This window comes from Acipenser ruthenus, chromosome 6 (genome assembly GCF_902713425.1).
Source record: "Acipenser ruthenus chromosome 6, fAciRut3.2 maternal haplotype, whole genome shotgun sequence".
Classification (NCBI taxonomy): domain Eukaryota; kingdom Metazoa; phylum Chordata; class Actinopteri; order Acipenseriformes; family Acipenseridae; genus Acipenser; species Acipenser ruthenus.
Window position 1 is genome coordinate 73,978,955 of NC_081194.1, and position 131,309 is coordinate 74,110,263.

The following is a 131,309-nucleotide window of genomic DNA, read 5'->3' on the forward strand; positions in this document are numbered from 1 at the left end:
GCATACTGCAAATTATAGCGATATTAAAAACAGGTGTTGCTGTTGGAGTTCAAGAATTTAATGCTAGTTAATGAGGCAAACTAGACAAGCAGTAACTCGGTTTACTAAAGAGGATGACAACCTTTAAAAATGAAGTGGTTTCTGTTGCAATTGAAGGAGGCTCTGACACAAGAATAATCTGGCCCAGGTAAATTAAAGGTGCAATCAATTTTCTCCCAGATTTGGGTCTGGTTCTATGTTTAGGGTGTATTGAAAAATGTACACTGGGAAACCAGTATCTTACTGTAGCAGAACCATTAGCAAGGACAACCCAATAGCCCAATGGATTCATACTAGTGGTCTTGGTATGACAGTATTGTTTTTCCCAATGTCTCATGCTGTTTTAGCACGTTGCATAGTATTACATCAAAGTACAGAAACGTTGCATAGTTTGCCATGTGCAGGCCTACTGAAGATAATTTAGTTAGGTATTTTTTTTAAGATTGTGCCATTTGTTTTTTAATAAAACAGCATATTGGGGTCCTAGTTTATCGACAGTTCAGGAAATCTGTCGTGATGTTCTGGAAACGGTTCTGAAACGGTCATATTCCTGGAGGGATGTTTGACATTTCTGCCAGGACCACCACTTCAGGGAATTAGGGTTGTGGAAATCTGTTTACTAAAATGTGTTTACTAAACATTTATTTTCCTCTTCAGGTGCATCTGAGGAAATCTGGTGCGATAGGTGATGCATCACATGGATTTAGTTATTATTATTATTATTATTATTATTATTATTATTGTTATTATTTATTTATTTATTTATTTATTTATTTCTTAGCAGATGCCCTTATCCAGGGTGACTTACAATTGTAAGCAAATACATTTCAAGTATCACAGTACAAGTAATAATACAATTAAGAGCAAGTTAAATACAATGACTTTGGTTCAAGCAAGTACAAGTGTGACAAAATACGATTCAATAATACAGCAGATAACAGTGTCAGTGATAGTTACATCAGGATATGATTAAATACAAAATACTACAGATTAAACACTTGGCAGATTACAGTACTCTGAAGTACAGGATTAAATCCAGTAAAATAGGGGCAGATAAGAGCAAGTAAAGCGCATTTAAGGAAGGGTGATAAGTGTCCCAGGGGAAAAACAGAGGAGTTCTACAGGTGCTTTCTGAAGAGGTGAGTCTTAAGGAGGCACCGGAATGTGGTCAGGGACTGGGCAGTCCTGACATCTGTAGGAAGGTCATTCCACCAGTGCGGGGCGAGGGTGGAGAAGGAGCGGGCTCTGGAGGCAGGGGAGCGTAGAGGAGGTAGAGCCAGTCTTCTAGTGCAGGCGGTTACCTCCTTGGAGGTACAGCAGAAGCTGAATAGTAATTTGCAAAGCCAATAAGCCTCCACATAATAAGAACAAGCAGCAGTATGTGACACAGAAAAGATTCTGTAATCAGTTGTGCTGTATATACCTCTTACAGGGTACAGAGTTATTCACAGTGTGATCTAATGATCATAACACATGATGGAGTGCTCTGAGATCTTGGATTCAATTCCTAGCATAATGTGTGACCTTGGACAAGTCATAAGCCCTCCTCATCATGCCCTAGTCCCATCCAGATACAATACAGTGGTGACCTTGAGGATTTTTACCTACATTGTGGTTGAATGATGCTAGTTTTAGAACATTTTAAATATTGGTTACACTTCTGAGGCCTGCAAATGAACTTAAATACCTTTAGAATTGCTGGTATTCCTATGGTGTTCCACAAAAACAGACTTTACATTATTTATAAGTTTCATGAAATTAACAGCAGTTCACTAAAAGTGGAGTTTTAACCCTAGTCTCTCTAAGTAGGTTTTGTATTTGTACTATTGAATGTAGGCCACACCTGTTGTAGATTTATGCATAGAAGTTGTATTGGTTTCCTATTGGGATAAAACAAAACAAGAAATCCTGGCTAAAACACATCTTTCCCTTTCCTGAAGCACAGCTGTGGTTTCCTTCTGCAATGGAATTCCAATCTCCTCCCTGGAAAGGCGTACATCCCACCAATCATCCCTCTTCCTTCTGGTGAGGCACAAGGTCATGGAAAATGTCACCAGGACTGTCTCTCGTTGGGTGTCCCAGGTTGATTTGTTCTAGATAGGAGATGGAAATAGGAAGTATAGCGTGTCAAAAATGTGTTTTGAGTCTAAAATTAAAATGCAAGGTTCAAAAGTCCTAGGACTGGTCCATATACCTGTCTTGTGAATTATTTTTGCATAACAAGCTCTAGGAATAATGGGCAGGCTTCCTTGCAGGGTAATATGTTCCCTACAAATAGCAGATTCTACATGAAAGAACTTAAACAAACTATGGACTTGGCAGAAAACTATTTAACACAGGCAGAACAGGTGAACAAAATAACTGACGTTGCACACAGATGCATAGCCGTTAAGAAAATGCATTATCTTCAGAGAGCAACAATCTGAATTTTAATACTGTATCAACTGATTTGATAGGCAAAAAAATACTTGATCACCTGTCTTGTGCATTCTAATGGCAACAAAATATTACAGAATGTGTGGAATTACATTTGCATTTGGTAAGATGATTAAGTGGGTTGATTCACTGGGATATTTATTTATTTAGAGTGACCAATTATTATTTTGTATTTATTTTCCCCCAATTTGGAATGTCCAATTGTGTTTTTTCTCTTCACAGCAGCGTGTCACCCACACAGCACAGACGTTCTGAGGGCGTGTGAGCGTCCTCCGATCTCACAAGCCTAAAGCCAGAATCGCTTTTATGCCAAGCAATCCAGAGTAGAGGTGGACGGGCTACCGATCCTGGAGAACAGAGACCAGCCCTGCTTTTTATGCATGATGAATGTGCTAGATGTCTGGCCAGTAGGGTTTGCTGTTGCATGATGAGGAGAAGCAATCCCTGCCGTTTTCCCATCCTCCACCCCGGGAGCGTCAGAACCAATGTGACGCCCCCCTCAGGGGAGAGAGGTATTGCTGCAGAATGCAGACTCATACAGCGTAGCTCTCACAGGGTAGCTCACACAGAGTAGTGCTGCGTGCGCAACTCATAATAGACATCATCATTATATGCTACAGCCCGATCACATGATAAGGGTGATGAATTTAGGTACTAAGTTTATTTCATAACAATAACCTAACCCTAAACCTCGTGGGGCATTGGTCTTAACTTTAAATACACACAACAATAACCTAACCCTAAACCTAAGGTTTGTGGGGTATTGGCCGTGGCTCACCAATTAATTCTCATAAGGTAATCACTATGTTCAATGTTGTCCCCTCCCACACCATATTTATGGTCACGTGGTAGGGGGATATTTTAAGAACCAATAAGATGAAGTTCTGGAATCAATTGGCATTCTCAAATGTTCTTCAATGAAGAACTATATACATGTATGTGTATGCGGTATTACTTTCACTTTCAAGCAAAATACTGAAAGGATCTTTTGAAGTTTAAGGGTATATTGATCTGTCAATGTACCCGTTCTTCAGTGCCAGAGCCATTGGTGTTAAAGGTTATGCTGACATTGTTAAATCAATATCATGCCTGTGAAGTTTCACCATTTTGGCCAAATCATGAAAAAAATAAATAAAATTCAGACTGATTGTGATGGTGGTAAAAGTGAAAACATTCTGCTACCTTAACACATGCATCTATAGTGTTTACTGTACTTTTAGGTGGCACTGCTAAAATAAGCTATTTTAAAGGGCTTACAACATCAATACGTCAATACAGCAGGGAAATCTAAAGGTTTGACGTTACTTCCTACTCTGTGCAACATTATCTGCTGACACATGTATCTGTGCACAGCCGCATAAAGCATTGCCTAACTTTTATCTCGTCTTTTGGAAGCCCGTTAGACGCAGACCTGCGTGCAACCATATTCACAGGCTCAGATGGGTGTTGTCTTTAACTGAACGCTGTTATGCTTTGGAACAAGATAGAGTGGCGCCCCTTGTCTGATTTCTTTGGTGCAAAAACAACAGAACGGCCGCTGAGGCAAGAGGCACTTTTTTCTTCTGCTCCAATCTCCCCTGCAACAGTGGCGTTTTGGAAAAGGCATACAGATGCCATCTGCCTCGTAGTGATTCTTGGGTAACAATGTTTGTATTGTTCCCAATGACAGGGTTCTCTTTTCCAAAACAATAGCAGATAAAAACCAGTTAAGACTGGCTGGTCTAAAAAAAGCACTGTGTTCATTCTCCCACTCCTTTCAGTCTTGTCCCAGAAAGAAAATCTGTTCCTTCAATTAGTGAAACTTTGTTGCAGGAGCTAAACTGTTGTCCATCTTAGCCACTCACTGACACTCGCCACTTCAAACACCATTTCTCCGGTTCTACAAATCCTAAAGTGATCGTCTATGTCTCATATGAAAGGTAACAACGGAGACTACTTAGCTGTCTTATATTTATTTATTAAAAAATGTCTTTCCTTCAAAAAACTGTTTACGGAACTGCCACTTTAGTCATATCCCCCCCCCCCCCCCCAACAAATAAACACTTTGCGCTCCACTGCTTTAAGTAGTCTGTTGAGTGGAATTAAATGATGAAGAGCCAAATTATCTATTTGAAGGTCTTCACTAACTTTATGACCAGAAGCATGGAGTGAATGTAATCAAGTTAGACTCCCTTCAGTTCCATGGCTTACCACAAAACCCCTTTTATTATTGTTTTTAGTGGCGATTTATAGATCAAGGGCAGCTTCCTTACCAAAATGCACGATTTGTTTTGTATATCCTGTTTTATTATGTGCTTGATTAACATATCATTTCCATTTCAATTGTCATTGGGAGTGAACCCGGCTCTGCTGAAATCCTATTTCCAGGGAACAAGCACCCATGTGACCATCCAATAAGTAATTTAATGGCTCCAAACTCTTCAGCCTGAGCTAAGGTAGGCCAAAGATGAGAGTACAATGAGTCTGACAATGTAAAAGCTGAGGTTTTTTTTTTTGAAAAAAAAGGTGAAAATAAGAAAATAAACACACTCTCTAATGAAGGACAAACTGTGGAAGAGCAGAAATTCAAAAAGATTTTTTGAGACTGCAACTTTAACTGAGCAAAACAGGACACACATTTTATTTAAAAGGAAAATTGCTTTTGGTAAAAATAAGCACGTTTTATTTAAAACATTTTTTAACTAAAAAAAAAGTTGGCTGGAGTCCAACACAGGTTTGTGGTTGAATGAAAGTATAACTGTGAAAGGATACGTTCTTCCTTATTGAAAGTATTAACTAGGTCTACTTGATTAATCTTAATAGATACTCTAAATACTGCCATTGTTTACATCACTAAAAGAGTTGATTTAAGTGTTAGATTAATTGATTCGTTTTATTTGGCTGGCTTCATGCCCTTTGTGTCCTAATAAATCATGAGAACGCTAATAAACAGGACTAGCAAGTCAGTCTGTAAGTGATAAGTATGACCTGTGCTGAGAACCCTGCCCTTGTTCTGGATGTTTCTGTTGTTAAACAAGGCGTGTTAGCTCCTTGCCAGTATTATCCTGTTTAACCCAGCAACCATTCATTATATACCAGGCATCAGATTTAACCTATTAATGCAGACATTAGATATCCTTGTTCCAAATGTTTGATTGTAGTCCAACTTAAATCAGCTATCTTAAAATGTCTGACTACATCCAGTAGGTGTAAGCATTTCCAACTTTAGAAAACTAGCATCAAAGTCATGTGATCAAAGGTCTCCTATGCACTCTCAAGTTGTTTGTTCCTCAGTTTTGTACATCACAGTTGAATTTTCATCTTTCAAAAAATAGGAGTTAATTTGAAAATATTACCCATAGTGTTTATTCCAAACTTTAATTTACTCCAACAGTATGTTCTGACAGGATAAAAATCCCATGTTAATGCTACAAAATGAGAAACCAGCAACGTCCACCTAATCATTTTAAATGATGAATGTTTCTATTGAGGGCTTTGGGATCATCGTTATTAAAGGCATTTTTAAAAAGTGTAATACGAGTGAATTTACTCTGCCCTTAAATTGAGATGTTCCATTAGGAAGCAATACAAATAATCTTTTAGAATAATATAAAAACAAAAAAAACCACATAAAACCAGTTATAGAAATTGCAGGGTTGGGTAACAAACAGTAAAAAGGGTTCCTCTTTCTCTCGTTCTATCTCAGGCTGAATCTCCTGTTGTTCAAGTCTTCAGGGCATTTCCAGCAGTGCACAAAGCGACATCCTATTAGTTCACTTTTATATCCTCAACTGAGCTAGTGCTATGCTTTTTTTTGTATTTTTTGTATACAACTGTAAGTCGCCCTGGGTAAGGGTGTCTGCTAAGAAGTAAATAATAATAATAATAATAATAATAATAATAATAATAATAATAAAATGTGAGGGAGAGGTGCTGGTGGTGGAGTACTCTGGAAATTCAAAGCGGCTGAAAAGATTCTGTTGCTGGTTTGGTTAATAACACAAAAGGAACTGCTTTCACAGAGTAATCCTTTCCCACTGCTTGTCTCAATAGGCCAGTTAGCACAGATGAGATGTCAAAGGCTGTCTCCTGCACAGTCAGCCTCAGTCTGGGTTGGTTCAAAGGACTGCTAATAATCTGAAAAACAAAAAAAACTAAAAGGGATGTCTAGTTCCAGAAGAAAAAGGATTACCCCTGAGACCGTGCTGTCAGTGTGGCACAATATCGCAGCATGTAAATCAAAACAAAAGGTCTTGCCATGACCCATGGATGGATTCGCAGCTGATTGTGATAAGTTCTGTTTGGCAGTCTCTAGAAACAGCATTTACAATGGTGCTCTCATGAAAAGGCATGTCTTGTTTATTTTCTGAAATTACATGTTTCCTATTTTCCTTTGACTTTTAATTAACATTGTTTTTATCATGTGTTTTCTTTGTACTGGCATATTTAATTTAAACGAACTTGATAAGGACAAGTGGAAAACCCAGGCCTCTGATCTTTAACCACTGATGATGTAAAGACACCTATAAAACCTGCAGGATTGAGGCTCTCCAACACGAGGGTTGGAGACCCCTGCTACACATGAGAAATGGTGCTGAACCCTGCCAGCACAAAGGCTTACCAGCAGTCTATTTCACAGCAGGGGTTAATGGATAACTATTATCATTACAAATTGCAGCTACAGGTGATAATGCACCAGTTTCCAAGCATTCGTTTCCAAGTGTTTTTTTAAATTCCCAACCCCAAATAAATAATGCTTTCCTATTTGGTACTATAAGTATGTTCAGAACGCTTTGACGGAAAGACTGTTATCATGGGACAAAATATCAAGGTCTACTTTAATGATCTACTCAGCAGGGATCGAAACACTGTCACCTGAGATAGCTGGGGTAAAAATACCATCACCCCTTATTAGCATCGCTGCATCATTTTCACATGCTGGCAAGATTTTAAACATTAAAAGCATCTCTCCAAGTACCCTTATAAAAGTTTATCCCGGTAAGTTTGCACGGTGGTTTTGCAGCTTTCCTGTGCTTCTTCCACAGTTTGCCCTGGTTTTTAATTTACAGTGTTTGCGTTACCATGCTCTACCATGCTTTACCATGCTTCCACTATGCCTTATTACACTTTGCTATGTTTTTACTATGGTAAATTTTTATAAGGGCACAGATGGTATGCCAGAGGTTTACTGTTAACTTTTCCCCTGAAAGCAGCCCATGTTAGATACCACATTTGATTACTGTGATAACTATGCTGTTTCATAACCATACCAAGTTGCTCTTTAAGATTGACCGCTTTTAATCACTAAACTAGAATTGGATGTGTGTGTTCTTTCGGGCTGGCTTTAATTGTTAAAAAGGTTTAAATACAACACATTTTATCAGTCCTATTTAAATCTGATGAGATCACAATGCAGTGACATCATTGTTAAGCAGTAAACTATTCCATGGCACGGATACTGTACCTGACTGACTCATGTATTATTTTGGAAACCACTTGGTCTGGTTTTGATGACACTGTGTTGGTATTGTATGTTGAAATGCTTCGCCATGTAGAATCATTTTTTATTATTATTCTTGACAGGGATTAAGTAGAAATACTAAAAGAAACATAATAGATTCATCAGTTTAAAATATGGGAAAAAGTAGCCTTCTGTTAACAAAGCTACAGTTTTTAGGAATTTAAACAATAAAGTGATTTATTTACAAGCAATAAGAAAATGTCCACTAATAAACTTAATTTGAGTCATAACAAGGATTATTAAAACACACGACACATGGTTCTTACATCAGCACTGAAGTTTACCAACATGATTCGACTAGTTCTAATTGGCTGTTGTGTAACTATAAACACTGGCGCTGAATTTCGTGGAAAGGGTTTTTGAGAAAGTGGGGGAGGATTCTGGTTTTTTCCAGTATGCTCATGGAATGTAAATGACTGTTTGCGTGTGCTGCTTTGAACAAAGTATGCTATTCTATTGAAAGGAGTCATGTTACAGAGGGAAAAGTACCGGGGAATAACTTTCAACTTTCAACTATCTCTGTTGTCTAGATATAAATAATCCACATGCCAAAACACTGGAAGAAAACAAACTGTTTAAGCACAGACTTTAACACACTTGCACACGTCTCTGTGAGGTGTCCTTGAAAGCATTATCCATTGCCAGTGAGCTTCCTTAGAAAAGAAACATGCAGGAGGGGAGATAACGACACTAGAAATGACTCTAGAGAAAGTTTTTTGCTGCTGCAACTAACTTTGACAGATGGCTTTAGTGGATTATCTTGGTGTAGTGTAAGATAAAGTTAAGCCTGCTATATCGTGTTGTTTTGTGTGGTATTGACTACAGCTTTTACTATATCCATCTATCTATCTATCTTATATATATATATATATATATATATATATATATATATATATATATATATATATATATATATACACACACACACACACACAGTACTGTGCAAAAGTTTTAGGCAGGTGTGAAAAAATGCTGTAAAGTAAGAATGCTTTCAAAAATAGACATGTTAATAGATTATATTTATCAATTAACAAAATGCAAAGTGAGTAAACAAAAGAAAAATCTACATCAAATCAATATTTGGTGTGACCACCCTTTGCCTTCAAAACAGCATCAATTCTTCTAGGTACACTTGCACACAGTTTTTGAAGGAACTCGGCAGGTAGGTTGGCCCAAACATCTTGGAGAACTAACCACAGTTCTTCTGTGGATTTAGGCAGCCTCAGTTGCTTCTCTCTCTTCATGTAATCCCAGACAGACTCGATGATGTTGAGATCAGGGCTCTGTGGCGGCCATACCATCACTTCCAGGACTCCTTGTTCTTCTTTACGCTGAAGATAGTTCTTAATGACTTTCGCTGTATGTTTGGGGTTGTTGTCATGCTACAGAATAAATTTGGGGCCAATCAGATGCCTCCCTGATGGTATTGCACGATGGATAAGTATCTGCCTGTACTTCTCAGCATTGAGGAGACCATGAATTCTGACCAAATCCCCAACTCCATTTGCAGAAATGCAGCCCCAAACTTGCAAGGAACCTCCACCATGCTTCACTGTTGCCTGCAGACACTTATTCGTGTACCGCTCTCCAGCCCTTCGGCGAACAAACTGCCTTCTGCTACAGCCAAATATTTCAAATTTTGACTCATCAGTCCAGAGCACCTGCTGCCATTTTTCTGCTCCCCAGTTCCTGTGTTTTCGTGCATAGTTGAGTCGCTTGGCCTTGTTTCCACATCGGAGGTATGGCTTTTTGGCCGCAAGTCTTCCATGAAGGCCACTTCTGACCAGACTTCTCCGGACAGTAGATGGGTGTACCAGGGTCCCACTGTTTTCTGCCAATTCTGAGCTGGTGGCACTGCTGGACATCTTCCGATTGCGAAGGGAAGTAAGCATGATGTGTCTTTCATCTGCTGCAGTAAGTTTCCTTGGCCGACCACTGCGTCTGCGGTCCTCACCGTTGCCCGTTTCTTTGTGCTTCTTCAAAAGAGCTTGGACAACACATCTGGAAACCCCTGTCTGCCTTGAAATTTCTGCCTGGGAGAGACCTTGCTGATGCAGTATAACTACCTTGTGTCTTGTTACTGTGCTCAGTCTTGCCATGGTGTATGACTTTTGACAGTAAACTGTCTTCAGCAACCTCACCTTGTTAGCTGAGTTTGGCTGTTCCTCACCGAGTTTTATTCCTCCTACACAGCTGTTTCTGTTTCAGTTAATGATTGTGTTTCAACCTACATATTGAATTGATGATCATTAGCACCTGTTTGGTATAATTGTTTAATCATACACCTGACTATATGCCTACAAATTCCCTGACTTTGTGCAAGTGTACCTAGAAGAATTGATGCTGTTTTGCAATGAGGCAAGAGTGTGATGTTCTGGGTTCCAGTTGATTTAGCAGCACACCAAATTGAAAGTTTTATGAATTGGCCTTTGTTCAATAGTTAGACTTCTAATTGTATCATGTTTTATCATCTGTCTGGTGTCTCCTAATAAAGGGTATACTGTAGGCCATGGCCTATATCTGGCTTAATTTTCACTGATACATTGACTGTTTCAGAGAGTTTTGGAGTGTAAAAACAGGATTGATGCTGAGCGGAGTCTCAGGGTGATCTGGCAAGTTCATTATTTTGACCAGTCGGATCAGCTCTTGAGGACTCCTGGCCCACCGAGAGGGTGGGGAGGACAGGGACATTTCCCCGGGGCCCAACGCCTCGAAGGGGGGCCCTGATGAAGGGGGAACTTTATTTTTGCATATATATCAAATATTTTAAAACAACTAGCCCTGCACAAGACCCTTTGCGTTCCCACCACCACATTAAAAAGAAAAACTCCCGTACTGCACACCGAGCCGATGTGCTTCTGTTGTGTAATGATTGTGTATCCAGGCGCTGTCAAACAATTCCTTTCAAACAATGATTTGAACTTTCGCGTTTCATATTTTACTACACCAAAAAGTTGAAAAAAAAGGCATAGCAATTTTATCTATTATTTTTAAGACTTTTAAAAAATTTAAAAGAACCCTAAAGTTGCACAATATATACCACAGTATGAATTATTCTATTAAGATCTATAATTTGCTCAAAACAACATGGTGCAGCAGTTTGTTAGAAAAATTGTATCGTGTAAAATAAATAAAGTACTTTTTTCAGCTGGTGGTAAACACAATTAGAGAATGATCGGTTATATTGCTTAAAATACAAATATATTTATCAATACAGGCTATTAGTTAAGAGCAGAGATGAGTGGTTTATTTTTGGCACGGGATCAATAAAATAGTGTATAGCAACACCATTAAAATGTAGTTTTTGCTAAAAATGTATATTATTTGATGTTAAGTAAGCTTCCGATTAATGATTATTAGACGTGGAGTTTGTACAAAAAAAAATATTTATTCACTTACCTAAAAGTTTGAAGGGGAGGGGGACGGGGACATACCAATCCTTCCCCGGGGCCCATAACGGCTCTTGGTGGCTCTGGAGGACTCCATCTGTGAGCACGTGGCAGATGAGGAATCTGGGTTAGATACAGATACAGCTTGCTACCATCATGAAATGCATGTCACATTTGCCGTTTCTCTAAGCTGTTTAAAAAAAAAAAAACATGCCTAATGTCACAGTTTTATTTTGGACTCACTTTCTGAGCTATTGAACTGATGACCCAGAACTTGCCAGACTCACTTTAAGGTGTGAGTTAGCATGCATCAGTAATAGGTGTTTCCTTTATATGATATATATATAATATGCCAGTATATAGTTGGCAAATCATATTGGAATTCCTCCACAATCCCATTTTAATTACAGAATCTGTTTCATTGATGTAAACCGAGGCAGATCTTAATACTGAAGCTGTAAAGAAACAAAAGTTATTTTTTATCATAACAACTTCCACTCATTTATAAAAGACTTTCTCTGATCTATTTGCACAGCAGAGCTGCACACCTTGCCTTGGCGAAGGGATATGGTAGTTGAGGGATTATTAAAGCAAATAACAGCACAGTAGTAGTGCGATTACGAGAGGACAGGAAGAGCAGCGGACAATAGACCAGGAGGAGGAGCCCGGTCCTAGACCACACTGACGTCAAGCTGTGAGGCCTGCAGTCTGCCAGCTAGTTCAAGTGGTGGTAACAATCCCTGTTAACACCAGATATCTTTATGCGTGTGAAGCAGTGCCTCTTTTACACTAGCATAAGGCTGTGAGATACAGGGTTAGCTCAAATCTATACTCTTAACAACCATTCACACTTCCACCAGTGACCAGCATTGGGTTAAAACTGGTCATAGCCAAATGTTCTTTTTTATATATATTATTTGTAATAATACTGGCTAGATTCACTGTTTTAAAATAGAAATATTATTTTCTATTTTTATTTTAAATAGAATGTGTAGAGACTATTTCTATATTACAGAATACAGTTTTAGAATAGAGAACTATTTTGGAAAAATAAAAATAAAATGTCTATATACCACAACTGGTAGATGGTGTCAACTATTTAAAAAAAAAGACTATTTGCTAGACAGTATTTACTGTTTTCCATTTAAAATACATTACTGGCAACCTATTTCCTATGTGTATTTTAAATAGATTAGTGAACCACTATTTTCTATTTAAATGGTTTATTTGACTATTTTGCCCATCCCTGATAGCTGGTCTCAAAGGTATTGAAGTTATTAGTTGCGTTAGTGAGATTTAACCCAGGCCATAGGGCTTTCTGTTCATATACTCCCTATCGCGATAAGGCATGTAATCACAGGACAGAGGAGAGAAAGCATTTATACCCATAATGTGCAACGGGGTTGCAAGCCAATTCTCATTGGATGTGGTCATGCTTCATAAAGATTATATTTGGTGGATGTGCATTCAGCAGATGTACTGACAGCATTTCAGTTGTATTGGAGGCTTTGTGGTCCAGTGGTTAAAGAAACGGGCTTATAACCAGGAGGTCCCCGGTTCAAATCCCACCTCAGCCACTGACTCATTGTGTGACCCTGAACAAGTCATTTAACCTCTTTGTGCTCCGTCTTTAGGGTGAGACGTAGACTGCAGCTGATGCATAGTTCACGCCTTGGATAAAGGCGTCTGCTAAATAAACAAATAATAATTGCTTTCTCTATGCAGTCTTGTGAAGTCCTGTAATGAGTTCTGAAGGCTGGAAGTTGTTTCAGTAGTCCAGCTTCTAAACCCTGTATTAAAGTATTCATTTCACACTAATTTTTTGGTCATGTAGGTAGTATTGTAAATAAAAGTGAAAGACAAAAAGGACTGACTCTGTGACACCCCTGCTGCTGGAGATATACAGAGAGGGGTAATAAATACTCGTGAAAAGAAAGCACTTGTGTACTTTATAAGGTTACAGTATAAAGCTATGCCATGGGATTTCGTTAGGCTCTGCCTTCCCCTGCAAGGTGTTGGTGCTTCCTGACACAGCAATGCAATTTGTGTCATTTGATCCAGTTAGAACTGGCCTGAAACATTATACTTCCCGTGGTTTTAAAGACTACATGTCTATCAAAGGGCTCAGACACATTTGGGCCACAGAAAGTACATTTGACAAGTGCAGTTGAAAACTGAAATTGTTCAACATTTTACAAAGTATTATATTACATAGTTTTTTATTTGCATAAGGAAAACATTTGATAATTGAATGTGTGTTTATTTGTTTAAAATATAGACTTGTATGCTTTTATTAATCTATCTATACACTAAGCTGTGTGACTACTTTTGATCTTGGATTAATGCAGTGGTTCAGACACCATCTGCCTATGGAGACAGAAGGAAACTATTTAAAACAGGAGTTGCAACATGTGACAAACAAATGGCCTTTATCTAGGTCATTTTCTTAAGTAGTGAGTGAGAGAGGTTTATCTTGATAGTTGGTTATTTGAAGGTTGTGCAAGTTGGATAACAACATCTGAACAGGATCACATGCACAAAATAAATCCACATCACCTACACAGAAGCGGAGTGGGCCAACATATACATGAAAATCGACCATGTTGTCATGTGCTGAAGCATCAATACCGAAAACAGAGGGGTATATGGAGACATATAATTTAGAATATTAAAAAATAAACCTGCCAGAAAAAAAAAAAGCATTTTGTTATATTTGAATATACATGTAATTAAACTTGAGGTTTACTACCATCATATGCTAACCTACGACAGTACCGAATCTGCATCTATTAAATTACGTAATTGGTTACTATCTATTGCCCATCACAATTTTACAATAATCTTCTTCTCGTAACTGGTTTGGTGACGTCACAATAGGAAGTGGGTGTCTCTTTCTGAGCGCGTGGCCCAGGCAGCAAGAGCGAACCGATCACGGCCGGTTCTAGCTGGCGCGTTACCATGGACACCGAAGCAAGGGTATAAAAAAGGGCATTTTGGTATCGGGTCATCACAGTTGAAGTTCCTTTTCTGTTGGAGACATTTGTGTCTTTTTTTTCCCCCCATTTAAAAGATTCTCCGCTAATGGACAAACTCTTCGTAAATGCTTTTTAAGGTAAGTCTTTTATTCAGTTCGCTTTACATATTCAGTTAAGTTTAAGTATTTAATTGTAATATCGACTACACGAGTGAATGACATGTGTATGGATAGGGCGTGGGGATACGTGGTTCATTTCTTTATATACTTTTGTATTGAAACAAGGTATAGGTTATATCTCTCCTCGCTGGTCTCTCTGCTTTATTCTGCTGCGCGTCTGGTGTTCTCCCAACCCCGCTACCCCTCTGCTTTGCACTCTCCACTGGCTATCTCTGCTCGTATCCAATTTAAGACCCTTGCTCTTGCCTATCGCTCTGTTCATCATACTGCCCCTTTCTATCTAATATCTCGTGTCTCTTATATTCCCTCTCTGCTCATCCTTTACCGACCGACTTGTTATGCCTTCTCTCCACTCTCCTTCCTCCCGCCCGTGTCCCCAGGTGGTGGGACCAGCTGTACCGGTTATCTCCAGATACTGCTTTCTGCCGTCTTCTCAAAACTCTCTTGTTGGATTTTTATTTGTAAACTATTTTTATATTTTGTATTTTTCCATTATATTGTGTGTTTTGCTTTTAATTTGTATTGTCCTGTCATTTTTTATATACGGTTAACTTTTCTGTAAGTCGCTTTGGATAAAGGCGTCTGCTTTATTATGTATCTGTTTTTTAAATAGTAAACTTTATAAAGTAGAGTTTTTGGAGCAGATCTAATACGCCGATATGCCACAAATTTAAATATTTTGCTTTCTGAAACTAAAGTCTGTTATTGTGATTTTCATTAATTGTAAAGCAGTTTAAGTTTTGTACGGACGTGGCAGATACGGTTCTCAAATTACGTGTGTGGTCTCAGTGTGTCCAAGATTAACACATTTCTATAAGATTTGGTAGAGCAGGAAAGGCTCCATTTTGAACAAGGCTACCGGCAAGTCGTTTCCATGAGACGACTGCTGTATAACGTGTCCTTCTGTACGTGATTGGCTCTTCTGTAACCCGCCTCAGTTGGCGCATGTGCGGTATCATTTTTGAGCTGACCTGATCTAAACCTAGCCTTTGCGGCCCGTTTAAATGTGAGGTAAACGTTTCGTTTGCTCAGTGTAAAGTGCAAGCGGATTATGGCATTAACAGTAATGTTTGGATATAAACACTATTCTATCCATGCGGGTCTGCTTATTTTATTTCACTACACAATCCATTAAGCTTCGTCGCCCTGTCTTGCAGAACGCTCCTTTCAAGAAAGTGTACAACGGCTTCTCAGAGGGCCTAGGCCTTGCCTTGTATCTGAAAGAATTTAACTTCACTGGAGAGCCGCCTTGGTAGCACAACTGAACACTGTGCTACGATTCCATCTCTTTCTTGTCCATGTAAGTTGAATCCAATTTTGCTTCTTGCCTAATTCTATCTATCCGTCCATACTATGACTTCAACAAGGATTCCTTTTTAACATTGCCTTTTTCCCTCTACAGTTTGTTGCATTTGTCTGAATTGGTAGATCTCCAGTCATATTCAAGAACATAAACAAACATGAACAGCTTCAGCACTACCGATTTTGACTTTACCTTCCTTGATGAGGGCTTCTGTGCCAGAGATATTGTGGAACAAAAAATAAACGAGGTCTCCCTTTCGGTAAGTGTGACTGTTGTAGGGATGTGGGGTTTTGTTTAATTTCTTAAGCATTTGGATTATTTGTTTAAAGCTTTACAAAAAAACAACTTGGTACCACAGTGAAGCCTTTAATGAAGTGACATAATTAAATGTTAAAACACCCCTAATATTTATGGTTGATCTCCTGTATGATTTTGATCTACGTGTAATTTACTTCTCCAGGATGACAAAGATGCCTTTTATGTAGCTGACCTTGGTGATGTTGTTAAGAAGCACATGCGATGGACCCGAGCCCTTCCTCGTGTGGCTCCATATTATGCTGTGAAATGTAATGACAGCAAAGCTGTAGTGATGACCCTTGCTTCCCTGGGTGCTGGATTTGATTGTGCAAGCAAGGTATATGGACTATTTGCAAGTATTGTTGTGTAAGCACGTTTTAGTTAGATGCACTTTGCTCTTATGAACATGGGTTGGTATTGCTGTATTTTTAAACTAGTGTTGCTGAATACTATGACACTTCTGTAGTGATATGTTAGAAATCTATTCTCTAACCACAGAACTTGTGACTAAGCCTTTGTCCAGGAATATGCAGACATTCTTGCTGTTTTACTGCCTGAAATGTGTACAATGTTCCGAATTGACAATTTAATGTCTATTTGCAGAATGAAATTCAGCTGGTCCAGAGCATTGGTGTTTCTCCTGAGAAGATCATTTATGCTAACCCTTGCAAACAAGTGTCTCAAATTAAATATGCTGCTGCCCATGGTGTTCAGATGATGACATTTGATAGTGAAGTTGAACTTTCAAAAGTTTCAAGAAGCCACAGTAATGCAAAGTAAGTAATTTGTTCACATCAACTCAATGACTGCAGTGTATATTCTGTCTAATTTTATACACGTGTGGCATCCTATTCTATGAGCTATAAGCCTTTTGAAGGTGTTACAATTTACTGCAGGTTTAACTTTTTTTTTTATTCTAAAGCAAGACATTTATTTGTTTTTACTATTGCATTTTATCTTCTGATACTAAATTCCTGTCCTTTTTTTAGATTGGTTCTGCGGATTGCTACTGATGACTCCAAAGCAGTGTGCCGTTTGAGTGTGAAGTTTGGTGCAACACTTAAATCTTGCCGATCCCTACTTGAGCGCGCCATGGAACTGGGTGTTGACATTATTGGAGTAAGGTTGGTAACATTCTGTAACTTGACAGTTTTTTGTTGGCAGATTTTACCATTGGGTCTTTTAGTTTACATTGTATAATGAATACCAAACAAATATGATTTACTTTTACTTAATTAAATTTAAAAGTATAAATAGTCTTGCCTTTCTAAAGAAGTTAATGTAGTATGTTTTGACCTTAAGTATTTTCATGAACTGAAGTTTAATGACTAACTAAACTTAATGCAGCAAGTAACTTTTTTTTTTTTTTTTTTTTTTTTTTTTTCTTGCAGCTTCCATGTTGGAAGTGGCTGTACTGATCCTGAAACATACACCCAGGCCATTTCGGATGCTCGTCTTGTCTTTGATATGGGTGTAAGTATTACCAGTGGAATTCCTATAAATTTAACGTAATCCCTAAATTATGCCAATGTTCATATAGTTAATAAACTATAATGGATATGTACATGAATACATTTTAATGCATATTCAACAAATTATTTTCTTCTAGGCAGAATTTGGGTTCAACATGCATTTGTTGGATATTGGTGGTGGATTCCCTGGCTCTGAAGATGTTAAGCTGAAGTTTGAAGAGGTAAATGTTCATTAACTCCTTGGTAAAGCCATAGTGGTTGACCTGAGACCCTATTTTAAAGCGACTGTGAATTTGCCCTCCTATTATGAAACCATTCAAATCAATGCCTCCCACCTCCATTTTCATGAACAGTCAATACATATCAAATATCTAATTTGTTTTTTTTTATTTTTTATTTAAGGTTACTGCTGTGATCAATACTGCTCTTGACAAATACTTTCCTGTTGAGTCTGGTGTTGGTGTCATTGCTGAGCCAGGAAGATACTATGTTGCATCTGCTTATATGCTAGCTGTTAATGTCATTGCCAAGAAAGTTGTCATCAAGGATCAGACTGGTTCTGATGGTAAATATTTGAAAGTTTTAAAAAATACCCTAGGACTGTAATATTGGCTGAAGTTGTTAACTTGTTACTATTACTTTACAGATGAGGATGATGGTGGTAATGACACAACTTTGATGTACTATGTGAATGATGGTGTTTATGGGTCATTTAACTGCATCCTGTATGACCATGCTAATGTCAGACCTGTTCTCCACAAGGTAAGAATTCTAGTTAGCTAGTATTTTAAATCTGAAGTTTTAAAACCATAGAACTTCTGCACAATATTTTCCTTCTGTTTTTCAGAAACCTAAGCCTGATGAAAGATTCTACCCCTGTAGCATTTGGGGACCAACTTGTGATGGTCTGGATCGCATTGTTGAGCTCTGTGATATGCCAGATCTTCAGGTTGGAGACTGGATGCTCTTTGAGAATATGGGAGCCTACACTGTTGCTGCATCTTCCACCTTCAATGGATTCCAGAAGCCGGATATCCATTATGTGATGTCCAGAACATCCTGGTTAGTAGACATTACGTCCCTGGATTTTTAGAATTGTCAGAGCAGCAGTTTCTATGTAGTTTACCACAGTTTTGGGAAGAAATCTATGCAAGAATCTGCACAACAAAGGAAATCAATCCTAATTTAATCTAATCCTATAAATTAATCACATGCATATGTAGTTAATGCTTAAGGCATTTTAATGTCCATTTTAGCATGCGTTACTTGATGGATTACAAACTTCTCTAAATTGTAACTGCTTACTACAGTGTGCATTTTGATAAGAGGCACAAAGTTGTATCTTGTATTTCTCCATTGTGTTAAGAACATGAGGTATATGAAATCTATTAATGACAAGCAAGGGACCTCTTTCTCAAACATTTTTAAAGTTTGTTGGAGGAATCCAATCTTGCAGTGAAACCTAAATATCTATTGATGTGGGTGCTAGCATGAATCTTTGATAAACTTGTGCTCCTGCTTTTTGTTTAGTCCTGTCCAATTTTGTTCACTGTGCTAAATGTAATCTCTTGTTTCCTCAGGCAACTGATGCAGAAAATCAAAGAGCAAGGCAGCATTGCTAAAGTTGAGGAGACTGCTTCTAACCCTGTGCCCATCTCCTGCGCTTGGGAAAGTGGAGTAGAACTTCCTTCAACTTGCTCTTCAACTCATATTGTTAACCTGTAGAATCTGGCATGGATTAGTCTATCCTGATACCTTTTGGGCATTTACTAGGGACCAGTGACTTTGTTTTATGTTGCCTACATATTTAATGTTTTAAGCCAGTTAATAAAATGCAACAAAATGGATGACCGAAGAGGGGGGGGATCACATTTTATGCTATTCCTATGGAAACTTTTGTATCTTTTTTTTAAAATTATTTGTACAATAAATGGGAGAATTTTAGTTTTGTTTGATTGAACCTCTTTTACTGCACAACATTTCCTTAACAAAAAAAAAACTGACTGGTATAAAACTAATCGGTTTCGCAATGCATGTATTGTGAAGCTGGCAATTTAGGCAAGAAGCTATACTGTAAATTAAGTACTAAACTTGTTGCTTTGTGGTTCTTGCTGTACTACTGGTTCCTCGGTTCTATGCCATTTAAGTTCTCTGCACACTGTCCTTAGCTGATGTTATAACCCCATATAAATTGGCCCTGACTTTCTCTCCTGTAGACTAGAGTGCTAATAAACTAATATTTGCATATGAGGTGCCGTTAAGGACATAATTCAAACTGACACTACACACTGAAATCACATACATTGCATGATGAAAATTCAAACAAGGTCAGTGACGTCACATAAAATACTCTAGTTAAAATGTGTTCTGTTAGCTCTGCCGCTGTACACCTCAATCCCTCCATTCTGACAACCTGTGAAACTGAAATGAACTCCGTTGCCTGACGCGGGAGTATTTTATGAGACACACATTAAACACAGTTTAAATTCCTGAGTTATTAGTTTTCATTCTGATTATTTATTTGTTTATGTTACCGTACATGCTTAATTAGTTCTTTAGACATTTTCCGCTACATCTATACAAGTATAATTTATTTCAAATAATAAACGGTGAATTGTATGTTACTTGTAAAATTCTAAAGGAAAGAGAAAGGCGTGTGATTGGTTGAACGCAAGTGACATCGCCAACTTGATACTGAGAAGTTGAAATCTACCAACTCGTCTGCAGCGTCTACGATTTGAACGCAAGGTGGTGTGTTCGTAGCGTCCGTCTGAATCGCATGCCCAGTGTGAACCAACCTTGTGAAGATCAGCAACTGGTATTACTGGCAATTGGTAAATAGTGTTTCCTACACACTGACAAATACATGCCACTTGTAATGCAGGTTTTCACTGGGATTTATAGTGTTGTGAGCTATAGATTACTTCAATCCCACCAAAGGATGGTCTTTGTCAATGTATCTAGTTGGATCTTTAGCATTGAGTTGAATCACTGTTAAGGGTAAGAGGTGGGTAGGCATGCTGCATTAATTTACAAGTGCTAAAACTTGGCATTATACTTTTCTACACTATATCTGTATAACCTTGGTTAATACATGGTTGGAAGTTCATGGAATTTCTTAATGGAAGGTGGTTTTAGGAAATAATAAAACACAGCCTGTATAGGATTCCCTTAATGCATAATGGATACAGAAGTTATTAAATATTTTATTAATGAGATGCATTGTGTCTGGTACAGGATGTTAGTGCTGAGTAAGGTGTTGACTTAAAAAATGAATAATTCCTAAACAAAACAAACACTAATACTGAAAATATTGTGATCATTTACTGACTACTCATCAGACAAATCCTGTTTGTGTTCTTTTCTCTTTCACTAGGTGGCACTGTGAAACTTCATATTATTACAGAATTAAGAATGCTGCTGGGGGAGACATAGGTTGTGATTAGCTACTTTACATGAACTGTAAATATGCCAAAGAACAAATTATATATAATTTGTTAGGAAAACGTCACAAGGACAATCGCTTAAAGTTTGCAAAACAGCATTTGAATGATGGATATGAGTTCTGGTCAGAGGTTTTATGAAGTGATGAAACAAAAATCGAGCTGTCTGGTCATGCTGATAGTCGTTACATTTGGAGGAAATCTGGTGAGGCCTACAAAGAAAAGAACACCGTACCTACTGTCGCATGAAGGTGGTAATATCCTTCTATGGAGCTGCTTTTTCTCTAATGGTATGGGAAATTTAGTTCAAATACATGGTAAAATGGATTCCATAGCATACTAAAAGATATTGGCCAACCATCTGAAACCCTCTGCTACAAAACTTGGTTTAAAGTACAACTGGACGTTCCAACACGACAATGATCCAAAGCACACATCAAAATCTACTTCAGAATGGTTAAAGAAGAATAAATCAAGGTTCTGGAATGGCCTAGTCAAAGTCCTGATCTAAATCCGATTGAGAATCTTTGCTATGAGTAGAAGAAGGCTGTGCACAAGAGAAATCCTCGGAATTTGAATGAACTAGAACAATTTTGCATTGAAGAACGGTCAAAAATCACTAAAGAATCATGCCAAAAGCTCATTGACAAATATCCTAATCGTTTAAAAGAGGTTATTATTGCTAAAGGTGCCTCAACTAGGTATCAATTTCATTTTCCTTGTCAGGGTATTCCATTGGGGTATGTAAACGTTTGACTACAACTGTATATATATACTGATCATCAAAAAGAAACATCACTATTATGACACATTTATTTTCGGAAAAAAAATAAGGTATATAAATGATGGACATTGACAAAATGTTTTTGGTTTCTTTTTAATCACTCGATCATTCATCCTTGACCATGACATGCTTGAGTGATTATGACAAGCATATGCACTTAATCACCTAATTAGTGAGACAGTTGATTGGACGTTGATCGGAGTGATTTCAGCTGTTGAATTGCAAGCTTGAATAAAAGCAATAAAGAAAATCACACAAAAACACCAATATGCCACGTCTGGCAAGAGAGCAGCACCTTCGTGCAATCGGCATGTTGGAGGCTGGACTAGGGCAGCTTACTGATGTGGCTTTCCATCTTGGGTGCTCACAGCCAGCAATTTCAAACCTGGCTAGACGGTATAACCAGACACTCTGTCAATAACAGGCCACGAACTGAGAGATAAGAGTGACAACACCTGCCCAGGACTGACAGATCATTATGCAGTATCGTTTTCGCACTGCTAGTCGAACAGCATCTGATACTGCAGGTCGTAACAATCCACGCATCAGCAGTTCAACTGTAAGAAGGTGGTTACACAGTCACCATCTACAGGCCAGATGACCATACAGGGGTCCGGTGCTCAGCAATGTGCACCGTCGCAACAGGATGAGGTGGTGCCAACAACACCATAGTGGGCTCGCCTTCAGTGGAGCCAGTTTTTGAAGTCCAAAGCGTAGAGTTATTAAAGTTTTTTTTTTTTTTTTGGCATAGAACTGTCCGTCTGACTTTCTCACTGCGACTGCAACACTGCGATGTATGTCGTATATATCATCAAGTTGGATTTGAATTTTAGGAAGTCAGAAAACACCGAAAGTAAGGTTTTGATGACGATTTTAGTGTCTGCAGCATCTTTGTTTTTGCTTTGTTGTGTGAAGAGGAAGGACATTCAGCGTGATGATGTAATTTGAGGGAATTTGTAAAAAAAAAAACTATTGACTGTAAACAGAGTCACGGGGCATCAGTGTGGAGTAGTGGTTAGGGCTCGACCGGAGGGTTGTGGGTTCAATCCCAGGTGGGGGACACTGCTGCTGTACCCTTGAGCAAGGTACATTACCTAGATTGCTCCAGTAAAAAAAAAAAAAAACTGTATAAATGGGTAATTGTATGTAACAATAATGTGATATCTTGTAACAATTGTAAGTCGCCCTGGATAAGGGCGTCTGTTAAGAAATAAATAATAATAGTTTGATCTATTTTTGGTCATGTGATGAGGTTTTAACCAATCACATACCAGAATTCCTGAGGACTGCTTCATAAACATACAGTATGTATGTATGTATGTATGTATGTATCTATCTATCTAACTATATATATATATATATATATATATATATATATATATATATATATAGTAGCCTATGCAAAGTACATATTACATATTTATATTTCTAAACTTTTCATCCTGAATATTTCTATTAATCATTTATTTTAAGTGTTTGATTAAATATATACCTGTTTATATTCAGCTGTTCTGAAATAGACAAGGTACAAAGACAAGGCTTTATTTGACACCCCCCTTTTGGAGTAAGCTGTGGTTTAACCCATGGTGATTCAATGGAGATCATTAACAAACTGGATATAACCTGAAAACAAAACATGAGCAACTGGCCTTCAAAAGCAGCTTCAAGCCCTGTTTACCCAACACTGAATGCACCATTTAACAGCAGGGATGTGTGGCTCTGCCAGCAGCAAACAATCTCAATGCTGCTGCTGCTTCCCCCTTGTTCTCAGCTCTTTTAATTAGCTGCCTGAATTATACACAATCAGACTCTACATGCAGAGAAGTAAAGCACACTGATAACTGGTCTAGCAGTCAGTGTCAAGTCCACAGTTTTTCTTAATACGTTAATACTGAAAAACTTGTATTGCTGGCTGGGCATTTGCAGTGTGTAAGCTATTTACATACTTGACTTATTATATTAACCAATGTAAGGCACAACAGCCAGTCTACATTTAAGCAACTAGTTGTACTGTAGCTGCATCTACTGCTTTAAGTTATTACTTTTTTAAGAATATTGATATTTACAATCATACGCAGTGATTCTGAATGATGTTGCTCAGGTCCCAATGCTTAGCTAAACTGCCTTTCTATTTCAATTCCCTGTTTCTAGTAAAGTCACCATCCACATATTTTAAAGGCTAGAACCAAACAGCAGAGTCTTTTATATCTAATGCATGGCTTCTTTCATTTTGTGATGATGTGTATGGTTTTTTTTTTTCTTTTTTAATATCGTGGTGCAAATACCAGTATTACACCTTGGGCTGTGTTTGTTGTGATGGACAGCGATTGTATCACTGTTTATTTTATAATGAAATGTATCCCTGGACAACGGCTCTGTCTGTCACAGGAAAGAGATAAACAAGAAACAGATGAGCGTCAGTAGGGAGAAAATCTTTTTCATGTTCTTATTCTAGAACTTTGAAACTGAACCCAAAGCATAAATACATACATACTCATGGAAGCTATTTCCATGGTACAGTTAATAGAGAGATCAAACAATTGAGTAATATAAGCACAGATCAAAACAACGTCTTTGGAGCTGAATCCAAACCAGCACAAACTCTATCTGCATTGAACAGAGGGTGAGAATGCAGATTCTTATAGGTACATCATTCTATATAATAAAACATTGAATACAAAATTTGTATCATAATAATAACATTCGACTTACTAGTAACCAGACAACCAACTGAGGAATTGTAACCCTACGATATGTAGCATTGTGTTCATCTCACTGGACGTTTGTTACGGTGCTCCACTCCAGATTGCTTGATCAGTAAATGTTTTCAAAGTGTATAATAATTTATGCTTTTATTGTTCTTTATTGTCGTACTGTATGTTTCACTTGTATAGTATATAAGCAATGACGATTTTGTCCAGTCTTATCGACATACAGACACGATACGAGGATTCAGTCAACTAATGTTCTACTCTTTCTGCTGTTGTGGACTCAAGCCGACACTGGTCACCATTCATAAAGGTCAGAAGAGGCAGGTTTTAAACCTCAGGCTGCAGAAAACAAGAAGGCATAACTGAAGACTGTGAATTAGTTATACTGTCTAGGAAATATTGGAAATTGGTGGATTAATTTATAGACCACAGTTATACAAAAAAATGATACATACAGACTATCTTTGACTGTGTTTAACATCAGGCTGCAGATTAGATTGGAGACTGATGGAACTGATGGAAATAGATAGATGGAACTGGTGACAGCCCCAGTCTGATATTGGAATGTGCTGGGTTTTACAGACTGGTTACGTGGTGCAGATACAAACACTGAATTAGTCTCTGAACCAGGAGACCTGGGTTTGATCTGGAATACCACCAACATTATGCAAAGGACCTCCTAACAGTTCCTTACAATCTTTCATTTGCAGACAAAATTTCATTTATGATAAAAAAAAAAAACACTTTAGTTCTTGTAACTTTCATAGTAACCTTGACACAAGGGGCGCACCCCCCACCCCACCCCCAATAATCATATCAAAGATATTTTTTTCTCATCAATTCTCTGTCTGTAATTTTCCTCACTGGCACTCACCAATTGCATTTCCGCATAACGAGCTAACGAACGACTGCGCAAGCGTTGTAAACGAGATTGTGGTCAGGCGAGTACAGTCACACGCTTGTTACAGTTGAAAACGTGCACGCAGTCCCGATGACGTTACCATTACGTTAAACCTGCAGAGCAGAAGCAGTCATCATGGATATTAGAACATTTTCCAAAAAGCAGGTATCTGCAGATCAGCCACTGGATAACAACTTACCCTCCCCTGCTTCAGCAGACCCTTCAGTCCCAGAAGACCCCACAGAAGAAGAAGAATTAGCAGGAGGAGCAGAAGGCAACGGCATTGCGAATACGACTTCAGCTGATAAAACGCAGCAAGCTGGTTCTGATGGCACCATTACAGAAAGTGAGTACCCGATTAATAATGGTCTGACCGAGCTTGGATAGTAACTGGGTGCTGCAATTGGAAAAAAAGGCCCTAAAAAGAATGCATGCAAAAAGTAGCCAGCGCAGAACAGCAACTGAACAAATCAAGCATTTCAAGCATGAAAGAATCATGTCGATTTAATGCTTAGTGAAGCGCTACAATAGCAACATTAGAAAGAAAAAACAGAGAGTGCAAAAAACAGGGAGTACCTTACCCGCCTTCTTGATCTTCATCGAACTGTAGGAAAGCTGGGTTTACCCTTTCGGGGACAAGATGAACATGAAACATCCAAGAATGGGGTCTTTTCTTGGAGATAGTGGGCTACTTAAATCAATGGGATCGGTTCATGAAAGGATGCAAGTCCCAGTTACAGAAAAATGCCAGCTATGTGTCTAATCGATCTCAAAATGAAATGATTTCCGCTTTAAGTACTGCAATCGAAAATAAGATGAGAAACAAATGAACCACTGCCAGATATTTTAGTGTAATTCTCGATGAAACCCCCAATGTGTCTGGAAGGGAACAAGTTGCAGTCGCTTTCCAGTATGTTAGCGAAAATTGTGAAATTACAGAGAGAACTGTAAATCTGCAGGACACAGCAAGCACTACTGCTTAGGAACTTTTTCATATTCTAGAGAGTATGCTTGCTAAAATGAACATGTCTTTCAATAATTTAAGAGGACAGTTCTATCAAGGGGCAAAAAATGTTAGCGGGCAGGGCTGCAAGCTCTTGTTAAATAAAAACAACCAAGCGCTGTTTACACACATTGCTATGCTTACTGCCTGTATTTAGTTGTGGTTGACACGGTGAGCACGAATACAGTTTCAAAAAACCTTTTTGGGCTTGTTCAGAACTTCATTCATGCGAGCAGTCAGCGCAATACAAGGACGTCATGACAACAGAAGGAACTTTGTGTGTTAACGGCAAAGAAGGTAACGGACATGAAAGGCGTCTTCAGGCTCAACATGAAGTACGTTGGTATGCACACAACTGTGCTTTGCAGGTCATTGACAAACAATTTGACAATATAAGAGTGGTTACAGGTGTGTGAGGTGCAGAGAAGATACAAAACAGACAATGATTTCCAGGTGCAAGGGTGATTTATTAAACAATGTCCAATGTCCTTATGGCGAACACCTGTAAATAATAATGATGGAGTGATACAGCGGCGTATATCACTCAATAATTGTAATCTCCGGGTTTGACTCGCAACTAAAAAGTCCAGTTTCGTACACCAACACTAAACACAGAACACAAGCACAGTTTTTAGTGACAGTGGTGTATTACAGTTCTCCGTGAATGCAGAGGTGAAAGTGATGTCTGAGTTTATGCTGGCTTCCGCTACAGCTCCGGATCATGTTATGGGTAGTCTAGTTTGAGACAAACAGACAGGTGTAACAGACACTAATACACACAAGACAAAAACTCACGGTTCTCACAATACTGCAACACAGGCTCCTTATAGGTTTGTAACTAACCATTTACCAAGGAACAGATCACTTACAATACAACCCCTATTTATACCCTCGTTCATGACCCCTAGGTTAACAAGCGCATCCGCTCCTCCAATCCTCAGATGCCACACCGTTTACCGTCTGGGTCACTGAGTTTGGGTACCGTAGCTGCGCCCCTTTCCTAAATGACCAACTTCCACCTAACCCAAGCCATTTAGTTAAGGGTACTCTGTTCCTTTTACACAGCGCCCTCACAGGTCGGGAGGGAGATCTAACACCAAGAATCATTCAATCTCTGTCTCAATATAGGAAAAGAAGCACTTCAGAATGAAGAGTTTAAGTGCAAAGTTCCTGAGATGCAGTACAATGTGTTTGTCCAACACATTGAGCCAAGCTTACTCGCTCGGGATTCGGACAGTGGAGTTCATTTCTCAGAACTCCCGAAGGTGTGTAAGAAGCACGAAGTGGACCTCCTTCATCCTGAGGTGTTTGATCTACTGGTGCTCTTAGCAACGCTACCGATTACAGTTGCAACTGCTGAGAGATGTTTCAGTGCCAAAAAGTGCATTCTTAATAGACTTAGAAGCACCATGACCCAAGACCGTCTACAGCAGCTGTTAATTTTGGCAAGAGGACTCTGCGGATATCTTCATCCATATGGCTCCACGGCAGGTGGATTTTCATTTTGGTCAAATGAAATGGGAAACGACGCCACACTTCCACATAGCGTCATCTACTGTTGACAGTTTGTATTTGAAACAGAGTAATAGCTATATTTATAACTGAATAGCCCCAGTTTAACACCTGCCATATGCAAATCTGTAGCCTATTTTAAAAAGTGCTCCCCCAATATCAGTTAAATTTCAATTCCTGCACACTCCCCTGCTTGACACCCATCTTGAGGAAGCTGCTAGCTGTTGCGCCTTCTCTTCCTGTAGAAACTCCCCATTGCTTCTGATCTCATGAAGTCAGTTGGCTTCCTGCTTGATCTGGTGCAAGACTATCATCCTCCCCTGCAGTGTTGTGGCTGTGCCACTCCATCGCATCACTTCCTCAGCCTGTGAGTTCAGTGAGTACGCCCTCAGGAGACAGTGTGCTCTAAGAATGAGCTAAATTTGGCAAAATCTCTAAACCGCATACCCCCCAGTTATTCTCTCCCCAGGAGGTGTTCAGAACAGCGCTGTGAAAACAATGTCAGGTCGTTGTTTAAAGAGTGAGCATTAGGATTCTGTTTGCTGCTCGTTTCATGTGTGCTAGGGCTGTATGAACTGTGTGTCCCAGTGCACTAACAGCAGGAACTGTGTGTCCCAGTGCACTAACAGCAGGAACTGTGTGTCCCAGTGCACTAACAGCAGGAACTGTGTGTCCCAGTGCACTAACAGCAGGAACTCAGGTGCGTTCAGGTATCGGTAGACTTTTCATGGAAAAATTTATATTCATTACAGTAATTAATTTATTAATTCGTTCAATAAATAAATCAAAATGAAAAACATACAGAACAGATGTACTTACATACAATACATACAGAATGTTTATTGTTAAAAAGTAATCTGCTTGGATACATGTTTTGTTTCCAGGGATATCCTGCCACCTTAAAGGAGGTTGTGAAAATGTTTTACTTTTCAAAAACCATATCTGTATTGTATTATCTTTTATAAGCTTGCATTATTTTTCTTTTTGTAATGGAATCTCTTCTGAAAGTACAGATACATGTCAGCTTGCATTGTATAGAACCTCATTTATGTCCAGTTGCACTTTATTATTAGTATTATTATTGATTTCTTAGCAGATGCCCTTATCCAGGGCACTTCCATCAGATTATAAAGATACACAAATTATAGTTTAGTGCAAGAACAGACTCAAAGTGAAAGCTTAACCTGCAGAATGGCAAATATTATGCATCTAAGACATGTGGAGGTTGTCTGGTCAAATTGCGGTGATTTTGAAAGTGAATCCCACAAACCACGGTGCAGAACTGGGGAACACTGAATTGAAACAAGTGTTTGATTTTCAAAATAGCTCAACAAACAGGCTAGCTCAGAAGTGGTGTTTAGTCACGTTTTGTATGGAAAGGAGTTCCATGACCTGAGCCCCAACTGTTCCTCTGCATGTTTCATAGAAGACTGGCACTTGCTGTCCTAGCACAGGCTAATTGAGAACATAAGAAAAGTTACAAATGCTTGTCTGGCTCCCTGTAGCTAATTGTTCCCAAGACCACATCTGAGACGGCTCCTTAAAGATTGCAGAGAGTATCAAGAGAATCTTCATTCAACTTCCAAATGTGTTTAATAGTGAGAAGATATTAAACATATGCAGTTTCACACTGTCACTTCACTGAGCTGAGATTCCCCTGAAGGCCAGGAGATGGCAGCATGTACATCAAATGTACTGCACTGGCCTGTCAAGTAAGGAAAGATTTGTCTGTATTTCTTTTGATTACACAAATCAATACAAGCTGACAATGACTGATCAAGAAGTGAGGGGGTTTGCATTACAAGGAATACAAGTAAGTGGATACTCCATCATGGGAGTGAAACAGTGCAGCACTGTGGAGAAGGAGATGGGGGACAGCATGAGACTAAAGTGCTGCAAGATCCAGGACTTGCTTCAACGAGTAAGTATGCTAGAAATGGAGCTGTACAAAATGACAGAGCAACAGGAGTTTGAGGAGCTGGCACACCCGAAATTCTTGGACGTTTGCACCCCTAACAGAAAGAACATCACCAGGGAGATTGAAGAGGGTCGAAACAGCTGGGTTCAGATAGGCAGAGACAGGGAAAAAAAGAAATGTAGTCAAACACATACACAAAGGAACAACATCCATGACCCCATAAACAGGCTGGCCAGGCAGCAAAAAAAAAGGGGGGTCATGGTTGTCAGGGACTCCATATTGAAAAACACAGCAAGTTCAGTGCGCAGTCTGGACCCCCTTACAACAACAGTGTGCTGCCTTCTGGGAGCCTTTGCCACGCACATCACTGAGAACGTGGACAGGCTCCTAGAACAAACAGGAGACGACCTGGTAGTAGTCGTCCACATCGGTACAAACAACATTGGAAGAGACAGACCAAGATCCCTGCAAAACAAATTCAGAGAGCTAGGAAGGAAATTAAAAGACAAGAGCAAAACTGTGGTATTTTCTGGGATACTGCCGGCACCTTGCAAAGGACCATACGGACAGCTGGAAATAAATAATATAAATGCTGAAATCGTGGTGAACATAGGAACATCGTCCTTGAACATTGGACCACATTCTACAACAAGGACTATGTATATAGGTGGGACGGACTGCACTTAAATAAAAGGGAACCAATCTACTTGGAGAAAGGATCCTTGAGGAGGTTCAGAAGCATTTAAACTAGAAAGGAAGGGGGGAGAAATATAAAAAACAAGCAACTACAATGTGATAGGTGTTACAGAAACTTGGTTATTCGAGAGTGATGGAGACAAATATAATATTAGTGGGTATACACTGTATAGGAAAGGCAGGCAGGACAGATGAGGCGGATGGTTAGTGCTATATATCAAAAATAGTCTTGAAGCCCAGGTGTTAAATCTGGAAGAAAAAAAACAATGCATAATCAATATTCGACAGAATAATGGACAAAAATTCAAAGGGCATAATAATAGAGGCATGCTATAGACCACCAAATTCAGATACAGAGCAAAATAATCTGTTATACAATGACATTAGAAATGCATATAGCAAAGCTTTAGTAAGTATTTACCCCCCTTGGACATTTTCACAGTTTGTTGTGTTACAACCTGAAATCTTGATGCATTTAAATTGGATTTTTTTTCCTTTGATTTACACAACCTACTCAGCACTTTCAATGTGTGAAAAAACAAATCAATTAAAAATAAAAACCTGAAAAGTCTTCATTAGATAAGTATTCACCCCCTTTGTTATGACACTCCTAAATAAGCTCAGGTGCAACCAATTGCCTCCAAAATTCACACAATAAGTTAAATGGAGTCCATCTGTGTGCAATACAAGTGGTTTACATGATTTCAGATTAAATACACCTGTCCCTGTAAGGTCCCACAGTTGGGTAGTGCATTCAAAGCGAAGATACTACCATGAAGACCAAGGAGCTTTCAAAACAACTCCGGGATAAAGTTGTGGAAAGGTACAGATCAGGGGAGGGGTATAAAAAGATTTCAAAGGCATTGAATATCCCTTGGAGCACAGTCAAGTCAATCATTAAGAAGTGGAAGGTATACGGCACCACCCAGTATCTGCTTAGAGCAGGCCGTCCTCCCAAACTGAGCAGCCGGGTAAGAAGGGCATTGGTCAGAGAAGCCAGCAAGAGGCCAATGACAACTCTGAAAGACCTACAGGGTTCCATGGCTGAGATGGAAGAAACTGTCCATGTGTCAACAATAGCTCAGGTACTCCACAAATCTGGCCTGTATGGAAGAGTGGCAAGAAGGAAGCCATTTCTGAAAAAAAGCCCATGTAAAATCCTGCTTGGAATTTGCAAAAAGGCATGTGGGAGACTCTGAACACATGTGGCAAAAGATTCTGTGGTCCGTTGACACAAAAATTGAACTATGAAGACAGAATAACTAAAACAGAGGTCAGAGAGCAATTGGCAAACTTAGACCACAACATGGTCTCATTTGAAATATTTTTTAAAACCCCAAAAGTAATGACTAAAGCTAAGGTTTACAATTTTAGAAAAGCAAACTATGAAGGTATGAAACAGAGACTAACAGAAGTAGATTGGAGTAAAATAGAGAAAACATCCACAGAAAAAGGATGGCTGTTTTTTAAAAATGTAGTACTAGAGGCGCAAAACAATTACATCCCAAAAGTAGACAAATCTAAATCTAAAACAAAATGGCCAAAATGGTTTAATAGAGCAATTAAAAAAAATATTCAGCGAAAAAAGGCACTTTACAGAGCGTTTAAAAGGGACCAAAAACAAAGCACACAGAAAGAGTACTTGTAACTGCAAACACAAGTCAAAAAGGAAGTTAGAAAGGCCAAGAGAGAGATAGAAATCAATATTGCTAAGGGGGCTAAAACCAATTCCAAAATATTTTTCCAATATTATAACAGCAAGAGAACATTCAAAGAGGAGGTTAAATGTCTAAGAGACACAAATGGCAAAATCATAGATGAAGAAAAAAAAATAGCAAATATATTAAATGATTACTTTTCACAGGTTTTTACAAAGAAGGACACGGACAACATGCCCGACATGTCGACCTGTTCCAATCCAATTGTAAATAACTTTAGCATAATAGAGGCAGAAGTGTTAAAGGGACTAGGAGCTCTTAAAATAAACAAATCCCCTGGGCCAGATGAGATCCTCCCAATAGTACTCAAAGAAATGAAAGAAGTTATTTACAAACCGCTAACCAAGATCATGCAACAGTCTCTTGACACAGGGGTTGTACCGACAGACTGGAAAATAGCAAACGTAATACCGATCCACAAAAAGGGAGACAAAACCGAACCAGGTAACTACAGACCAATAAGCCTGACTTCTATTATATGTAAACTTATGGAAACTATAATAAGATCCCAAAATGGAAAATTACCTATATGGTAACAATATCCTGGGAGACAGTCAGCATGGTTTTAGGAAAGGGAGATCGTGTCTAACTAACCTACTTGACTTTTTTGAGGATGCAACATTGGAAATGGATAACTGCAAAGCATACGACATGGTTTATTTAGATTTCCAGAAAGCTTTTGACAAAGTCCCGCATAAAAGATTAATTCTCAAACTGAACGCAGTAGGGATTCAAGGAAATGCATGCACATGGATTAGGGAGTGGTTAACAGGTAGAAAACAGAAAGTACTGATTAGAGGAGAAACCTCAAAATGGAGTGAGGTAACCAGTGGTGTACCACAGGGATCAGTATTAGGTCCTCTGCTATTCCTAATCCACATTAATGATTTAGATTCTGGTATAGTAAGCAAACTCGTTAAATTTGCAGACGACACAAAAATAGGAGGAATGGCAAACACTGTTGCAGCAGCAAAGGTCATTCAAAATGATCTAGACAGCATTCAGAATTGGGCAGACACATGGCAAATGAAATTTAATAGAGAAAAGTGTAAAGTATTGCATGCAGGCAATAAAAATGTGCATTATAAATATCATATGGGAGATAGTGAAATTGAAGAAGGAATCTATGAAAAAGACCTAGGAGTTTATGTTGACTCAGAAATGTCTTCATCTAGACAATGTGGGGAAGCTATAAAAAAGGCCAACAAGATGCTCGGATATATTGTGAGAAGTGTTGAATTTAAATCAAGGGAAGTAATGTTAAAACTCTACAATGCATTAGTAAGACCTCACTTAGAATATTGTGTTCAGTTCTGGTCACCTCGTTACAAAAAGGATATTGCTGCTCTAGAAAGAGTGCAAAGAAGAGCAACCAGAATTATCCCGGGTTTAAAAGGCATGTCGTATGCAGACAGGCTAAAATAATTGAATCTATTCAGTCTTGAACAAAGAAGACTACGCAGCGATCTGATTCAAACATTCAAAATCCTAAAAGGTATAGACAATGTCAACCCAGGGGACTTCTTTGACCTGAAAAAAGAAACAAGGACCAGGGGTAACAAATGGAGATTAGATAAAGGGGCATTCAGAACAGAAAATAGGAGGCACTTTTTTACACAGAGAATTGTGAGGGTCTGGAACCAACTCCCCAGTAATGTTGTTGAAGCTGACACCATGGGATCCTTCAAGAAGCTGCTTGATGAGATTCTGGGATCAATAAGCTACTAACAACCAAACAAGCAAGATGGGCTGAATGGCCTCCTCTCGTTTGTAAACTTTCTTATGTTCTTATGTTCTTATTTGGCCTAAATGCAAAGCATTATGTCAGGTGCAAACCCAACACAGCACATCACCCAGGTAACACCATCCCTACTGTGAAGCATGGTGGTGGCAGCATCATGCTATGGGATGCTTTTCATCGGCAGGGACTGGGAAGTTTGTCAGGGTAGAGGGCAAAATGGATGGAGCTAAATACAGGCAAATCCTTGAGGAAAACCTGCTTCAGTCTGCAAAAGACCTAAGACTGGGACGGAGATTCACCTTTTAACAGGACAATGACCCCAAACACAGAGCCAAAGCGACACTGGAGTGGCTTAAAAACAAGAAAGTGAATGTCCTAGAGTGGCCCAGTCAAAGCCCGGACTTGAATCCGATTGAGAATCTGTGGCAAGACTTGAAGATTTCTGTCCAACTTGACAGAGCTTGAGTAATTCTGCCAAGAAGAATGGGCGAATATTGCACGATCCAGATGTGCAAACCTGGTAGAGACTTACCACAAAAGACTCACAGCTGTAATTGCTGCCAAAGGTGGTTCTACCAAGTATTGCCTCGGGGGGGAATACTTATCGAACCAAGACATTTCCATTTTTTTTTATTTTTCATTAACTGTTGTTTCACAATACAAATTATCTTGCCTCTTCAAAGTGTTGAGTAGGTTGTGTAAATAGGGTGTTTGCCTGAAACATTCTGAAAATAAAATAATCTTTCAAACCTTTTGTGTACAATTATGTTTTAAACTTTTCTTTCATATGCCTTCAATTTTGTACACTGCATATATATATATATATATATATATATATATATATATATATATATATATATATATATATATATAATGGCTGAATGAAAAAACTGCTGAATTACAAAACATACTACATAAGAAAGAAAAAAACTTGTGGTAAGAACTTCAAAAACATTTTCTGTTATTTACTTATTTTAACAGCTATATTTAAACAAAATACTGTAACGCCATAAATATTTGTGAATCACACCCATAAAACCTATTTTGCTCCAGAAATGTTGGTGATCTGTTTGCACTGGTGGGAGTATATTACTTCATTATATGTACAGCACTAAGATATTCGTGCCAAAAATGTTTACTTTCTTTTCATACGCGAAAAATGCATTAGATTAAAAGACTCGCAAATATTTATGTCTTTACAGTATATAAAGTCATATTTACTATCCAACCTTGCCTCTCTTATTATTTTGACTGACTCACGAGGTTATGTGAGTTAAAATCTTACACAAAGTTATTTCATTAAATGTTTATACCTTACAGTGGCTTGCAGCTGCTGGCTCACAATGATGTCACAAAGGTCCTGACCCCTGCAGCACTGGTGCACCCTGTGAAATTTGATGGCTACTGTGCAACTAGGAAGAATTGACAGCTCCCAACTCCAGAAACAAACAGAACGCCATACATAATAAAGAGTTTACCACCCCTTGTCACTTCGGGGATGACCTGACAGACTGCGCTAGGCATGTAGCCATTTATCATTGTTCAGATTTCAGAATGAATATATAAGGCTCAATTACTATATGCTGCTTCACAGGCCTAGGTTCAAACAATGCCACAAAATATTTGTTCCTGAATCATGACATTACTGTATAAACTATATACTCTGAATAAACACTTCTGTTTCTCAGAATTAAACTGGAGCAAAAATTGTAATATGAAATAAGATATGCACAAGTTTCTTTAACTACAGAAACTCAACTTGCCCGCAGTTTTTCTCAGGTTAATAACTTTATTTAAAGTTAAAAAAAACAGCAAAATGTGTAGTCTTTTTGAGTGTGCCAACCATGACTTAAATGTTGAATTGCTTATCTTTTTAAAATCCATTTTCCTACGTTTATGACTTAAGTCAGTTTGACCTGGATCACAAGATTTTACAAGCGCAGCTAATGAACACTGATAACATCAACTTCACAATGATCTGATTTCTGACTTCATGTCTGCTCTGGAAACAAGAATGTTGGCAGGGGAAGTTAATGCAGGATGACATATTGGGAAGTCTAGCTCCGGTAATAATATGATCATTTTATTATGTGAGTGCTTGACTTCGACTTAATGGAATGTGATATTTATAAAAGATCAGTGTTGGAGGGGATGCACAGTTTGTGAGCTTATTATAAAATATATCAAGGCCTGATTAAATGAAAGAGTAGAGTCATGTTTAATAATTGAGCTACAGTATAATACAGTATAATATGTGTCCTCTTCGATTAACTTCATATTTTTTGATCATTTCTGTGGTAACATGACCTGATTGCTTTTAAATGTAGATTTTGGCTGCTATTATGTCCATTGAGTTTGAGTATCCTCTTATCTTTGAGTGCTCTTCGTTGTTATTAGCAGAAATACGTCCTTTGTCCTTGTGACAGGGTAGCGTCACCGATGTTATTGCCACAGAGAGAGACTCCGAACACAGAAGCTGCAGGTTAAACGCTAACGCACACATTTATTTACAACAAATAAACACAGAATGGACACAAACAAAACACATTAAGAAACTAAAAAGGCACAAGGTCTACAAAACTCACAATAATACAGGAGACAGCACGGAACACAAAAACATACCTTCACCAACATGAATTCTAATCATTACTATCTAACACCCATTTATACAGCTGTGGCTGGAGCCTTAATTAATCATTTAATCAATTCACAGCTCCCTAAAACACCAACCCTTTCCCAACATGTCCCTCTTTCCCCATGTTGCTGGTAGTGGCAACGCTGTCTGCGGCAATGCCAAACATGCAGCCAGCAGTGGCAACACTGGCACTGGAGACAGAGGGGCCTCTCTTTCTGGCTCTGGAGACAGCGGGGCCTCTCTCTCTGTGGCTCTGGAGACAGCGGGGCCTCTCTTTCTGGCTCTGGAGACAGCAGGGCCTCTCTCTGTGGTGCTGGAGACAGCGGGGCCTCACTCTGTGGCTCTGGAGACAGCAGGGCCTCTCTCTGTGGCTCTGGAGACAGCGGGGCATCTCTCTGTGGCTCTGGAGACAGCGGGGCATCTCTCTGTGGCTCTGGAGACAGCGGGGCCTCTCTCTGTGGTGCTGGAGACAGCGGGGCATCTCTCTGTGGCTCTGGAGACAGCGGGGCCTCTCTTTCTGGCTCTGGAGACAGCAGGGCCTCTCTCTGTGGTGCTGGAGACAGCGGGGCCTCACTCTGTGGCTCTGGAGACAGCGGGGCCTCTCTCTGTGGTGCTGGAGACAGCAGGGCATCTCTCTGTGGCTCTGGAGACAGCGGGGCCTCTCTTTCTGGCTCTGGAGACAGCAGGGCCTCTCTCTGTGGTGCTGGAGACAGCGGGGCCTCACTCTGTGGCTCTGGAGACAGCGGGGCCTCTCTCTGTGGTGCTGGAGACAGCAGGGCCTCTCTCTGTGGCTCTGGAGACAGCGGGGCCTCTCTTTCTGGCTCTGGAGACAGCAGGGCCTCTCTCTGTGGTGCTGGAGACAGCGGGGCCTCACTCTGTGGCTCTGGAGACAGCGGGGCATCTCTCTGTGGCTCTAGAGACAGCGGGGCCTCTCTCTGTGGCTCTGGAGACAGCGGGGCCTCTCTCTGTGGCTCTGGAGACAGCGGGGCATCTCTCTGTGGCTCTGGAGACAGCGGGGCCTCACTCTGTGGTGCTGGAGACAGCGGGGCCTCTCTCTGTGGCTCTGGAGACAGCGGGGCCTCTCTCTGTGGCTCTGGAGACAGCAGGGCCTCTCTCTGTGGTGCTGGAGACAGCGGGGCCTCACTCTGTGGCTCGGGAGACAGCGGGGCCTCTCTCTGTGGCTCTGGAGACAGCGGGCCTCGCACTGTGGTGCTGGAGACAGCGGGGCCTCACTCTGTGGCTCTGGAGACAGCGGGGCCTCTCTCTGTGGCTCTGGAGACAGCGGGGCATCTCTCTGTGGCTCTGGAGACAGCGGGGCCTCACTCTGTGGTGCTGGAGACAGCGGGGCCTCTCTCTGTGGCTCTGGAGACAGCGGGCCTCGCACTGTGGTGCTGGATACAGCGGGGCTGCACTCTGGCAGTGGTGGCACTGACAGTGGCAATGCTGATAGCAGCGCAGGGCACTCCGGCAATGGCGACCGTGGCTTCTCCCTCTGTGGCTCTGGAGCTAGCACCAGCTTCTTTGCTTGCCTTCGGGGATGGCCGCTCCTCCCCTTAGGAGAGCCTTCAGGTGGAGCCATTCCTCACATGTCTCCACTTCATGCCTTAAAAAAGGCCTCCCTGAAGAGGTGGTCTCCCCATGGGAACTCCACGAAGCAGTGTCCAAAGTCCCCACACAACCCACAAATAGGAGCCCCTTCTGCCTCCAACCGACACAGCTGCTCATCCGCGCTTTCCTTTTGCTCCATTTTTCTTTTCTTTCTTTATTTCTCCTTTTGGTCAGATATATTTCAGATTTCTTGTAAGTAGCGATTTTCTCTGTAGTTTGTTCCCAGACTTTATCTTCACTTGGGTGCATCACTGTAGATTAACTTCCTGTGAATCAGGTATTAGAATCCCAACTGACACTATCTAAATTCCAAAAAAGTGAGTTTAAAATGTCTTGCCAGTATTGGCATTAGCATACATGTCAATAGTCCCTATATGGTTGGGACAGTCCTCTCTCTCTCTCTCTCTCGCTCTCGCTCTCGCTCTCGCTCTCGCTCTCGCTCGCGGCTGCTGACCATCACTGCCTGGCAGGGATTGTGTTCACATGACCAGATCTCATTTTATTGACATGTGTCATATCCAGTCATATTGCAGAAGTGTATTGTTTCCTGACTGCTGCAGCAATATGATTTGATGTGGATGACTTTGATATCGTATATGCCACCTTATTGACCAGTTATTTTGTGTTTTACAGGCCACCCATGATACTGCTGCCAGCATTCCCAATGCATTATTCAGTAGCTATTAGTGTAGATCCCTCTTCTTAGGGGTTAAGGTCAGGGTTTTAGTTTATGGTTCGGGGTAGTGGGGGAGGTTAGGGGTCCATTTTAGGGTTATAAACTGCCCTCCTTTGCTGAAACATTCTGAGCTGATGGAAAAAAATAAAACCTCCAACAGCAGTCTTGATTTACAAAGCTTCTGCTACCGGCTAATAAAATACAGTCAGGAATAAATAATGAGCTGGCGTTATAAGGCAATTTATTACGATTCCATCAAACTCCCAGTCGCATAATAAAAAAGGGCATGCTATTTTTATATAAAAATTATCTTACATATTAATGCATTTCATTTGATAAGTTATTCATTTAGTGGCCTTAAAGAAATCCCCTTGTAGTATATAACGCACCCATGAGGGTCCATTGATCATTAGTTAACAATCAACAGGGCTCCCCAGTAATCAGCTCTGAGGCCTCGCTGTATAATTAGATTAATTAAAAAAATAATAATAATTAACTCCATTGATTGACAAGTTATTCCCCCTTTCATCCCAAACTCTGAAGTTATTCCATTTCTTTTTTCTATTTTTTTATTTTGCTTTATTGGTATTGAATGTTGTCTTATACAGCAGCATAATCAAATAAGCTTAATGCATATTTTATATGTGCCATAGAAAATGTCACAAATCACTTTATATATCTATTTGTGGAGTCCTTATCTAAATCTGAGCTGGTATATTGATTTGTTTCAGAGAAATGCCATTAATTGTGTCCCCCCCCCCCCCCCCCCCCCCGGGTGAGACGTAGTTGTAAGTGACTCTGCAGCTGATGCATAGTTCACACACCCTAGTCTCTGTAAGTCACCTTGGATAAAGGCGTCTGCTAAATAAACTAATAATAATAATAGTATGCTGTAGTCTAAACCAAGCAATGATACTTGCAATCTTAGCAGTGTCTGAGGAAGATCATTTCAACCGATACAGTATTCTGATAATGGGTTTGAAGGAAACTGTCAATGACGCGTAGAAGTTTCAATATCTCAATTAAAATCTGCAGCAGGATAGTTTACTCTTTCTCAAAGTAGTTATGTTTAAGTTATTTACAGTATTCAAACTTTTTTTTATGTAAGTGAATAATAGTCATTAATCGGAAGCTTACTTAACATCAAATAATATACGTTTTTAGCATAAACTACATTTTAATGGTGTTGCTATACACTATTTTATTTATCCCGTGCCAAAAATAAACCTCTTATCTCTGCTCTTAACTAATAGCCTGTATTGGTAAATATCTTTGTATTTTAAGCAAGATAACTGATCATTCTCTACTTGTGTTTACCACCAGCTGAAGAAAGTACTTTATTTATTTTACACGACACAATTTTTCTAACAAACTGCTGCACCACGTTGTTTTGAGCAAATTATAGATCTTAATAATAGAATACTGTGGTATTGTGCAACTTTAGGGTTCTTTTAAAAATTTTAAGTGTCTTTAAAAAAATACATAAAATTGCTATGCCTTTTTTCAGCTTTTTGGTGTAGTAAAATATGAAATGCGAAAGTTCAAATCATTGTGTGAAAGGAAGTGTTTGACAGCGCCTGGATACACAATCATTACACCACAGAAGCACATCGGCTCGGCGTGCAGTACGGGAGTTTTTCTTTTTAATGTGGTGGCGGGAACGCAAAGGGTCTTGTGCAGGTCTAGTTGTTTTAAAATATTTAATATATATATTTAAAAAAAGCTCCCCCTCCATCAGGGCCCCCCTTTGAGGCGTTGGGCCCCGGGGAAATTTCCCCGTCCTCCCTGCCCTCTCGGTGGGCATGCTGCCAACAGACAGGCAGTATTACAAGATTGGCGTTACACACTGTATTATACAAATAACTGAAGATTCACAATGAGCAGTATTCATGACATTGACACACACATTAAACCCTTGTTTGAACTGTTGGAGAATGGTCACAAAAAAAGGAAAAAGAATGAACATTACACTTCTATGAAGCCAAGACCCAGTGGGAACTCTGTCAACTTATTTTTGTCTGAAAATAGTACATGTTTTCAGTTGACCAAGTTGGTCACATAAAAACACCAAATATCAGAAAATAGCTTACATTTACTGGGAAGAAAATAAGTCAAACAGGGCCATTCAATTAGATAGTTAACTACATTACAGAATTGAAACAATTCTCAGCATGTCATTAGTCCCAACAATTCAGATTTTAATTTTCCCTGTAACAGTTACAAGTTTTGACCAATGGGCGGCAAATGCACTATGCAAAATTGTCCTCGGAAGTAATGTCTTTTATTCTGTTGTGAAATGGCTTTGTTGCATGAACTTCAAGGCAATACCAAAAAACGAAACCAATTTACCAAGTGGGACAGGGTAGCGTCACGGCCCAGGCTGGCTTCCGGCAGGAATTAGACCCAGAGACAGAAAGCTGCAGTTTATTAAACACAGAAACAAACAACACACAGCACAAGGGCCAAAATAAAAAAGTATAAACAAAAGAACCATACGCTTGTAGGCTGGGCCTCATCCTTCCCAACCACCACCCACCCAACAACCATTTGCTTCCTTTTTATACATATGGCCATTCCCCAATTAGCACTTGATAACCTAATTGGGGAACGGCCACACCTGTGATTGCTGGCAGGGACAGATTTAAGCCCTTCCCTGCCAACCTTACATTCCCCCCCCACACTATTTACACCCAAGATACAGTACATGCTGTCTTACAGAAGGGCCTGCACTGCTCTGTCAAACTAAATGCGGGCAGCTTTACAAAACAGAAGCCATGATGCGTGTCAATCCTGGAAAAGCAAAATGCGACGAGGAGCTGCGGCATAGAGGCACTGTGTCTGATTCAGGTGAATGTGCTTCTCCTCTGCAGTCACTGAAGTCCAGTTGTGGAGGACACATGACAAACGTGGCTTAGAAGGCAGCAGCCATTCAGATACAGCTTTTTTTTTAAAAAAAATAAAAGATACAATATCAAAAACACTCCTGACGCTTAGTCAGGAAACTGCAGTACATCTACATTGCAACCCATAGTAAAAGCATTGCAAAGTGTAATAAAGTGAAAGCATCGGTAAGCACTGTAATTGCTATTTAACACTTACCATGCCCTGATCATCACGACAAAGCAGTGACACTTCAATGGCAATGCATTGGTTCTGTACATTTTCATATTTTCACAAACCAACAGTATGAACCAATACATACTAGTTATCAAGTACCAAGGTGCCATATCAGTGCTGCCATTTAAGAACCACTTTGCAATGTGTATTCCAAGCAATTCCTGGAATGAATTACATTTCATTATTAAAAGAAAGCTGCCAAGCGAACTACAATTACAATGTAATCCTTTCGAGGCATTATCAGCTCCATGTAAAGCATTAGATACACTCTGTGAGGCTGCCATTGTACTTGGGCTTCCATTATTAATCTATCAATCTGAGATAATGGGCCTTGTTCAGAAAACTCAAATTCCCACTTTAGCTGGTAAAATTATGACAAACTTGACAAAATGTAGACTTCAATATTTCTCAGTGTCATTACACTGTGTATACTTGAGTATTTAAGTTGAGTGTTTCAGTACACACCAAAGGTCAGTGGTATTACACAAGGTAAGAGGGGTCAGTACAAGACTGACCCCTGCAGGGTACATGAGGTAATGCGCGCCAAGGGAAATGTATCGGGTCTTTTGCAGTGGTAAAGATTTGGTGCAGTGTAAGATACTGCATTCCTGCCAAGCCTCATCTCTGCCCAATCTGTGTAGGAACAACTGCTACGTATAGATAGACTTTATTTCAAGAGTGTATGACCAACCTGTTCTCTCTTGCTTTCCATGCTCTTTAAGCCTGATATTAGCTGCTGTGTTGCTGCTACTATTTCATGTATTATGCACTTTCCACTGTATTTAATGTATTATGCTTTATCTATTTATTTTTTACTGCATATGCATGTATTATGCATGTCTCTGTATTTAAAGTATTATGGATTTTCTTATTGTTACTGCATCTTGTAAAGCGCTTTGTGGTGTTGCTCCACTATGACAGGCACTATATAAAACAAAGATTGATAAAACAACAAAAAAGTGCATTTTTATTTTCTTTCTTAGTCACTAATTATAGAAGCACATGATGCATGGAAAACAGAAGGCATATGTCTTGCAGCAACAAAATACAGAATACTGCACCCGGCTGCTGTACTTTCCTAGAAGTCATAATACTGTGAGCTGATTTTGTAGGTTTTCAGAAGCTGCATTACTGGTTAAATGGGAGCATCAAAAAGTAAGAAAAAATTAAAAAGTAAAAGGAAGATTAGATCAGGAAAGCAGCACCCACATTTGAAGCATTTAGCAGCTATTTGACTGCACAGTGTTTAAGAGCTATCAGGACTGAACTGCATGTGTCTGCTGAAACCCAATAGGGAATCCAGTCTCCAAGTTCATTAATCACAGGTGTGCTAGGGGTTCAGCGTGGCTCTCAGGATTATGTTATACATCTAGTGAAATCAGGCCTGGTGGATAATGACAGTACTTATTGTTAAGAGGGACCTTAAAAAGACCTGCCTGAGACTATTGTGATTGAGCTCGAAAGCTGCTTTCTAGTGATTACCAGCACATGGCTATCATAATAGTAAGAGAAGCCACTCACTGTGTATGTGGATATAAGCTAGGCATTCCAATCCAATGAGTCTCACCTCCACTTGTAGGATGACAAGACACAGCCCTATTAATCTGTCCCACGCTACTTTATACATTACATTTTTACATCATAACAGCTTACAGTTAACATGTGAGACAAGGTTGGGTATAGTAAGAAAAATGTAGACTGCTTTTCAAAAGGGACAAAATTAGTTCTTAAATGGAAATTACTGTAACTGTGCTGCCTCTATTTTGCACCCTTTCATAGCGAATATTTCATATTCAATCAGCATTTGGTAACTATCAAAGGAAGCTAACAAACTATCCAAGTTGCTCTCAATTCAATAAGCATTCCAATTCGCAGTTAACCGATTTTTCTATTGGTACCTACACTGGCTTGTATGCCCTAGCTATGAAACTGAGAACAAGCAGGCCCCCTGTGGGAAACAAATATGTATCCTGGTAGTCAGTTCTATTTTCCAGTTCTGTTCATTTAGAAAAGAATGGTTCCTGAGATGATGAAATACTGGTTGTGGTCTGGGGGTGACATCAAAAGCCACCATGAAGGGCTTGGATCCAATACAGGATCTAATCTGAAGTAGCTCAGTATCCTTCCTCTTTAGTTAGGAAAATTAGCGTATAGGAAAATAAATTATAGTGTGGTGTCCAAATCGTGGTTACCTGGAATCTATAACGAGGCACTGACAATTTGTTTTCCCTTTAGTAATGTTTAAACTTCTATTCTCCAAGCATCATGCCAGGAATATGGAATACCAACAAAGCCACTAACATCACACAGAGCATGTCCCAGTGTGGCACACTATGTAAACCTTGGGTAGCCAGGTGAAGTCATTCTGTGGCCTATTGATTTGATCTAAATGTCACTGCATGTTCACAGAAAGTAGAGGGAATGACAGCAATAATTAGTATTGCGGCATCTGTTATCTTCACAATAGAATGACTTGTGGTCTGGCCTTTTCTACAGCACACTCTTCTCCCTTCTTTATGGAGTTGAAAAGTGGAATGATGATTTTACTGTTTCTTTTTTGATTTACAGAATGCTTCACACTTGTTTTGCCAGCAAAGTCATCTGGAGAAGGTGAGCTGAGATGCTGGCACTTCTACACAATTCCACCTGTGCCCTGCGCCTTACAGAATCCAATTTCCAATCACAAAACATTTGTCAAATGTTCTTCTAGCCTGATGAATGCAAACCACTTCTTCTCTGAGTCATAGGATACTGGATAAACCCTCACTTCACATGAACGGGGTGTGGGTAGTGTCATGTGCTGATAACCAAGGAATTATCCAATTTGCTATCAACACGTTGGTTTGCGAAAAGGCATCCAGTACTGTGGCAATGTGCCCCGTCCCTGTGTGCATTTGTATGTTGCGTGCGTGTGTTAATGTTGGTGTATAGATTGGTACACGGGATATAAACGGGTCTGTGTTTCACGTGTATTTAAAGTGTATATTTGTATTTAGGCACGGGATTGCACATCACGCACGTGCATTTAAAATATAATATGTGAACACGGGGTTTCACGTAATGAATTCACGTGCTGGGATTCAAGTGAATAATTAATTAGTAATTGAATCCCAGCACAAACAGTATAAATAGATGCACGTTTAGTCACTCGTAGTGAGGTGTTCGGTGAGTGGAGAACGGGATTGGAGACGGAGGTAAAGAGAATAATAATAATAATAATAATAATAATAATAATAATAATAATAATAATAGGTAAATCTGCTCACCGTGTTTTGTCTGTGTAGTCCGTTTTGTTTGTCTTTTTATTTTGGCGTGTAGTGCCGTGTCCCGTGTTTTTGTGTTTAAAACCTTTTATTTTCTGTTTATTAAATGCTGAGCGCGATCACGCGCCCAGCTTATACCAAACCACATCTCTCTGTTTATTTATTTCCTGCATCTGGTCTGACGCCACCCACTCCGGCCGTCTTTGTGACACGTGGTGTCAGAAGTGGGATCGACAGCGCCTCCAGGACTCAGGCCAGAGCAGGAACCGCAGTTTTGGATTTAAAAAAAATAAAAATAAAAAAATAAAAATGGCAGAAGATGCCATCAAAGTGCGGGACTGGATGCTGGAAAATGCTGGGCTGGAGGCCCAGTCTATACCAGTAGTCATCCAGTTCCTGCAGTTTATGGACAGAGAGCGATGGGAGGCATATGCGAGGGAACAGACCGTAAGCACCTGGGAGGAAGGTGTGGGGTTGGTCCTCAGCTACCTGGAGGCAGTTATAAGTGGAACAGCAGCCCAGGTAGCAGGTCCACCAGCAGAGGAAGAATGCCTGCTGTCCCCGTCTCCACCAGCAGAGGAAGAATGCCTGCTGGTTTTGCCTCCACAGCCCAAGCGGGAGGAGCCTGAGCGTCCACAGCCCAAGCGGGAGGAGCCCGAACATCCTACGCCTGAGTGGGAGGAGCCCGAACATCCTACGCCTGAGTGGGAGGAGCCCGAACGTCCTACGCCTGAGTGGGAGGAGCCCGAACGTCCTACGCCTGAGTGGGGGGAGCCCGAACGTCCACAGCCCAACAGGGAGGAGTCGGTGCGTCCACAGCCCAACAGGGAGGAGTCGGTGCGTCCACAGCCCAACAGGGAGGAGTCGGTGCGTCCACAGCCCAACAGGGAGGAGTCGGGGCGTCCACAGCCCAAAAGGGAGGAGTCGGTGCGTCCACAGCCCAAAAGGGAGGGAAGTCGGGGCTTCCACAGCCCTAGGACCCAAGCTGCCAGCAGAGGGAGAATCCCTGCTGGTTCCACCTCCACCGCAGTGGGAGGACTGCTTGCCCCTCCCACCTCCACCAGCAGAGGGTGAATACCTGCTGGTCCCACCTCCACCAGCAGAGGGTGAATGCCTGCTGGTTCCACCTCCACCGCAGTGGGAGGACTGCTTGCCCCTCCCACCTCCACCAGCAGAGGGTGAATACCTGCTGGTTCCACCTCCACCAGGAGCAGAGGAGCTGGAGCTGCCTCTGCCTCCACCACCGCCAGGAGCAGAGGAGCTGGAGCTGCCTCTGCCTCCACCACCTCCAGGAGCAGAGGAGCAGGAGCTGCCTCTGCCTCCGCCACCACCACCGCAAGGAGCAGAGGAGCAGGAGCTGCCTCTGCCTCCGCCACCACCACCGCAAGGAGCAGAGGAGCAGGAGCTGCCTCTGCCTCCGCCACCACCACCGGAAGGAGCAGAGGAGCAGGAGCTGCCTCTGCCACTTCCAGGAGCAGAGGAGCAGGAGCTGCCTCTGCCTCCACCACCGCCAGAAGCAGAACAGCAGGAGCTGTCTCTGCTTCCCGTACTTCCACCACGGGGAGGATGGTGGCCGGAGCCCCAGAAAGGGGAGCTGTCGGCCACAAAGAAGGGGGAGGAGGTCTGGAGACCACCAACCCCAGCAGCAGTTTCGCTGCCAGAGATCGTGGGGGAGGTCCGGAGACCTGCTCCCACTGCAGCTTCTTCGCTGCCGGCAGTACTGTGGTCGGAGCCCCACCAAGGGGAGCTACCGGCTACGAAGGAAGGGGGTGAGGTCAGGAGACCAGCATCCCCTGCAGCAAGTTCGCTGCAAGCATGGACCAGCAGGCTGTCAGCCGTGCCACTACCGGCAGGGGTGCTGACAGCATTGCCAGCCAAGGGCCCACTGAAGCCTCCCTTCCCAGCCCGAGACTTTGTCCTGGACTGCTGGATTTTTAAGGGGGGAGGTGGCCGTTGAGGCCATGTGTGCTGCGCACAAGGGGGGGTATATGTGGCAATGTGCCCCGTCCCTGTGTGCATTTGTATGTTGCGTGCGTGTGTTAATGTTGGTGTATAGATTGGTACACGGGATATAAACGGGTCTGTGTTTCACGTGTATTTAAAGTGTATATTTGTATTTAGGCAAGGGATTGCACATCACGCACGTGCATTTAAAATATAATATGTGAACACGGGGTTTCACGTAATGAATTCACGTGCTGGGATTCAAGTGAATAATTAATTAGTAATTGAATCCCAGCACAACAGTATAAATAGATGCACGTTTAGTCACTCGTAGTGAGGTGTTCGGTGAGTGGAGAACGGGATTGGAGACGGAGGTAAAGAGAAGAAGAATAATAATAATAATAATAATAATAATAATAATAGGTAAATCTGCTCACCGTGTTTTGTCTGTGTAGTCCGTTTTGTTTGTCTTTTTATTTTGGCGTGTAGTGCCGTGTCCCGTGTTTTTGTGTTTAAAACCTTTTATTTTCTGTTTATTAAATACTGAGCACGATCACGCGCCCAGCTTATACCAAACCACATCTCTCTGTTTATTTATTTCCTGCATCTGGTCTGACGCCACCCACTCCGGCCGTCTTTGTGACAAGTACCCAACATGTTTACCTTACTGTAGTGAAAAAACCATTCTGTTAATCACGGGTAAGACAGTCAGTCAGCCACACGATACATACAACACTGGTCACTGGCTGGAATGTGCTCATGTTTTCTAGCATTTACAACTGGGTTATATTACTGCAACAGAAATCACGCGCTCACACGAAAAAGGTAGACTTTATTTTTAATTACATTTGTTGGCAGTAGGCAGATGAAAATAATATCAAGTAACACTGGAATGCACAAGGTTCATTATAAACATATGGACAGTAATCTATCTAGAGATTTTGCAAAAGGATACAACAAATGCTGTCTACCAGTAATTGGTTGTATTCTGCACCAATGAAAAGGTCACGTTTCACTAAAACATATACATTAACTCTGAGCCTTTTTGGTCAGGATCATTAAGAATAACATAGTAATGTTAATTATATATTAAAAAACAAAAATAATAATAACTTCCATTCTTTGTATTTACTAAAATGTTACATTAATTACTTAAATCAATACAAATATATCCACAAAACTATGGTCATGCAAAGTCACTAGTGATTAAGCATCACAAAAAAGAATAGCATTTGCCAATCAATCTGCACTTTGAATCAGTACTGGAAATAATATATATATATATATATATATATATATATATATATATATATATATATATATATATATATATATATATATATATATATATATATATATATATATTTGGTTTTTTTTAACAACTACAATTTCATTCAATACATAGTGCTCCCATAAGTTTACTTCACAATATAAGCAACGAAATTCAGAGAGTTACATTTACATACATACAAGCAAGTCTGCTAAAGAGAAGATATCAAACCAATTCAATGCATCTTTTCACATCTTAACTACATTCAGTTGGAATTTGACAAACAGGTGCACCCTTCCCCAGTAGGTGCTTCTTTTAAAACAGCATCTCGAAATGGGCAGTCTCACCTACATCAGCTACTTATTGTTACACATTAGCTCTTTATAACTGGCTGTAAACATAACAGTTAACTTAAAAGAAGCTGACATATGGAACAGTTATTTATACCTGTGGGTTTAATAATAATAATAATAATAATAATAATAATAAATCATCCTAAAATAAAACTGTTGCATAAGTCAAGCACAATGCTGCTTCCACTTTGATACACAAAAAAAAAAGAAAAAAGAAACCGTCAGAATGTGGCAATGAATTTGTGTCCACCAATGATCTAGAAATGAGTGAAAAGGCATCCATTTGCAAGCAAAGCCAGTGGTTCACTTTAAAGTGTCCAGACAGGTGAGATGTCCAATCAGAACTGACTTGCACAGCTGGGGTCGCACTGTAACAAACGCACAATGGAAGGGTCGCTCTTGGCACCTTTAATAAACTCCTCAAGAGAAAGTTTACCTGAGAGAGAAAGGAAATAAAAAATAAATAAACATAACTGTAGTTCCTGTGTGTGTCTAAAAACGGTCATAAAATGCTTGGCTGTGGGTTGACATCTATGACAAAAGGGTTAAAAAACCCAAAAAAACAAAGAAAGAGCAAGATGTTTTAACATCAAAACACAACAGTTTGGAACGGGAGTCAAATAGATTTTAAATAAGCTTCGAAATTTACAGTAGAAATCAATTACCATGAAATGTTGCCTTCTCTAAAATGTATTTGATGTGATGGGGCTGAAATGAATCAGTAATTCAATTCTAATTGGTTTAGGTGTGAAAGATCTGCCTCTGGAGTGCAGAGCTTCACCTACCATCATTGTTTGCGTCCATTTGTTGAAAGATCTTGTCTGTGCGCTTCTCTGGAGTGGACTCGTCTTCTGGCATCTTCATCACAGAGGACACCATTTTGTAAATCGCCTTACGGAAGAGAAAAGCTATCTGTTACAAACTTGAAAAACTTAACAGAATGATAAAGACCCTTTGTGAAGTCATTAACAAAAAATCTACAGAAAATTGAAATTACATTCAAGGTTTGAACAGCAAATATTAGCATTAGAAATCCTAGAAATGTTTTCACAGTGCAACATTAGGCAGTTTAATCTTTGGAGACTGATGGCATCAAAATGGAAAGTTATGAGGAGAGGCACATTTCAAATTAGGTGTCGCATTTCTCAAATAACATTTGAGATCGCCTACATTTGGAATGATGATAGAAAAATCCAACTCCTAGCAAGGAGAAATGTTATTGGCCTTCACTTCTGAAGCCTCGTCACGTCCCATCATCACAACTGGCAGGGCTGAGTGCATGAAGCCTTTTCCTATTGCAGTCACTAAATCAGTAAAACACCATGAAATGTAACTTCTCTTCTTCATTATTAGGAAGGAAGGGTTCTGCTAAGAGGCCATTGCCTCTGTCCATTGCTTAGAGGCACCAGGGGCTGGTTTAAAGAGATTTTACAGACAGGTCTCCAGCAAAGGTGATCCTAACCTGATTCATCAGAACGCATACATGGGAAGAACTCTGCAGTGACCCTTTTGGTTGTACGGTGTAATACAAAACATGGTCAATCCATTATTAACTTCTGATTATACTAAAAATGGCTTAAGAAAATGATAATCTATAGTAATACCATTTCTATTTACAACACACTAATTTGGAAATTAACAGAACAGAAACCGTTTTTGTCTGACAGAGACCGCTCGAGCACACCGGTACTTTTATTAAAAACGTTATCGTATTACACTTTGGACACTGGGTTTATGCTTACATTGCAGACTGTTACACAAGAAAACAAACTGCCATTAATCCTATAAATCACACCAAAAAGAAAACTGGTTCTAAATAGATGACTGATCTGTTGTTAGAAAAAGTCTTGCAATATTTGAAAAGTGCATCGAAGCAATATGCTGCTTCGTTTTTCAAGTAATTATTTATATTTGACGTGACATCTGTACGCTTCATGTTTGGGATGCAATTAAGGACTAAAGTGTCAGCATGAAGTGTTTAAAGTGATGTGACTGTAAAAGCTTTTGCTTTTGATACAGTGTTAATTAATCCTGTTGAACACCCCACATTGTTATACTTGTTGAAGCTTTTGGTGCCAATATCATCATGGTAATCAGATACTGGAAGGATTTCCTCTTAGTCTATTAGCACAGATCTGCAGTCCAACAAAGATGAACTTGTTTATGGGTGATTATCATCTGTGGTCTAGTGCTAAGTTTTTTTTTTTCCAGGTTTAAATATATATACTATGTATGTGATCCTTTATGAACATTTTCGGGCCTATTTTCCTAAAACTTTTCTCAGAATTATTACAAGTTAAGGGTAAATGTAGATTTTAAAGTGTCTTTTGTGAAGAAAATAATTTTCTAATCCCTCTCGATGAAGGCTCTACCATGTGGTAGTTGACCTTGACTTTCATTAGAGGCCTCGGGATGCATAACTCCAGTCGCGGTCAAATACCACATGGTAGAGCCTTCATCAATGGACACTGTCCCTTAATTTACATATTCATTCTGTTTATATGTACTGTGTAATATATATATATATATATATATATATATATATATATATATATATATATATATATATATATATATATATATATTAGAGGTCAGCACGGGTAGAAAATCCGGAAGCGGGTACCTGTCATGAAAAATACCGGGATATCTGGGTACTTGCAAATGAATATTCACAAAAACAACTAAAGATCACAGATTAAAAAATAAATTAAAAAAATCACAGTATCTAAAACTGTTTAATGATTAACTGTTACATTACTGTAGCTTGTCTCATTCGCTTTGTTTTGGCTGCATTTTCGTCAGATATATAACGGTTGATTTTATTCTTAATACAAGGGTAGTAAAACGTGACTGACGTGTATCTGGGTAACTGATATCCAGGTGCTGACTGTACTAATAAAAAAAGCCTCTGTTTGAATACAGTTATTAATGTTAAATGCACTGCATGCTGTGTGATTCTTTGCAACATCTACTGCCATATTCCGCATTTGTTGTTTTAAAACATGGCATCCAGCAAAGGAGCATTGTGTGGAATTTCTTTACAAAGCTGTAGAAAACAGATTTTGCCTAGGAGAAATCACAAATATTTCTTATTTAACCCAAAACAAAATAGGTGCACGTTTCATAAGTGTGTGAGTAATGTTTTTCTCATACTGATTTAATTTTGTACTTTGCACCTTACGCATTTTGGAGTGCGTGTGTGTTTTCTTTGTTAATCTACTTCATTAAAATAAAACAAATGTTTCCAGTTTTTAGTCTGTTTTCTGGGGTACACCGCTCACAATACTGTATTTATTTGTTGATTTATTTTTAAATAAAGGCTACTTGTTTGATCTTTTTGGTAAGAAACTATATCTGTGCTATAACTGTAGATAAAGCATTTTGTATTGGAAGCCACGTGGTTACTATTAATGGATCACAGTTATCGCTGACATAAACCCAACAGGATGTTATGTTGTTTTCTTTCCGATTTAGTTCCTCAGAAGAATAGTCGCCACAGTTATTATTATTGAGGTCTACTTACCGCTGTGTGTTATTGTTTTCTGTAAAACATTGATATCCTGTCAGTTAAGAAAATGCTTAATGCAAAGCTTTAAATATCAATGACCATTAAAATGCTTCAGAAAAAAAAAAAAAAAACAAGAGTCCTAAATAAAAGCTGCAGTCCAATGATAACATTAGTGTTCTGCTACATACCCACCAGGGGGCAATCAGCACACCTTCATTTAAAGGGTGATTGCTCACTCAAGTTAGTAGGAAATCCATTCTATTGTTCCATTGTTACCATGAGAAAAGGTCGGCCAAGGTCACCCAAACAATTGCCTTTCACCTATAATGTTTAAAGCTAGTGTAACAAAACAGTCCCACAGATACAAGCAACAAGTTCTGCAGTGGCTGCAGCAAATGGAACAATTCATAAGCATTCCTCACCATGGACACATATAAACAATATTAAATGACAGATAAAGATATGTAAAAACTTGAGTTTGCAGCCATTTCTTTTCACAGAATTAGTCCAGTTATAATTTACTGTAAAGAGGTATAGCATTGTAACTTTTCCAGCATTTCTTCTCTCTCTATCTTTCAGTTTGTTGGAAAAGCCGACAGTAGTTGTACGGGTGGCTGAAGTGAAAGTCGATTTCACCACCACTGAACAAGTAAATAATACTGAATCATAAGTGTTATTCAAATCACGCAAGTACCTTGATGATGTACAAATAACTGGCCTGACCTACCAGTGCTCCATAATGATGTTTGATGAAAGACACTCTGCCTTTGCTCAGTTTAAAGCAACAAGACCTGACAGGGTTTCAACAGGAAGTCTGCTTGCTAGAATGAACAGGCCATGCTGATGAGGCCTAATGAGTTGAAGTGACTTACTGAGGTTACACAGGTGAGTGTGGATTGGAAGTTGCACAATCTTGATAAACTGTCACACTATGCTTTATTTGCATATTTTAATTAGTACTACATTAGCATTCTTCTAAAGTATTTACCGAATCCGACATGTTAGCACTTTGAATAAAATATCTTTCATGAAGGTACAACGCTAAACAAATAATTACTTTGAAACACTTTTGCAGTATTTGCATATGAAATTATATTTAAAAGCCCTGAGTGGAATTAAACTAGCAATAAAAAGGGGTACTTGCCTGTACTATTTCAAGCATTTCTCCCCGACTAATGTACCCGTTCCCATCAAGGTCATACATGCTGAACGCCCACTTCAGCTTCTGCTCCAGTTTCCCCCGAGACGTGACACTGAGTGCAATGATGAACTCCCTGAAGTCTATAGTCCCGTCTCCGTTGGTGTCAAAGGTGCGGAACACGTGCTCTGCAAACTTGGATGCATCTCCGTAAGGGAAGAAGTTTGCATAGATTTTCTTGAACTCTTCAACAGTCAGGTGTCCAGTGGGACAGTCTTTGAGGAAGCCTTTGTACCACTCCTGGAGCTCGTGGTCTGTGAACTCGGTGTTCTCCCGCAGGTCGTGTAGCACCTCTGGGCGCAGTTTACTGTTCTGCTTCCCCATCCTCGCACGCGCTGTCTAGACCTGAAACAAACCAGAAGAAGTCATTAGGAGGACTGCAGCGACAGATGGCATGAAACTGAATTGGTTGTAGCAGGTCATCGGGCAAGAATGAGCAAAAACAGCTTTTAAAAAAGGATCTCAGGATGGGGGAAAAACTATATAAAAGCAATGGGAATAAACATTGACGCATTTTAAAAACACAACACAATCTCCATCTTCAGTGCTGATATGACCTCCCGACCTACACCCACACAACATGTGGAATAGCATTCTTATAATAAATGAATGCAGACGTACTGATGCAGAGACAAAAAAAAACAGAACTGAGCTGTCCATACAAATGAATTTCCATGCTTTAAAAAAGAGCTCACTTCTAAACTCTGTCAATATGCTTATCTTTCCTGTTTTCTAATAATGTTTTTAAAATACAGAATAGCATATTTGCATGTAGCTGGAGTTTTCCAGCAAATCCATGAAAATATAGAGAAGAGCTCACTGACCTCCCCTGGATAATAATTTCCAAATAATTACAGTACATCATTTAGTGACTGCAGACTTAGAACACAATATTTTGGTTGAAAACACTGGAAAGTTCCCATTTTACTATTACTGCTAAATGTACTACCGCTGGCAACAATTTACAGATATGAATAGGAGAGGTTGTATTTCTGTATGTATACCACATTCTGGAAAGTTCCATGGTTACGTGTTTTTTTTTATAACCATGCATGTAAAAAAAGATTGAGTCGATTTTGTTTTCTCCCCAGCATATATCTGAAAGGAAACAGATGAGGGAAAGGAATAGCAACAAACCACAAGCAGACTGGAGGAGCCAGTCCATGACCTTTTAGCTAGCAGCGAGTAAATACAATTCTCTGAGAGATTGGAGTGCCTGAGGCATCGTATGTATTTAATGTTACACAAAGTTTGACGTCCAAGTCGGAAATAACAATACTGGAAAATAAATCCCATATTAAAAGCTGTATTAAAAAACCTTGGAATGTTTCTCCACCAAGGACGAAAGCGTTGCATTTTGCTAACTTCATGGTCGACTTTAAATGGAAAAACTGACTGAGAGGCGCATCTTTTTGAAACGCAGGAAGCCAGAAGGTAAAAAAAAAAAAAAAAATCAGATAGTATTACTATAAGACCTCAGAATCATCATTTTTTAAAGAAAAAATACAGGGGTGTCCTGTAAGCAGGAGTGTCAGAATAAAACAATACTTCTCTTGTGTGTCAAAAAAAGATTAAAGGCATACAGGGGTTAAAGTATGTGTCAATATATACCTATGCAGGTGGCCAGCCTCAATGCCTAGGGCTACAGTAAAACTCTGAGCAGGTTTGTCTGGGCCTCTGCTTGTCAGTGAATAGGGTGAGTTTTCCTATGAAGAAGCAAGAACACCTGCTAAAAGAGGACCAGGCAGCTGCTACTGTGAGAGAAAATCTTCCAAGGAATACCATCTGCAGTCTCAAGTACATCTAACTACACATTGTATTTAAGCACGGGGGAGTAACTTAATCATCAGATATTAAACTGAAATCTGTTGTATTTCACAGCACTGTAATAGTCCCGAGGAGATTCCACTCACTGTGTGTCAATAAGGTAGGTGGGAGGCACACAGGATGGTGGATACATTCACAGAACACGAGGGAAAGTAGGAAGAGTGCACATGCTAGGAACTGCTTTGACACATCCTTTCAGGGACTAACTTCATCTGGTTACAAGTCTGCCCTCATCTCTTTTGCAAAGGGAGCCCTAACACTTCTTGGCCAGTTCTAGAATAAAGGGGAAGTGTAGACCTACAAAACAGTTTTTTTTTTTTATTGCAGTCATTGGGACAGTTTTGAAAACTGGGAAAATATTATGCAACTCAATTTGTATTTATTTTTATTAAAAGGTATTTTATTCCCTTTAATATTCCCTGACAAGTATCGGAAATACACATTACAGGCGTCAGAGAAAGTGTCTGTAATTTCAGAATTAAATGACGAAAAAGCTAAAGCTTCGCAATTTTACAAACCCGTCTATATGTAAAGCAGTGACCCGTCTGGTAATCAGTCCTCCGAGAGCTATAATTAACACTGAAGCAATAGTAGCTCACCAGTTAAATATAAAAATATTGAACCGCCGACAGTGAAATTGCAAGAGCTGCATGTGGAGAGCTTCATTACATCCGTTTTGTATGCTTTGTTAACGCAGAAAGCCTTTCCTTCCTGAATAATTGAATGAGCAGTGTTTTCTTTTATTTATAGCCTGGATAAGCATAACATTATTGATGTGAGTCACAACTGGTTTTCTGCAACAACAAAAAAAACATTACCAACCTAGTTCCAATATAAAAACATGCTGTAATCGTATTATGCTATACAGTAAAAGTGACCCCAATCACCATACCCAGGTCAGTGTATTACATGCAGCTGCCCCTGGGCACAATACTAGAGTGCTTTTTTTCATTCAGTAACAGGACAGCAAGAGCATGGCCTCCCATTTCTTAATACAAAAGACAGTAGATCCAACTGCCTCTCTAAATGTTTCAAGAGAATGCTGAACAATATATTTTTAATAATCAAATCTTTATACTTTATAATATGCTACAGAACATACATCAGTTTTGATATATTTATTATTCTAACGTCATATATAAATAAACCCGGGAATTACTTTCTTTTTTTTTAAACTTCAGGGACATTCGCCAAGAGATTTTTGTCTGCTAACATTGCAGTGTATACAGTTCATGATTGAAATGAGTGGCGTATTGAGGGAACAGAAAACTAGCATTGTTGCAGGAGGACCAGCGATCTGGATACACACTGTGATCCTTAGGAGATTTTATTTTCTCATGGTGCACGCTCACAAGCAAATGTTACAAAATGTATTGCCTAGTTGATTTATGACCCATGAAGTGTCATTAAAAATGTCAAAAGTGTCGGCAATACGTTTAAAAATATAACACTGCGATACGGACAACACGGGACACAGCAAAGGTAATTTAATGCATTTCTTGTAAACTTTGCCGGGTGTTCTGTAGCATTTTAAGACTCACTACTGTGTTGCTCTAAAACACAACAAAGAACCATGTACAATTTCAAAAAGGCTTCCTGAAAAATTTAATTAAACAAGTTTTCTTACGCCTCTATTAATTACGTTGGTTTGAAAAAAAAAAATTTAAAACAATTGCATGAATGGAATATTTAATCCCTGTGCGCATGCATACAAATTATTGCAATATTTCACTGTCTGGAACAACTACTCCATTACATCAGTACAAACATAACTTAGCACCTCCACATATTACAAAGCAACATATTTTTTGATGATTTGGAATATCTAGAATCTGTGGAAGGAGGTAAAATTCCAAAAGAAACATCGAATGCGTCATCCAGCAAAATATTCCAACACAGGTGGACCGATATAAAAAAATGGAAAGCTGCATACACAGATCATTTAAGGCAGTCACCTGCAATGACAACACAGAGCATCAGGAAGGCAGATAGATGCACAAGATCTTCTTGATTAGAAATAATTCAGTAATGGGAAATGCATGTAGTGGTGTTTTTATATTTACACAATATTTTGCATTTTGAAATCCGCACAGTTGCAGAATATTGATACACCTGGGTTAACTGTGGTGGATACCCTTTCAGTGCAGTTTTATATTTTCCACTGCGAGTATTATTGGTCATTTTTACTATGCCTTGGTGCTGAATGTTGCTTTTGTCTATGTAGTTTGCGAGCACTTTTGAAACCTTAATAACAATTTAAATGGTATTGACCCAGCATGGCTAGTCCCACAGTTTAGTACATTATCAGAAATGTTAGACACAGAACCATGACTCCAAAATACAAAGGGTAATGACGGTGGGAGGTTGGGTGGGTGGGGGACGGAAGGCAAGGATGCCTTGAGCGAAGCAGAGAGGCTTCAGAAACTGTTCATCACAAACCCTTTCTTTTCCTAGTTTTTTATCCACTGGACCTTCTAAAATACACAACACTGTGTTGTCCATTATCTGTTGATTATATAAATATGTGTATATATACACACACATACACACACACAAAAAGCTTTCATTTCTGTTCCAGTTCTGCTCTTTCAAATAGTTACTATGTACAGTTACTGCATAACTCATCTTGAGACACTGCATACAATCTGTATGACAGCTGCTTTATGATTCACTGGGTAATACCGGGCACAAATCAAAACACCCCAGCCATCCTCTCTCTGTCTGCCTGCTGTTTAATCTGACAACAAACACACAAGCATTTCACTCTAGTTTTCATCCAAAATGTTCGTTTCAAGCTTTTAAGCAGTGATTCTGTCTGACTTTTGAACATTTAACAATGTTAGCAAAAAAAAAAAAAATTTAAAACAATAATACCAGAGACAGAGAGGATTACCAGATGTTAGACTGTTTTTATTTTTTTGGCAGCAATAAGACAGAGCCAAATCCAAATATAGGGATATTACTTACAGCTTCTGGTGGGTCTCAGACAGTATACCAGAGAGTACAGCTCATTTAGCAAACACATGTTGGTGTCCTTGACCTTACCAGTGTAATTCAATCAGTGTTTTATTGGTTAAATCAAACACTAAAATAATAATGTTGGCAAGAAATTATGCATAATACGGTATTAACCACTTATGCTTACGAAAAAACTAGAAACGTCCATAAATTCAACAAATATGACAAGAGAGTGATCTTTTTCTAGGAAAAAAAAAACATTATTTTGCTGTGCAGCTCGTTTTTTCTGGGCATTGGTAGCATCATACAGACAAAGGAGCTAGCATCATATTGGGGGGCAGTACAGATGGAACAGCAACAAGAATCACCCCTCACCTTGCTGGAGGGTCATCCTCACTTGGGCAGGGTTGAGGCACAAGTATAGCGAGTGGAGACTCCTGTGTGGTCTCTGGTATACCAAGTACTGGTATATTCATCACATTTTATATTCCCTCTCTTTTTAATGTATGTAAGACTGCATGTAATCAATACACTGTCTGCATGGCCTGCTGTCCAAGAATGAAGTTGAGTTTCATTTTCAGCCTCTGCACAGCTGGAGCAGGTTAAAGAAGAAGTAGTGGTGGTCTGACAAATACAGCGTTACATATCCCCACGTGTTGTTACACCTGTTTTAATAACGTAGCTGTAATTTTTCTTTTCATAGGTAACATTCTGACAATGTTTTACAGTTATAACTTTAAACTCTGTTTCAAAACTGTATTCAAAATGGCCGCTCTAGTGCACTGGGATCTGTTCTCTAAATCACTGCAGGAAGAGTGATTTAAAATAAAGAAATAAATAAAAACATAACAAGTGCTCTAGCTTTTCTGTTCCGTACCACATCATGGATTGTTATTGCTGTGTTATCAGTGGGTAATAATCCTCACACTATCATCACTGCACTAGAGCAGCCATTTTGAGAAGAGCTTTGAAACAGAGTTTAAAGCTATAAGTGTAAAAAGTTGAGAATCTGTTCTGGTGGTATTTCACTTCATCTGCCCATAGTACTGAAATTATATGAAACTTTCATATTTGTCATGGATTTCAATCTATCAAAAAAAAATAAAAGATGTAGATGATTTTATTAATATACAATAAAATTCCACAAGATAAAAAATATTGGATTAAACATGGCACCAAAACTACGAAATAAAGACATGTAAATTAGACTGACTTTGCAAAGCACTTGGAGCCAGCAGAATCAGAAATATGAATATGCATTATATTAATAATATAAACATTAAACAACTCTTAAACATATGAATGGTAAAATTACTTTTTTATGTATTCATTTTTATAAAAGGGACATTCTTCAGTATTGCTATTTTTTCCAAAAGGACATTCAGAGAGTGTTTCTTAATCATATTTTATTTTTTTTATTTTTTGAACCGGCATTTGGCAATGCCTATGTGTGTGTGGAAGTTGCTCATACCAGATAAGATAGTAATACTATGTAGAGGAAATTAAATTAGATAACCGAATGACAACACTGTAATCGGATAATGTATGTGGAAATCAATGTAATAATGAAATTACAACACTGTAATCGGATAATGTATGTGGAAATCAATGTAATAATGAAATTACAACACTGTAATCGGATAATGTGCGGAGAAATCAATGTAATAATGAAATTACAACACTGTAATCGGATAATGTATGTGGAAATCAATGTAATAATGAAATTACAACACTGTAATCGGATAATGTGCGGAGAAATCAATGTAATAATGAAATTACAACACTGTAATCGGATAATGTATGTGGAAATCAATGTAATAATGAAATTACAACACTGTAATCGGATAATGTGTGGGGAAATCAATGTAATAATGAAGCTACAACACTGTAATCGGATAATGTGCGGAGAAATCAATGTAATAATGAAGCTACAACACTGTAATCGGATAATGTATGTGGAAATCAATGTAATAATGAAGCTACAACACTGTAATCGGATAATGTATGTGGAAATCAATGTAATAATGAAATTACAACACTGTAATCGGATAATGTGTGGGGAAATCAATGTAATAATGAAGCTACAACACTGTAATCGGATAATGTATGTGGAAATCAATGTAATAATGAAGCTACAACACTGTAATCGGATAATGTATGTGGAAATCAATGTAATAATGAAGCTACAACACTGTAATCGGATAATGTGTGGGGAAATCAATGTAATAATGAAATTCATGCAAAAGTAAAATATAAAAGATGACTAATATTAAATCAAGTCTGCTTGTTTAAAATGTTTAGTTCAAAAACAGTAAACAAGTGTTTGAACAATATAGTAAACAATATTTATTATATTAAACTTAGACTTGCAGCGTTAATATACAAATTAGTTGCTTGCAAACCGCAATGCCTATGTGTGTGTGGAAGTTGCTCATACCAGATAAGATAGTAATACTATGTAGAGGAAATTAAATTAGATAACCGAATGACAACACTGTAATCGGATAATGTATGTGGAAATCAATGTAATAATGAAATTACAACACTGTAATCGGATAATGTATGTGGAAATCAATGTAATAATGAAATTACAACACTGTAATCGGATAATGTGCGGAGAAATCAATGTAATAATGAAATTACAACACTGTAATCGGATAATGTATGTGGAAATCAATGTAATAATGAAATTACAACACTGTAATCGGATAATGTGCGGAGAAATCAATGTAATAATGAAATTACAACACTGTAATCGGATAATGTATGTGGAAATCAATGTAATAATGAAATTACAACACTGTAATCGGATAATGTGTGGGGAAATCAATGTAATAATGAAGCTACAACACTGTAATCGGATAATGTGTGGGGAAATCAATGTAATAATGAAATTCATGCAAAAGTAAAATATAAAAGATGACTAATATTAAATCAAGTCTGCTTGTTTAAAATGTTTAGTTCAAAAACAGTAAACAAGTGTTTGAACAATATAGTAAACAATATTTATTATATTAAACTTAGACTTGCAGCGTTAATATACAAATTAGTTGCTTGCAAAGCTCATTAGATAGTCCTGACACTTCCTCCTATTTCATTTGTTTGTATTTGTCCCTGGAAAGGTTACAATGTGCTAATACAGTATATTCTCTATCTCTGAAGACTGATTCCTATTTCTCTTACTATAATGCAAACCTCTACATCTGGCATGTTTACCATGGAGCCTCTTTGTTCTTTTGGAAACTATATGTATATCTAAAAGCTCTCGCTTTTGTCATAGTCCTCCACTGACTTTGACCCAAAGGTCTTTTCAAATACACATTAAAAAAAAAAACAGACTACAGCTGTCCCCCTATCTGATATATCAGAATCAATGTACACATCCATAGCATTTATTAACTGTCTATATAAAAGCCCTCCTAGATGCACGCATTTTTGACATCCGGATATATAGCAACAACTAGCTAACCTTACATCTGAAATAACTTTTTTTATGGGCTTTAATGTTAAACTAAAATGTGGTTTATGTTCATAAAACTTGAACAATGTTAGCTGTATAAAATGCAATATAGTAAAGTAATAACAAACTAACAAAATATGTCCTATACAAGTTTAAAGCAAGGCAGCTGTGGAGTTGAAACACTGAATAAATAAACAACACACCCGCAGGGTGATTATTATCAAAAATAACCTTTGAAACGACTAACAATGTGAATCTCTGTCCTCAAAGACATAAACGGTTGCTGGTCATATACATAACTGCGCTGTTTGAACTGTAACCACAATAGCTAAAACAGGATGCACAAGATCAGCTCATCTGGGCAGACACATGGCAAATGACATTTAATAGAGAATGTGTAAAGTACTGCACGCAGACAATAAAAATGTGCATTATAAATATCATATGGGAGATACTGAAATTGAAGAAGGAATCTATGAAAAAGACCTAGGAGTTTATGTTGACTCAGAAATGTAGACAATGTGGGGAAGCTATGAAAATGGCCAACAAAATGCTCGGCTATATTGTGAGAAGTGTTGAATTTAAATCAAGGGAAGTAATGTTAAAACTCTACAATGCATTAGTAAGACCTCACCTAGAATACTGTGTTCAGTTCTGGTCACCTCGCTACAAAAAGGATATTGCTGCTCTAGAAAGAGTGCAAAGAAGAGCAACCAGAATTATCCCGGGTTTAAAAGGCATGTCGTATGCAGACAGGCTAAAATAATTGAATCTATTCAGTCTTGAACAAAGAAGACTATGCTGTGATCTGATTCAAACATTCAAAATCCTAAAAGGTATAGACAATGTCGACTCTGGGGACTTTTTTGACCTGAAAAAAGAAACAAGGACCAGGGGTCACAAATGGAGATTAGATAAAGGGGCATTCAGAACAGAAAATAGGAGGCACTTTTTTACACAGAGAATTGTGAGGGTATGGAACCAACTCCCCAGTAATGTTGTTGAAGCTGACACCCTGGGATCCTTCAAGAAGCTGCTTGATGAGATCAATAAGCAACTAACAACCAAACGAGCAAGATGGGCTGAATGGCCTCCTCTCGTTTGTAAACTTTCTTATGTTCTTATGTTCTTATAAATACAGAATTACATGCAGGCTACAATCTTGCATGACTGCTGACTGCAAAACCAGAGAATATTTATAAAACACTCAAACAGTGTGAGTAAAACAAAAGTGTATTGGGATAAGACTAATCAGGTTCTGTTTTATTTTATTCTCATATAGTGTTAAACAACACTGAGGTTTCCAACAGTACTACAATTTTAAAAAAGGGATGCTTATATATTTAGAGTCAGACTTCATAATTGATTTTAGCTCGGAATTGGGAAGGAAGTCCAGCTTGCATGTTTACTGCAGCCTGTCAATGGAGTTGAAGACATTTCTATCAGCACTGCGAGGCAGTCGACTGAACGGCTGGAGCCAGACCACTTTACTGAAGAATTAAAAACATGTTGTTTCTGGAAAGCAATTAGAGTGTGAGAGGCCCAATAAATAAATAAAAAATGTCACTTATAATACGTTTTTTTGTGTGCATTTCTTTATTCGTTAGTTTGAGTATTTTCACAATGGCTTGGAATGCAATATTCTCTATGCTCTTTCTCTTTTTTACTTTAAGGTTAAAATAGATTGCAAGCGTCCACATCACACCGAGTAGCCTTGCCTCGTATGCTCATATTTCTGTCATGCTGTAAGATTTACTGACTTGGTTTTTCTTATGATGAATTGTCTGAGCCTACAGCAAAATTAATTAAATGTATGTATGTATGTATGTATGTATGTATGTATGTATGTGTGTGTGTGTGTATGTATGTATGATCACATTTTTAAATGTCTCCATGTAGGGTTGGATGGACTATACAGAAGATTGGCTAAAGAACACTTTTTAAAAAGTTAAAGCCAACCTCCACTACAAAACACAGGATAATTGATCATTTGTACAGTAGTCCTACAACCTAGAGATGCTATAATATCAGATGTTTTCTTTTAGCAAATACATTTCTAAGGGTCTCTAGTGCACGATCACTGTACAGTACAGTATATTGAGCTGTTGGTCAGCTTCAACAGAAACATAACCTCAAGTGGGATAGATTGTGAGATCTAATTAAAAAAAAAAATTACAAAAATAGACAGACATACTGCAAAACCAAATAGATAATGGACAAACTATAAAAGAGAGACAAACCATGAGACACAAAGCTGAATAAAACAACAAGCTTGCCCTGTAATTTCTTTAGGAAAGGCTAGGCTGACACCCAGTGCAATAGAACAAAACACTTTTAACACATTTTTTCAACTCAGCATTTCTAACACCATTCGTTTATAACCAAGTGAGCCAGCTCTAAATTTTTTCTTTTAAAAATCCCAAATATCCATATCGAGAAACCCACGTTTGCATATAATAGTGATCGTTTTATATCATTTAAAAAAAAAAAAAAAAGACTGCTTATCTAACACGATACATTCTGCACTTGCATAATTAAATCCACCAAAGGGCAACTACCTGCTCTTTCAGGCATGATCACAGACAGGGCATCCCTTTTGTAAACAAGCCTAATGAGGAGACCAATTAAAAAAAAACTGACAGACACATACCAGAATTAATTTTAATTAGCTGAAATTGAATGTAATGGGGCACAAATATTACAGGGTATGGAAAAAATTACTGATATTACAGGAGAGCAACCTGCCACGTGAAATCCAGTTTTTAGAATAAACAGTTCACTGATTGCATGTTGCTTAGACACTTTTTTGATGTGTAAGAAACCATTAATTAATAATTTCGAAGCATAGATTGAATTAACACCTTCTTTCTGTCTCCTCACCTGAGAACCATCCAATGCTCAACCCCCCACAAGACTTTTAAGGGCAGCTGGCCTTGATGACAAGACAGATCAACATGTTCTGCATCAGATCATGGCTCTAGTCCTGGCTGGGATTCAGGGAAAAGAGAGAAAACAGAAACACAGACTGCAGATTCTACTCTACCAATCACAGGGGTCTCTGAAAGTGCTGTTCACTGTAGAGCGTGCAGTTTCTCAGTCAGGGTCTTCCTTCCCCCAGAGCAGTCAGGAAAGCAAGCAAGCAAGGATCTCCTGGCCCTGGCCGGAATAGGAGACCACAGACATGGCAAAATACATTTCAAAAGCAAAACGCAACTATAAAGATGTGTCAGGTTGATAAATAAATATACGGGTCATTCCATGCCAACTCAACCAGTGCCGTTGCCCGTCCATCTCAGATTTTCCTAAAAAAATTCACCTGGGGGTTTTCAGACACGCTGTGTTCAGAAATGATAGCCAATTTTTTTTTTTATTTTAATTTCCCCTTCGATCTGTCACCTTGCAAAGGTCAACCTAAAGTGAGAAAGGGACCTTGACCAGAAAAATCACCCAAGGTGCAATTTAGATTCTACCATCATGTGTAGCACCTCGTTCTACTCACATTGAATAGGGCTTTTCAAAACAAAATATTAGCAGCACCCTACTCACTTCTGGCAAATTGCAAGGCGAGATTATTGTATCAGTCTTTCTTAATTATACTGTTAATTACAAATTTAATTCAGCTCTCCCTGGCTGCCTGCTTACCAAAAAAAAAGCAATAGCCATTAACAGTGCTATTGCCGTGATTACGGAAATCGTGACTGGAAATGGAATGTATTACTATATATTTACACAGCTTCAGTTCCTAGCAGATTTCCAACCACAGCCACAGAATGGCACCAAGTACGTCTCTCTCATGAAATATGAATTACACATTATCAGAATGATCTATGCATAAGTAAAGTGCAGGTAAAGCTAATGCATTAATGCTATTTGCATTTGTTGTAATGTTCAGTACCTTAAGAACTATAGACATGATGTAGGATTGCTTTAACACTGTGGAAGCCAGGATTTCATTTCACTTACAAACACCATGTGCTTTTAATGCAGCAACAATTCTGAACAGGTTCTAGAGAGTTCAGACTTTGTAACATGGTGTCTTGTGTTTTTGTGTGATATGACAAGATCAGAAACATCTAGATTTTTTAATACAGAAAATGTAGATTTATTTTAATATGTGTAAAAAAAAAAAAAGAAAAAAGTTTATTAAACTCTTAGCTAAAATATATGAGCTAAAATATATTCAATGGTAGAATTTAAGCAGAAGTTATTGCAGTTTGAAAAACACTCAACTTTTATATACATAAACCTCTGTTAACTACTGTTCCCATATTGGTTTCCCTAATAAAAATAGCAGGCATTGCTACAGACTCATTCAAACATGTTTACTGTAGAAAAACAGCCCAGGACAACCTCAATGGACTCCACTGATGACACAACTAGGAGTGTTTCACTCAAAGCAACTGTGTTAAATTAAACCATGTTATAAGAATTAAGGCTTTGTCACACATAAAACTAATTTGTGTATATATAAAAAAAAACAAAAAAAACAACAGCATTTCTGCACTGGTGTTAGAACATAAGACATGTGGTATAGCAATGTCATTACCTTGACAAATGTTGTGTGCCAGCAGTCTGTGATAGATTGCCTTCAAAAGAGCGTACAGCTTCGTTTTGTTTTTTTAAGAAGCAGAAAAAGAGAGAACATATACCAGTAGCGGTAATTTATATCAGACGGATTACCAGATTAAGATGGATGAATGTGTTTGAGTACAAAGCAAAACAGAATTTGAAAGCGTATTCTACATAGCACCAAGTCTAACAGGGATACACCACAAGTAAGGAGGTTTAATATTCAACAGAAATCGCATCCTGGCTATTTTAAGTAGAATAATTTTAACTCCAATACCTTTGTGTTATTGAAGTATGATTTGAAATAGAAAAGATTTGTCTCAGTTTTTTTTTTTTTTTTTTTTTAAACAGAGGCTCCCAGGAAATCAGATAACTGTCAGTGTTATTCCCAGCAGTAATTCAAGCCTCATCTCCTGCTTATGATGTACCTAGGTCATTCAAATTAAACCATGATTTGATTAGTTTAGAGACATTTATCTTTAAACCAACGACAACTGGTATTAGAGGATATAAAGCTTCGCTTTGTGCCTCAAAGCCAACCACAGTCGTATGTTAATGCAACACAACCCACGCCCTGTCGTGTGTTATCCCTTACTTACAGCATGGATGGGATTAAAATTCCCCATCTATGTTAAACTCGTGCAGAATGTCTGTCTGTTTTGGCCACCGTGCCGTTTTCTTCTGCAAAGTGTTTTGTTTGTTCAAACAGTTTATTTCTAATAAATCTGCGTGGCAGCACCTTCACTCACCACACTGTGTCCTGTGTTCCCTGGTCTGATGTCACCCACAAAGCCATCACTGTTACAAGCCCCCATTAGCTTTATCTTGCATGTGGATTGCGAGATTTCCCACAAAAATACCTATCTATCTATCTATCTATCTATCTATCTATCTACATATATATATATATATAAGCATATGAAAGAAAAGGTTTTTTTTTTTTAAATGTACACAAAATGCTTAAAAGATTAAAAAATATTTTGTTTTCAGGACATTTCGGGCAAAAGCCCTTCTTCAGCTGTTTAAAAAGAAAAGCAAACACAGTGCAGTAAACTTGTTATTCAAAAATTGTAATTATACAAAAATTCTGTGGATGATGTCATGATTATTAGAATAGAATGTTCATTCCCAGAGGTTCCAAAGTTCCCAGTTTGAAGATAAACTCTTGTTCATTTTGTTTCAGAGCAACATTTGTTCCATAGCACTGATTGATCACACAGACTGTGATGTCTTCAGCAGTGTGATTATCACTGTTGAAGTGATGGGCTACTGGAAATGCAGTGGTGATAATACGAATGCTTCTTAAGTGTTCTACAAACCGGTCTGCTAAACGCCTTTTAGTTTCCCCAATATACAATTTGTTGCATTTCTTGCAGATAGTGCAGTAGACTATTCCTTTAGAGGTACATGTAAAATGTTCATGAATGTTGAATGAAGATTTAATGCCTCTAATCTCTATTATTTCAGAATGAATGTATTTACAGGTATTACATTGTGGTCTATTTCATGGATATGTGCCTTTCAAAGGTTCCCCAGAAGGATGAATAGCACTGTGTACCACATATTCTCTTATATTCTTGTCTCTTCTATATGACATCAAGGGGGGAGTCTTGAAAATAGGCGCTGTAGATAGGTCTTGTTGTAAAACTGTAAAGTTTCTTTACACAGTTGTCTGTTTCTTTCTGTTGGTAGGGTGGTAAGTGAGGACCAGAGGGATTCTATCATCTGTGTGTTATATATTGTTATTATATAAAGCATTTTTTCTATTTATATTTGAAATGTGGGATTTAGCATTAGTGATGATCTTGGCCGGAAAGCCACAATTTCCAAAAAACACACACATTTCCTCACTTTTGACAAAGAAATCTTGATTGTCGCTGCAAATACGTCTGAGTCTTAACAGTTGTGAATAGGGAATCGAGTCACGGCAAGCCTTAGGGTGTGAGGAGTCATACTGCAGATATGAATGAGAATCAGTTGGTTTGTAGTACACAGTGGTGTTAGTGGTGGAATTCAAAACAGTGATGGAAATGTCTAAGAAAGTTATACTATTGCCAGTTTCTGATATGTTCCATGTGAAATCCAGGGCTGGGTGGACATTTGTTACTGACTGAATGAACTGTTTTAAATCCTCATTAGAGCTGGTGGAAATTCCAATGATGTCATCAATGTACCTAAGATATAGTTTAGGTGTGTTTCCATTGTATTGCTGTAAAAATCCCACAAAAAGGCAAGCATATGATGGTCCCATTTTAGTGCCCATGCTAACACCCCATACTTGAGTGTAAAAATGACCATCAAAGGAAAAACAATTCAATGTGAGCACAAGTTCAGCCAGTCTCAGAGGGATATCTGCTGGAGGTTCTTTCACTATCCATTCATCAAGAAAGTGTTTTATTACAATTAACCCTTCATTAGTTGGTATAACAGTGTAGAGGCTTGTAATATCCATTGTAAAAAGAATAATATTATCACAAGGATGCTATTCTTTGAAATTATCCAATTGTTTTAGAAAATGTATAGTCTTTAACATAGGAGGGCAGTGAATCAACAAGGGTTTGTTGGACAGGAACAGGCTGATACAGTTGGGCGGCCTGGATTGTTTGGTTTGTGGATTTTTGGAAGTAAGTAAAAACGATTGCAACAGGGGCTTTCCACTATAAGATTACATGAAGATGTGGGTAACAAATTGTTTGAGATAGCATCATTCATAGTGGAAATGACAGTGGCCTGAAATGAGTGAGATCTTTGCAGTTCTTAGTGTAGAAATTAGTGTCAGAAAGTTGTATTTTGTATAGAGGCCTTTACTCCAGACAGCTACTGCTCCTTCTTTGTCAGCAGGTTTTATTACAATGTCATTTTGGTTCTGTATGTTCCGCAGTGCAATGTGTTCCTCTTTAGATAAGTTATGCTGTTTCATAGGCTGGTTAAAATTTTCTTGTTGAATTTCTCTTTCACATTTGTTGATGAAAAAAAACTAGTGCCTAAAATTCACTTGAAGGGGGTGTCTAGGTTGATTTAGTTTGTTTGTATTGATGAAAAATATGCCAGAAATGTTCTGAAAATAAAACATTTTTTAATCTTTTAAACCTTTTTTGTACATTTTTTTAAAATCTTTTCTGTTTATAATCCAGCAATGGAATGTGAAACAATGTAATTGGTCGAGTAAGGTCCTAGCTGTCCGTATATATTGGATGGATATGGACAGTTGGAGCCTTGTCACATATTCTAAATCACTGTGCTGCCACATAGAATTTAAAGTACTGGTAGCCATCTTGTTCATAGTTACACATGTACAGTAAAGCTATATGAGTGGCAAATTACCAGCAAAAAAATCCCAAAAGTAGTAAGCAGATGTGCCGATTTAGACGAAGAACAATGAAATGAACTGGAAGATAGCGAAACAGGAAGAAATACCAAAAAAAACCCCAAAAAACAATTGTCTATCAGGACTGGCTGAAACAAAACACAAAATTGTCTCAACTGTGGATAATGCACATCTTATGAAAATCTTTCTGTGGAAATGTAAGAAATTCCCAAGGAGAAGAATATAACATTTCAAGCTACATTCGTCTCCGAGCTGGATAAACCGCTGTCTAAATGAAAACAAAACTGGGGAATCTGTCAATATACACTCACCCCGACTTTGTCACTTCAAATAATGTCTTTTTAGCAGTTTGTAAACTACAGAAAAACACAAAAAGACACATCTGCACATTATCCACCCCATTCTGATACAGACCTTAAAACATTATTGAAATCTGAGACGGCACTGAATTTATTTTTACCCACTCCCCCTCTGTTCTGGTCAAACACAGCGTCTTGCACTGAGATGAAAAAAAAAAAAGAATTCAGTGCCGTCTCAACTCAATGGCAATGTACAATTCAACCCATATCAAAAATAAACATTTACTTAGTTTTGCATGTTTCAATTAAATTCATTTAGTTCAGAGTTATAAATGGGACTACTTTATTGGCGTAAGGATATTTAATAAAAAAAACAAATATTTGACGTATACGGACACCCTGTCGGGCCTTATTGCATACACATACATACATACACAGTAACAGTACATAATGGATAAGAGGTTCCAGCTTCCCATTCTGAGGCTATTTCTAGCCTTTTTCCTGTTGATAACGGACCTGTGTTGATCACTTAATTCTTTGTAAACAATACGTGTGGAAAAATGTATTTTTTGACAATGACAAGAGAATCATAGTGGTTTAAAAACATTGTGTGGTTTAATGAATGTGATCTCCATCATTTTTTATTGCCAGGGGCTAGAAAACATTGGGGGACATGTATCAAGATCGACCGACGCAGCGCTAAATTGGAGCTCTGCCGCGGCACAAATTTTACGCCATCCAGAATGTATTAACTGGCCCACAATTAATGTGGCACGGTGTAAACTGACACATTTAAATGCGAAAATTACGCTGTGCCGGTGTAACCCTAAAAATGGGCTAAATTTTTAATTGCTCAACTCTGTCTCTGTTTCAAATGTGGATAATTTACCAACACATCAGATATACAGCTCCTCACAGTACAGCCGCTCTGCACTGAGATCACACCCACAGAAAGGCTGTCATGTTTTCCACTTGGTCTGATATAAAAGACCACTCACCTCTTTTATGAACAGATCTGCTTGTATTAGTGCATGTTTGGATGAAGAAAAACACAGCCTTCCAGTATGTGCTTCACATATTGCAGCCCTCTTTTTTTATTTCTGTTATACTTATGTACAGTTATAAATTATGTTACACCATGCTAACATGGGCTTTGTGCAAGCCTCAGGTTATCAAAGATGCTAGTGTTGTAATTAGGTTTCCCTCCATCACATCAGCTTGTGAAATCTGAACACTGCTGTTGTATTTTTAGTACTCCTGAACCAAGCAAATCTCTTTTTTACAGTGTAAAGCAGAAATGATAATCATAAACAATAATAAAAATTGAACTTTTTTGCTGAATTAAATACAAACACAAGAACAAATAATACTGTAGTAGGAAATTACCTAAGAATATTGTCAGTCAAGTATTTAATTTTGTTGCGTCACATTCAATTCTCCCTTTATACACAGTATTTATTTTGTGCGTCACAGCTTTTGAGTTTGGTCAGTACTGTATGTGACTACTTTTCTCAGATATCGTGTTGTCAGGGCTAAATAGCAGGGAAATCTGAAAGAAAACACATAGTTCAGTACTTGCTTACAGCCCTCTGTTTAACCTTGGCAGCCTTGTAGACATTGTGAAACCTAAACCTATAATGACAAAAATCGTTATACATTTTTACTACAGATTTTTACTTTTAGGAGGCCTGTCTAGGGAATCCCTGTACCAACATAACTGTCAGAGATAGCAAGTTATTACTGTATAGTTACAGAAATGCCAGTCTTTTCATTGTAGGTCCCTTTAGACCCAATTAATTTGGTCTATTTTTTTTCCTGCTCCCTCATTGTCTGAACGTAGCAAACAAAACTTACAGTTTTGTGATATGAGCATTTAAAGTATTATAAATTCATGAATGTCAGTTTTACGTATTTTTTTTAGCTCCCAGTCTACCTTGTTGCCCTCTGCAACTGAAAGGATTGCTCTTGTTCCTCTGCAGCTGAACTTCTGATGTGTAAAACAGCTGAGTAACTTGACATGAAACGCCTACCTTTTATACTGAGACAGACAGAAGCCTTTCATTACAGACTGCAAGATTGCTTTTGATGGTCTTGATCAATTCAGTTCAATGCACGACCTACTGGCAAAGGTGATAACACAAAGTAGATGTTAAACCACAACCCTGCAACTGCTCAACTTTTTAACACCCCCACTCAATAGGGCAGTACTTTTTATTAAACTATTTATAGCTCATCAGGTAGAAAGATTCAAGAAACATATTTTTAAGTTTCATTTAAAAGCAGTTACCTCATATCGAACACTGTTTTCACAACTATATTTAGCCTAAGTTTAATTAAAATGATAGAAAGTAACAATGAAGCAATTGGAAGTCTGCTGTTTTAGTACAGTCTTAGCCTAGTATATTCAATATCAGTAATGGGTAATCTCTTGATGCTTACACTGCACTGTACCATTAGGTTGTTGTGTATCATAAGGAATCATCATAAAAAAATGCACTAGCAACAACCTCTGGAAGAAAATGCAGCAAAAGAGATATTGATTATTTTAAAAAAATATTTTCCTATTTAAACTCTGGTCTTCCCATGCAAAATATGTTTCTGTTCTCCAATGAGCTACATGGGCACTTTTCTGGTCAAAACAGCTTGCTGACTACATGCATCGAGTGCTCACGTTACGATACGTGTTAACTGACACCTTTTAGATGTCACATCTTCCTATGGAAGTCATTATTCCCCATCATTCACGACTCCAAAAACAATAATCACGGTTTAAAACTTGATGATTCGCTTCAGACTGAGCACATCTTTGTACTCCAGCAGTGTTTGCCACTCCTTAAAGATGTACAATACACTGCTAGTCCTTGGTTGCTGAGCTACAGTCTGGAACAGAGACACTACAACGAGTCAGACTCCCACTGTCAAGCGGCTATTTACAGCTTCTACTCTCTTTGCTTCTCCTCTTGCGGTCCATCACAAAACATGCCACATCATTGTTCAACTCCAGCGCCAAATTTGAGCCAGGTTCCAAATACATGGTATTCTAAGGCAGTGGTTCTCAAACTTTTTGGGCCGCGCCCCCCTTCCTCTTGTCTGTGGTACTTGATGCCACCCCCACCCCTCCAACACACACACACACACACACACACACACACACACACACACACGCATATGTACATACACTGCTAAAAAAAAAAATCCAACATGCCTGCGGCTTCTCTGTCACTGCTGGTTTTTTTTGTTTTTTGGGGTTTTTTTTTGTTTTTTTGCACGAACCAGCCACCGATCCATCATAATAAGAGCAAATTTAACGCTGCAAATTACAGTTTACTGATTGCGACCAACGCTTACTACATAGTCAGCTGATAAACCACATACATTACCAGATGGCAGCGGACTTCATCCACAAATATGCAAGCTTAAAAGGCACCAGTCAGATGCACAGCACCATCTACAAACATTGACATGCCTGGAGGTGTCAGCAGAAAGATTTGTTGTAAGTTAATTCTGCACATACCATATAACGGGAAATTTTGGCTGGTGTTAAATTGGGCAGATTTGCTACATTTGGGGATTTTTTTCAAAGCACGTTCACAAAAAAGGTTTGCATTTATACTTTTAATTCCAAAAACATTTAAATAAATGTTTACTTAATTAAATATGTCTGCTAAAACAGTATTTACAGTAACTCGTTATAGCATCTACAGTGTAACTGCAGCAACTTGGAGAACAACAAAGAAGGCCTTCTAATCAGTTACAGTATTTATCATTCTTATATGGCCCTTAATTTTAAGAACCAGTAAGCTTTTATGATAAGCATTTGATATCTCTCAGTTTTAAAACTATGGTTCACATCATAACATAGTGGAACGATCACAGTACTACCATTCAGTAATTGTAGGGCAGTATTGCCACGTGTGAAACCTTTAACAATAAAGCCAAAACAAAAATGCTTTTATTTGCTTCGAAATCATTTCAAACTGGTTAATAGACTAGTAAGCACTGGCAATATCAGCTCACTTTTATACGGTGCAAAATGTTTTAACTTTGTGATACCTGCACGATGCTTGCATTAATAGACGTGTCTACAGCTTATCAACAATAACAATCAACCATTTTGTTACAGACTTTCAACAAGTCTGACACAAACAATTTTGGCTGTTACTTAATTAAACCCTTGTAAAAAAAAAAACACACACACACACACAAAAATGCTTAACACAAAATTGGCTTCAACACTGCCATTCTCATATCCACTTTGATATCTGACACATTATTTCTCTTGTCCGGCTCTTTTTTAGTTTAATCTGTTCTGTATACCAGTCTGACACAGGACGGGATTGCTACGAGTCCTGTATGCAACCCTCTGATTGGTGGAAGTATTATTGGCGATCCAATCAAAATAGTCAATAAAGCTCAAATAAAGTATCTGCCCGTTATACGGTATATCCTAGGTTAAGATGTGAGCTGTAATTTAAAAAAAAAAAAGTAAATTAAACGCCCCCCCCCCCCCCCCCAGTTTGAGAACCACTGTTCTAAGGTACACTGTACACAGTACATACACATTCAATCAATCTATATTTTCACAATACATCACCGCAAATCACTTTACATGTGAAAATTATTAAATTAAGTATCAATTAGCAATAAAAAATGTACAACCAAATGTACCTTGATTGGGCAGGATTTAACTACAACTAAAATATTAAATCCCATTATCTGTGGGTTACAAGGCCAAAAGGTACAGTGATACCTTCTAAAAGCTTAACTAAGTATAGAATATCCTCTACTAAATGGTAAGCTCAGAGAACCGGTGTAGAGCATTACTGGATTAAAGTCTCAGTGTCAAGGAACTTCAGACAACAACACATAACCTTGAAGCAATGTAACTGGCATCAATATTAATAGCATTTTTTTTTTTTTCATTGCACCGTGAACCCTATATCATTACTTTAACTCTACTTAGATATTACTTAGGTAGACATCTATTAGGGGTGTGCAAAAACATGTTACTCATACTTGCTGTTGTCTTTAAGAAGTATTTAAAAATCGGCAGGTATTTTATTTTCATTTTTCAGTTTACAGCAGTAAAAAATGTCAGCGCCCCAGATGAGAGAAAAATATTCTCACAAATCGGCTTTTAAAAAACTCAATGCAGAAGTTAATTGCCATTGATTGGTACTCAACTGTAAACAGGAGTGAGGATAGCTTTTCTGGTTTTGAAATCAACACGCGAATGAATGGATTTATTGAAAGACAATTCTGAGTACGAGTAATGGGTTTTTGCACATCTCTAACCTCTACTTTAATAACTACAGACAATCACAGTGCCAAACTCTTGTGGGTTTACAAAGTTGCATACAAGGATGACTAACAATTGTTTTGGCCACTTCTCATCAGGATAGATAATGTCAAACTTCAGCAGATTTCATTTCAGATTTCATTACATGGAAGATCATTTCTTGACCCTTTTTCCGAGTAGCCTACTGACAATAAACAAACACAAGTAGTTATTTCTTATTCGCTGTCAACAGCCAGTCTGAACATAGCCTAATACAATGCATTACTTAAAGATGGTTTCAATGACACAGTGCCTGATTCTACTGCAGCACACCCTCAGATTGTAATCTTATTTTTTCTTTCCATATAATGAAAATATACACTGACCTTCTCTCTGGGCTCTTTCTTACAAACGTATAACAGACAACTCTAATGCTAATATTCTCTCAGGTTATTAAGTGAAGCAAATGCCAATTTCTTAAACAAAAACTAGAAATTTGAGAACAAAAACAGAGCATCCACTGGGTTGTAATCAAAGGGGAATGTCATATCTTTGAAATTCGGATAAGGACTGAGATCAAACTTGGACAGATGACCTACCCTAGGTGCCAGTAGCTGAACTGGGGTTTGAATCCAGGATTCCCACTATAGATGCCTAATAAGGAGATGTTAATTTCAATAAATCCACTACAGCCCCTGCTGTGAAGCAGGCAGTCAGGCATGATGCATGGTCAAGAGCAAATCAATGACATAAGATTACACAGATACTTTCTCTGTCACTGGATTAACTCACTACAGGGTACAGCTGTGACACTACCAAATAGGCTTCAAGTGGAATAGCTTTAACAATTACACGGATATTCTCCAACTACACTAAGTACATGCAAGATTGATGGTACTTACAGAACAAAAAGAAAAAAGCAAAGCACGATTTTAAGTTCAGTTCTCTCTCATGATAAATATGAAGACAGTATCAGACACATCGGCCACGTTCCCAAACTGGAGGGTGACGACCCTGTGCATTTTCTAAAATGTGTATAAATTGTAAATATTGTGTTGTGTTTTATCTTCCTGGTTTTTGCCACTCAAGACATATGAGAATGTGGCAGGAATGGGGATTGACCAATAATGACTTTACTGATCAGCCTGCTACTGTAGGTAGGTGAATATAAAATAGAATGCAGAAAGCATGTGTGTCTTTCAAATAGTGCTGGAACGAGCGTGGAGTTTTCAAACAAATACTCAGATATTCCTTCATTTTGAATTAGCTGGAAAACAAGAGATACATTTGTACCATATTAAAGGAAGAAAAAAAATCTTGGGAGTAAAACAAACCCAATTTCAGACGTCATTTAAGCATTGGTTTCCCAGGCATGGTATCTTTTTGCTACACAATAATAAATTCTGCTAAAGCAATGAATATGAACATGGCCTTTTTTCCACCAAATATATTTCAAGCAGTGTTTGTTTGAATATTCAAATGATTGTCCCGGCACTACTGACAAAACTGCATGAGATCCACATAGTGAATGGGAGACATTCTTTGTCTCTTACTAAATATGAAGAATCACTATGAAGTACAACATATATTTTAAAAAAAAAATGCTCAGCATCAGTTTTTCAGTCTGGCATGATTTTCACTTTGCAACTGCTCAAAATTACATTTTAGGAAATAATTCTGTGTTAAATGTGATGTGTCAGGGCTCCCGAGCGGCACATCTGGTAAATGCAATCCACATGGAGTGCAGGATGCGCCCTATAGCCTGGAGGTCGCCGGTTCGAGTCCAGGCTATTCCACAGTTCATACTTCCCTTTTTTGATTTGCATCTACACATAAATCTAACAGCAACCATAAACCTTACTCAAAACTTTCAACCTAAATGTAACCTTCCATCAGATTGCAAAACAGATATTCTCTGTACAACAGATGGTAGTCAGTCTGAGATTTTAGTACCAGTCGAAGCGACAATTTGCATTTCATGCACACTCCTTATATAATTGGCAATTAGCAATAGAAAAAAAATCCCTTTGCATAAAAAAGTGGAAAATACTATAATATAATTTTTATTGTATTTTATTTTTTACAGCTGGAGGGGAGGACTTGACTATAAATATGTAGAGGAACAGGCAGTACAGCATCTGAAAGCACACATTATTAGCGCACACCATGTATAACAGTGTAAAAAAAAAACAAGACTGCACAACTTTTTCCACCTCTGATCTGAAGGCCAGTGGTGCTTGTTTGTAGCACAAGATCAAATCAATTGAACATCAATGCACAGCCCACAATTGTAATAGGAATTTGGGCTGCATTACAAAGGCTGGCTGATCTTACATGCAGGGAAACAACGTACCGTAGATTCACTCCTGATGCACTGAACAGTGAGTCAAATGGAAAACCACTTAGCTGGTGAGTGTCAGGATGTGTGGGGGGGAGGGGGGGGGACAACTTCAAAGCAGGAACTATGACATATTAATAGGAGGATTTATTGGCCATTTCTTCCAACATCCTCTTCCAAGTCTGCTGGAAAAAATAGTTCATGCCAAGAATAAACATGGGATGCAAGACAATGTCCTGGTACCGTAATCATAGGAAATAGCCGTACACCATTGCAAAGCGCACTACAATGCATTTCACGCACTTTTTGTCAATCCTCATTGTTTGGATCTCGTTATGTGCCATTCACATAGATTTAAATAACAAAAGCACTGCTTATACTGTAGTAATCGCTCTTACTAATCCACCAATCGACTGTTTTCACCACATTACCTTGCCATTCACATAGATTTTAATTTAAAAAAAGGCAGCACCTGACTTTATTAAAAGCTTGCCAGATCGATCAATCAGCTGTTTGCACCTCGTTACTGAGCGATTACCCCTGCACTGTACCTTGGCTATTTAATCCCTGTACGCAGTGTCGGGTTTACAGTTTGAAAAAACAGCACTGACTAATAGCAAGCAAGCAAGGGTGGAAAGATAAATGCGATGAGCATCAGCACAAATAAAATGTCTCTGTTAGATGCTGTGCGCTTGCTAAAGCATGCTTGAAACTCTGTCCTTCAGCAAATAATTAAACATTGCTTCAAAAAAGCTGTTTTTTCTGTAGTTGAGTAGGAGTGCTGACGAAAATACAACCGAAACTGAAACTCTGACAACACCAGAGGGGATGTCAGAGGAAGAATTTTCAGCTGTGTCACCTTGGCGACCAGGACACTCTGCCTGAAACAGACACCCATGACGTTAAGCGTGCGTGTTGCGCTTTTAACACTGTGGCGTGCTATGCAGCAGCATCCGAATATAGCCGAATTGGGATTTTTTAGAAAACACTGACAAAGCTTGCAAAAAAAGACCAGATGCAAATGCAAATCACAGAGTTCTTCGCTGGAAACAATTTGCAGTAATGTAGTCTACCTGTACTGTACATTTCTGCACTTGCATTACTTTTTTGCATTTTTTATTATATTCATCGGTTTTAATAAAAAAATGTTATTAGTGTAATGAGTGTCTTAATAAAGATTTTTAACCATATACACGCTTGTTTGTTTTGTTTACTGTACTGGTGATTGGGGGACATTTTGAATGTCAGGTTATTGTGTGGAAGTTTATACCATCCATCGCTTACTGCGGGTGAATCACGTTAACACAAACGTGCCCGTTCTAAGTGGTGGCGACTGTAATTATATATATATATATATATATATATATATATATATATATATATATAGAAAATCCGGAACTGGGTACCCGCCGTGAAAAATACCCAGGTACCCGCATCTTTTTCACGTAAAAAAAGAAAAAAAATCACATATATTAATGTTTTAAGTGCATGATGCATATTTAAATACTATACAGTACACATACATTTAGTCCCTTCAGATCTGTAGACTTGTGTAACCTTTTTCAGTACTGGAAACATCGAAATAATAATAATAATAATAATAATAATAATAATAATAATAATAAATACAGTTATCAATGTTAACTGCGCATCATGTTGCGGGATTCTTTGCAACATATATTGGCCATATTCCGCTGTTGTTATTGTTGTTAACATGGCTGTTATGTTCAGTTTTAAAACTAATGCAGTAGTACTGCACCGCTGTTATGTTATGGACTGTCGCAATAGCAACCGTAAATTGAGCCAGCTTGGTTTTGACGGCAGTCACAAAAGACACATGTGCGTCTGTTTGGTTGTAACAATAAAGTGCTGTTCCTGATCACTAAATTCTGTCTTGTGAATACATAACAATGGCATCAAAGCAAAGCATTGGGTGGAATTTCTTTACCAAGCAGGAGAAAATTAAATTTGCAAACTCTGCCAAGGAAATATTTCATTCAAAGGAGGAACTTACTTAATGTGCTCCACATTATTTTATTTTTATTATATTTATTTGCTTATTTATTTTTTAATAAAAGGCTACTTATTTTATCTTTTTGGTAAGAAACTAGATCTAAGCATTCCATATTGGAAGCCAGACGGTTATTATTACTGGATCACAGAGTTATCACTGACATAAACCCAACAGGATGTTGTTATGTTGTTTTCTTTTCGATTTAGTTCCTGAGAAGAATAGTCGCCGCTGATATTATTATTGAGGTGTACCTGCCGCTCACTTTGTGTTATTGTTTTCTGTAAAACGTTGATATCCTGTCAGTTAAAGGCTTAATGCAAAAGCTTGTTTTAACATTGTCTTTATTACGCCGGCCAGAGACGCATGCTTACAACTGTATTGTCATATTTTCTACATTTTCTTTAAATTCTCAAATTAATAAATCGAACCCCCCCCCCCCCCCACACACACACACATACACACACATCAAATGAATGTGTGACTTGTCAATTATACATCAATTTTAGTATGAGGTATAGTAATTGACTCATCTTACTAGACCCACTTTTCTTTGCTTTTTCTACTGATCCCTCCTATGTGTCACCTATGAGTTATCTATGTTATTATTACCATAACTGAATGCAGTCAGAATAGTTTAAAATACAGTCATTTGGCATCACAGATTTTAATTAGGTTGACTAGAGGACCTTACCTTCTTCCAAAAGCCTATGTTTTATCCTACTGATTAAATTATTAATTTAAAGTATCTTTTTTAAAAGGCAGACAGGCACCGCGATAAAATTATTCTACCAAAACAACATATTAAACCCTACTTGAGCCTAGGATGTCTGTGTTATTTCAGGATTTTATTACTCTTAAATTGGGCTTGGGATATCCTAATCACATTGCTACTACGTCACAGGCACATTTAGATTGCAGACAGCTCTAGGCTAGCCTTGGAAAACACATCTGTGAGACACAGCACTGCTGTAGTTAAATGTTCAATAAAGCACCCCCTTACATACTACATACAGTAACAATCTATACTGCATCACTGACACAGCAATCAGAATTCACTTTTCCTCGGCACTTGGTGGGTGCCCTGTAATGTGGAATCCTGGTGTTAGGATACGTTTTAAACTTGCTATTGTTTCGTGGACTACTGGATTTCATCTGGAAAATGCATTTGACCCTATGCTGAAAACTGAACTCAAATAGGTTGTCAAAAGTTTCCTTTCCAAGGGCATGCAGCATCAACCTCATATATCAACCTCACAGTGTTAGCAGCTAATGACAGCAGGTGTCAAACTTCAGGAGGTCCTCCAGTTAATGCACAATGGGGAACAACAGCACAGAAGTGAACACAACAAAATGATCACCCCTCCTTTACAAATCCGCCAGAAGATTAGGTTTTTAATGACCACATCTCCAAACCTCTAAGGTTGTTTCTCAATTTACATTCCCCGGCAGAGTACATCACCATGAATGAATATATTAAACATGCAGCATTTACACTAATAACTTCTTCTTTTTAATGCAAATCCGCCCGCTCTATTCCCATGGAGCAGAATAGGATACTCAGTGGAGAGAATGTTCAAATGTTAATGCACCAGAGGTCTTAGAAGATTATAGAAAGGAAACCAAAAGAAAAGAAAAAAAACTTTTTCAATATAATGAGCAGAAGTGTGTGTGTAAACCAGCTGGGTGGGCTGTTCTAAAGTCCATGGCACACTTTTCCACGGTCGCAGAATCACGGAATTGGCATTTTGGGAATGGAATTCTGCTTTACAACGGTACCTTTAAAAAAAAAAAAAACTGTGCAAACAGTCTTTTACTGCTGTTATTCTACTATAAAAAAAATAATGGATTGCTTTGAAAACTACACTACCCAGAAGCCCAGCGATGATGCTTGTATAAAACGTTTTTGTATGTTTATTTGGATCATTGGATAACGAGAAAACAGGTGGTTTTGTGGGCGTTACGCTGATGGACTGTCTGTCTCTGTTGCGGCGTTGCCTGTGTGCTGTGTGGGTCAAGTTGTTTAAAAAAGCGACTAGCTGTTTTGTGAGAGTTCTATTCTGTGGAATTATTTTTGGAGTTGTATATACAGAAAAAGTGAAAAGTACCTGAAAAAAAATGATCGTCAACCCCTCGATTAAAAAAAACTTAATTGAATTTATGTATTCTTTTATTTAGTTATTAATTTCCCTCCTCCTCCCCCTCCTCTGATCTCTCTATCTCTGTTCCTCTGGAATCTACCACACTCTCTCCCTCTTCCTCCGCTAAGAACCTTGGAGTCACCCTGGACCCCTGCCTCTCTTATTCCCAGCACATCTCCACTCTGGCACGCACTTGTAGATTCTTCCTGAGCAACATCCGAAGAATCCGACCCTTCCTCACCAACTATGCTACCCAGCTCCTGGTCCAGGCCCTGGTACTCTCCCGCCTAGACTACTGCAACTCCCTCCTGGCTGGCCTCCCTGCGTCCGCCACCCGTCCGCTCCAGCTCATCCAGAACTCCGCTGCCCGCCTGGTGTTCTCTCTGCCTCGCTTCGCCCACGCTACTCCACTACTCCGCTCGCTCCACTGGCTCCTGATCACCGCTCGCATCCAGTTCAAGACTCTTGTACTAGCCTACAGATGCCTTGACCAGACTGCACCCAGCTACCTCCAGACCCTCATCTCTCCCTACACCCCCACTCGATCTCTCCGCTCCGCTTGCACTAGAAGACTGGCTCTACCACCGCTACGCTCCCCTGCCTCCAGAGCCCACTCCTTCTCCACCCTTGCTCCGCAGTGGTGGAATGACCTTCCTACAGATGTCAGGACTGCCCAGTCCCTGACCACATTCCGGCGCCTCCTTGAGACTCACCTCTTCAAACAGCACCTGTAGAACTCCTCTGTTTGTATCCTGGGACACTATCACCCTTCATTTAAATGTGCTTTATTTTGCTCTTATCTGCCCCCTATTTTACTGCATTTAATCCTGTACTTCAGAATACTGTAATCTGCCAAGTGTTTAACCTGTAGTATTTTTGTACTTAATCATATCCTGATGTAACTTTCACTATTTAATCATATCCTGATGTAACTATCACTATTATCTACTGTATTATTGAATTGTGGTTTGTCACACTTGAACAAAAATTATTGTATTTCTTGCTCTTATTGTATTACTTGTATTGTAACACTTGAATGCATTTGTATTTGCTTGCGATTGTAAGTCGCCCTGGATAAGGGCGTCTGCTAAGAAATAAATAATAATAATAATAATAATTGCAAATCCGTCACTCCTTCACCCGCTCAACACAAGGAAATGGCACGATGGTTGAGGTGAAACCTTTAGTTTTATAACTTATTATTTCTAATTTATCATTAACTCCTTAATAACACTATGTACTTATGTGATTTTTAGTTTTTCTCACTCGTGTTGCTATAAGATGGCTCTCTCTACTCTAGCTACTGTAGTAAGATCAGAAAATGGTGAAAATTGTAGATTCAACAATGGTGGACCAATAAATACTTATTTATTTTACCAACTGTACCGAACACAAAGCCAATGTGTTTATTGTGCAATGAATGTGTGTCAGTAGTTAAGGAATACAATATGAAAAGGCATTTTTAACCAAACAAGGAGGTTTGGGAAATACGTATCCAGAGGGCACAGTAGTTAGAAGCTCAAAAGTAGAAGCGCTGATCTCTTCTTAACAGTTATACTATTAATATGCAACATACATTTTAAAATGTTTGTAATGATACTCCATTACATTCTCACACTATTATTATTATTAAAGTGCTTTTCATATGGTGAAATATGTAAGTCTTGTTCAATGTATGAACGTTAAGTTATGTAATATTTATTATTGCTTAAAAATGTGCAGAGTAAAATACTCTGGTCCACCTACTCCTAACCTTTTTCCAATCTGGACCCCTTAAATTAAAAAAACTAGTTGAAGAGCCCTGCTCTAACTAAGGCAACTCTATCTGTCCAGGGTATAGGAGAAACACATGCAAGCAGTTTTACAGCAAGTACAGCATAAACCAGTCTCGTTGTTGCAGATGAAACTACAGATGGAGAGATAAGTGTCCCGAACATTGTATTTAATTTGTAATTTTATGAAAATTGTTTATTTTTGTAATAATACCCCTCGTATTTGACTAGGCTGTATATTGTAATGCCAGCAATAAGCTGTTTTTCAAAACACCTTTATTTGTTGACTGACATACTGTACATTGTTACTAGTGGATTGTTTTAAGAAAGATTTTTCCTGAAAACTACAGTATCTCAGGGACTTAAATAATAAAAAAATAAATTCAATAGATTTTTATTGTCAAAATGTTATTTATGTTCAAATTACATTGTTAATTCTTAATAAATTGGTAAAAACGGAATTGGTCATTTTGAAAAAAGGAATTTGCCATTCCCAAGAATGGAAAATCAGGAGCCCTACTTCTATTCAGAAAGGCCGGAACCCTGAAAACACTATATCATAAAGACCTGTGTTGAAGAGCTGGAACTGTGGAAGACAGGGGGATCTCAGTCCGGAACCCTGAAAACACTATATCATAAAGACCTGTGTTGAAGAGCTGGAACTGTGGAAGACAGGGGGATCTCAGTCCGGAACCCTGAAAACACTATATCATAAAGACCTGTGTTGAAGAGCTGGAACTGTGGAAGACAGGGGGATCTCAGTCCGGAACCCCGAAAACACTATATCATAAAGACCTATGTTGAAGAGCTGGAACTGTGGAAGACAGGGGGATCTCAGTCCGGAACCCTGAAAACACTATATCATAAAGACCTATGTTGAAGAGCTGGAACTGTGGAAGACAGGGGGATCTCAGTTGCCTTTTTGTTTTTGTTGTTGTTGTTGTTGTTTTGTTAAAAATTGTTTTCCGGTACATTGGAAAATGATTTACCAGCACTCTTCACTGGCAACTGTATTAATTAATTAATAAATAAATTAATAAATAAATAAATAAATAAATAAAAATTGCACCCATATAAAATCCATTTTTATTTGAATTTGTAAACCTGTATTGGATTGCAGTCATACAAATACCAAGGAATGACCCTGGAAAAGTACAGTGTTGACACTGACACTGACAGAATGCATTTACACATGTTTAAATTGTGAACCAGTATGTGGATAAAACCAGAAAAAAAAAACATCAAACTCGTGGGGAGATGGTATTTCATTATCAAATATGCTCCATTTTGCACCTTCGTTTTATTCAACAAGTAGCCTTTTCTTTTGTTTCCAAAATGAAGGCTTGTGACAGAGATCAAATGATTCTTCGTGTTAGATTTCCCTACCGACCTGTAAGGGCACTGTGTACTGGATGGCTCAACATCCACCATCACCGGGACCAAGTCCAAGACCTCCTAGACCGCCGAACACAATGGGCAACCTTGCCCCCCCTCCATGGAGATCAAGGTTGGGCCCCAGCTGGGGTAGAGTTGTTGCCCCTGCCCTGTTGCCATACCAGCAACGGGACAGATATTTAACCTCTGCTCCCTCCTTCCTCCCTACCTGTTTTAGATCCCACCACCTGGGATACCAGGTCAAGTTATGCCCATCTGCAATGGAGGGTAACGTGGCGACATACAATTTGGCATCCGAAGCAGGTAAGCAAAGGAAAAATGATCAGGAGGGGCCTTGTATTGTTAATGTGATTTTGGGAAATGTGAAAACCCATGCATTAGTGGACACAGGGTGTGGGCAGACCTTAATTATTATTATTATTATTATTATTTATTTCTTAGCAGACGCCCTTATCCAGGGCGACTTACAATCGCAAGCAAATACAAATACATTCAAGTGTTACAATATAAGTCATACAATAAGAACAAGAAATACAATAATTCTCAAGTGTGACAAACCACAATTCAATAATACAGCAGATAATAGTGATAGTTACATCAGGATATGATTAAGTACAAAATACTACAGATTAAACACTTGGGAGATTACAATATTCTGAGGTACAGGATTAAATGCAGTAAAATAGGGGGCAGATAAGAGCAAAATAAAGCATATTTAAATGAAGGGTGATAGTGTCCCAGGATACAACAGAGGAGTTCTACAGGTGCTGTTTGAAGAGGTGAGTCTTAAGGAGGCGCCGGAATGTGGTCAGGGACTGGGCAGTCCTGACATCTGTAGGAAGGTCGTTCCACCACTGCGGAGCAAGGGTGGAGAAGGAGCGGGCTCGGGAGGCAGGGGAGCGTAGCGGAGGTAGAGCCAGTCTTCTAGTGCAGGCGGAGCGGAGAGGTCGAGTGGGGGTGTAGGGAGAGATGAGGGTCTGGAGGTAGCTGGGTGCAGTCTGATCAAGGCATCTGTAGGCCAGTACAAGAGTCTTGAACTGGATGCGAGCGGTGATCGGGAGCCAGTGGAGCGAGCGGAGTAGTGGAGTAGCGTGGGCGAAGCGAGGTAGAGAGAACACCAGGCGAGCAGCAGAGTTCTGGATGAGCTGGAGCGGACGGGTGGCGGACGCAGGGAGGCCAGCCAGGAGGGAGTTGCAGTAGTCTAGGCGGGAGAGTACCAGGGCCTGGACCAGGAGCTGGGTAATTAACCCTTTGCGGTCCATTGTCGGACCTAGTCCGACATTGCAATTATTCCTATCTGGTCCATTGTCGGACCCTGTCCGACATCATCAAAAAAACACAAAAAACGGGTTTCTAGTCGTTTTTTCTCCGGAAAAAGCCGAGAAATCCATTCAATGGCCGAGTGGGAGCAACAGGAGCCGAGACAAGCCGATTTAAAAAAAAAAAAAAAGGCGTATCTCATGATTAGTCATACCTGCCCCTGGCGTCCCATATGGGCGGTCATAAGGAAACAAGCTGGCTGATACTGCATCAGCGCACAGAGACTATCACAGACATTTTCAGAGCTTTTTTGAGATGTTATAGTAATAAAATAATGACTTGGATTGTATTATTGAGGAGTTTGGTGATAAAACGAGTGATCAGGAGATGATTGATCGGTGTGTACGACTATTATTATTATTATTATTATTTATTTCTTAGCATATGTGAAAGCAATAGTGAATGAAAGGGTGGGGCGGCGCTGGAGATGCCTAGTGAGTGCTTTGTTGATATGCAGGGCCATTTAAACCCGGTTGACTGTGAAAAAAAAACACTTTTAAACAGTGCGTCTAAAATTAACTGCGCGCGTGAAAATAAATTGGACCTGACGCGCCTGACACGCACTTAATAAATGGACTGCAAAGGGTTAAGGCAGCTCTCTTGGTGGCTATCTCCTGTATTCATGGAGACATGGCGACATACCCCATAGGACTGATAAAACGTCACCTAGTAGTTGGGGTGGCAGAAAGGCTACCACAACCAGTAATTCTGGGCCGAGACTGGCCAAACTATAATCGACAGCACACGTAAACGTGACAAGAAAAGAAAGGGAAATAATTGGTGATATTTTCCCCCCTTTTTCATCCAAGAAAAACACATAAAGACAGACGGATAGGAAAATGGGAGGGAACATTAATGAGACAAGGCTGGGGTCTGGTGGGAGACTGCTCCAATGGTAACAAACACCAGCCAAAGGGGGTCGAAATGCAGTGTGACCGAGAGGGCGAGGTTACTGGGCCATCTAGGGCCATCTACTCCAGCCCCTCTCAATATACCGGACATGTGGCCCTCAATCATGGACATAGTGTGGGGCCAACACAACAACCCCTCAATAGTGCACACTTGGGGACAGGTCCGGTCTATTGAAGGTAAGGATGCTGAAGGTGGTGGGGCGCTAGTATTTCCACACTTCATTATTAAGGGGCAATTATTGTATAGGGTAAACCTTGCCATGGACACATAAGGTCATGAGGCTGGCACATAATATCCCTTTTGCGGGGGACCTCGGAGCCGATAAAACAAGGGAATGAGTATTGGCTCGATTTTATTAGGTAGGGCTTTATAATGAAGTGATGAAATATGTAGCCACATACCCAGGCTACCAGAGAGTAGTGCTGAGTCAAGATTTGGTCAGTCGTTTGGCCCAGGACAACCTCAAATCAGCTCAGCACTGGGAACAACAGCATTAAAATCAAAATGCGACCAGGAGACAAAGTAATGCTGCTGCTTCCCTCATCAGAATCGAAACTATGAGCTAAATAGCAGGGGCCATATGAAGTGATTCGGGCTATAGGAAAGGTGAATTATGAAATTAGACAGCCCGATTGCCATAACGAAAGAGAAATTTAGCATGTAAATTTATTAAAACCCTGGCAGGCAAGGCAGCCTTATTTATAGCCCCAGGCAAAGTAGAGAATGATTTAGGCCCTAGTCTAGAGTCCTCTAGCACTAAAGACATTTCAATGGGGGAACAGTTACTTCCTGATCAGCAACGAGAGCTGTGTAAGTTAATTGAGGAGTTCAATTATGTTTTTTTTTTCTGACTTGCCCGGTAGAATAAACCTTGTTGAATATGCCATTATCTCTCTGCCAGGTGTACAAGAGAGACCTTGCCGGATCCCAGAAAGTCGACGAAGTGACATTAGCAAAGAGGTATGGGTGATGCTCGAACTTGGGGTGATTGAGCCTTCCAGGAGTAAGTGGTGCAGTCCAATTCTGATAGTGGCCAAAAAGGACAGCACCAAGCGCTTCTGCGTTGATTTCTGTAAGGTAAATGCTATTGCCAAGTTCGATGCATAACCCATGCCTCGGGTCAACAAGCTTCTCGATAGACTGGGAACGGCTGGGTTTATCTCCACTTTGGACCTGACAAAGGGAGACTGGCGGATCCCATTAACCCGCAGTTCTAGAGAGAAAACCTCATTTTCAACACCAGAAGGGCTGTTCCATTTCACAACCATGCCGTTTGGGCTTCATGGTGCACCCGCTGCCTTTCAGAGACTGATGGACCAGGTTTTACACCCACAACGTGAATATGCGGCAGTCTCTAAGGGTAGCCAAGCTGACAGCTAACTTGAGAAAATGTGTGTTTGCCAAAACAGAGACTCAGTATTTGGGATCTGTAATGGGGAATGGAAGGGTGAAACCCATTGTCACCAAGGTCCAGGCTTTGGTGGACACGGCAATCCCCAAAACCAAGGCTCAGGTGAAGTCTCTACTGGGGTTAGCCGTTTATTACTGAAGATTCATCCCAGAGTATGCCACAGTGGTCAATCCCTTAGTTGACCTCATCAAAAAGACCGCACCAAATTCAATTAAGTGGTCAGTAGAATGTCAGGGGGAGTTTGATACTATTAAGCAGAGACTCTGCCAGGTCCCCACTCTCATCACTCCAGACGTCACTAAGATTCAACTTCCACACCAATGTGTCGGATGTTGGTTTGGGTGCAGTCTTGTCCCAAACGGTAGACGGAGTAGAACACCCCATCCTGTACCTCAGTAAAAAGATGCTCCCTCGTGAGCGCAACTACTCCGTGGTCGAAAAGGAGTGTTTGGCCATTAAATGGGCTACTCACTCTTTACGCTACTACTTGCTGGGACATTCATTTGATCTCGTCACAGACCACGCCCCACTCAAGTGGTTGAGCACAATGAAGGACAGCAATGCTCAGGTGGTATCTGGCATTGCAGCCCTTCATGTACCACATGGTACACCGTGCGGGGAAAGACCACCAAAATGCGGATTTTTCCCGGGAGGGGGGAGTAATGGGAGAAGTAGATTTAGCCGAGTGTTCCTTCAGCTCCACTCTGATCGGTGGGATACGTGACAGATCGAATGATTCTTGGTGTTAGATCTCCCTCCCGACCTGTAAGGGCGCTGTGTAAAGGGAACAGAGTACCCTACACTAAATCATCGACCCAGAAGGGAAACGATGCGACAGCCAAGAATTGGAGGAACTGTTGCAATCGTTAACCGGGGGTCATGGTTGACGGTATTTAAGGGGACGTAGTTAAGTGATCTGTTCCTTTGTAATCGTTAATGGTAAATGGAAGGAGAACTGTGTTGTAAATCGTGAATATTTGTTTGTTTTGTTCTGTCGTGTCTAAATAATGTCACTGTTTGTTATTAGAGGGCTGAACCACTGTACTTTGTATCACTGAAGAACTGTACTGTCACTATGAGCACTAGAGCAAGAACTGTGGAATGTGTTTGTGTTACGTGTGGGTGAAAAAGAACGGGACTATTATTATTTCGGGGCCAACCCGCACATTACAAATAAATCAATACACAGCGTTGTATTGCTTCTCATTGTTTATTGTTTACTATTGTTTGTCATCAGGCAATTGGATTAAAAAAAACACCACAATTGCACCTGGATTATCGTTGTCTATCTGATTACTGAGCACCTGTACACTGTTAACCGCTTTGCCACAATGCTGTACACACTACATTTTTCTGGAACCTACACCTGCCAAGGCGGTGACAACTGTTGCGTGCAAATTGCGTAAAAAGTACAGTTTCTCTTTTAATTTAAAGCCAATTAGTGCAGAACGAATTGTGCACCACATCACACAGAGCAGGATAATGTTGAAGCTATTTTTAACATGCATTGTCCAATTTTTACAGCATTAAATAAACATATTTTAATGATCCTGCCTTGATAAGTAGTGTGCAAAATGAATCACATAAACGTGCGCCTAAGTAGTAGAGAACAGATGGCTTTCTGGAATATTGTTATATTATTATTCATAGTGAGTAATGCAAAACGCAATACAATGACACAGTGCTAAACTGACAAGTGTCTGTTCGTTGATGGCAAATCCCTGCCCCTCCACAGACCAATATCCCCTGGGTCCCTGCAGAACAAAACAGTGTAGCCTGGGGGTTTGGGTAAGCTGGTTTAAAATGCATTAGATATTAAACTCTCGATCTAGCGGTCTTTCTGTTTAATGTCCTGTTTAAATACTTTTATTATAAACATGGAGTTTATTATTATTATTATTATTATTATTATTATTATTATTATTATTATTATCATCAACCGACTTGGTTGAACGTGAACTGTCAATACCGATTACATTATACCCATGTCAGCATAACCCAAGGAATGTAACTTTTATATTTTACTATCAATGTAACCTGAATTCTTAAACTGTTTTTCAAGTTTTAATAGCGAAATGACAGGCCAGTGTGGTTTAATAGAAATGCAGACGTACCCACCGCAAAGAACTCGCGGGGATGCAGTACATGCCAGCTATCTTGCGATGCAGCCAAGCGGTCTGAAAGTTTCACCTTGACGTAAAAACCTTCATTTAGTTGTCATACAATGCTTCCTATCTGTCAAAACACTAAAGCATCAACTTAAGAAACTGACATGCCTTTATGGTAATAAGTGCAACCGCTATTACACTTAAAGTTTACTAGCACATCTCACTGTATATACAGTATGTTAATTTCAATTTCGGACGCCACTGATTCCAGAACACAGACATTGATGAGAAAAAACAATAAGACAGTTACTTACCGACTTCTTCACAAAGATTTTTTTTTTTTGGTTTCTATTTAGGAGATCGGCTGAACATGTAAACTGTTGCGTTCTTTGCTTTCTTTCCTTCTTTGCTAACACATTAATTTAATTCAAAAGAAGAAAATGAAAATGACTAGAATCCTCCCGGTGAATCAGCAACGAAAACAAGAACGAGAATGCCAAGTTGGTAACAACAGTAACACAGAAAGTCTTTTGAAGAAAGAAAAACTGTCTCGGAGTAGTAAAGCTGTTACTTTATCTCTGTCAAGCAGGTTCAATAGACAGCATTTGTTAAAGAGACTGTTTGCTCAGCAACAGAAGCTCTGTTACATGTCAGGAAAGAACGGCTACAGACCGAGCTCAGTACCTTGTAACTTGTTAATGGACCCTCCCAATCTGAGTGAGATGAGGGGTTGGGGGTAAAACACTCTCGTTCTGTGTTTACCATTTTCCATGATTTACTGTCATTTTGGAGAAGGCAGTAAATGGTAACCTTGAATCATCATTATAAATCTAAAATGTTTAGGCTTCAGTTTCATACTAAGCAAACTTTATTTATTTATTTATTTATTTTTTTAGACGTTTCTGAAATATCCCCCTCACAAAGATTTAGTACATTCCACCTCTTTCCTCGCTCTCCTGTACATAATCACAAACAGCGTGAGCAGTCAGGAAGTACACCCTGCTAGTGCTGAAGTAGATTAAAATGCTAAAATTGATCCTTAAAGCTGTACAAATTTAAGAATTATTAGGAATTAGAGAGTTAGGAATTGTAACGCATTACTGGTTTCTTACTGGATACGCGACTGACAAAACCTTATCACAGGTAAACAACCATCGCATTAGTTTGGGAACTTGATATGAATTGTATGGCAAAGCTTAATTGACTGTTGTAACCATCTTCAGCCTGCATGACTGTTTCTTGAAACAACATGGTCAGCTGATTTGGCTCTGTTCCAGCGTTGTTGGATCGTTGGTGCCTGTGTCCCTTGACAGAACAGCTCCGCACAGGCCTGACGTTTTACATACCAGCCCTGTCCTGGGCCAGCCTGAAATGTGGTACTGGCTGGAATCATGAATCTGGGGGATTGGTTCCCCATTAGCATTCCTAAAGGGATACAGGGGCAATGGAAATGCAATGTCTCTGTACTCAAGGGCCGCTGTAGCAGAACAGAGACTGTATGAGCGATTGCTAGAATGCTGTCGCAGTGAAAAACATTTTCATGTTGGAAAACCAATGGCATCACAGTGGTATGAGCACATACTGGTTATCCATTGCAGTACCATAGAACCATATCAGTATTAGTTACCTTATCAGGACCACTGTGCAACATCTGTTCAAAATAAATTCTGTTTCCTTTCCTATTAATGCTGTGCTCCGATAATGGCTCAGCTAGGTTTTTATAAGAGTAATATGCTGTTGTTTGTGTGGGATTGAGAACGGGCACAGTGCATTCTTTATCCTAGAAGCACTCCATTAGCAACTCTTCAGAACTGCCATCCACTAAAAACCCTGCACGGAACTATGGGTAAATAAAAAGTGAACATTTTAACAAAATGAAGATGCCATCAGTCAGTGGCGTGACAGCATATTTATTTTCAGTGCTTACACATGCCTGGAACTCATTCTGTGGCCATTTTCAAAGGAGCACCCTTGCTGCACCACACGTGGGGCCTGCTTGTCTCGTACAGTAATACTGCATGATTAAACCTCATCTGATAATCGTGTGTCTCATTTACACAGCAGGTCATTGCACTGGCCTTTCACCTCTGGAGGCAGTATGAACACAGACTACTGAAATCCAACATACACAGTGTGGGAAGAGGTATTTGTTGTCATTAACTCAAAAACCGTGAAGTCAATCTTACCTGTTCCTTAATAGTTTATTTTTATTAAAATGTTTCTGAAGTGCAAAATGCACCCTGCAGTAGCTTATTTTATTGGAATAAAACACCATTTGAAGATCCCTTTTTACCGTTTTATAATGTGTTGTTGCTTTTCTGAGTTAAAGAGTGGAGCTTGAAGGTGACATTTAGAACCTCCTGCAGATAGGATCTGTTTTGTTCACTGGGTGACAGAATGGCAAGGCAGCATGCCTGCAGTTCAGACTACCTACAAAGTGTAAACAAACTGATGACATAAAGGGCTGTACACTGAAAAATGATATACATTGTCCTCAAGGAATTAAATTTTAGTATAATAACTGAGTAAGCCAAGCAATAACATAAGTTAATTAGACCAAATTAAAAAAAATTAACAGATTGTATTAAAATGCCAACAAGACAAAAATGAAAATACAGCAGATTGGACAAAAAAAAAATATATATATATATCAAAAACTAAAGATTTTAACATGACAAGCCAAGCAAACCAAATTAATCTCAGAATCCCACAGGAATTGTATTTATTTATTTATTTATTTATTAGACACCTTTATCCAAGGCAACTTACAGGTGTTACAGGGCAGAATAGGGTCAAGCACAGAGTGCTCGGTGAGGAAGGATGCCAGCTGGCGGTGGACAGCTCGCTCGAGAGTTTTAGAAAGGAATGTGTTGTCCTCATACAGAACTTCAGAGGGGAAAGAGGATCTGGAAGAAGAACTGACCCAACAGCCCCCTGGGAAAAATAAACTGACATGCTGGTGGAGAAAAAGGTTTTTGAAGACAATGACTGCTCTCAGGTGAACGCAGACATTGTAGAGGAGGATAATTATTTTGAGGAGTTTGATTGGAGACTTGTATCTTGGCAGTTTCTAAGATGGCAGTGCCATAAATTCACTGTGAAAAAATATATTCATGCCAATTTAAGGTAAGACCTGAATCTTGTGGTGTAATTTGGAACAATGTGAATCTCCTACTAAGTTTTTAAAGGTAGCAATTAGTGAACAAAACAAAATGGCAAGCGTTCTCTGGAAAGCTGTCGTTGGTTTCTGAGGAGTTGCTTCTGGGAGCTTTACAAGAACTCCCAGAAGCCTCATGCTTTGACTATAACTTGCATACCTCCGCATTCCTTCATGTGCTCTCCTGAGTGACGCATTGAAATATCTGCAAGGAGCGATCTGTACATTAAAAAAATACCATACCAAAACCAAAGAAAACCATGGTTTGTTCCAGTCACTTTTAAAAACTGTTGGAACAGAGCTGGTCTCAGCAGGGTAAAAAGACTCATCCAGCCTCTGCTCCTGCTTGGGCTGAGGCAATATTTAGAGAGCGTATGCTGAATTTCGTGAATTACCCTGGAAATGAGCCCTTTTAACATTTTAATTATGTATGTGCGTTACGGGGCACAGGGAGTGGAGAATGGCAGTAAGAGAGAGGAGGTGAACAAAAGATATAACAAAACAATTGCTACGCGTGCTGGTTCAACACCAGCACAATACTTGTAGTTATTGTTTGTTTGTCTACTTGTTCTGGCCCACATGCCGTTTATTTTGAATGTTTTGTTTTTGTTTAAATCTTTTATTTAATAAAAGAAACTACCGCATTTGTGTCCCACCCTGTAGTACTTGCCTGTGTTGTGGTTTCATTTCCTGGCCTGACATCACCACCCAAGCCAACCTGTCACAATGTGCTTGTTTTTCTATTATTTTTGTGTATATTTTATTGTGTCAACTATATCAATAATCACAACAAAAAGTGAACAGGCAGTGGAATTTAGATCAATTAAATAGTTTTATTTATATTTTGGAAGTCCTTATTGTTTTGGCAGAGCATTTGAAAACAGCCTTCATCTGGTGCAAAGCTGAGGGATTGTATACCCTAAGAAGCTAAGATAGCGAGTCACATTAGAATAGAAACACAAGATTTATGGAGCCACAGAATATCCAGTTATTACAAGCACTGTTAATATATATATATATATATATATATATATATATATATATATATATATATATATATATATATATATACAGACGTGCTCAAATTTGTTGGTACCCTTACAGCTCATTGAAATAATGCTTCATTCCTCCGGAAAAGTGATGAAATTAAAAGCTATTTTATCATGTATACTTGCATGCCTTTGGTATGTCATAGAATAAAGCAAAGAAGCTGTGAAAAGAGATGAATTATTGCTTATTCTACAAAGATATTCTAAAATGGCCTGGACACATTTGTTGGTACCCCTTAGAAAAGATAATAAATAATTGGATTATAGTGATATTTCAAACTAATTCGTTTCTTTAATTAGTATCACACATGTCTCCAATCTTGTAATCAGTCATTCAGCCTATTTAAATGGAGAAAAGTAGTCACTGTGCTGTTTGGTATCATTGTGTGCACCACACTGAACATGGACCAGAGAAAGCAAAGGAGAGAGTTGTCTGAGGAGATCAGAATGAAAATAATAGACAAGCATGGTAAAGGTAAAGGCTACAAGACCATCTCCAAGCAGCTTGATGTTCCTGTGACAACAGTTGCAAATATTATTAAGAAGGTCCATGGAACTGTAGCCAACCTCCCTGCGCATGACCGCAAGAGGAAAATCGACCCCAGATTGAAAGAAGGATAGTGTGAATGGTAGAAAAAGAACCAAGGATAACTGCCAAAGAGATACAAGCTGAACTCCAAGGTGAAGGTACGTCAGTTTCTGATCGCACCATCCGTCGCTTTTTGAGCGAAAGTGGGCTCCATGGAAGAAGACCCAGGAGGACTCCACTTTTGACAGAAAAACATAAAAAAGCCAGACTGGAATTTGCTCAAATGCATATTGACAAGTCACAATCCTTCTGGGAGAATGTCCTTTGGAAAGATGAGTCAAAACTGGAGCTTTTTGGCAAGTCACATCAGCTCTATGTCCACAGACGAAAAAATGAAGCTTCCAAAGAAAAGAACACCATACCTACAGTGAAACATGGAGGAGGCTCGGTTATGTTTTGGGGCTGCTTTGCTGCGCCTGGCACAGGGTGCCTTGAATCTGTGCAGGGCACAATGAAATCTCAAGACTATCAAGGCATTCTGGAGCGAAACGTACTGCCCAGTGTCAGAAAGCTCTGTCTCAGTCGTAGGTCATGGGTCCTCCAACAGGATAATGACCCAAAACACACAGCTAAAAGCACCCAAGAATGGATAAGAACAAAACATTGGACTATTCTGAAGTGGCCTTCTATGAGTCCTGATCTGAATCCTATCGAACATCTATGGAAAGAGCTGAAACTTGCAGTCTGGAGAAGGCACCCATCAAACCTGAGACAGCTGGAGCAGTTTGCTCAGGAAGAGTGGGCCAAACTACCTGTTAACAGGTGCAGAAGTCTCATTGAGAGCTACAGAAAACGTTTGATTGCAGTGATTGCCTCTAAAGGTTGTGCAACAAAATATTAGGTTAGCGGTCCCATCATTTTTGTCCATGCCATTTTCATTTGTTTTCTTATTTACAATATTATGTTGAATAAAAAATCAAAAGCAAAGTCTGATTTCTATTAAATATGGAATAAACAATGGTGGATGCCAATTACTTTTGTCAGTTTCAAGTTATTTCAGAGAAAATTGTGCATTCTTCGTTTTTTGTGGAGGGGTACCAACAAATTTGAGCACGTCTGTATATATATATATATATATATATATATATATATATATATATATATATATATATATATATGTATTATTTTCTTATATATATAAGAAAATAATTTATCCTCAGGAGTTTGCTGAAAGATATCCAATATCAATGAATTGAGCTTCGCTGTCTTTATTAACTGATGTCAGAAAAAAAAGACGTCAATTATTTCCTTGCATCTTATTGATTTGTTATGTGTGTGGGTCGTCAGTGAATAATAATGAGGCAGACACAGAGCATTGGGTGTTGACCCGCCGCACAGGCACGCAGATGTTTATTAACTCACATGCTGTCACTAGGGTACCAGCAATGGTAGCCCTAGTGTCAGGTTTAATAAAGAAAACAAAACAAAGCTAAAAATGAAAGTCTGCCAAACAAGGCGAGCGCTAGCATTAAAAGAGACGTCCCGCTCCAGGAACCTACTACACTACACAAACCCTTTCTATACTGTTCGGGATCTACATCCCCTAAACTAACCTACTGCTGTTGCTCCCGTAAACAAGTCCCAGCCTCCCAGCGACTCCGGATCGTTGCGACGGTCCTGGCTGAGCAGAGCCTTCACAGCCGCCGGTTCCATAGTAGTTATCCTGCAGAGTGGGCGCTCTCTTCCTGAATGTAAAGAAAACTGGTGATGGAGTCGAAAATCATGTGTGACGTGTAAGTGCATTAATTAGTTACATATATATATATATATATATATATATATATATATATATATATATATATATATATATATATATATAATGGGGATTGATTTTATTCTTAATACAAGGGCAGTAAAAATGCGACTGACCTTTTTATGGGTAACGGATAACCGAGTGCTAACTGTACTTCAAAATCACAACCTTGCAAAAAAGAGCTGATTAAAAAAACATTCCTTCAGAAGTGTTGAAAACAAAAACGTTTTTCAATGGTGAAACTCAAAACACTTGCTGTATTAACATATATTAACATATAACGTATAAACTATGAGACTCCTGTGCATTACTGCCTTGTGCTGCTCAGTTAGGATTGTCATTGTTTTATTGACATGTATTAAAACAGTTGTAATGACTGTGGCAATACCATAGTTTCCACATATTGGGGGTGATGTAAGGGTACGCGCAAAGTGATTTGCGGGTGCAAAACCCCCATAATGCTACCGTAAATTGTGTTTAGCAGCTGTAAAGTCTAATTTTACCGTCTGTTAAAAATTTGGCATATGTAAAGAATGGTGTTCACCTGGCGTTCTGCACCCACTATCAGATTTGCATTTTGCCATTATTACTCCATTAAAAGTATATTGAAAGGCATTCAAATGAAGAAAAGAGCATGGAAGTGGGCGGGATCTGGATACTAAATGGGCGCAAACATTATAATGTGATGTAAGGATTTTGCCTTGCACTTAGGCAATTGCTGACCCTCCAAAAACTTTACACCTCTTCTTACAAGGTGCAAACTGAGTAATTAAGAGCTGTATAAAAGCACTCATCTGCAGAGACCTGCCATTGGCTTCAGGATAGCTGCTGTGGTACATTTCCTGATGCGGCGACACTTAGCTCTTGTTGTGGAGAAAGGAACGCATTGGAGGAGAAGGGCAAGACGAAGAAGACCTTACATATTCAAACCCAGCTTCATTTTGTTTGGGATGCTGGAGGATGTGGTGCTAAAGTGCTGTCGTCTCACGCCACAGGTCATCCTAGACCTAATAGCCGAATTGAGGGATGAGCTAGACCCCAGCGTCAATCTAGGGCAGCTATCCCTCCACATGTGAAAGTGTTGTGTTCTCTGCAACACTTAGCCTCTGGTTCCTTTCAGTCCACAGTTGGAATGCCTGGAGGGATAGCCCAATCCACATTATCCAGTGCTAGGCAAAAATCTGGATGTCATGTTGAAAAGGGCAGGCCAATACATATAGTTTCCTAAGGATACTAGCATAACTGATGTTGGATGAGGCTTTTCCAAACAACTCTGTTTCATGTTGAGTGACCTCAGCCGTAAGGACTCTCAGCTCCTTCTACGAAAACTTTTATTTTATTTTCCGTGCGCCAAGAGGACTTTGCTGCCCTTTCGCTGAAATTTTTTTGGTTTGTATTTTCATGCTCCACAAATGTCTTACAGCGACTACTGCTCTCTGTACTCCTAACTCTACAAGTGTGGCCGCTAAGTAGACCGATGCGCTCATTGAGACCCTCATTATCATAATTGCAGATCATTATTTGTGCGTGTTGAGTAATTTGCATTGCTCTTAAGCTTACATAGGGCGCAATGCAAAATAATTGCCTGGCTGCAATGCAATTATTTGCACTGCGCCTATACTAACATCACCCCCTAAATCTCGTTTTCAAATCTATGGTACCTTTTCTTTTGATTGAGTATACACAGGGCTGTATACGCACAATTTTTTTTTATTATTATTACATCAGACATATATGTAATGTCTTTCTGTGCACATTTCAAACTGGCAGATCATGCTTGCATTTAGGCTGCTGCCGACATGGCTGCATAGGCACAGAAAAGTTTAATTGTGTGATAATGGACCATTAGTTGTTTATAGTTAAAGTATATTAACTGAAATTGTATTGTGTTAAACTGATAACGGTATCAAAATGTACATGATTAAAACATTTATTTTAAATGTAGGGCCTATATATACTGTGCATTACTTTATTCTCACAGATCTGACTGCCCGAATGTGACGGGCATAAGAAATGTACAGAATAAAATTTTCAGATGTACTAGTCATTTCAGGGGGTAAATGCAGCTGTCTCTGCAAAACAAGCCTTATCCTTCACAGTACTGAGTTAATCCACTTGAGCAGGATCATTACGCTGCAATCAGGATCTTGTTTAGTCTCATTTAGCAGATGATCCACCTGTGATGATTCTCTTCTGGTACACTACAATTGAGATTAGCAGGTATACTAACTTTAGTCCAATCAAGTGGACTAAACCGGCTTAATCCAGTAGTTAGACACATCAAGTGGACTCAATTTGGTACCCTGCAATTGACCCATACAGAACAAAAGTTACAAAAAAATACCAGAGTGGATGAGCATCTACTGAGAAATGTGTTGAACTTATATGGACTAAAGGTATACACTGGATCCAGAATAACCAAAAATATCACAACATGTGGAATTCGGATTCGGGTATTTTTTTATTATTATTATTATTATTATTATTATTATTATTATTATTATTATTATTATAAGAACATTATGTAGTGGGAAATGTGGACGAGTAGGGTAGCCGATTGTAGATTTAATACCAGTATTTTGAAAATGTACTCTACTAAACATTTGGACTGGATATTTTTTATATCATTAACGTAAAGTGCTGGATTTTTGTTCAGTTAGTAGACTACCATAAGGATCAGAATTGCTGAAGCTACCCTTCTGTAAGAAACATTTAACATGCAACATACCCCCCCCTGGGGTAAGTGGGACTGGATTCCTGGGGTGGTTTTACATGATTGGCATGTGCCAGTGTGTGTGTCTGGGATAGAGGGTGGGATATGTCTGCAGCACGTTACGAGGTATGATTGACAGCTAAGGGTCCTATGGGTGTCGTTGCAGGTTTTATTTGGGTTATTATAAGTGTATGACTCCTGGGTGGGCAGGATAAGAGTTTTCATTAGTTAGGGTTGCGTGGGCTAGCCTGGGAGAGTTTACAGTGAGATGATCATTGAGACCAGTAAGCTGCTACAGCAGGCTGGCTTGTAATCAGTGAAGAGAAGTAAAGGAAAGTTTGTACCTTTAAAATGTGGTCATTGGTTATTATTGTGCTTTTAACCCATAAATGAAGCACTTGTTTTGCTTTAGACAATGATGTTTGCCATGTTTGGTAAAAGCAGTAGTAAGGCTGGTTCATACTTCAATGGTGCAACTGTTACTGGGATTTCTAGTGTCCCAGGGAGACTGGTCACCAGAGTTGAATTCTCCCGCTGGTTGCGAGACTGAAACAGTTTTCTAGTATGGTTACTGTTAAAGTGCAGTTAGTCATTTTTAAACTGCAGTCTCACCACACTGCTGTTTGTGTAGGTCTACTGAACCTTATTAAGAAGCATTACAATATGTGAATATCCTATTGATATTACAACTGGGGAGAAGGGGGGTGTTTCCGTTGTTACTTTACAGTGCATGCTTCCTTTGCAGACATGTTGAATATAAAATGGATGGATTACTGATTTAAAATGTTGAAATAGAAAGTTGTGGGTCTTTTTAAAGGTCTGCAGTAAGCCTTTGTTCCTACTGTGATGTGAGTTTTAGCAGTTCAGAGATTAGGTGTGAATGCAAGGTAAAAGCCAGGCAGCTCAGAAACAATTTCATGGAGAGCTGGCTGGGTTTAAGTTATAATTAATAACAGAGCAGCAAGACTGAGAGAACTGAAGGGACTGGAATACTGGAAATACCTGGTAGGGAAGATTAATTACATAAATAAAAGACACTAATGTATTTATTTATTGAATTTATTCAAATTTTCCTAACCAAGATACGCCCTATTTAGATATAGGGTCCTGTACAAAATACTTGAACTCATAAGAAATGTAATATTTAGTCACATACTATTTTTTTTGGCATAATGGATTGGATGATTATTGTTATTTGAATCTACCTGGAGTAGGTACTAGGATCTCCTCTGCAATTACCCTACACTGATCGGACTGTGACCTCATTAAGGTGCTGGTTTGTGGGTTCAACCAATAAACTATAAAGACGTGAGGAAAATATCCCCCCCACCCATTATCAGGACTAGCTCCACATTGCAGAAACATTGCTAATGTATGCCTGGCCAAAGACTTCCAGACCCAATATTTAAGTTCAATACAACTCTGCTCTGGTAAGTAAGATTTGATAGTGCAGACAAAATGAACAGCCTGTTGCTCAGTGCCACAGTCAGAAGGCAGTGTCACAACAAATAAATCATTGGGTTCCCATGGTGACAACAGACTCAGTAAAATAGATTGGAGAAAAAGAGTTCCAGTCAAAATGACTGTCATTGAATTTTAGTTTCTTTTAGTATTTCTTATTACTAGTGATTAGTGAGCATTGCCAAGTGTGTCTAATTGTTTGTTTTTTGTGCTATTGTTTGTTTTTTTTTGCCTGCCTGATTGTTTTTTGTTTTTTTTTCTTAATAAAGTTTGTTCCATTTTCAGAAACCTTGACTTTCATGCTTTGAATTAAGTATTGTGGCATAATGTACGTTTTCACATAAAAACGTGTCATAATATTGTTTGTTAATATATGTTTCTGTGCCTTTCTTTCTTGAGAGGCTGGAGTTTTCTTTTTTATTTGAAAGTGTTTTCAAAGGTTTAATGAGCACAGTTTGTAACAGCAGCCATTCAGTAGTCAGGAAGAAATCATAATCAGAGAGTAAAACACAAAATTAAAAAATACATAGAACACTTGGAAAACAATACAAAAAACACTGTCAGGGATCTTAAAGCTGAAAATATACTCTGACCCAGCCCCAGGGTACTGCAGAAATACAGAGTGACTGTAGGGCAATCCAATGCACTCATATAAGAAATGGAAAATGTCATGGTATTTCTTGTTTAGCGAGTAATTGCTTGCCAAAGCTCTGTTAGTTTCTATTGACAGTTTTTTGTTACAGCTACAGTGTAGTTCATCAATAATTTGCACCATCGATCCTGGCATAGATTTATCTTGGAGGCTGCACTAGCTATAGATTGTTTTATCAAGTGCTACATTATTAATCACATTATCATTTAGAGGAAAAAGGTTCTCAATAGAGTACGCATGTGGTCAGCATTCAAATATTTAATAGTTTTTCCTATTGGTTGTTTTTTTTAGTGCCTGACCAAGCCCATAACAGATTGGCACCTCTTCCCTTATTGACAGAATCTATTTGCTGAATGCTAATTGCCACTAAAATCCTGCAACTGCAAACGCAGTAAAGGTGAAGCAAATTGGGGTTGCTATGGTGATGAGGGTACCCATAAAAACATAATGTATTTGTATGTGAAAGATCCTGCTTGAAATTCAACATGAAACCCAAGTAAATGATCTTCACCACAGCTCATGTAAATGGCTAGCTGCCTTTTATATTGAGAGTTTGTTTACTCTTCTGTGACTTTCATTGGATATCCATATTGAACAGAACTTGCACATTTATCAAATCTGAGTTTGCTTGATATAAAGATGGCATTGTTTGTCATCCATACCTTTCAACATTAACAACAACAGTACAAAGAAGCTAAATCAAACAGACAGCTGAACCAATGCATCTGCTACCTGACCTCGCATCATTAAAGTGCGGATGTAAATAAGGGAGCATTTTAAAGGGTACATGTGGCAAAGTGCCCCGCCCCTGTGTGCATTTGTGTGTTTTGTGTATGTATGCGTGCGTATGTTAATGTTGGTGTATAGATTGGTACACGGGATATAAACGGGTCTGTTTCACGTATATTTAAAAAGTGTAGATTTGTATGTAGGCACGAGGTGGGCACAAATCACTTCACGTGCTGGTTATATTTAATATGTCAGCACGGGGTTGCACAGAATTAATTCACGTGCTGGGATTCAAGTGAATAATTAATTAGTAATTGAATCCCAGCACAACAGTATAAATAGGCACATTTTTAGTCAGTCAGGGTTAGGTGTTCGGTGAGTGGAGAACGGGATTGGAGCGGAGGTAAATGTTAAGAAGAATAATAAGAAGAAGTAGTCGTAGTAGTAGTCGTAGTAGTAGTAATCTGCTCACCGTGTTGTGTTCGTCTGTCCTGCACCGTCTGTTTAGTGTTTAGTCGTTTTGTATGTCTGTTTATTTTGGCGCAAGTGCCGTGTCCTGTTTTGTGTACTGTTTAAAACCTTTTATTTGTTATTAAACGCTGAGTGCAGCCATTGCACTCAGCTAATCACAACCACCGTCTCTGTCTGTGTATTCCTGTCTGGTCTGACGCCACCCACTCCGGCCGTCTTTGTGACACGTGGTGTCCTGCGTGGGATCGACAGCGCCTCCAGGACTCAGGCCAGAGCAGAAACCGCAGTTTCTTGGATTTAAAATAAATAATTAAATAAATAAAAACAAAATACAATGGAAGGCTGGAACTGGAGAGACGGCTGCAGTGAGCTGGAGGAGCTCCTCGGCAGGTTGGAGGACCAAGGCTGGTGCCTTGCCTGCGGGGTGTATGGGCACACAGTGGCTGTCTGCCCCTTCCAGGAGGAGGAACCAGCCCAAATGAGGAAGGTGAGGAGAAGGAGGCAGAGAGGGGGAAAAGTGAGGAGGAAGCAGAGGGAGCCAAGTTGGTGCACCATGTGCATTGCCTATGGGCATGAGGACGAGGACTGCCCAGAGCAGGAGCCAGGGGAGGAGGAGCCCGAACGTCCTACGCCTGAGTGGGAGGAGCCCGAACGTCCTACGCCTGAGTGGGAGGAGCCCGAACGTCCTACGCCTGAGTGGGAGGAGCCCGAACGTCCTACGCCTGAGTGGGAGGAGCCCAAACGTCCTACGCCTGAGTGGGAGGAGCCCGAACGTCCTACGCCTGAGTGGGGGGAGCCCAAACGTCCTACGCCTGAGTGGGGGGAGCCCAAACGTCCACAGCCCAAGAGGGGGGAGTCGGTGCGTCCACAGCCCAAAAGGGAGGAGTCGGTGCGTCCACAGCCCAAAAGGGAGGAGTCGGTGCGTCCACAGCCCAAAGAGAGGAAAGTCGGGGCTTCCATAACCCTAGGAACCAAGCTGCCAGCAGAGGGAGAATGCCTGCTGGTCCCACCTCCACCAGCAGAGGGAAAATGCCTGCTGTCCCCATCTCCACCAGCAGAGGAAGAATGCCTGCTGGTTTCCCCTTCCGAGGCAGAGCCGCACCAGTCCCCTGCAAGAGAGGCAGAGCAGCACCAGTCCCCTGAAAAAGGGGGAGACTACACGCTGCTCCCACCTCCGTCGTCAGGAGACTACACGCTGCTCCCACCTTCACCGGCAGGAGCAGAGCAGCAGGAGCTGCCTCTGCCTCCGCCACCTCCACCACTTCCTCCATTAGGAGCAGAGCAGCAGGAGCTGCCTCTGCCTCCGCCACCTCCACCGGCAGGAGCAGAGCAGCAGGAGCTGCCTCTGCCTCCGCCATGTCCACCAGCAGAGGGTGAATGCCTGCTGGGTCCCTGTCCACCAGCAGAGGGTAAATGCCTGCTGGTATCACTTCCCCCACCAGCAGAGGATGAATGCCTGCTGGTATCACTTCCCCCACCAGCAGAGGATGAATGCCTGCTGGTATCACTTCACCCACCAGCAGAGGATGAATGCCTGCTGGTATCGCTTTCCCCAATGCCTGCTGGTATCACTTCCCCCACCAGCAGAGGATGAATACCTGCTGGTATCACTTCCCCCACCAGCAGAGGATGAATGCCTGCTGGTATCACTTTCTCCACCACCTCCAGGAGCAGAGGAGCAGGAGCTGCCTCTGCCTCCACCACCTCCAGGAGCAGTGTGGTCAATTCTTGCTTCTACCATCTTCAAAACATCTCCAAAGTCCATCCCTACCTTTCCCCCCCAGATGCAGAGATACTTTGTCATGCATTTGTCTCCTCTCGACTCGACTACTGCAACTCTCTATATGGTGGTCTCTCGGCACGCACCATAAATTGACTGCAGCTAGTTCAGAATGCCGCTACCAGGATCCTTACCAGATGTAAAAAACGTGATCACATGCCCCCCCCCCCCCCCCCCCCGTCTTGCCCGGCTGCACTGGCTACCTGTAAAGTTCAGGATTATTTTCAAAACTCTCCTGCTCACCTATAATGCCCTTCATCACACAGGTCCCGAGTACCTCCTCAACCTACTGACCCGCTATGTCCCTGCCCGCAAGCTGAGGTCTGGACTGCTTGTTAACCCCAAGCAAAAGTGCACCACATTTGGAGAATGCTTGTTTAGCTTCATGGCTCCGACTCTTTGGAACTCTCTCCCAGCTTTGGTGCGTGATGCTCCCACCGTCCCTCGCTTTAAGTCAACTCTCAAGACCCACTTGTTCTCTCTTGCTTTCCATGCTCTTTAAGACTGATATCTGCTATTAGCTGCTGTGTTGCTGCTACTATTTCATGTATTATGCTACTATTATGTATTATGCACTTTCCACTGTCCACTGTACATTTCTCTGTATTTAAAGTATTATGGATTTTCTTCTTGTTACTGCATCTTGTAAAGCCCTTTGTGATGGTGGTCCACTATGAAAGGCACTATATAAAATAAAGACTGATTTATTGATTGATTGATTGATGTAAAAGAACAAACACTTTCCTTGGCACATTCGCAATTGAATTCGTCCACCTTTATACACAAAAATGAATGACTGGTTTTATTAACCATACATGACATATCTAACAGAATTGAGCAATGTCTTAGCGGAGGCCTAGTGCATCCACTATGCTTTTGGAGTTTTAACCAGCATCAGGGCGCTCAGGTTTTACCCTTAAAAAAGTTTCCCACAGTAAAAGCATAGCAAAGTATAATAAAGCACAGTGAAAGCATTGTAAAGAATAGAGAGATACAGTAAAGCATATTAATAAACATGGCAAACCAGGAGAAACTATAGTTTCTATAGAAACTATAGAGTGAACACATCTATAGAGTGAACACATCTTTGAACCTTTACAGCCCTCTTTTTTACCCTCAGTAAACCACAATAAACAGACGTTGACGTTAGGGTTTCATGACCTCACCTGTCAATCGACTGGGCCACCCACATACCTCCACCTTCACTTATTCACCTTTGACCTCAATAATTAAGGATCGCAGTACCTGTTGGTCTTAAGGTACGATGAGACGTGACATCCATGAGTGAGTACATGGGACCTAACTGCGTGACCCATTATAGGGTTTACAGACGCTCTTGTTAAGGACATTACAGTCCGTCCCCTATCTCCCCTTGCTCACAATCTGTAGTCTTTTTTTCATCTGGTTGAGTGTTCTGTATCTGTAATTGCACCAGTGGTTAAGAATTCTGCCCTTACGATCAGGGTTCAAATCTCAAGTTCACTTGAATCTCGAAGGCAGGTATCACTGGTCCAGGATATAGCCACACTGGCTGGGATTAACCAAGTGTGCCTAAATTTAGCCCCTCAATATCTATTATTAGCTCAGCTTTAAGACTCTGTAAGTCAAAAGAGAGACAATGTTGTAGCCTGTCATTTTGCAGCTGCTTAAGGAAGTTGCTGTTGCCAGTGACTGCTTTAGTCACTTTATCAGATTTGTCAAATGTAGGCAGTTTTATTAACACATTCCTTGTTTAAAAACAACATGATAAATATACCAGGCTGTTTCAATGTGCTCAGTGGGACAGTTTGAAAAAGGTTGGTCAGCTGACACATTAGCAGTCTGGCTGATAAATGACTTTTTTTACAACATGTAAAGTGTTAAATAAAAACTCTACATTTCAAAGAAAGGCTTTTCATCTGTGCTGCAGACAAAAACACACTCATAACATAGAAATACTACACCACCAATACATTTTTGCAGAATAAAAGTGCAGTAGATGAAACCTAATTCAAATATTATTTTAAAAAATGTACATTCTGAATAATCACTTTTGCTGGTGGTTACCTGCTGTATTTTCTAAAATATTTTATCCAGAAAATGTTCCACTGATGCATGATTTCCATGGTAACCATGAGGAAGCTAATCAGATAAAATGACTGTTTACTTTGTTCATAAAGTAATCTGCAACATAGACTGTAACTACATACTACAAGACCTGGCTCATGAACAACTGCCAGGCTCTGCTTATCCAATTATAATGTTGTTAATGACCCATAAATCCCTGGTAATTCACCAGCTTGCTTGACCGAATGTTCTTGAATATGGCCAAACTATGAAGACATTGCTGAAAACCAGCCTGATAAGATTTGTTTTTGATTGCCTTTGATTAGACGAACTTGTTCATTAACGTTTCTGTCTCCTACATAGTACATAACCAGCCAATATCTTTTTCAACATAAATAGTTTTCCTGTGTTCGGGGTAACTGGAAAACACATCTGAAACATTTCATACACCTTTTTCGCAGTAACTAAGAGCTTTTGACCAGTCATGTCCCTGGACCCTGACATGTGTATCCAAACATACCCCTCATTACTGCCATGCTGCTGTTGATTTCCTGCTCTGTGTCTATATATAAGAACATGCTTGCCATTTAATCATAGTAGGGTTGAGGCGATGCATCGATTTATCGATCCATTCTATCGTTTGACAACTATCGATAGTCAAGCCTGTGCATCGTTTTTGTGTAAAAGGTTTATGCAAAGGAAAGTATTGTTTTTTGTTTTTGTTTTTGTTTTTTTTGTTTTTTTTTAAATCTGCAATTACTTTTTGCATTAAGCGCAGAGATCTCTGCCCACTCATGTCTGACTCACTGAATCTGCATGCGATTGAGCTCACCTTCCCCCCCCTGCCCAGCCCCTGTGAGTGTTTACTGATGGGATTGGATCTGTGCAGGAGTCTTCAAAGCAACAGAGCAAGTTAAGAGCGTTGTGTTAGAATTACAAATACTGTATCGACCGAGCTACAAATACAATGCCTTCCGATGTTTAGCAATTATTTTCTAAATTAAGACGACGAGAAAGTAAAGTTAAGAAAAGTAATGTTTGGGATACTCCAGTAACACAACTAATCTCCGTGACCATTTCATGAGATGGCACCCTACAAAACTTCAAACAAAATCCTGAACTACCCCGGAGTAAAAATGAAGAAAAGCAACCAAGATCGTTCCAAAAGCTGCATCTCTGTTCAGAAGTATTAAGCACCCTGGCAACGTCATTCCCTACTGAGCAGGTATTCAGTAATGCTGGGCAGAGTGTAAGCAAGTTAATTAAAACAAAATGTGGACACTGTCATGTTCCTTAACACAATTAAAATAAAAGCCATGGACAACACTCTTGTTACTAAACTGCTGGGGTTTTTTTTTTCTTTCTCTTGATTGGTTGTTATTCTGACTAGTTATGGATTTAAACAATGTTTTGTTTTGTTTTTTTGGATTTGTCTTTAACCCCTAACTGGTAAAAACGAATAAAGTCAACAAAAAAAAAAAAGTAATATATTTTGTAATTACTATATGCATAAATAGATGTAATCAATTTAATATGCATAATAGTTTTTAAAGCGTTACTACCAATGTTGCGCAGTAATCCACAGCTCCACATGTATTACTTTTGTTTTTGTTTTGTTTTTACCCGTTCATAACGTCGATAAATCGATGCATCGGCTTTTTTGGAGAACGATATATGGATAGTGAAAAATTAGGCATCGCCCCAGCTTTAAATCAGAGAATTTGTATTGTTGTGTTGCTGCAAAACGGAGCAATGGTTTGGATACAAATCCAGGATGCAGCAGAAGGCAAATGCTACTTTGTATGACGCATACTTGAAGTAGAATTGACAAGGAACTGATCAAAGCTGTGACTTTTTTTTCCTGCTGTCTATTTGAATTTTAAATTAAAAAGCCAGTCAATTTAAATCAAATAACTGCAATGCAGTACTTCCAGCTGTTCTAACAGTGGGTTGTCAAGCACATCAATCAGGCTGATCTATTAGACCAAAACCACAAGCCAGATAAAGAGGGCTAAAATCTTAACATACAGATGTAAAATCCAGCACAAGAGCAATATGAATCTATTGTGTCAGGGTTGCTTGTTCTCAAGGAGGAACAGGCTTACAGGCCTGGTTATGTGTTAATACATGAACTAGGTCTAGAAGCACAGCGACACATTATGTGATTGTGATGGGTCAAGATAAAGTAGACTCTGTGTTTTGGTTTTGTGTTCTGTTATTGGGCTGTTTTGCTATCACTTTAGGCCAGGGTGCGATTTGGCAAATTTCCAGTGGGGGGATAAAACAGACAAACAACAACACCTCATGGCAAGCCTTGATACATCAGAAGTATACAATGTAAACAGTTAAGAGAATCACTAAGTTACTTATTCATAAGGAATCAACTGCTAAAAAAATCTTAAGGAATCACACATTTGCCAAATCTGCCATCATGCAGGATAAATGCAGTTGTTATTATCTTTATGGATACTGTATCAAAAGGCAATAACACAAACTATCTATGCTTACAGCAACTAAAACAATGTTAAAACACACACATGACAAGTACTTGCGTTGTTGTACATAACCTCATAGATAACTACTCTCCATTGTTTTTTTTTTTCATTAGTATAGTATGCTCTTCCAATGACAATAAAAAACAACGCTTTGAAATACAGTAACTGAATGACATTGACATAGTTGATTTCGGTTAATTTGCCTTGCTACGGCGCGTACAGCACTACTGTTGGATGACAATGACAGGTGTGTGGAAACCGAGCCTGATCCACTTTATACAACCAAACTTCATGATCCGGCTCCAGTGAAACAAAACTCCATTCACTTGTGCTACTGATCTCACGGTCTGAAGTGCTTAGACCAAGCTTTATGAAGTCAGTTTGCGGAAAAATGATGCAGCATACATTTAGAATTTTAAATATCAGATGTTTAATGACAACTGAAAGTGCAGTCCCAGGGACAAAAAAAGCAGAGCCAGGGAAATATCCCCTCATCAAATCGCACCCTGCTTTAGGCAAAGCACATGGGTTACAATGACAAGCGGTGGACTGGTTTGGGATCCTGTCCATCTGCAGGTAGTTGTGGTAGGTGGAGGCTGGAGAGGGGTCACACCAATAGATGCTAGTGAAGCAAGTAGATGATGAGGCTTTCAAGTCTGTTAAAAGATACTGGAACAACCCACCAAATTGTAATTAGGCTCAGCCACGTTAATCCGGCTGACAAGCAAACCCCCAAAACTGAGACAATGCGATGCAACATGTGCCATGTTATAATGATTTTAGCATAACTACTTCCCTCGGTCTTTCCAGCTACATTCTTGTATAAACACAGCAATAATCATCCCACTCTTTCTAGCTAGGGGAGGTAAAAGGGAAAATGAAAGAACATGACTAATTGAGTGCTAGTGTCTGCAGATTGGTGTGGTTGTGTGGGCTGGTGTTTGGAGGAATGTCTCAGTTCATACTTCACCCCCACTTGCAGCTTTAAGCTATAGTAACATCATGGCTGTACATCAAGCAATTATAAATATTTCTCTGCTCATAACTTTTTGAAGCAGGATAGGAGAACGGAGGAGTAAATCTGAGAACTGCCAAACGTGCAATAAAAAAAGTAAAAAATGAGACTGAAACGTATGTCAAGAAAAATGTCACCTAAAGCACACTAAGCTTCATTGAAAGTAAGTTAATAAAAACATTCTGTATCAGGTCATCAAGTGTGCAGTGCACACCTACAACCAAAAACATAAGTAAGCAATTAAAATACCCAGATAAATGAGTTATCCTTGTCATCACATGATAAAAGCATGGCAAGTGACAAGGGTTGTGGTGTGGATAATTGCTGCCGTAAGGAAACGTAATTGGAAATTCTAAACTGCGGAGAAAATTGAGGGTAAAATAACGGGGCCATTTCGGGAGCAGACCCCGCCTATTACATACTTAACACAATAGAATAAAAAAAATTGAAATAATTTTTTTAGAACAAGATTCACAAAGTGAACCTGGGGCCACTTATAGTATGGCAAAAATGAGTATTCAACCTCTGAGCTAAAGGCACATTTCTGCTAGTTCAGATCAGCAGGTATTCTGCCTCACCACTCTTCACGAATGTAACAGAAACAGTCATATCTACAATATAAGAAGGTTCTTTTAATCTCAACGCTCTGAAGGCACATTTAATTAGAGACTATATTGGTTTCTGCCTTCCCTGCTCGACAGTATGCAATCAAGGGACCATTCCGATTTGCCAGCACAATCCTACAATATGACTGTCACTTATCACTAAGTACAATAAATTTACTAGCTAGTTCAAGTATTTAAGGGACAACCCATTAACAGCCTGGTTAATAACCCTTCAGACTCAGAGATAATAAACAATTAGAGTGACAGGTGACAGCAGCACATTATTTAGTGGGAGCGCAAACAGCAAGAGTGAGTATTAGTGGTTATCTTTTTACATTTGCGACAAATGAGTGCTTTGGTTGGTGAAAGTAATAAAATGGTGGGTGATTATCTTGTAAGAGCCCCCCCCCCCCCCACCCGTGAAGAAATGGAGGATCAAAGTGGGAAAAGAAAAAGGAAAAAGAAATGAAAATGCCACTGTGCTTCGAAAGATTTCTCAAAACTAAAAGCCTTGCCAACAAAGAAGGGTATTTGAAGAGCAATCAACCTGTCAGTTATTTTTAAACAAAATTGGCTTGCTCCACTTCACCACCATTGGAAAAACCATGGGGCGGTCAGGATCTCAGAACCAGTAGCAGTATTTCAAATGATTCATCAACGTTTTTAAAAAAATATAACGTGTTTTAAATGTTTCAAACTTTAACACTGTCCAATTTGCATTGTCCTCAGGTTATTTGGTATTTGTTGTTGTTTTTTTACTTTAATATATATATATATATATATATATATATATATATATATATATATATATAAAATACAATAAAACTGCTGCTTCAATGTACTTAACTTCCTGTGTTGTAGATCAGTCTCTGTCCAATGGTAGAAGCTGTTCTGTACCAGTAAAAACGTGAGCGTATTTGAAAAAATATGCATATCACAAACAAAAACTAATAATATAATAATCTTTGGCACAATGAAAGAGGGGGTGGGGGCAGTGTCAGTATTGCTAATGGTAATAGAAAGAATGCATTATGGGTTTATCTGTAAGTGTATTTCGAGTATTTTATTATTTATTTAATAAAATGTTTTACAAGGATAACCTCATTGAAACAAAACATCTGATTTTTAGAAAAACCCTCATGGACAGAAAAGGCAAGGCAACAAGCATTTAAAAATACATACATTCATATAATCTATATAAGAAATTGTTTAATGAATTATCAAATGCAATAAACAGGTGTATATATCACTTCATTTTACCCAAACAAGTTGAATTTCAGTGCATGAGACTTCAAATGTGAACCAGGTGTTTTTCCAAGTGATTCAGAGAAGGGTGGGATTATGAATATTAATGTTAGGATCTGATCCTCTGTATCTTCAATTGCTTTTGTTACGTATTCCATCATCTTCTAAATAAGGATGTGCAAGACTAATTTCAGGGCTAACAAGTATGACCTATGGAGCTATATGTTGAGGAAACTGAAACTCATTAGCCTACAGTAAAGCAGGGCTAGGGGAGACTTGATTAAAGTTTTTTTTTTTTTCGAAATCCATTAAAGGAGTTCTTTTAAGTGCTACACAGAGAGCTCAGGACCAGAGTACACAGCTGGACATTCAGCAGAGACCAGATGAGGCTATTGAGTGTATGGAATGGATTTACAAGCCATGCTGATGATGCTGAATCACTGGGATCCTTTAAAAGCATACTAGACGAGGTTCTGGGATCAATCGCCAACGAGGAACTGGACAAGTATGAATGGGCTGAATGGACTCCTTTCAATTGTAACTTTCTGTATGTTGTTATGTTATTTTAAATTAAATTACGTTATAATGAGCATGTGTGTCTTGACAGCAGTGTTATGATGCTTGTTGCTATGATCTAGTGAAAAGAGAGGGAAGTACATATTGTGTACAACAGGTATTACATCAGGTTAACTAAAATACAATCTATGGCAATAACTTCAATCCTACCGCACCCCACACTTGGTTTAATACAAGGTGCCTTTCAGCCGTCAACTTTGAGTCTCTGTCAACTAGGATTAAATACATGGATGTTTTGCCTTGGGTTCTTTTGTCCTCGTCCAGATACCGTACAGAACAAAAACTGCAATTAAACTAAGACCCATTGCTCCGGTACTCATATGGAATAACTCACTTCACAGCGTGAATCATATATTTTTCTCGTGTATTATCTTCAGTGTTAACACATCATTTGTTGGGGGCTCCCGAGTGGCGCATCCAGGATGTGCCCTATAGCCTGGAGATCGCTGGTTCGAATCCAGGCTATGTCAAAGCTGACCGTGACCGAGAGTTCCTAGGGGGCGGCGCACAATTGGCTGAGCGCTGCCCGGGTAGGGAGGGCTTAGGTCGGCAGGGGAATCCACGGCTCACCGCGCATCAGCGACCCCTGTGGCCGATAGGGCGCCTGTGGCTCTGCAGCGGAGCCGCCAGATCTGTGTTGTCCTCCGGCACTATAGGTCTGGTAGCATTGCTGTGGATCTGCAGTGCGAAAAATGACGGCTTGGAAGGAGCACGTTTCGGAGGACGCGTGTTTCAGCCTCCGTTTCCTGAGTCGGCGGGGGGGTTGCGAGCGGTGAGCCGGGGATACAGATAATAATTGGGCATGCTAAATTGGGGTGAAAACCGGGGTAAAAATAATTGGCGATGACTAAAAAATTTTAAAAAAATTAAATAAATAAATAAATAAATAAAAAAACACATCATTTGTTTCTTACCCTTTGGTTTCTTAATCAACCATCCCAATCCTTCCCTCCTGGCTGATGACGACCACCACGGCGACCATTGTTGCTCAAAATGAGGTATGAGATTAAATGGCTTTGACACATACTGTGCTGTGCTGTATCTCTTTCTTTTTAACAAAGAGACAGCTGAAATGTTATAGAATAGTGCAGCTTTATGCTTGCAGTTTTGTTCCTAATGATGACTCATTATGAAGCTCCCTTGAATGTGCAGTAGCCATGTACCAGTAAGGATAAACACCTTGAATGATATTTGAATAAATTACTACACAAGACACATGTACCACATATGTAAAACAAATGGCTTAGTGGTTATTAGTAAACATTGCCTTTAGGTTGCTAGGAATTGTTTTGAGTCCAGAGCTGACTCCTGATACAAATGAGGAAAGACTGGACATCATTGGCTAATACAAATAGATTATCCTGTGGCAGGGCAGACTGTCAGGTTGGCAGGGATGGAGTTAAATCTGTCCCTGCCAGCAATCACAGGTGTGGCCATTCCCCAATTAGGTAATCCCACTCACCGCTGCCAGCGCCACCACCGGAGTGCCCCACGCATCCGCCACCACCGGACTGCCCAGCATCGCTGCCTGTATTGCCACTGCCAGAGTGCCCAGTGTTGCCAAATATCCCTTCAACAAGCTTTTGCTCCCTGTTATATCACAGACAAGAGCTCCTAGGTTGTCAATTATAAAAGCTAGTTAACATGTTAACCCCTAAATAGGAAATGTTCTTTTTAAATTTGCCTGCACTTTACAGTATGTACCTAGACATGTACAGTATCCCTCTTAAAACACAACAGAATCCCTCTTAAAACAATGGGCTTAATAGCATATCGGAGGATGGTTACAGGTAAATTGACATATGAAACATGTTAAGGGCGAAACCCGGTGGTCTGGGGAGTCTAGTTTTGCACGGACCAATCTAGTTTCGCCAAGGGCTTCTGGGCGAATCCCGAAGTTACCACATTTTTTTGGCACTCTAGATTAGCCCCGAACTTGAAAAAGAAGACTGGGCGAAACCCATTTTTTCAACAGTTTTCACTGAATTCCGGGTCTAGCCCAGGTCTAGTTTCTAGTTTCGTCCAACGCTTCAAAATCGATGCTGGGTGAATCTCGTTTTGCCTATGCCAATTACTTGGGCAAGTCTAGTTTTGCATTTCTACACTCTTCCCTGCCAGCTTCCAAGTGCGTGTCAGGGTACCTGCCTCGCCTCCACTTCTGACAACAATGTAGCGACTGTGTGCTGGGTTTCCAGCAGAGGTGCAGACAAGGCAGGACACCAGGGCTGGTTTTAATAGTGGTTAAAACCACTCTTTTTATTAGCTCACTCTCCCGTGTGTGTGTGTAATTGTGGTAGAAAAGACTGAGACAACCAAATATCCTGACATTTGCTTTTCAAGTCAGACCATGAGTGAAAAGATACATTTATGTAAAGAGCCGTGGTTAACGGCTAGTTACAGGCATTCTTTTATGGAACATATCTGCTAACACATTCTCACTTGCAATTCTAATTGAAGTCATTGTTTTGGCAGTGGACTGTTCAAATCCTTTAAGTTAAATGTGCGCTGAGGGTTGCATCAGTGCAAGCAAATCTGAACTTGCCAAAGACAATAAGAAACAGCTTCTCTGCCGCTCCTGTGCCTCGGGTTAGCCTTTAAAAAGCACTTCCCGCCTCTCGTGGATTTCTTCTGTTATCACAATACTGTATCTGTCAGCTTGTCCTCAAGGGTTCCTAACATAAGGTAGACTGCCTTACAGCACCAGCTAAAAAAAAACCTTTCTAGAAAAACAAAAAGAATATATTGCCTCATTTATTATTTAAAGCCACTGTGTGTTGTACAGTGACTGGGGACTGGGGATCTGAGCAGCTGTGGTGGCTCTGGGAGAGAGGGGATTACTTTAACCAGTACACACACAGGCACACACACAGCCTCTCATGTTGTCCTGTCTGCCAAAGAGCAGCTGTGATGTATTTATAGTAATATTTACACATTGAATGTTGTTTAGCAGACATGGGCATGGTGAAAATGAAGCAAACCAGCAAATTTTGATAGTAGCATGCACATAAAGTAGTGAGCCTAACGTGCACGATAAATCTAAATTTAGAGAACGCATTGATTTACATGCACAGTATTTGGCTAATTTACATGCCATACCGTGCACACTGCATGTACTGTGAGCGATAATTTAATGTGCAGGATAATATCAGAGACTTACCCGTGACCACCATGATATCAAAAGCCCCAGCAGGCCAGGCGTATCTTTTGGTCAGCAGCTTATTGTGAAGGTGGAGGTGGCTTACATTGATCGAAAATGAGCAAACAGACACAGCACTCAGCAGGGGACAGGCAGAGGCAACGTAAAGTGAAACTGCACTGCTTACCTTTTAATTTTAACATGTATTCCTTGTCTGATGTAAAAAAAGCCTTTTTCCTTTCTCCTTTAATGCGCCCCCCCCCCCCATTAGTTCCTAAAATTGCAACTATGTACTGTATCATTTCAAGAGTATATAGCTGCAGAACGAAGGCTTGCACAGTGTAGCTCACACAACATAGCTCTCACAGTGTAGCTCACACAGCATAGCTCTCACAGCATAGCTCTCACAGGGTAGCTCACACAGCATAGCTCTCACAGTGTAGCTCACACAGCATAGCTCTCACAGCATAGCTCTCACAGGGTAGCTCACACAGCATAGCTCTCACTGTGTAGCTCACACAGCATAGCTCACACAGTGTAGCTCTCACAGGGTAGCTCACACAGTGTAGCTCTCGCAGGGTAGCTCACACAGCATAGCTCTCACAGGGTAGCTCTCACAGTGTAGCTCACACAGGGTAGCTCTCACAGGGTAGCTCTCACAGGGTAGCTCACACAGCGTAGCTCTCGCAGGGTAGCTCACACAGCGTAGCTCTCACAGGGTAGCTCACACAGCATAGCTCACACAGCGTAGCTCTCACAGGGTAGCTCTCACAGGGTAGCTCACACAGCATAGCTCTCACAGCATAGCTCTCACTGTGTAGCTCACACAGCATAGCTCACACAGTGTAGCTCTCACAGGGTAGCTCACACAGTGTAGCTCTCGCAGGGTAGCTCACACAGCATAGCTCTCACAGGGTAGCTCTCACAGTGTAGCTCTCACAGGGTAGCTCTCACAGTGTAGCTCACACAGGGTAGCTCTCACAGGGTAGCTCTCACAGGGTAGCTCACACAGCGTAGCTCTCGCAGGGTAGCTCACACAGCGTAGCTCTCACAGGGTAGCTCACACAGCATAGCTCACACAGCATAGCTCTCACAGGGTAGCTCTCACAGGGTAGCTCACACAGCGTAGCTCTCACAGGGTAGCTCACACAGCATAGCTCACACAGGGAGCTCACACATGGAGCTGACACAGGGTAGCTCTCACAGGGTAGCTCACACAGCATAGCTCTCACATGGTAGCTCTCACAGGGAGCTCTCAGGGTGGCTCTCACAGTGTAGCTCAAACAGCATAGCTCTCACATGGTAGCTCTCACAGGGTAGCTCACACAGCGTAGCTCACACAGGGAGCTCACACAGGGAGCTCACACATAGAGCTGACACAGGGTAGCTCTCACAGGGTAGCTCACACAGCATAGCTCTCACAGGGTAGCTCACACATAGAGCTGACACAGGGTAGCTCTCACAGGGTAGCTCACACAGCATAGCTCTCACAGGGTAGCTCTCACAGGGTAGCTCACACAGCATAGCTCTCACAGGGTAGCTCTCAAAGGGTAGCTCTCACAGTGTAGCTCACACAGCATAGCTCTCACATGGTAGCTCTCACAGGGTAGCTCACACAGGGTAGCTCACACAGCGTAGCTCACACAGGGAGCTCACACATGGAGCTGACACAGGGTAGCTCACACAGCATAGCTCTCACAGGGTAGCTCTCACAGTGTAGCTCACACAGCATAGCTCTCACATGGTAGCTCTCACAGGGTAGCTCACACAGGGTAGCTCACACAGCATAGCTCACACAGGGAGCTCACACATGGAGCTCACACAGGGTAGCTCACACAGCATAGCTCTCACAGGGTAGCTCTCACAGGGTAGCTCTCACAGTGTAGCTCTCACAGGGTAGCTCACACAGCGTAGCTCTCACAGGGAGCTCTCACAGGGTGGCTCTCACAGTGTAGCTCACACAGCATAGCTCTCACAGGGTAGCTCACACAGGGTAGCTCTCACAGGGTAGCTCACACAGCATAGCTCACACAGCATAGCTCTCACAGGGTAGCTCACACAGCATAGCTCACACAGGGTAGCTCACACAGGGTAGCTCACACAGGGTAGCTCACACAGCGTAGCTCACACAGCATAGCTCTCACAGGGAGCTCTCAGAGGGTATAAAACAATGAATAATCCTCTCCCTACACCGAAACCCTAACCTTAAGGTCAGTATCCTATACTGCAGTCATTACACATCTAAAGTAGTTCATGTTTGGTAGTGAATAAGCATTTTTGTTACTTAAAAAAAAGTGACCGGAGGTGCTGACTTCCTCAGTTGTCCTGACAGGAACATTTTGTGTCCTTTGTAAGCACGGTGTGAGTCTGCGTTCTGCAGCAATACCCCTGTCTATCGTTTTGGAATTCTTCTTTAAAACAACCCGCCTCGTTAATATAACGCGCGTATTCAACATGTGCAGTCTGCATTGTATGAGTGACATTCCCATTAAGCCAATCACAGCTCACAGAGGTAGTAAAATAGCCATCAAATTTCACACAGGATCCGTTTCCTTGATTAAACTGTTGATTAAACTGTTTATTTTACTTTGTGTAAAATTTAAAATCAGTAGCCAAAAAGTAGTTGGAAAAGTCACGGAAGCAAAAAGGTGTAGGTGTAACACAGAAGATTCCAAAATCGTTAGCCAGATGATTTGTTCAATTAATAATTTTGACTGCATCAGTTGCAGTTATGAAAGATTATAACATACAGTTTGCTGTAAAGTAATTCTGGAGAATGCACTGGTTCTTCTCAAAATATTGAAGTTGTACTTTGTGTAGATGCAAACCCAACCTGTCATTAAGCAGTTTGAATTTTAAATGTGTTTGTAGAACAGAAGGTGAATTATTCCAACTGCTTGTGTCGTTATAATCAAATGCTTACTGTACCTTTTGTGATTCCGTTTCAGCTGATCCTCTGATCTCAATTAGTCATTTACTTGTTTTGTGTACCAGAGATTCAATTAGATACCCAGGAGAGGTTCATATAATTATTAATGAATCAAATTAGTGTTAGAAAACAAGGCATCCCTGTATGTTGCTGGTTGCACCGTGTGAGAACATAACACAATTAAATATACTACAGGTACTTTTTTATATACAGTAAAAATCTGTGCAAATAATTCATTCCGTTTTCCGGTGTAAATATTGGGATAATATTGAGAGACAAAAATCTGACCTGCTTGATTGTATTCACAGTGAATGCTGAAAACTGTCAGGAGTGACCGTGACAGGGCAGTATCCCTGCAGATAAATAGTGTGTGTGAATAAAGCTTAATTATTTACAAATAAACTAAATAACCAAAACACTGGAACAAACAAAAAGGTTTAAACAAACACAAATCAAAATATAAATCAAATAGCCCGCTGTGGATCTCACCATGCAATACCTGCTCAAATATAAATCAAACACTATATTTCACTGGACTGGCCATTAGACAGTAACGCACCTCTCATGCTCATGGTTAAATAATGTTTTTGCATTACATAATAAGCATACTACCTTTGCCTATTCCGTATTGCAACATGAAATCTATTTTGTATTATTCTAAGGTAATTACTCTAAAGTGAGCTCAGTCCAGCTGGTACCCAGGGATTATTATAAACTAATGCATGTTTTTCAGAAGCATGCTGTATTGTAGCAGCATCCGCAGGTATGCAGTCTTACTAAAAGGAGTATGGTGGTCATGTGCATGGAACAAGATGTAAAAAGGCCTCCAATCTTGAAACAGGAGACATAGAAGTTGGTATGGGCTACCAGCGGCTTTTTACTTGAGTGGGTGACAACTGCTCAAACAGTTTCAAGTTTACAAGAAATGCTGCACTTTTATTTAACCTAGGCCAGAGAATGTAATCCTATATGGGAAGTAGCAGAATATCTGTGTGCTTTGACCTGAGATCGGGAGCTGCTCTTAGACATACTCATGTAACCCAGTAGATCAGCCAAGGTGTAACATCCGCCACTATCTACTGAACAGATATTAAACATCAAGCTTTGTTTTGTATTGCAGGCAATACACTGCTGTGCACTAGATGGCAAAGACCATAGGATAATGCCCAGTGCCTCTACCAGTTGCAGCTTAAGGTGGCAGAAATCTGTGACCTACTTTAAATGGAAATCTCTGAGAGTTTATGGATTTCCTACACTTGTCAAACTGCAAAGCTTGTTTTAAAATATCTATTTTTAACTTCATTCCTACCAAAAAAAAAAAAAAGCTCAATTCATGATCGTGCCGACTGGAGAGGACTTTGGCCTTTGCCGCTGTGTGACACATCACAAATATTTCTTCTTTCCATTAAAGATGTGGGCTGTGCACCACAATGCAGCTTAAAGTTACTTGATTAGACCATGTGTCAAATATAGAGTAGGAGCCTTCAGTCCTAAACAGGGATCTGCAAATTGTATTATACAGTGCATTTCAGGGATGCTTTTTGCACTCACAGTGTGGTCTGTAGACATGGTGTGAGTCAATTCAGGACCAGTGAGCATCGAGTTACAATAATCAAATCACGAAAGATAAACACATGGACCAGGGATTCAGCATAGCCCTAGTCTAAAATATTCCTTAGCTTAGCTATATTCCTTATTAAAGAAGACATGAAAGAATGGTTTTGCAAACCATTGTGATGAGCTGATTAAAGAGCCAGTATCACCACTCTTTATACTGTCTTTATACTGTACACTCAATAGAAGTGCACTGACATTACCCTTCCATTTGTCTTTACATTCGCATCAGGCATGTAATAGAATGGTTTTGATGTCATGTTGCAGCAGATACATTTTGCACCCCTTGCCAGCACTGTGTTGCCACAGCAACTGTGTGTTGAGACAGAGAGAAAAACACTTCCTTTTGTTTATTCTTTGGAAAGAAACAGGATTGATTCTGAAATAGGGTTGTGGGTCTTGTTCAACAATAGCTGAATACAATTTTGTGTAATTGCTTGTATTAGAAAATAAGAACATAAGAAAGGTTACAAATGAGAGGAGGCCATTCAGTCCATATTGCTTGTTTGATTGTTAGTAACTTATTGATCCCAGAATCACATCAAGCAGCTTCTTGAAGGATCCCAGTGTGTCAGCTTCAACAACATTATTGGGGAGTTGGTTCCAGACTCCCACAATTCTCTGTGTAAAAAGTGCCTCCTATTTTCTGTTCTGAATGCCCCTTTATCTAATCTCCATTTGTGACCCCTGGTCCTTGTTTCTGTTTTCAGGTCGAAAAAGTCCCCTGGGTCAATATTGTCAATACCTTTTAGAATTTTGAATGCTTGAATCAGATCGCCGTGTTCAAGACTGAATAAATTATTTTTTTTAGCCTGTCTGCATATCACATGCCTTTTAAACATGGGATAATTCTGGTTGCTCTTCTTTGCACTCTTTCTAGAGCAGTAATATCCTTTTTGTAGCGAGGTGACCAGAACTGAACACAATATTCTAGATGAGGTCTTACTAATGCAATGTAGATGCATCCTTTTTTCTTTTTTTTTTTTAGTAGTCGACAATTGATTTTACCCCATTTTTTCTCCCAATTTGAAATGTCCAATTGTATTTTAGGCTCAGCTCACCACTACCACCCCTGCGCTGCCTTGGGAGTGGTGAAGACGAACACACTCTGTCCTCCGCAGAGGACAACGCAGCTCTGGGCAGCTTACAGGCAAGCCTACAGGCGCCCGGCCAGTCTATAGGGGTCACTGGTGCGTGGTGAGCCGAGGACACCTTGGCTAACCTAAGCCCTCCCACCTGGGTTCACTCGGCCAGTTGTGCACCGCCCCCCTGGGAGCTCCCGTCCACGGTCAGCAGTGGAATAGCCTGGACGAACTGGCGACGTCCAGGCTATAGGGCGCATCCTGTACTCCACTCGGAGCACCTTAACCGAATGCGCCACTCGGGAGCCCCATGCATTGTAAAGTTTTAACATTACTTCCCTTGATTTTAAACACTTTTCACTATATATCCGAGCATTTTGTTTGGCCTTTTTATAGCTTTCCCACATTGTCTAGATGAAGACATTTCTGATTCAACTAAACTCCTAGGTCTTTTTCATAGATTCCTTCCAATTTCAGTATCTCCCATATGATATTTAGAATGCACATTTTTATTGCCTGCGCAGTACCTTACACTTTTCTCTATTAAATGTCATTTGCCATGTGTCTGCCCAGTTCTGAATGTCTAGATCATTTTAAATGACCTTTGCTGCTGCAATGGTGTTTGCCACTCCTCCTATTTTTGTGTCATCTACAAATTTAACAAGTTTGCTTACTATACCAGAATGTAAGTCATTAGTGTAGATTAGGAAGAACAGAGGACCTAATACTGATCCCTGTGGTACTCCACTGGTTACCTCGATCCATTTTGAGGCTTCTCTAATCAGTACTTTCTGTTTTCTACATGTTAACCACTCCCTAATCCATGTGCATGCATTTCCTTGAATCCCTACTGCGTTCATTTTGAGAATTAATCATTTATGCGGGACTTTGTCAAAAGATTTTTGGAAATCTAAATAAACCATGTCGTATGCTTTGCAATTATCCATTGTCGATGTTGCATCATCAAAAAAATCAGGCAGGTTAGTTAGACACGATCTCCCTTTCCTAAAACCATGCTGACTGTCTCCCAGGATACTGTTACCATATAGGTAATTTTCCTTTTTGGATATTATTATAGTTTCCATAAGTTTCCATATAAGTCCGGCTTATTGGTCTGTAGTTACCTGGTTCGGTTTTGTCTCCGTTTTTGTGGATCGGTATTACGTTTGCAATTCTCCAGTCTGTCGGTACAACCCCTGTCTCAAGAGACTGTTGCATGATCTTGGTTAGCGGTTTGTAAATAACTTCTTTCATTTCTTTGAGTACTATTGGGAGGATCTCATCCGGCCCAGGGGACTTGTTTATTTTAAGAGCTCCTAGTCCCTTTAACACTTCTGTCTCTGTTATGCTAAAGTTATTTAAAACTGGATAGGAACAGGTCAACATGTGGGGCATGTTGTCCTTATCCTCCTTTGTAAAAACTTGAGAAAAGTAATCATTTAATATATTTGCTATTTTTTTCTCTTCATCTATGATTTTGCCTTTTTCATCTCTTAGACATTTGACTTCCTCCTTGAATATTCTTTTGCTGTCATAAATAGGCAATGCTCATTTCGATTTCTCTCTTGGCCTTTCTAACTTCCTTTTTGACTTGCGTTTACAGTTCCAAGTACTCTTTCTGTGTACTTTGTTCTTGGTCCCCTTTACACGCTCTGTAAAGTGCCTTTTTTCTCTGAATATTTTTTTTTTAATTGATCTGTTAAACCATTTTGGCCATTTTGTTTTAGATTTTGATTTGTCTACTTTTGAGATGTATTTGTTTTGCGCCTCTAGTACAACATTGTTGAAAAATAGCCATCCTTTCTCTGTGGATGTTTTCTCTATTTAACTCCAATCTACTTCTGTTAGTCTCTGTTTCAATCCTTCATAGTTTGCCTTTTTAAAATTGTAAACCTTAGCTTTAGTCGTTACTTTTGGGGTTTTAACAAGCACTTCAAATGATACCATGTTGTGATCTGAGTTTGCCAATGATTCTCTGGCCTGTTTTAGTTATTCTGTCTTCATTATTTGAAAAGACTAAATCAAAGCATGTATAGCGCTACCCATCCGCCTCTTCTGTCCTGCCTGTCTTTCCTATACAGTGTATACCCACTAATATTATATTCGTCTCCATCACTCTCGAATAACCAAGTGTCTGCAACACCTATTACATCGTAGTTACTTGTTAGTGCAATAAAATAAAAGCAGAGTACAATGCAGGGCCAAAATAAGAAATAATATAAAATATAATTATCTTATTAATTTACTTTGCTGACATGAATTGTAAAAAAACCCCCACATGAATACTGCCATATTTGCAGGGACAGTTCTACAGAGTGCTGTGAAAGTGTCACAATGGCATCTAAGCCAGAGGTTGAGTTGGGGTGACCTCCTGCCTAAAGTTAAAATTGTGTACCCTATTATATGACAATGTATAGGATTTAAAGATGACATGCCAGAATGATATACAGCCTCTCCACAAGAGTATCTAAAAACCTAATCCATTCATTTAACTCTAATACTGTTTCTATTGCTGTGAGGTTAGCTTCACTTTACTGGAATGTGTTCATTATTCACAAGAACTTATGAAGAGTAGTAACAGTAACAGAAGGAGACTGAAAATGTTGCAGTTGTGTTTCATTATTAAGCCATTACTCTACACTGAATATGATAAAGTGTAAAATGAATAACTGAGGAAAAAGGAAGTTGCTTGGAAAACACACTGAGAAAGAGCTGCAAGTAAGAGACACACGTTACCTTGTCCAGGTGCACTTGTCAGGTAGTAAACCACGTGCAGCCATACCAACTTTGATTCTGGATGGGTTTGCTCAACCTATTACCTCCTGGGATAAATCACTGCTGTTTTTTAGAGCATTTTACAGTACCAGTATTGCATCAGTATGGCTAATCCCAGAATAACCATATATAGGTGCTTGATGCAGTCCAGGGTGATTTTACAGAGTCGTAAAATGCTTAAAAACATCCAGCAGTGGCATATCCTAGTGGTGTAACAGTTCAAATGAATCCCAAAGCTAGCTTGCTTAGGACAGACCATTACTTTGATGATAAAATGTTAGCCTGTGGGCCAGAATTCAACCAATACCCCATCAAGAAAGTGCAATAACTCAGATGTGACAAGAGACTGATTTATTTGAGATACTGTAACTAAATATGCCATGGTCTTAGCATGACACTTTACAAGGGGGTGAACCCAGCAAACTTGCTTCAGTCTTCTCCTGCACTACCTTGTTATGCTGATGATCAAGCACTCCTCTAGGCAAAACGAGACGACATAGGGAGGAGTGTCTGGTAAGAATAAATAGTTTGTGTTGTGTCCTGATTGGCTGTAAGATCATTTAGCTCCCTTCCAGACACACTGTAGCACTACTGTATTTTGTATTAATAGACAGTGTAAAAAAAGTGCATGGCTTCAGGTTCCTGAGACCTCCGACCTTTTGCAGTTGCAGATGCTTTATCTCCTGAAGGTCTCGGTGGCCCGAGATAAAACTCACATGTGAAATTAGATTTCATACCAGACTTGAAGGAACATAGTGGCCTTTGTAACCTTTACATTTTTCTTACGTTTAGGTAAGTAAAATTGGAACGTTTCTCTAATATCATTCTAAAATCTTACAAAGTCGTTGTAAACACAGGGTTTTTTTTATGCATTTACCAGTGTCTAAGAATTCAATTTCAGATTTTGTCCACTTTAAATCCACCAACATGTTAGGGTGGATATAATTTGCTAATTTATTATTAATTTCTTAGCAGACACCCTTATCCAGGGCGACTTACAGTCGTGAACAAAAATACATTTCAAGAATCACATTACAAGTATTAATACAATTAAGAGCAAGATAAAATACAATGACTTCGGTTCTAGCAAGTACATGTATATGACAAAATACGATTCAATAACGGAGCAGATAACAGTGTCAGTGCTTGTTACATCAGGATATAGGAGGCTGTGTGGTCCAGTGGTTAAAGAAACAGGCTTGTAACCAGGAGGTCCCCGGTTCAAATCAGCCACTGACACATTGTGTGACCCTAAGCAAGTCACTTAACCACCTGGTGCTCTGTCTTTCGGGTGAGATGTTGTTTTAAGTGACTGCAGCTGATGCATAGTTCACACACCCTAGTCTCTGTAAGTCATCAAGGATAAAGGTGTCTGCTAAATAAACAAATAATAATAGTAGTACAGTTTTTCATGTTAGAGTTTAAATGTCACAAGTATATGGAAAACTAAAAAAAAGCAGTATGTCATTTCAGTTTGTTAACGTAACATTTTTCATCAGGTTTCATTCGACTTTATGAAGCAACATTTGTTAATCCTTTTGGGTGATGCAAAACCTTTGGCCATAGCTGTAGTAAAGATTTTTTAAAATGTTGAATTACTCCTCAATCCTCAAAGGGGGAGTAAGGGTGGCCTAAGGACTACTTTGGGTTTCTACTATTTTGTCGTATTGAATTAATTTTGGGGTAAGTATTCTATGTTCCATATATATTTTAAGCTTTGAACTTTACTTCAAGGTTTTTAACACATTTTCCAAATGCAGTTTTGCCCGTCTGTCCCACAAATCAAACCTGCACTTACCTTTCACAGGACAACAATCTGAGCTTGAAAGACTGAAATAATAACTCTTGATTTACAGCTCACAGCATCTTCACAATGGCACCCGTGCAAGCAGCTGGAGAACATAATTGCATTTGGTGTCAACTCCTGCTCTCTGCAAAATAACTGAAAAGATGAGCCCCAAACAGGGCAAGGCATATTTTGACAGGTTAAAATATGCCTTGTCCTTGTGATAGCTGAAAGACACTAATGAGGCTGCATGTTCTACAGCACACATCCCAAGCTGCTATCCACACATTCGTTAATGTAGTGGGTCTGGAGGTGAAATCACAGCCGACAGGAAAGCGTGCAGATGCACATATATCCAGAGACCTTTGTGACAGTTTGTGAGCATGCTCTGTGCATTTACAAAGGCCGGACATGTTGAGAGATACAGTCTGAACCTCATCTTCTACTTTAGATTTGTCAGTTAAAATGACTTTGGACAACCAATTATAACCCACTGCAGCAGAAACAACATTAGGCAAAATAATGTAATTGACTAAGTGTGGCTACTTATAGATCTTTAGTGCATATAAAAACAAATAGAGAATACATTTTTGAGAATAGCCCCAAGGGAAAAACTGAAATGAACGTCATCCATTTGATGCATTTTAATGGCCATATAGGTCTGCATTACCTCAAACACATCTACCCAGCACCACCTGCTTGTCATGGGGGCTTTTGGTTCAGTAATCACTGGTGTCTAAAAGACTTCATCCATAACTTCAAACCTCTCAATCAAAAATATAAGGTAAATAAACTCAATTTAGAGTTTGTAAAGTATATTTTATTGGCGAGTCATATCCAGTCTTAACTTCTCCTAGTGCTTTACAAACCTTTTTTAGTTCAGCATTTAGGCACACTTTCCCAAAGACAGGTTGCCACAGGGAGCCATAGTTCCCAGCAGTGAACTTGAAGTCTATTGCTAAATGGGTCTTACTGATTTTCTGTACTTATGCAATTGTAGTATTGGCCGAATACTGTATTGAGAGCTTGACATTAATGGGGATTATATAAACTTTTATTTGAGCTGTACTTTTTATCCCTGTGGGGTTATACACCTTTTCATGCTGCTGAACCCCTCAATAATGCCTCTCTGCAGAGCTGACACCCACTCTACATTCACAGCGCTGCAGGCACATACTGTAGTTATAGTGAAGCTGAAATTGAATGGTCAGATGTCACTCACCAGTCAATCAAAACTTCCTCAATCAAAGGTTTGTCAAAGGTCCACTAGAAAACATTCTGGTGCATCTGAAAGCATACCACAATTTTCTTTAGTCATTCTAAGCACATTAAAAAACAAAACAAAACAAAACAAAAAAAGGTTTTTAAACACGAATAGTATTCAAATTGTTATGTGTAAAGTTTTCATATACTATATCTCGTTTATATCATTAGGTTAACATACTTGAAGACCTTTTTAAAGGCGACAGTCTTCAATGGAAAGTTAATTTAATATTTGCATATTACTTATTGTACAATGGCAAGGATCCTCCTCCTATTCATTTAATTGGGCTATGTGACATCTGAGATATGTACCAATCAGGTACACAGCCGATTGTGATGTCACTGTTTTGAATGAACTCTGCAGTTGAATGCAATTCCGAGAGTTGCTTCATGTATCATTTTTTTAAAGGTGATGTTAACCGTGCTTATATGGAGGATACAGCACGGTAAAAACTCAAAGCAGTGGGGGCTCCCGAGTGGCGCATCCAGCAAAAGCACTCGCTTAGAGTGCAGGATGCGCTCTGTAGCCTGGACGTCGCAAGTTCGAGTCCAGGCTATTCCACAGCCGACCGTGGATGGGAGCTCCCAGGGGGCGGCGCTCAATTGGCCGAGCGTCGCCCGGGGGGGGGGGAGGGAGGGTTAGGTCGGCCAGGGTGTCCTCGGCTCACCGCGCACCAGCGACCCCTGTAGTCTGGCCGGGCGCCTGCGGGCTTGCCTGTAAGCTGCCCTGAGCTGCGTTGTCCTCCGACGCTGTAGCTCTGAGGCGGCTGCACGGTGAGTCTGCAGAGTGTAAAGAAGCGGGCGGCTGACAGCACACGCTTCGGAGGACAGCGTGTGTTCATCTTCGCCCCTCCCGAGTCAGCGCAGGGGTGGTAGCGGTCAGCTGAGCATAATAAAATAATTGGGCCTTTCAAATTGGGGAGAAAATAATAAAAAACACTAATTGGCAACGACTAAATTTATATATATAAAAAAGAAAAACTCAAAGCAGTACGGTGATGTCATAAATAGGGCTTCTCTGTGATGTGTCGTGGAATACAGAAGGCAAAACGTGTGCTCTGATTGGCTGAAAGATCCTGAGCAGTCTATAATACAGTTTACTCTATAGAATGGAACTACCACTTGTATTACAGTATATGACTCAGGAATGACAAAACTGAGCTCATTACCCAAGGTAGAAGCCTAATGAGGGTTTGGGGTTAGGGTCATAAACAGATACTATATATTTTTTAATCAAATCTACCCCTTGGAAGCAGTGACAGTATTCTTTACTTGTGTAAGAGGCATACTGCAAACACCACTGCATACATGCATTTATATGGCATGCTCCTGTACCCTGCGACTGGAAGTCAGTAATCAGTTTCTTTTGTTTTTATTCTCACAGTCTTACACTGCAGTTACATAATTCAGCAGACTGCTTTCATTGCAGTTCAACGGCAATTACTTAATGTCACTAGTCTCATTACAAATAAGATAATCATATTCCTTTTAGAGCGAGGTCTTTAATGTCTGTTATTTTCATTTTGTTGAATTCAGATTAGAGTGCAATGGTTTAAAACACTACTTCCTCTGGTTGTTTTTTAATTGCTTTTTTTTTTTTTTTTTTTTTAAATATCGGCTGCTAAATTAGCTTTTAGACCTCTTGGATCTGACTGCAAAAAAATATCCAGAGATATTATGATCGTATCACAAATCTTTATTAAAAAACACACACACACACACACACACACAACAATGGAACCTACAATTATTAACTATTTACAGTATCAAAGAGCAGAAGAGAGGAGACATCTCTACATCATCGACCATCAGATGCTTCAAATTAAAGCCGATTTAATTATGGGACTGTTAACATGCCGTTAAAACAAACAGCAGTAGTCCAGCACCTGTCTTAACCCCTAACCCAATGGTACCCAACCAGGTCCTAAATTAGTTAAGTGCCTCTTAGTAGCTTCAATTAACTACATTAGAACCTGCTTGGAGTAAAAACCTGGACTGGATCGGATCTCGAGGGCCACAGTTGAGTATCACTGCCCTTACCTATCACAGGAACATGCAATCAGTGAGTATGTTTTCTGTGGAGGTCTCACTCTCATCTCCTCCTGGTTTCGCTCTAGCAGACAAAGTAGTAAGATTATGTAATCAGGATTGTGGCAGGGCAAAAGCCCTGCTGCTGTGAATAGTGTGTGTGGGAATGTTAGGTTGGCATGCATGGGGTTAAATCTGCCCCTGGCAACAATCACAGGTGTGGCCATTCCCCAATTCAGTAATTGAGTGCTAATTGGGGGGTGGTCACCTGTATAAAAGGGGAGCAGAACGCGTTTGGAGGTGTTAAGTGAGTGTATATACTTTGTTTTTGAGGACTATATAGAGCAGGAACAATGAAAAAGTACATTCAAATTACCTACAGCTATGGCCAAAAGTTTTGCATCACCTAGAATTTTAAAATTAAAAAATAAATAAATACAAAAATAAAAAGCACACTATATAAACATAATTCAGATATACTATTTAACATCATGTAATCAAAGAAACTACAAAATGAGATCTCAAAAGTCTACCGGAAGTGGGGGCGCATCCGGTAAAAGCAATCCTTGTGGAGCGCAGGATGCGCCCTATAGCCTGGAGATCCTGGTTGGAGTCCAGGCTATTCCACTGCCGACCGTGGACGAGGGCTCCCAGGGGGCAGTGCACGATTGGTTGAGCGTTGCCCGGGTGGGGAGGGCTTAGGTCAGCTAGAGTGTCCTTGGCTCAGCAACCCCTGTAGACTGGACAGGCACCTGCGGGCTTGCCTGTAAGCTGCGTTGTCCTCTGACGCTGTAGCTGAGGTGGCTGCATAGCAAGCCTGCAGAGTGAAAAAAAGCGGTCGGCTGACAGCACACATTTCAGAGGACACTGTGTGTTCATCTTCGCCGCTCCTGAGTCAGTGCGGGGGTGGTAGCAGTGAGCTGAGCCTAAAAATAATAGATTGGCTATTGGGGGGGTTGGGAAGGCTACCAGAAGCAAAAACAGCAGTAGAGTATTTCATGTTAGATTTAAAAATGTTGGCATTATATGGAAAACTATAACAGTCTAAATTCTTGGTTGAGTCTGAAATTGAACGATACAAATAATAAAAGGCTATCCTTCACTTTTATAGGCCAGAGATGCCAACTTATGAAAGTAGAAAATAGTAGCATATAGTAGCAGAAATGTTTTTTTAAGGCCAGTGGCTGCTAGCCCCTAGAAATTAAAAGGCTCTTAGGCTCTGGCAAGCCAATGACCTCAGTGTTTGCTGTTCAATCTATAATTTTGGTAATTGTAAGCACACAGCATTTAGAAATTTAAAAAACCCAATAAAAATACTTCAACACATAATCTTTGATTTGTTTTTATTTATTTTGAATTCTATTTATTCTGGATTTAAATATTAGTAATGAAGAGTGTTTTAGGATATCATAAGTGCTATCAAACCTGGACTGAAATATTCAACCTCAAAACTTTATAAAAATAACTATTAAAACAATACCTCAAGAAAGATTTAACAATGTTTTGTTTACATTTTTACTACTCTGCAACAATCAAAACACAAAATGCTGTGTAGTATCCATTAATTCATTAATTAAAGCGAGTTAAACCTCAAAACCCCTTTGCACAAACATACAGTAATAAGGAGTGTCAGATTTTGCTGGT

General features: G+C 39.6%; 2 protein-coding genes across 3 annotated transcripts; one reads left to right on the plus strand and one right to left on the minus strand.

Moving 5' to 3' along the window:
• The first annotated feature begins 14,319 nt into the window (after positions 1-14,319).
• Positions 14,320-19,534, plus strand: LOC117410422 (ornithine decarboxylase-like). Its single transcript, XM_034016946.3, has 12 exons — positions 14,320-14,476; positions 15,676-15,818; positions 15,921-16,080; positions 16,282-16,455; positions 16,722-16,894; positions 17,108-17,242; positions 17,510-17,591; positions 17,728-17,811; positions 17,993-18,155; positions 18,237-18,352; positions 18,438-18,652; positions 19,171-19,534. The coding sequence occupies exons 3-12, from the start codon at positions 15,979-15,981 to the stop codon at positions 19,313-19,315; spliced, it is 1,389 nt and encodes a 462-aa protein (XP_033872837.1). The 5' UTR covers positions 14,320-14,476; positions 15,676-15,818; positions 15,921-15,978; the 3' UTR covers positions 19,316-19,534.
• A 28,538-nt stretch (positions 19,535-48,072) lies between these two features.
• LOC131737346 (hippocalcin-like protein 1) lies at positions 48,073-91,412 on the minus strand. 2 transcript variants are annotated; one of them, XM_059025796.1, is made up of 4 exons: positions 91,031-91,412; positions 53,536-53,934; positions 49,669-49,774; positions 48,073-49,319 (listed from the first exon to the last, which is right to left on the minus strand). In XM_059025796.1, exons 2-4 carry the CDS (start codon positions 53,911-53,913, stop codon positions 49,222-49,224), a joined length of 582 nt encoding a protein of 193 aa, XP_058881779.1. In that variant the 5' UTR covers positions 53,914-53,934; positions 91,031-91,412; the 3' UTR covers positions 48,073-49,221. The 2 variants fall into 2 exon arrangements, with proteins under 2 accessions (XP_058881779.1, XP_058881780.1); XM_059025797.1 differs by lacking the exon at positions 91,031-91,412 and adding an exon at positions 54,414-54,548.
• Positions 91,413-131,309: the final 39,897 nt, after the last annotated feature.

Bases quoted from the DNA above. Each gene is read 5' to 3' on its own strand.
- LOC117410422 (XM_034016946.3), top strand. From the start codon at position 15,979: ATGAACAGCTTCAGCACTACCGATTTTGACTTTACCTTCCTTGATGAG. The intron at 16,081-16,281 runs GTAAGTGTGACT...TTACTTCTCCAG, and splicing joins TAAACGAGGTCTCCCTTTCG to GATGACAAAGATGCCTTTTA. The intron at 18,653-19,170 runs GTTAGTAGACAT...TTGTTTCCTCAG, and splicing joins GTGATGTCCAGAACATCCTG to GCAACTGATGCAGAAAATCA.
- LOC131737346 (XM_059025796.1), bottom strand. From the start codon at position 53,913: ATGGGGAAGCAGAACAGTAAACTGCGCCCAGAGGTGCTACACGACCTG. The intron at 49,775-53,535 runs GCAAGTACCCCT...CTCTTCCGTAAG, and splicing joins AAATGCTTGAAATAGTACAG to GCGATTTACAAAATGGTGTC. The intron at 49,320-49,668 runs GTAGGTGAAGCT...TTTCTCTCTCAG, and splicing joins AATGGACGCAAACAATGATG to GTAAACTTTCTCTTGAGGAG.